The 144,179-nt window shown below is 41.8% G+C and overlaps 2 protein-coding genes and 1 long non-coding RNA gene across 3 annotated transcripts in view; all 3 read left to right on the top strand.

Moving 5' to 3' along the window:
* The window catches only part of LOC135481378 (uncharacterized), a 12,597-nt gene extending 5,459 nt beyond the window's left edge, over nt 1–7,138 (top strand). Inside the window, exon 3 of the long non-coding RNA XR_010446004.1 lies at nt 7,039–7,138. This is a non-coding gene — a long non-coding RNA (uncharacterized LOC135481378). The remainder of the gene's footprint in view (nt 1–7,038) is intronic.
* A 24,039-nt stretch (nt 7,139–31,177) lies between these two features.
* LOC135481375 (ankyrin repeat and protein kinase domain-containing protein 1-like) lies at nt 31,178–77,346 on the top strand. The gene is made up of 7 exons (XM_064761206.1): nt 31,178–31,255; nt 33,764–33,862; nt 43,983–44,081; nt 52,084–52,182; nt 57,540–57,638; nt 74,645–74,744; nt 76,771–77,346. The coding sequence occupies exons 1-7, from the start codon at nt 31,178–31,180 to the stop codon at nt 76,923–76,925; spliced, it is 729 nt and encodes a 242-aa protein (XP_064617276.1). The 3' UTR covers nt 76,926–77,346.
* Nucleotides 77,347–77,749: 403 nt separating this feature from the next.
* Nucleotides 77,750–99,776, top strand: LOC135481374 (ankyrin repeat domain-containing protein 7-like). The gene is made up of 7 exons (XM_064761205.1): nt 77,750–77,846; nt 78,029–78,117; nt 79,779–79,886; nt 80,961–81,059; nt 90,331–90,429; nt 98,395–98,493; nt 99,681–99,776. Exons 1-7 carry the CDS (start codon nt 77,750–77,752, stop codon nt 99,774–99,776), a joined length of 687 nt encoding a protein of 228 aa, XP_064617275.1.
* The last annotated feature ends 44,403 nt before the right edge of the window (nt 99,777–144,179 follow it).

The following is a 144,179-nucleotide window of genomic DNA, read 5'->3' as shown; positions in this document are numbered from 1 at the left end:
TATATATTCACGTGCATGGTTCCTTAGTTAAGATATGTTACCCTTTTGCTTCTTTTACCTGTAGCTTTTATTGCTGAGGAGGACCCCTAGTGGCCTTTGGCTGTGGGCATCCCTCTTTCAACAAATATAAAGGTTTAGATTAATAGTTCTATCTGATCAGGTTTAGAACGCTGACTCTGAAAATACATTTTTGGCAAAACCGGTAGAGTTAAGCTCAAAATCCGAAGTAGGTATATCTCCATCCGATAAGACGCAATATTAAGGCCTCGTATTATCCCTAGACAAGAAGACAAATTTTACATAACAAGAATGAATGAATGAATGATTATGGCTTAACGCCACATCGGCAATATTTCAGCCATATCGTGGCGAGAACAACGTGAAAACGCAAGACCGTTAAGGTTTCCGATATGACAGTATGAACATCAATAGCAAAACAAAAAGCATAGACGTGTTTAAAATCGTATAATTGAAAAATAAGAGTTAAAACTCGAAAACCAGGATTATAGTACAATTATAAATCTATATGCATATAACTGTTCATCTATGGGTATTTGGACAATTGAAATTTATATTTTATGATATACGCCAATGACCTTCAAATAATTTATGACAACATTTCCAGCGATGCTGTCAAATAAATCATATATAGAGTTGATCGTGTTGAACCTTTGCCGAACATGGGCAAAGTCTACACAGTCAACCAAGATATGTTTGATGCCATATTGTGCATCACATCCAAAACACTCGGGAGCACTGCTCCCATCTAGGATGAGGTTGTGTGTCAGATGAGAATGTCCAATACGACACCTCGTTAAAACTACTTGGTCTCTGCGAAACATTTGACAAGTATAGGCATTGTAGCCAATGACAGAATGAATAGCATGCAGTTTATGATGGATCTGCAAGTCCCATTCACCTTGACAAAGGCGACTAATATATTTAAGAATATTAGGCTTCACGTCAGTATAAGGGATTTTAACCCGAGATACAGGTTTATATAGGACAGCTTTCGCTTCCCTGTCCACGACTGTGTTTCCATGGATACCAGTGTGACTTGGTATCCAACAGAATATAATATTTTTACCTTTTTTAATTAGTTTTCGGTGTTTGGCTATGATTTCAAGTATCAATGGATTTTTAAATTTATTATTCTGAATTGCCAAAAGGCAGGACAGCGAGTCGCTGCATATCACTGCCCTCTGGACATGTGCAGAGGAAACATATGATAAGGCCTGGAGTATAGCCCTGGCCTCTGCAGAAAAGATAGAAGATGAAAGTGGCAGACGAAGAGAAGTGACCCACTGCTCTAAGACAGCCGCAGCCGCAACCCTAACCCTGTCCCCATCCTTTGACCTGTCAGTATATATAAATTTATAATCCATAAAATCAGCCTTGATTTCAGCAAAAATTTGCTGAATTATAAGAGGATTTGTATATGATTTATTATATTTACGTAGATCAAATATTAATTTAGCTTGTGCAAGGAGCCATGGAGGAGACTCCGGAAAAGACACTGGAGCTATATCCTCTAGCTTGATGTCAGCTCCCAAAATATGGTCCCGTATGCGAAGACGGAACAAAGGGATCTTGTTAGGACATTTAATATATTTGTCTACATATAATAGATTAAAAACACAGTCGTAGGCAGGGTTTGTTGGATGAGCTATAGGCTTACTAGCGTATTGAAGGCTAAGTTTTATATGTCGGTTATATAAAGAAGGCTCATTTGCCTCCACGTATAAACTTTCTACTGGTGAGGTTCTAAAAGCACCAAGGCTGAGCCTCAAACCTTGGTGATGAACAGGATCCAACATTTTAATGTACGACTTCCTAGCGGAACCGTAAATGATGGATCCATAGTCCAATTTAGATCTCACTAGGGAACGATATCAATTAAGTAAAACTGATCGGTCAGCACCCCAATCGGTGCTAGATACGACCTTAATTATATCGAGAGCCTTTGTACATTTAGCTTTAAGCATTTTAATATGAGGTATAAAAGATAGCTTACTATTAGATATTATACCTAAAAAATTTTGTTTCTCCAACAATTTTAGCCTGTTCACCACAAAAATTAAGCTCCGGATCAAGATGAAATTTCCGTTTGTTACAAAAATGCACACCGACGGTTTTAGACGTTGAAATCTAAAACCGTTTTCAGTTGCCCATTTCTCGATTTTATTGAGACAAAGCTGCAACTGACGTTCGATGTTATTCATATTCTTAGCTCGGTAGCATATAAGGAAATCATCAACATATAAAGAACCCTCTGTGCCCGATATTAATGTTTTAGCTAGGCTATTTATTTTTATGCTAAACAGAGTTGGTGATAGAATGCTGCCCTGGGGTACACCCATTTCCTGCTCATAAGAGTCAGAAAGAGTGGACCCAACCCGTACCTTGAACTGACGATTAGATAAAAATTGAGATATAAATATAGGTAATCGGCCTTTAAGTCCCATATCCACGAGGTCTTTTCAAATATCATATTTCCATGTAGTGTCGTAGGCCTTTTCAAGGTCCAAAAATATGGACACCACATGTTCGTTATTGATGAATCCATCGCGAATAAAGGTTCCAAATCGAACAAGGTGATCCATATTGGATCTACCTTGACGAAAACCGCATTGAATATTAGAAAGTAACTTGTTGGTTTCAAAAAACCAAACATGTCTATCATTAATGATCCGTTCCATAGCCTTACAGACACAGCTGGTAAGAGCTATGGGACGGTAATTATTTGGATCAGTATGATCCTTACCCGGTTTAGGGACCGGGATAATACACGCCTCCCTCCATGATGGTGGAAAATTACCAGTTATCCAAATATCATTAAGCAAGTCCAAGAGAGTCTCCAGCGGCTCAGGTGGTAAATGGTTCAGAAACTTATAATATACATTATCAGGACCAAAAGCAGTATCGTGGGCCTTTTTTAATGCAGCTTTAAGTTCCTCGATATTAAAAGGACAATTATAATCTTCTAAATTTTTAGAAGAAAAGGGCAATTGAATTTTCTCCTTCTGGGTTTTAAAATATTGGAATTCTTTAGTATAGTTCTCAGAAGAAGATTTGTTGGAAATTGTCTCAGCTAATTTACTTGCTAAATCGGATGGAGAGGTTAATATATTATCTCCATCGTTTATATGCTGGACTTTTGCTTCATTATTTTTGCCTTTAAGTTTCTAAACCATGTTCCTTACGCCGTACGCATGGGTGTTTTTGACGTAATGCCTGAAACAAAGCTGCGCCAACAAGATTGTCTCCTGGACTTGAGTAATCGACGAGCAATAGCTCTAAAATTACGAACCTGGTTTAAGTTATTATTAGTAGGACAATGATTAAATCTGGGTTCAGCCTTTTTACGGTCCTTTATGGCTTTACGACAGTCATTGTCGCACCAGGGTTTACTTTTGGATTTGGGATTTGTCGAGGTCTAGGGATAGTTCTGTCAGCGGCTTCTAAACAAGCTCATTAAATTTTAACATAGGATCATCTGCTGCATTGAGAGTCTCTGAGGTGATATCAGCCTCACAAAACATCTCAAATGCGATCCAATCCGCTTTATCGAATTTCCACCTAGCTACACCTTCTAAAGAATCAGAAGTGATATGCTCTAGGATTATAGGAAAATGGTCACTACCACAAAGATCGTCATGCACCTTCCAAGAAAAATCCGGGAGAAGTGATGGATCTGTGATAGTGACATCGATAGCAGAATAAGCGCCATTACCTGGATGTAAATAGGTATTAGAACCATCACTGAAATAACACAGTTCTTCGTTAGATAAGAAGTTTTCTACTATCTTTCCCTTATCGTTTATGTTGTTACTGCCCCATAGGGGGTTATGGGAATTAAAATCTCCCATAAGTATAAAAGGTTTTGGCAACTGTTGTTTTAAATCATGCAACTACAAAGCTGACAAAGAAATGTTCGGGGGAATATACACTGAACATAATGTGATTATTTTACATAATGAAACGCGAACAGCCACAGCCTGAAGCTCTGTATCCAGAGCAACAGGGCTGCGAATAATATTGTTATTGACGAAGACAGAAGATCCGCCTCGCTCTTCTTCATTTGAGTACGTACTGTATAATGAGAAATTTTTAAGAGTTATTTTGTCTTTGTCAGATGTCACGGGGCAGTAGGACTTAATGATTGGACAAGCTGTGTTATTTCAATAAAATTTACCTTCGGGCCTCGACAATTCCATTGTATAATTTTGTCATATATCGCCATTATGGAGGAAGACGTATAGGAGACTTTGCTTTATGTTTGGGCCGAGGACGACCCTTTCGTGGAGATCGGCTGGAAGATCTCCCTGGTGCGGGTGATATATCCATCACATCCGCATCTGATGTTGAAGGACCAACGTCCTCCAACGATCCCAACTTCTTGAAAGTTGGGATAGGATCCCTAGTGGCCTTAGAGGGACGTTCTGTGGGCCACCAGGTTTATTAGTTATTTTATTATTATTTTGAGATTGACTTTTGGACTTATTTTTATAGCTTTTAGCGCAATTGGGCTCAGCTCGTTTACCAGGGTGTTCTATACTATTTACTGTTTTTATTTGTTCTTTTGAAGGAGTTTGAGTTGAGGAAGAATTAAATGAAGTTTGAGACGGAAGTTGCACAGAAACATAACTATGTTTGTCGTTTCCAATGGGCAAGTCCAAAAGTTTTGAGTAGCAACAGTTGCTACTCGCTTGACCCCATTGGCAAACTAAGTCGGTAGAGGAGTATTAGAAAGTGAGGCTAATTTCCCTGCGTCCTGATAGGAGATATTGTTTTTAATTTTCAAATTGATAATTTGCTTTTTCTCAACGAAAAGCGGACAGTCCCTTGAGGCGGCCGTGCGATCTCCACTGCAGTTGCAACACTTAACTGTGTTGCTGCAGTCGAAAGCATCATGCCCTTCACTGCCTCATCTGAAGCAAATGAGTCTGTTCTTACATTGTCCCTTGCCATGACCAAATCTTTGGCAATTAAAACAGCGTGTAGGATTGGGGATATATAAATCCACATTAACCCTATGCGGGCCAAAGTGGATATGAGACGGAAGGGAGGTAGTGTTAAAGGTAAGCAGGTTTGTATTACGTGTAAAGGGGTTACTAGATTTCTTCGTAACGAAGCATCTCACTCTGGTAACACCCTGTGAATTTAGTTCTTGGCAAATTTCTTCCTCAGTCAGGTCAGTTATATCACCATCCCTGTCAAGAATGATTCCCTGACAGCTGTTCAGGGAATGGTGAGGGGACGTGAAAACAGATATGTCAGATATTTTATTTAAGTAAATTTTTTGACTGTTGTTGCCGGAAACATTCAATGACAATGTCTCCGGATCTAGGTTTTTTAACGTTTTTTTAGAGTTCAATCTGCGCCCTGAAGAGCCCTTTGTAGAAGAAACGGATAAATTTTTAAAGCCGGCTTTTGTTCACTCTTGGTTGAGAGAACAATGAAAGCCGGTCAACTGCTCTGTTCATTACCCAGTGTGTCAGATGACTTCCTCTTATTATCAGCATTTGAAGACGAAGTCGGTTGAGAGGCAGATACAGTAGATATATTAGAAACATTTGAAGGAAATTGTACGGCAGACATCGTATGTGTATATAAATTTCACCCCATATGTTCCCCACCCACCACGGAGTGCTAACAAGGGCGATGCCTGAACCTGGGAATACCCAGCAGGAAAGACAAAAAGGATTCCATATGAGGTATACTCGAACAGATTGATTTATACCAAAGGCTAAATTCAATCTACTCGATTGACCCATGAGCCACCGCCTCAAAGCGTAGTCCCGCAAACGATATTTCAGAAATAACATTTGTTCGCTTAATGATGTGTTGTTATTGAGGCAATTGGGACCACGCAGAGGCAAGACATGACCAAGCCGATTGATCGGACCGGGCCCATCCGACCTCCCGCCTCTCCCCAAGTAAGGGCCAATGTGACGTGTTGGGCGTGAGGATCTCGCAAGACCAACACGCCGTCAGCCACCAGGATCCCGTCCTAGTAGATTACGGGTCGCAACCCACGGCAAACAGTTCGCTCCCCAGTTGCCACTCACACAACCGGGACGATGTGAGCCTATTACATTCACCGGGCTCACACAGGAGAGCTCTATGATAGTCGACTGTTACGACAAGCTTGCCTAGAGGGCTGAGGTCCTATTCTTATCACCCCGGAAACCCCACGGGGGTACATAACAAGAAGTGACGTCAGCAAACCGAAAGTAGTTCATGCCAAAAAGTCCCAATTTATACAGTTTACAAAGCTGGAAAACTTCAACAACTAAAAACGCTCAACAGAAATGCGTTAAACTTAGGTGTGGGTTGCATATTGAGCGGAATTTTGGCGAATTAAAATTTGGTTGACTAGTGTCACCTGAACTTGTGTTCATATTGGGTTAAAACCATTTGACAGTCATTTTCTTCAGAACCCCATATCAGATCGACGTGAAATTTAACACACATAATAGGCGTTCTCTGGACAATATTTGGAAAGAAAAAGAATGCAATGTGTAAGCAAAGAAGGCTTTAACTGATACAGCGGAAGTCATGTCATTTGAAAACGAAAACGTTGAATTTCAACATTCTTAACATGTTACCTGACGTGATTGAACGTCTTGATTATGGACTTTTTTTATTATTTTTATCTTGCGAAGTATTTTTGTGTCGCAAATTGCGATCAAATTGCGAAAAAATCCAATTTTTCTCATATTTGCACATCAGAAGACAGAAAACTATAACTGCTTTAAAGCTGATAATCGCTGTGTAATAATGCCTTTATAAGTACCGCATGCAGGCCGAACATCGTTGAGCTTTGTTAAAAAATACATGACATGCACACACTGTAAAGTAGGAGCACTGACAACACCGACTATCCGAAGATGAAAGAAAGTCTCCCATAAAACAGTACCGTTGTATTTATCAGTAATTCGTTCACTACCTCTAGTGTGTACCATTTTATGGTTTACAACTCGGCCGTACGTTTAGACATGTTTACGGAGTTTTTGCCATTATATTATGTAACAGGATGGGGATACACCTTTATACGTGGCAGCATCACGCGGTATCGTGGACGTTGCTCGAATCCTTGCCGAGCAGGGTGCTAATGTCAACATACAGAATAAGGTAAGTTGTTCTCCTGTATCTTAAAGGATTATTGTCCAGGTTTGTCACTTATTCATCATTAGCTATCCGTGTATGTACGGTTGAACTAAGTTAAAAAGGGTACATTGATCTGAGTCATATGGCACTTAAGATCACTGGATATTTAGCCTGGTTTTATTGACTTTTTTAGGCAAATCTTGGTGAAAAAAAATTTCTAATTTCTCCACAAATCATTTGAAATTCTGCATACTGTCGTTAAAACAGGTCATCGTTGAACCATGAAGATTTCAGACGATTTGATACTCAGGAAAGCGTAGAAATACAGAAAAAGGTTTTGTATCAATCGAAAGCAGCCTTATCTGCTCATGCCATTTTACAGTTGAAAGCTACGAGAGGCTCAATACAACTGGTCTTGAAAGATTTGTTTACTATGGTAACAAATCTCTATACACTAACGCCGACATGACATTGTACTCGACTATATAGGAACTGGCTATTCGGAATGCCGGCAATAACATGCAGTTGTCATTGCATATACATGTTGGTATAAATTTCGATTCCCTCGGCGAATAGAATGATTTCCATTGTGAATAGTATATAAATATTATATTTTGATATTAGCACAGAGGTTAAAGCTATAGTTTACCAGTCATTAAAGCAAGAGCGATGGGAAATGCCCGGACAAATATCAATTTCAGCATCTGAAAACTCAGAATCTTAATTTTGGCCAGGTGTGCCATTGTCATAAATCTTAACTTCAACCTCGACCACTATGGTTTGAAATTGGTACGACAGTCTGGAAAGCTAGAATCCATATCACCCACTGATTGGCACCGGACGGTCGGTTGATGATTGACTAAAGCAGTAAATCCATTGTTTTTGGTGGATTTAAATTCATCATTACGTTTCTTAACATCCTTCCAGATAATATACTACTTTAAGTATGTTATAATCTTTATAAGAAATCTGCACAATAATCTTTCTCCATACAACTTGTATCAAAATGTCTTTTTCCGCACCAGACGCACTGAAGAATTGTTAATACCACTGTTAAAAGAAAAGTGCAGAAACAACCCTAAAGATATTGTCAATTTTGACCCCAACATTTAATGTATAGATGTTGCCAACCCTAAAAGTAAGCGTCACATAACCTTCCTAATCACAGGGTCCAACTCCCCGCGCCTCCCTGTGCCGTTTCCTTTTCCTGTTCGGACTGCCCCCATTAGAGGGCAAAGAAAAGCACTAAAGCAGGACAGAAATAAAGACAATACTTTAAAACAAAAGTTGAACACCAAGAAACGAAAATCCAAGCGTATCCAAAAGAGGCGCGAGCGCCTCAAATTAACAGTCTCAAAATCGTCATCCCTAAAAGGTCCTTCTACAGCCCAAGCCCGAGCTAACGCCGAAGTCCAAGACAGAGCGAGATCTAAGAAAGAAGGTTCCTGTGATGAGGCGTCTGCATCTTGGAAACAGCGTGCATGCGGAATGCCCTCATCTAACAGAGAACCCATCCCAGCAAAAGCAGGCTATCATCAACCGGGTCATCAGTGGGAAAATCATCAAGAAATACCGATTTGCCTTCAGCCTTAATATAGCAGCGGGGACATCTCATCGACGGTGTGGTAATATAACATCAAACACGCTTGCTTCTTTAAAACGTACCCGACGAGATCCCATAAAAATTCAGCCAGCGGATCAGGTCAACACATTTCTAGAGCTCGATGATGTCAGCGGAATTATGCCAGGAGAGAAAGATTTTACAAAGATGGAGGGCGAAAAGAATCAAGTGCGGATAATGAATGATTATCTCCACAATTTGCACGAAAAACTCCTCATGGGAAATCCAAACATCAGGCGGATATCTTTCTCTCTCCTCTGCAAACTCCGGCCTGCATATATCTATTTCAACTCACTTTTGTCCAAAAACAAATGCTTTTGTACGAATCACCAGAACATGGCGTTGAAGCTGAAATGCCTGATCTCTCGGGGAATAAAAATATCCCCCAACCCTGAAGTTGTGAGCAGAGCTGTGTCCAAAAAAGATAGAATACGAGGAATGGAGGTCTTTAGACTTTGAGGGCAAGAAGAAAATGTGAATCGTTAAAATCTTTAATAGGGGAGAAACATTTAAAACAAAGATGGTGGACAACTATCAGGCATTTTTGGATCAATTTTTCCGGGTATGAACCCAGTACAAGGCTCTCCATGACCTGAAACAGAATTTGCCAACCGACCATGTCATTGTTCAAATGGATTCTGCAGAAAACTTCCTCTGCCAAACAATGGATGAAATACAGTCAGCATATTGCAACGCCACCGCTGCAACATTTCACTCGGTGGTCATATACCATAAAACTGAAAGTGGAGTCCTTGCGCATACCAATTTTGCCTTCGTGTCGCACGTCAATCATCACGATTCCGTTGCTGTGCACGCAATACTGAACGCTCTCATTCCACAGATCTGAGCAATCCTGCCAGGGGTAAAGTTATATGCTGGACAGACAGGCCGTCATCTCCGTACAAAACCGTTTTACTTTCCAACTTATTGCCAGGCACGTGGAGGAATTCGGACCTCCGACTCCCTGAAACTATTTCAAAGCGGGGCACGGTAAGGGGCCGTGTGATGGCATTCGTGCTACCTGTAAACGAATGGCCATTCAGGGCGTTAAGCATTGAAAGGCGACCATTCAAGACGGATATGACTTTTATAATTTGGCGTCCCAGATGAGAGGTGAATGCAGTATCACTTTTATTTTCGGACTGAGTACGATGCGACTTCTGAAGCTCAGAATAATCTACACGCAAAACCAGTACCCGGTACGCTCAAGCTCCACGCCGTCCAGTCTACTGACGACGGTGTGATACGTGTACGCCACATTTCCTGTTAAGGTGGTAGGTGTCTGTGTTGGGATAAACCGTGCGACGGATGGATCCCGCATACGTTGTCATCCAAGCCATCATCGGACGCCGCAATCACCATAGGTTCTGAAGAGACAGTTGGAGCAGATTCGAATCAAGCTAACGAGAGAATAGAGTCAGCCGCCGCTGTACAGACTGAGAGTTCTGTTCAATTCATCCCTCTGGAAAATCAGATAATTGTGGCAGTTTACGACAACGATTGCTACATCGGGAAAGTGAAAGATGTCGATTTGAAAGACTCTGATGTGTTGGTGAATTTCATCTCCAAACATAACAAGTTTTGCAAAATACACTTGCGGTGGCCTACCTGAGCCGATGAAATCTGGATTCCATTTGAGTCCTACTGCTGACTGTACACATTATCCTCCGAAGATCTTGAGTCGTTAACTAAGGCAGCACAGGTGAAAGGACTTTCGATCTGAAGAACATGGCTTGTTTACAACAGATACGTTACCATAAAACATGATAATGTTTTACTTGAATAATTCGATGATTGCCAGTTGGCATATGGACATTTGTAGTTAAATCGGCTTTTATTGTCTTTTCTTCCCAGCAGGAAGAGATAAGATGCTTTTTCTTTTCATATGACACTTTTAAACAGATACGTTACGATTCGACCGGTTTGTTGTGTCAGATGTGTTTGTAGCTGTGTTACATGATTGGTCTGCGAAACTCCGGGGTCATATTTGAAGATACCTCGGCTATGTGCGACATATCGTTTTGTTTGTGGAGTTCACCAGGAAACGTAAAAAAAAAAATCTCATTGATGTGTGTCGGAAATTAAGGAAATACGTACAAAAAATGTATCTTTCTACCAATGTGCATGTGACGGGTGCATGTCAGAAACTCTAACTAAACACGTGTTTTCCTGTTCCGAATTAAAGTTGTGTGGCATAACATTAAAGTTTTACTTCTACTTACAGGTCAGAAGATTACCGATATTAAACACTCTAACGAATGGACATTTAACGAACGCTCAAAACAAATTCTGTGATTCGCATACTGTGCTTATCTGTAAAGCGTATTCACTTTCGCCCAATATATTAGACTATCTAAAAATGATCTCAAAAGCAATGATACCGAAATTTTATTTTGTACAATTTTCACACTGTAATTTACTCACTTTGCAGAGAATGAACCAGTAGTAGGAAAACATTCCGCAAGTCACAATGACAATCTCACCAGGTTACCATCTTGTTGTCCGTTTCGATCAGTAATGGAAGTGTATTGCTCAGCCCCGTTTGCTAAGCCATTTTATGCCCCCTTTGAAAAACAGTATTTTTGAGTGTTGTGTTTGTATTTTTGTTCAATATGCATGGAACAATTTCATTCCACAGTAGACGTAGAAATGCTAGCTTAACAAATATCTCCCTGAACATCTATTTGTTAAAGGCTATCGTTGGAACGGTCATTTTGAGGAAATATGGGCATGATAGAAAGTATTGAGCAAACAACAACACAGGGTATATTGCGTGTTCGTTTTGATAAAAGCAGGTCACATAACTGCAGTTGCATAATGTTTTTTTAAAGAAGGAATTGGATGCCACCTTGCATAACAAGAAAATACACACTTGTAATGATTGGCTGAAAATCTCCAGGGCGACCGCAGTTCCAATGGCTGTCGAATGAGTAGGTTTCTCAACATTTTCTTCTGTACAGTAAAGTATCAGCCTTACTGACAGGAAGATGCTTTCTTCCATGGGTGATGTTAGATTAGAACATTCACGGACATGTCACTGACCTTTACTCTCGGGAAAATGTGATTTGATAGACTGAAACGAAGGTGACTTTACTTCAGTGAATGAGAGGCCACGGACTTGTCCTGCCACAAGAAGATACACAGTATATGTACACAAACGTGTTCCTCGACTGAAAAATTGTTCAGTACGACATTAAATCCCAAGTGTACATACATAAATGTTATTCTTGCACATACCCTTTCTTCTCTTATGGTTTTTGTTAACATGCTATGTCTGGATTGAATTAGGATTAAAAAGGAAAAGGTCTGGAAGCAACCTGCGAATGGTCCTGGGTGCCAGCCCGGTTTCCTCCCACCATAATTATAACCACCGTCGTAAAAGTGAATTATTCTTGAGTACGGCGTAAAACAGCAATCAAAAAAATAAATAAATAAAAATAATAACTTAAGTTCTTACCCACACAAACAGTATTCAGCAATATGCTTATGCACTTCTATTATTTCGCTTTCTTCGTTTCATATAGTCAAACAGGATCTCGTCATGTAAGGCTGATTAAAAATGAGCAGGAACATAGGGAAAGATTAGATGCTAAAACCCTTTAGCACAGGTTTAAATAAAATGCTGACTACTTAAAAAGGCTCTATGAACAATAACATAAAATGAATCTGTGATATTGTCATAGTTTGCCACGCACATTTATTTGCATCATAGCACGTGTATGTTTACATTACATGATCAGCTCCCCTGTATTAATATTCATGACGTTGCAGCATAGCTATTGGTTAATAACATGTAAGTAACATACTGCGGGACTGCTCAAGGGGATGAACCGAGTGGAATAGACTGACTATCTGAAAGGAGACGCTGTTTCGAGACCTTTATTTACTTATACTTTCTTACGTCAATAGACGGTAACATAAAAGTATTACATGGTGTCAGTAGTTCAGAAGAACCCTCGAGATGGCAGCAAACGTGAAACAGATGTCTCCCATGGATTTCATCAGCGGTAATGTTGCACAAAACTGGTCACGATGGAAGGAACTGATGCACCTAGTGTTCACCGGACCGGATGCAGACAAGTGGGAAGCGGAGCAAAAAGCCGCACAGTTCTTGATAAATATCGGACAAAAAGGCAGAGACATTTGTAGAGCATGGCGTTCTAGTGGTGAAATTTCAGAGGAAGATTCTAAAAAGCCAGAGAAACTGTTTGAACTTTTCGAGTACTACTGCAGCCCGAAGAAAAACACGTCAGTACAACGTAAGTTATTTTATCAACGGGGTCAAGGTCAGTCCGAATCGATAGACGAATGGGTCACTCAGCTAAAACTCATTGACCGTGACTGTAGTTTTCATGATCTAGACGACATGATTGAAGACAGGATTCTCATGGGCTCAAATTCATATGAAGTTCAGGAAAAACTCCTCTTAAAAGATGATCTGATTCTAGAAAAAACAACACAAATTGCCAGGGCTCATGAAATATCACGTGAACAATTGAAAGTGGTGAACAAAACTCCCGATGAAGTCCACGAGCTAAAATTTGAGAATAAATTTGGAAAGAATAAATTCAAAACTGGTCAACAGAAATTTCAGGGACAAAACCAACAGAAATTTAAGAAGTTTCTGAAACGTCACACACATGACAAGCAGGACAATTCTCAGTGTGGTCGGTGTGGATATGAACATAAGAAGTCAGAAACTTGCCCGGCAATGGGAAAAAAATTGTATGAAATGTGGCATCAAAAATCATTTCAGGAGAATGTGTAGGTCTAAATAAGCTCATGCTGTTTGTGAAGATAATCATGACACTGAAGACAATGTGGTATTTTAGGTACAGTTAACAAAACTGAAAACAACGAAAATGAAGCTTATGCAAACATTGAATTAAGAAACACAGGCAAAACTCTCAGGTGTAAACTGGATACTGTAGCACAGGTAAACTGCATTCCCACAGAAACATACAAAAGACTACTGTCGAGCGAAGTACCTTTACAAACACACTTTCTTCCCAAGTTGTCAGGATATGGTGGTAATCAACTCAAAGTCACAGGTAATTGCACGGTATTATGTAAGTACAAAAACATTATTCAGAACTTAGAGTTTGTAGTTTTGGATAGCCCAGCGAAACCCCTCCTAGGTTTCAATGTCTGTAAGCTGCTACACCTGGTGAAAGTGGTTATCACAATTGATCGACCAATCACAAAGCCGTTTTTGACTAAGGAATCAGTGGTCAAGGAGAATAAGGATATCTTCACAGAGCTTGGTTGTCTTCCAGGAAAAGCTAAAATTAGACTCAAAGACAACGCACTACCAGTTGTACACGCACCACGGCGTGTCCCCGTAGCATTAAGGGATCGTGTCAAGAATGAACTAAAACGACTGGAGACAATGGGCGTTATCAGAGCCATTGACGAGCCCACAGAATGGGTAAGCTCAATGGTGGCCGTCGCGAAAAAAGATCGCAAATATGTATCGACCCGAAAAATTTGAACGAAAACATAATGCGAGGACATAACACATAAACTGGCAGGTGCGAAGTACTTTAGTCGGCTCGACGCAAAATCTGGGTACTGGCAGATCCAGCTAGATGATGAAAGTAGTAAACTCACAACATTTAACTCTCCCTTTGGCAGGTGGGCATTTACACGCTTACCTTTTGGCCTTGTATCAGCCCAGGAAATCTTTCAAAAGAAAGCACATGAAGCCCTGGAAGGTCTTGACGGCGTTGAGGTCTTGGTTGATGACATTCTGGTCTACGCACCAATTAGAGGACTGCACGACGAGCGACTCAGAGAACTACTTCAGAGATGCCGTGACAAAAACTTGCACCTGAATTCTGCAAAAATGGAAATTGGGGTCACAGAGACAAAGTTCTACGGACACACTCTCACGTCGGAAGGTCTGAAACCTGACCCAGACAAGATTAAAGCGACTGAACAGATGCCGACCCCTACCTCGAAAAAGGAACTGGAAACGGTGATGGGTATGATCAACTACCTCACCAAGTTTGCCCCAGGACTTGCCACACCCACAGCTCCAACAAGAGAGCTCTTAAAAGAAGATGTTGATAGGGTATGGGACGCAAATTGTGACAAAACATTTGAACAGGTGAAATCCATCATCACGCGAACACCAAGACCGGTGTTAGCATGCTATGACGTCACCAAGGACGTCACCCTCCAAGTAGACGCGTCAAAATCAGGCCTTGGCGCAGTCATTCTTCAAGAAGACAAACCAGTTGCCTACGCCTCACGAGCACTTACGCCGACACAGCAAAACTATGCACAGATAAAGAAAGAAATGTTGGCAATTCAGTTTTGGTGTGAGAAGTTTTATTCTTATATCTATGGAAAACAAGTGACAATACACAGTGATCACAAGCCGCTTGAGATAATCATGCGCAAACCACTGGCTTCAGCACCAACCAGACTACAGCGCATGACGCTGCACTTACAGCTTTACGATTTAAACGTAGTTTTTTGTCCCGGAAAGGAAATTCCGATTGCGGACACACTCTCGAGAAATTACAAATCTGGACACGACGCACATGAAGATCCAACCTTGGAAGAGCACGTTCATGCAGTATTCGAGCGGATCCCAGTAACTGATCAAAAATTGGAAAAAATCAAATCGGAAGCACAGAAGGATCAAACTCTCATCAAACTTAAATATGTCATTCACAGAGGCTGGCCACAGACTAAAAAACAAGTGGGCGCTGATCTGAGAGAATTTTGGCATGTGCGAGACGAACTGACTGTATTGAATGGCATAGTGTACAAAAGTGAAAAAATTGTGATGCATGTCGACATGCTGCAACGGATACATGCAGGACATTTCGGCATGGAACTTTGCAAACGACTTGCTAGAGAATTTCTCTACTGGCCGCACATGTGTTTACAAATTGAGGACTATGTGAACAGATGTAGCACACGTCTTGAACACAGATCCTCCCTACCGAAGGAACCGATGATGTCACCGCCGATACCAAACTGTCCATGGAAATTGTTAGCCACAGACCTCCTTGAGTGGCACAACCATAACTATCTCATTGTGGCTGATTATTATGGTCACTATTTTTGAGGTCAGCCTGTTACCTAAGATCACCGCCAAGAGTGTCATCAATCACATGAAATCAATATTTGCCCGGCACGGCATATGTGAAGAACTGATATCAGACAATGGAAGCCAATACACATCTGCAGAATTCAAAAGATTCGCTGCAGAATGGGGTTTCAAGCACACCATGAACAGCCCCCACCATCACCAATCTAACGAACTTGCTGAAAAGTATGTCGGTATAGCAAAACGGATCATGAAGAAAGCCCAGACCGATGGTACTGACCCGTACATGGTCCGTTAGTCTACAGGAATACACCCACTAATGGAACCGCTACACCAGCTCAACTCCTAATGAGTCGTCATCTTCGAGACAACCTCCCAGTCCAACAAAAACGGCTCCGTCCATCTGTACAAAACGTAAAAGATGTACAAAGGCGACTTTCACAGAAATACTACAACCGTAACACCCAATCTCAAAAAACATTAAAGGAAGGAGAGGGTGTGTAGATGGAACAACTCAGTGGGAAATGGAAACCAGCGATAGTGAGAAAAGTAGCCGGGATACAACGATCATATATTGTCTCCACATCTGATGGTGGAAATTATCAATGGAACCGTCGTCGCATCATTCCGTCCAAACCAGCCCCGCTAGCTAACAGTCCGAACAACAAATCAACAGGCTCCACACCCCCACCGCTGAAAAACCTAACTCCTCCTCAGACTCCGAAACCACCTGACACCCCACAAACTTCACAGTTCTCACGTTTTGGTCCACTTATTAAGCCCAAGGTTTTATCTGATTTCATAACAGGATAAAGTGGAAGTGTGTGTGTGTTAGTTATTGTGAGCACAGTTTGTTTTGCTCTCAGTTGCACATCTCAGTCAGAATGCAAATTCCAGTTCCAGCAGTGAATTTGTGAATCAGTGATTAATGTGTGCATTCTATTCAGTTCATTGGATTCTCTCATTCCTCGGCATTGAAATGAGTGATGCATTTACAGATAGGTTCAGTTTTTCCACCACACAGATTCATGGATTTGGATGATTCAAAGTGCTATGATAATTTTATTTGCTCCGAAACAATTGTTCCGAATTGTGTGATCTTGATATTCTTATGAAAGTTTAATGGATGGATAAATTTGTTTTTAGCTTTAAAACCTGGTGAACCACGGATATCATTTGACGTTTGACTCCAACTCAAGTTTTAAATATCAAACTGACTCTACAAATACTTACAGTTTGCAATGTATTCTATTTTGTTTTAAATTGAAATTTGCTGCATTTGAAATGTATACTTGGGCAGTCCTTTAGAATCGAAGTTTGTTAAAGAATGTAATACCACTAGCTTTTCTTCAAAAGAAGGGGGATGTGATATTGTCATAGTTTGCCACGTGCATTTGTTTACATCATAGCACGTGTATGTTTACATCACATGATCAGCTCCCCTGTATTAATATTAATGACGTTGCAGCATAGCTATTGGCTAATAATATGTAAGTAACATACTGCGGGACTGCTCAAGGGGATGAACAGAGTGGAGTAGTATACAGAATAGGAGTTCTGGCACACCCTCCCCCTGGGCCCTCCCCAGAACAAAATAGAGGCCCCCAGCACCTTCTCGTGAAAAGATATAAGTATAGTAGTATAGGTTCTGGCACACCCTCTCCTTGGCAAATAGAGGCCCCCAGCGGAGGGCCTGATGGCTATCGAAATTTCTTATTAGGTATACAGCGAATAAAATGAATAATCATGGGATCTCCCGCGATGGAAACGACCAGCCAGCCTATTTGGGCGAAGTTAGTCGGCACGGTGCAAGACTTGCGAGGCTACAAAGAAGTCACCCACAGCATGTTTGAAGACGGACGCGTCAACGCGGGCCGGCTGCTCGTGCTAAAGCTCTTCACCAATGACGTGTGCGCTTCGGTGGATCACCCCGAGCCCATTCGGCAGTATTATGAAAACCGGCTGCTGCCCGAGCTAATAAGGCAACAACCCTAACCCCCAGAACATCATTCGGAAAGAGCGTTTTTCAGCTCTTGCCGAGCTAGTTTTCGACCGCGATCTATAAGCTGTCTTTTCGTGCTTTCATCGATCTCTACGGCGTTGAATGTCTTACGAGACTTAGCGCGTATCTCCTGCTTCAGATCAGAGTAGTTCTGGAGCTCCTGAACGACTTGCCTGTATTCTACGTCCAAAATAACACCATCAGGTAATGTCGTAGATACCTGCGGACGGATGTTGTTAAGTTTGGCCTCAGCCAACAGCCGTATATCGTTATGTTTCTTGGCCTTTGCGTGAAGTCGGCGGCTAACGAATTTTCCGGCGGCATTTAAGACACCGCAAGCTATGGCCGCAGCTTCCATAGCCAGGACAGCAGGGGCTAGAATTATTGTTGTGAGTAGTCCCACACCTGCAACCCCTAGTCCCAAACCGGCCGTGAGCATGGCCGAATCAAGGGCCTCGGCGGCTAAGACACCGCGCCGGTACTTTTTGCACATGGCCCGGCGGAGATCTCGCTCAGATTCAAGCTGCCTCTGTATTTCGCTGATATACTGCAGGCGATGGGCGTGCTCCACGCCCTCCGGGTGGTTTTCAACCATCGGCGCGGTCGGGGTCAAGGGGTGGTCACCCGTCGGCTCTTCATCCGTGATCGCTGGGTACAGTCGTCCCATATTGTCCGTCCTACGAATCAACAACGTCGGTAAACTCTAAATCGTCATCGGGAATACTAACACGAAAGCTGCAAAGTCTTATACCGGACTCTAAATTGATGTCATTGAGACCGTCATCGCTCCCTGCAAAGACCCGTATATCCTCGAGAGAGCTCCGGATGACTGGATCGCCCTGGGCCTGTAATTTGATCATAAGTCTGATCTACTTTCCATCGTGCTCTGTAGGCCACTTTAGTCTCACCCCGGTAATCAAGGAGGAACGGCGCTGAGAGGCCGCGCCAAGTATGATCTTGAAGATAAGTATAGATCCAGGGTTTATTCGTAGCATGGCCGTAGATATGGAGTGCGCGCTAAGACGCACGGCCTCTACACCCGGCGCCGCAGATAGTGTGAAGTAACCTTTTCCACCCAAAGCTATATGACACTCGCTGGTTGGTACCCACGACACGAAAGAGGCTTCGGAGTTAAAAACTTTTTTCACCAGGGACCCGTCGGCCTGGACCGTCATCGGGGTCACCTTCACATCTACAAACCAATCGGGGTCGCGAGCGCTTGTAAGAACAAAGCGGTCTTCAAAGCGAATTAATGAGAGTTTTTGTTCTTCAACCACCTCAGAAGGCGACCTGCGCTCTTGCTCTACAGAGGATGAGACATCTTGAAGGGAAGCAAACGTGGCAGGTTCTGCTTGCCCCGTAATCTTTTTGCGGATGTACTTGCCACTTTGAAACTCGAAGGCGTAGATTTTACCTTCCTGGCCTTGAAGTTCGAACTTCGACACATCAGCCAAGTCGCTTAAAGACAGGCACGCAGACCTGGGACTGGCTGCGTCCATCATGCTTATTGTATTTTTAGGATAGCACTAATTTTCCCTACATGCATACGCCGGCCGTGTTTGTCTAAAAACGATAAGGTCAAATACGTTATATTGTCGGCGAGCAAGGCTTTGTACTGTGGGTTGGGAAATGAAAATGTCTTCAAGCACTTAATCCCTAGATCAGACAAGTCGATGGCCTGAAGTAGTGTGGAACCGCCCCTGTATTCTGAGGATATTCTCACGTTTTGTGAGGTGTTCAGTTCATCTAAATGCACTAAGATTTCTTTTTGCGGGACAAATTTAGATGGCTCATCACCCTCCATAATCCCCCCTATGGGCGCAATCCCGTCGGAGAACCCTAAGATGGAGGCAAGCTCTTGGAATATTATGAAGGTATTTTCTGGGAGGGTAAGGACTAAGCGGCCCGTGTCTTCATTTACTTCCAGAGAAACCCCACGCGGGTGGAATATAATCTTGTTCAGTATACAGAGATTGTAGTCGCCCGTCGACACTTCAAAACGTTTACCATCAAGCAAGAAGCCCACTCCGGGGGGTGTATTCACCAAGTTCGGGTAGAATTTTACCTCGCGAAGGGCGGTTTTAAGGCGGCCGTCGAGGTTGTTAAGGGCTTGAGACAGCTTGTAATGTACCCCATTTTTAATGTTATTAAATGTGATTAACTTCGAAGCGGTAGGATTCCCCGCAATTTTTTTGCGGATGTACTCGCCACTTTGAAACTCGAAGGCGTAGATTTCACCATCCTAGCCTCCGAGTTCGAAATCCGACACATCTGCCAAGTCGCTTAAACACAGGCACGCAGACCTGGTACCGACTGCGTCCTCCATACTCATTGTACTTCTAGGGTACCACTGAGAAACTCTACATTAATATACTTACCGTTTTTATCTAAAAGAGCCACGGTCAAGTGCGTTATATAGTCGTGCCGCAAGGCTTTGTACTGTGGGTTGGGAAATGAAACCGTCTTCCCGCAGTTTATCCCTTCACCAGTCACAGCGATGGCCTGAAGTAGTGTTGAACCGCCACCGAAATCTGAGGTTATTCTCACGTTTCTGAGGTGCTCAGTTCATCCAAATGCACGAAGACTTCTTTGTGTGTGACCAAGTTAGGTAGATTTTCACCCTCCATAGTCCCCCCTATGGGCGCAATCCCGTCGGAGAACCCTAAGATGGGGGCAAGCTCTTGGAGTATTATGAAGGTATTTCTAGGGAGGGTAAGGACTAAGCGGCCCGTGGCTTCATTCAATCCCAAAGAAATCCCATGCGGGCGGCATATATCCATGTCCAGCGTACAGACATTGTAGTAGCCCGTCGGCACTTCAACACGTTTGCCCTCAAACAAGAAGCCCACTCCGGTTTGGATATTCACCCAGGCTGGATAGAATGTTGTCTCGCGAAGGGCGGTTTTAAGGCGGCCGTCGAGGTTGTTCAGGGCATGAGGCAGCGTGTGCTGTGCCCCATTTAGAATGTCAAACAATGTGATGAACATTTTTAGCCACGATGAACAGCGAGGCTTACAAGTTGAATAGAGAGGCCACTTACAAGGCCGGGGCATTTCATAGTATCCAAACCCACGCAGAGCAGCGATTTAACATCTACATCGATGAAAAAAAGGCCTCTCCAGTCCCGTTGACAGATGTGTTGGCTGTACCGGCTGCCACAGGTAACCAGCAATAACATTGTTCGGGCCTGGAACACCAATCCTATGCAATTCTGGCAGAACCAAGTGAACATCAAGGTCTGGTGCGCAACCACGCGCTGCGGCGTCTCTGTAAAACACCATCTTCTCGCCCCCGACAAACAAATAAGGGCCCTGCACACGTTCCATGTGTATTACCAAGTTAGGCGGATCTTGGAAGAGATCCAGCCCCCCCCCCCCCCCCCCCCTTGCCGCAAGACAGAGCGTGGGCGACATTCAAAAAAACCCACGACGAGAGGGCCTACGAGAGGATTTGTAGGGAATTCTGCGTAGATAAGCACACAGACTGGAGGCGCAGGGGGGTGAATCACGACCTCGGAGTGGCATATTACTATGTCACGAAAACGGGTTACAGCCCCATTGGCGATGGGACCTTCGATCCGAGCAGGATGTCGTTCTCTAGAAAGCCCTCAGCGCTCCACGTCGACTACGTCGAGCAGGACGCCCAGGAGGCTTTTGCGTCGTTCATTGCCGACAAATCCCAAGGATTCACGCAGCCGGGCGTAGAGCGCCTAAACGATTCCATCCGGACATACGTGTGGGCTATTTTAGGCGCCCAAGCGCAAACATGGGCGCGTATTCTAAGTACGGGCACAGCCTTCGACGCGCCAAAAAAGTTTGCCGCGAACGTTGAAGACGCTATTTCCTCTCCAATCGACCTTCCGTCTGGTATCAAACGCTACCAGGACGTGCTACAGTATGCCGGGAGTGCTGTAGACTTTGTGTATGACATAGGCCTATATATGGCCCCCAGCGACATGCTTCTGCCAATCGGCCATGTGGCGAACTACAAGAACAAAATTGTCGTGGCCACAGAGGACCAGAAGCTAGGCGCCAATGAGGGTGTGAACGCTAAAGTACCGCCCACTTTGCACAAGCGGGCGCCTTTCCACGGGATCGTTGAGCCACAAGAAAGCGTCCCACCTTCCCACGTGATCGTTGATCCACAAGAAAGAGTCGCACCACCTTCCCTCGTTGAGCCACAAGAAAGCGTCCGACCACCCACCGCAGAAAAGAATCACGATGCGGAGAAGACAGCCATCGTCGTCGCTGGGGTTGGTATCGGCTTACTGCTTCTGTGGACTATGCGTTAAACTATGCGTGGCGAACAGCCACGAGCATTAGGCCACCTACTGCGATGACTAGAGCCCAGACATTATCGGCCAGCCACCCAGCTGCTTTCCCGAGAAGGTTCAGTAGCCAGGACACAATACTGCCAATAATACCCGGAATCGCAGCGGCAGCCTTCCCAGCCAGCTTGCCAAGGGCGCGCGCCAGGGACTGGAGATGCTTTCTCACCCATTCTTTAAGACCACGCCCGTGGGATGGAGGTGGTGTTGGCTGGATGCCCCCGCCGGACCCGCCAGTCAGCGCCAACTTTATCGCTAGCCCCAGTGTCGAGATCGCCATCCGAATTGCCGTGAGAATGGAGACGACGGTTATTCCCTGCTCCCGGGCGACTGTAGAGAGGGATAGCGGTCTACCTGTTCGTTTGTTGATGATGTCCACCTTGGGGTAATTCTTGAGTCGCAGTTTACCTTCTTCGTCAAGCTCAAACTTCGCGTAATAGCTATAGAGGGGGGGTAAGGCTGGGATCCGCCTCCGCAAAGGCATCGTAATAATCATTCACGGCGGGCACTAACAGCCTTCCCTCATTGGTTTTGAGGATCTCATCAATGAGTTGATGCTCGGGATACACCCCGATCTGGACACCTGCACGAAGAGTGGTCTGCTCGTCGTCGATGTTGTTGCCCTCTTGGGCGTCGCCGGGCACCGGATCATCTAAGTCAAAGTCTGCCATAGTCCTCCTATTGAACATTGCAAGGTATACTTTCAATGCACACAATGGATGCATACGGACGCAAGCTAAACCCTTTCAGAACACTCCGTAAGCCTCAGGGGTACAAGGTGTACGGCAGTCCTTGGTCGTCACCAACAACCCGAGTACGATCGACCAGAATCAACAACACCTGGTCCGCTTTCCCAACCTCGGCGCAAATGACGTCATTGTGCCCGGCACCGTGCGCTTAGCGTTCTCGATCACGATCAATTCAGAAGACTCGAACGCCACAGTGGTCGGGAATCTCGGACGCGCAGTAGTTAAGAAAACCACGATCAGAATCAGCGGGAATGAGGTAATGTCCATCGACGACTCTGATGTGTTTTCATTGCTACGGCGACTTATGGCTGACCAAAAACGAACGGAGTAATGCGGCCTACCAAGGTATCGGCAGCGAAAACATGCCTAAACTTCGAGTCGGAGAGGAGGACGCAAATAACGATAATGCTGGAGAAAAAGCCATCGCTCGCGCCTTTGGCAGCCGGGTCCACATCCCGCTAGACTTTGAGCTTCTAGATGGCCACATGCCACTGTACCAGAGTGCCTTGGCCGACCGACTGGAGTACGAACTGACGTTCAACGATTACAGCCGGGTCATCAAGACAACAGACGATGACACGACTTACACCATCGACAACATCAGCCTGGAGTTCGATACGGTCACCGATGAGGAGCTCGCTAGACAGATCCGCACCCAGTTTGCCGGCACGTCTCCATTCTGTATGATCGCGTCCTCCGCCACCGAAAGTTTGTGAAGGACAAGTCTGAGACTCTCTGGAACATAAACCTGAACACTCCAGCAAGAGCAATGAAGGGCATCCTCATGCTGTTCGAGGCTAATAGAACCCCGTGGGGGAGGAGGTCGGAATCCTTCTACAACCCAAAGATCACCAAAGTAGAAGTCACAATAGAAGGAGTCCCCAATCAGCTGTACAGCCAGGGCATGCGGGCGTACCAGCAATGGGGCGAGATCCAGATGTTCTTCGCCAGCTCACCCTTTAAGAAGCGGGACCCTGAGGTGTCCAGGGTCGTAAAAGACTTAGGCCTGGCAGACGTCTCCCCGGAAGAGTTCTTAACGCACAAGCACGCCTTCTAGCTTGACCTTTGGCCAAGCGACGATGACGAGCTGCATGGCAGTGGGAGGCGCGTTCAGAACGCCAGCGAGGGGATTACGATACTGCTGACAAAAGAGAGAGAAGATCCTGGCGTGTTAAACGTATATCTCTATGTGATCATGGACGCAATGCTTCACATCAAGAATGTTAGATTCGTTAACGCGCTTTATTGATGACGCCCACTGCCCGATTATCTGTGGGCAGACGAACTGTTGCAAAACAGTCTTCGTGCTGGACCTGCTTGGGGGCCCTTTCCACGGTTTCTTTCATCACATTGTGATCCTCTGCCCCACTCTTAAGCATAACGAGGCGTACCGGCGGCGATGGATACTGTCTGAACCTGAGGTCTATTGTTTTGATCCCGGCGAGCGGCTAAACGATTGCCTGAGAGCTTTCTACAGATTGTTCGAGGGGGAGCCCACCCTATACATCATCGATGATTGTTGCGCGTGGGAGGCGATGAAGAAGAAACAAAAAATGCTGTCATTCATGGCTTTATCGGGCCGTCATGCAAAGCAAAGCGTCTGGGTCCTCACTCAGAAATATAACGCCGTCCTAAAAGACTTTCGCGAGCAGACAAGGTGGATGGCTTTATTTCACTGCAAAATCGGCACTCATTCAACAAATGCCTGGAGGCGACCCACATCATCGAGGCCGAGAGCGAAAATGCAGAGGTTCGACAGAAGCTCAAGAACAATCCGCATTCTAAGCTCCTGCTAATGACAGATACGCCCGACACATCTAAGATTATATATTAGACGTAGTCGCCCTACATAATTATAATGGATACCGACGAGCTTATAGACCAGATACTGCGCGCAGAGGAGGAGGAGGAGGAGCCCAGCCAACAGCCCAGCCAACATGCACAGCAGCTCAGGGATAGGCTGGCGGCACTTGCGGTGGGTGGGCAGGTCAAGTGATATCTGGGAAAAGACGTAACGGCCGCTGAGATCGACGCCATGAGCGACGAAGACGTTGAAAGGCTGCACTCCCGGTACGAGGCTAAGCTCGGTGCGCGGATGGTTGACGTTCTCGGAGGTATATTCTTGAGATCATATGTAAGGGCGGCCAGCTGGCTCCTACCAATCCCACCCGAGAATCGACCAAAGCTCATGGCACAGCTCGCCACCGACCAATTTGTTGAACAGGCGCTTAGCAGTGCTAGCTGCTGGCTATACTACTGCTATGGTAAGTACTTAGCACCGTTAACCATGGCCCTGACCACTACTGAGCACTGCTCATTTGAACACCACTGCAGTTCTAGAAATGATGATCCTGAGGAACATGAGTACAACAAATCCGGAAGGCCCGAAGTGGAGGGGGTGACAGCTACGAATGATGGCCCTGCGAAGAATCCCCCAAAAAGTCGCTGCGGGTCGAGCGGGTGCTGCAGCGAGAAAGGCCAAGGTTGAAAAGCTTAAGGAGGTGCTTCGCGAGGCAAAGGCTGCTTTGCTTGGCGGTTCCACCAAGAAACAGCCCGATTCTACGAAGGAACAGCCGAACGAACCGGATTCTACGAAGGCACCCGACTGGAGGACGCCCCTGGCGTTATTAGGCAATTGGCAGCCTTACAGTGCTAGTGTTGCGACGCGGGTGCGCAGCCGCTATACAGCACGAGGTTGCAGATATTACACCGCGTGCAGCGCCGCAAGAAAAGAATCTCCATTTGAATATACGTCGTGACCCTTTCTATATAGAGCAGCATGTCTACTCCACCCGGTGACGGAAAAGTGCTAGTCAACACGGTCCACCACGCCGCTGTGGTCTCTCTCCTGGCTACTGGGTACGCTCGTCTCGGCCAGATGTTTCTGGAAGGAGCCCTCCGAAGCTGGACTTAACACCCCATGATGTCGGCATGGTCATTGCAGATGTAGGCCTGGCCATGTTTTTGAAGGAACTGCTAATTAAACAAGGGCTCCTTCCTCCCAATATAATCCAGTAGTAATGGCCTCCATCGCAATGATGATGGGCGGCGCCCTCGTAAACGTATTGGCCTTAAGCGGGAGCAACTATATGTTTTCGATGCTGAGGAGTTCCGGTGTCGACAAAGAGCGGAGGCGCCATGACGTTCCGGGATGTCGACGCTGCAATCCGCGAGTATTCTAGGGTCACGGGCAAAACTCTTACACGCGACGCACGCGACGCGCTGCTGGGCACAGAGCCACAGCTCTCCGATTTCTATGTGCCTAGTGAAGATCAAAAACACCGCAAGATGACCTTCGTCATCCTGGGAATGTGTGTGGTTGGTGAGTTACGGAATCGCAAAACTCACCAAGTAATCCGAACTGACTGTTCCGCCATTGAGCTCCTCGCCGGGCACGAGGTGGTTCTGCACGCGACGATCTTTTTCGTCGCAAATCTGTTACAGGTATGCTAGAATACCTTGATGACATGGCTAGTAAAGTGTCTGTTCGCCTGGCAAATATCTACTACCACCCTCGTGGGCACTGGAATGGCCACGCGGCCATCCAGAGACTTGCCACTGCGGCTAAACTCTCTGAAGATGTGGTCCGGTCCTGGCTGAAAAAGCAGGCTATCTGGCAGATATACCTGCCTCGTCCCCGAAAAATACCGAGGCCTATGTTCGATGTTTCCACGCCGAATGACATCTACCAAGCCGATCTTCTATTTCTACCACATGATCGGCGAGGCCGGAAGCTGTATAAGTACGCACTGACAGTTGTTGGTGTCGCTTCTCGCTACAAGGAGGCGGAACCTCTGCCTACTAAAGATTCCAAAGAAGTTGCTGATGCTCTCTCTCGCATTTACAAGAGGGGGCCCATTCGATGGCCGAAGCTTCTCCAAGTTGACCCTGGGCGCGAGTTTATGGGTGCGGCGAGCCAACTGCTGGCCAAACACGATGTCATACTCCGCCGAGGCCGCGTGGATATCCACCGAGACCAAGGCATAGTGGAGCGTTTCAACCGTACTCTGGCTGAGCGGCTCTTTGGACAGGAGATGCGCCTCCCTCCCGAACACCGGTCTACTGAATAGGTGGCTCGGCTGCCCTCTGTTGTGGCCGCTCTGAATAACGAGACAACGAGACTGAGCGGTAAAACGCCGAAAGACGCCATCAAAGCAAAAGTGCCCCATATACCTTCCTCGACGGTTCCAGGTCGTCCCGTTGGACTTAATGAGCGGAAGATCCCCGAGGATGTTGGCGTTCGTTATCTCTATCAGCCTGGAGAGCTGGAGGGCGGCTGCCGTCGCGCGACTGATCCTGTGTGGTCTCTAGAGATATATCGGCTGGGGCACTCTGTCACAAAGCCTAATGAACCCGTGCTGTACTATCTAGACGATACGTCGGATGGTCCGCGACGGGGATTCGTTCGTGAGGAGTTGCTTATAGTGCCTCCCGATACTCAACTTCCACTGGATGGGGTTCTACGGTCAAGGAGGCGCATAGCCCTAAGCCAAGGTGTGGACACCATCTTCGGCTATCCAGCCCTTACTATCGAAGGGGGACAGTGAGACCTTATTCAGTTTCTGCCCATAGATATGGTGGCGCTTTGATCGCAGCACGTCCTTACCGTGTCGGAAGATCTTTTTCTCGAAGAGGGCCTCTTTATACTGCTTATGGCGGATGCGCTTTTCCACAACTCCCTTTTTCACGCCCTTAGCCTTCTTAATGTTAGCTCCACCTGCCTCCAGAATGGAGTACATCTTGGGGCGCAGACCAATGTATTCGGCGATCGCCCGCCCCGCACACTCGTCCTTCATTTTCCCTAAGACCTTCATATTTGCTACGCTGTGCAGGGGGTGGTCTTGTGGGTAATCTGAGGTGTCATACAGGTTTGCATTCTCAGCTATATCCCTATAAACATCCTCAGTCTGAATCTCGAGTAGCAGACTATCCGTGTCAGCGTAGAGGAGATGGCAGCGCTCTCCGTTCTGGGCCTTCATGTGGTTGTAGTAGAAGTCGTACATCAGGTGCTTGTAGAGATCTAGAATGCTCATGCCCACGTAGATAGGTCGGTTTAGGACTAGACGGGTCTTGTGCATCTGAATCGCTGCGAGGTCATCATCAAATATGTTTGCCCGTGCGAAGTTCGGGCTGGCTATTAAGCGTCGGAGCTTGTCGTCTTCTCCAGAGCGTACCAGCTTGACGTCCACACGCTTCCGAAGGTTCTCCATGGTTTTTCCGAAGACCGAGTTGTTCATTAGCTTGTACAGGTCCTTCTCGAATTTACTCGCGGCCGTTTTTCGGAGCTCGGTGTTCATCCTGATATAGGGTTCCATCCAAGGGCTCTGGGCGAATCTCAGGGCCCAGTGAACCTTGGTCAGGCGCATTTCCATAGATAGATACAGCTGTAGGTTCCGGTAGGGCAGGACGTACCGTTCCTTGTTGCGGAGGTTGGGGACTAGCTTTTCGGCCTCGGTAGATCTGCCGAGAAGGCCGTGCTGATAGTCGGACATCCACTCCTTCTGGACCACCAGACGCTCCGGGGCTAATGGGTAGCCGTTATGTGCGTTATGTAGGTCGGCCGGATACTCTAGGTCGACCTCGAGCATGTAACCGGAAGGACTGTCGTGGGGGTGGGTAGCAATCGTTTCGCCGAGACGCCGCGCGTCATCTACCCACTGGAAGCCGCCCGCTGGAAGGAACTGACTCATAGCCCAGCCATATAGATTATTTGCGTCTAGGTATTGGATGTAACTGTTTGGACTTTCTGGGTTGTATCCCTCCACCTGCGGATTATTCTCTTTGGCGTATCGCTTACTTACCATGGAGATACCTCCTCGCAACCCCTTCTCAATGAGAAGAGGTTGGTCGTAGTGGGTCAACAGCTCCAGCTCTACCCCGGTCTTCTTGAACAGCGCATCCCACGAGAGACATGGCTCGTAAAGTAGTATGCAGGGTCCAATCCATACTGCCGTAAACATGTACTCCGGAAGGCCTCAAACACATCGGCCAACAGGAGCACGTCTGTGCGGCAGTAAATGTCTGTGTAGTCTCCCAGATTGGTGCAGTCAAATACCTTCCATACCTGTTGAGTAGTTTTCGTTTTTCTTCGGCGGGCTCATACCGGGCTGTGATGAGGAAAGCCTCAGGTTTGTTGGCCTCTACCAGATTGTCAAGGGAAGTCGGTAAGAATTGAACGCTGTCGATAAAGCGGAGCTGCCCCAGCGAGAAGGAGATGTACTTTTCCGTGTTGTTGGGGATGCAGGAGATGCGGCCCTCTGCCTTACTTATGGCTTGCATCAGGAGGTGCCTGTCGTAGCCCCGTAGATTGTGGAAGACTACTGGTATGGCTGTCTTGGGACCCAGCCGCAACTATAGGTTGCATGCGCCTCTGTACTGGGCCGCGCCTCTGTACTTGCAGGTGATATGGCAGTGATCGCGCACAGAATCGGCGCCTAGAGGCTTCTCACACACGTGGCAGGTTGCGGCGTTGCTGTAGGCCTGCCAGTCTTGGGGGGTCATATTCATGGCTATAGGGTTGGCTAGAACATTTTTCATTTCCCGCTCCTCCTGTTGGAGAGCTCTGAAGAAGTGTTCCGTCGCGTTAGGGCCTCTGTATTCCACGGGGCGTTTTGTGCGGCCGTCACAACGCACCACAACATAGCAGTAACTCCAGGGCTCGTGGTGCTGAGTCTTTTGAGTGCTGCTCTCTGTAGGTGACGGCGGCGGGCCTTCAACCTTTTTGGTCAGAGCCTCGAAGTCGGCATATATGATGAACGGAGCCGGTAGCTGTTTGTGGTGGTTCTGAAAGGTGAACTTGTTTTCCCCCTCCTGGGGCATCTCCACCCTCACCGCCGTCTGGCCAATCCCTCGGCATTTCGGCTTATGCGCCTCGAGCAGGTCCTCCCTTGTGTAGCCGTGTAGGCAGCGCTCGCAGAAGTTGTTTGCAATGGTGTGCCTTACTTTCTTGGAACAGGAGACGGTTGAGGTCTTTTATTCACGTATAATGGAATTTGCCTACCTTCCCAATTAGCAGCAGATTGATTCGGGGCGTGTCGCCGGGCTTCTTGCTGAGGCGGTGCACGATCACGCCCTTGTCCCACCCGAACACGTTGATTTCGATGTCGTTCTTTTCCTCCAATTTAGGGATCTGAGAGATGGGCGTGGGGGCGTCGATCCCACTAAAGTCAAGGCCATCATTGGTGGGATACTTTGTTGGTCTCTGAGGGTTTCTGGCGGCTGGAAATAAGACCGGAGTGCCCATCGGAGGCAGTCGTTGTCTTTGTTCTTCACATTGATGACTGCTTTCTTATCACTCACAGCTGCGGGTAGGGGGATGTAGGACCCAACTCTCAGTGGCTGATACCTTGCAATGTCAAGCCAGAGTGTTTGCACGCTATTGACAACCCACCCTGACCCTCGCTGTGTCCATTTTTCTAGCACCTCCTGGATGGTGGGGAAGGCCTTATCTAGAGCCCCGTCAATGTCACCGGCCTCTAAGAGGGCCTCCTGTTTGTTGTGTAGTACTGGGCCGGTATACTCTTCACTGCCACCGGCGTTGCCCTTTCGCAACTGAACCCTGAGGCCTAGTTGGAACTTAACCCCGTTGAGTGCCAGGATCTCTTCTTCTAGCTTCTGGCGAATAATAGCTCGAACTTCTTCTAAGAAGGCTACTGAGTCCGTCCAAACGCCTTCGGGTACGCTCATCTGCCAGACCCGGAGGAGATTCCTCATAACCCTGCCGGTGTTAATGAATTCTACTTTCTTTTCGCCTAGCAATTCATCCAACTCCTCGTTACTGAGGAGGTTCTTGATATCTTGCTTCAACTCCTCGTTACTGACGTCTTGCTTCAACTCCTCGTTACTTCGGGAGTTCTTGCTGTCTTGCAGCCGCTTCAACTCAGCCACAGCCGTTTTATACCTGTCGAGGATCCCTTGCAGTTCTTCCAAGGCAATGCGGGACCGTGGGTACTTGGGCCGCACACCTATGAGCATCACAAACTCCTCCCGTAGTGCTCGTGCTTTTTGATGATGTTTCATTGTACTCGCTGTAATACTAACATCATCATTATACCTATTGACAGTGATTCTCTAATAGGGAATTTCGATAGCCGCCAGCCATTTGAACTCGTCCAAGAAAGCCTTGCGCCTCTGCTGCCTTTCACACGTCTGGACATTATTATATCCGCAGGCCCCGCAAAGCCGAAATCGGTTTTTAACACCCCGGCTACAGCTAATACATGGCTGGGTGCCAGGACTCTTCTGCAGACGGGCTAGGTGAACCCCGCAGTACTCCCACAGACAACTCTTACCACAGAGCTCCATGGAAGCTCCACTGGCAATTATTGCTACCCTTTGGCATGTTGCTGTTGTATTTATCGAAGTATACCTGGTGCAATTGGTATGTCTAATAGAAAACAAGAAGGGGCTGGGGGCCTCTGTTTTGTTCTGGGGAGGGCCCAAGGGGAGGGTGTGCCAGAACTCCTATTCTGTATACTACTAGTGGAATAGCGTGACTATCTGAAAGGAGACGCTGTTTCGAGTCCTTTATTCACTTATACTTTCTTACGTCAAAAGACGGTAACATAAAAGTATTACAGAATCATCAGTTAATCTTAGTCTTCATCCACGATATTTTTTCCTTAACAGCAGTTCACTGGTTTCTTTCTCTGGTTCACCAAGTAGAACACTTTTACCAAAGAAGATAACACCCTAGGCAAGATTCGGAAGAGAATCCCCCAAAATGTATTTTCCAGAAAGTAAATTCAACCATCGTATTATTCTGACAGTGTTTATCATCGGGGTACTAACCTGATTCTGACACATGCATTGCTCTAGCCTGCAAGGGAAGGAAGACGGCACAGTCATTTTCTCGCTTTTTCAAACAAACCGTCATCTGCCAGCATGGTGACTCATTCAAGTAACAGAATTATCACTGAAAGCGTAAAAAGTACATGTTACCTCGTGTTCGAGGGCTATAGGGCGTCTTGAACAAGTCTTTTCCACTTTCCATCTGTCCGGTTTCCTCCCATCATCGTATAAGTGAAAATATCCTTGAGTACGGCGTAACACCAATCAAATAAATAAATAAATAAATTTTCACTTTCGATCTGTGAGTTTGTCAAAACTATGGCCACACACACACATGTGCAAAAAACTAAGGGCTTTCGAACTAACGTTACGCCTCATACAAACAATGTTAGTTCGTCATAACAATTAATTCATGTACAATTGTTCATGTAACCTTTAACAATCAAATCTTCCCAACACTTACATTGTACTAGCCGCACGTGTGTGGCTCAGCTGATCTGACGATATACTAAAGTACCAAGCATACAGAGCTGTTCGGTACGTTAGTACATTGCTTAATCAGCCGTCAGCTTCACTCGTGGAGCTAATATTGTACGTGTTTCTTAGCAACTATTTGTCTTGACTTTTGATTTCCTTTTTATCTAACGTAGCATACGTGACTTTGTGTATTGTTGTGGCATGTTGAGTAGTTGTCACAAGTGAACTGCTTACAGGCTTCCTGCAGTCACAGTAATCAGCACCTGCTGTGTCGGTAGCACAACAAATCCAAAGTTTTAAAGCAACATTGCTCACTTCATGTCTAATAGCAGTTGACAGCACATTTCATTTGAATTTTAGTCTACCTATTATATATTTGTAATATGGTTACAAGAACGTATTGATTTTGACATTGGCGCACTGAAATTTCGAAGTAAATTTGGTTTCTAAAGTAACTTTTCTATTTCGAACGATATACATACATACACTTCATAATGGCTTTTGTATTATATATCAGATATTTGAAAAAATATTTTTTGCCAAATTATTATTATTATTATTCATACACTTATTCCAACTTCATTAATATAGATAATGGCTTTTGTATTATATATCGGTAGTTTAAAAAATAATTTTTGCCAAATTATTATTATACCCCTTAACATATTTTAAAACTAAAACTGGAAAAAAAAATCATATCATCGGTGTAAGAAATTCATAACATAAATATACTTATCTGATTTATTCTATTTCAAGCCAATGTTTTTCTCTTTTTTTCTTCCTCTGTGTAATCTTTCTCTTTGGCACAATAAGCGAGAAAGGATGTGATTATTGTCGCACTGAAAAGAGAAAACATCGAGAAGTTTAAAATCGTATATTATGAATATAAATCCCAATATGTGGCTTTATATGTATCCCATAAAACAATGGAGGAGCCCGTTTTCGGGTTTCACATCAATTTTTACATTACCCCTCGATCAGCTTAACTTATTAAGATATGTCTGCCTTAATTACGGATTGCGTACTTCTCGATTTCTTCCCACCATAACGGTGACCGCCGTCGTGTAAGTGAAATATTCTTAAATAACGCGTAAAATACCAATCAAATAATAAATAAATAATTGTTTGCGGGTGAAATAATAATACCTTTGCACATATACATGGACTCTGCCAGACACGTCGTAGGCTGAAGGCCATACGTGTCGCATATATCCCATTGTAAGGCCGCACTCGTCAAATACGGACCTGAACAGGTCAGTCAATTTTGTACATAGTTGTGATTTTTCCTCTTATAGCGTGCCCTATGCCTGATATGAAGAACCAAGTTAATGCGATGACATTGATATACACGACATCTACAATATACACTACCGTGTTCACATTCACTGTTTTATACTTGCGATACGATTCTTTTAATGTGCCCAACAGAAGACTGAGTGTTCTCGATAAACGCCGCTATCAGATTTTCGGCGTTTCAGACAGGCACTCTTGCAGCACATTCTTAACCAACCGGATCGTGGGTTTATATCAAACTATATGGCTTTACTTTATGAGTATATTCCACATACCTGCCGCATATCGTTGGCTACTACCGAGTTCTCGCCTTTATGTTATGTAACAGGATGGGGAGACACCTTTACACGTCGCGTCATCACGTGGTATCGTGGACATTGTTCGTATTCTTGTGGAGCGGGATGCTGATGTCAACGTACAGAATAAGGTAAGTCTTTGCATATCCGTAAGAGGATTTAATAAGATTTTCTGGCTAGTGTTCTGCAAGACTTTAGTCAGAAATTAGAGGTATTGAACATGCTATTCGGAATGTAAAATCCGTGGTAGATGACCACACCGAAACGGTGAATTTACATGCACAGGAAATTAAAACTCTGTCTTCCATAACCACCCCCCCCCCCCCCCCGCACGCGAGAAGAACTGTGCACAGATTTCAACCCTCGAGGACAAGGTAACTTTGCTTGAAATTCACCATAAAAAAGTTTCTGTTGTATGGCATGCCATTGATAAGTGTGAAAATGGGAAAAAGTGGGATTAGTGACAAAAACTTCTTTATTGATGACTTAAAATTGAGTAAAGAAATTGATGACCGAATGGCTTTTGTTGCATGTCTCATATTGGGGCACAGTTGGTAGAGCGTCCGCTTCGGGACCGGTAGATCCAGGATCAATCCTTGATCGAGTCACACCTAAGACTTTAAAAGAGGAAGTTGTAACTTCCTCGCTTGGCGTTCAGCATGGAGGGGATTGTGCAACGACTACTTGACCCGTATCAGTATAATGGCTCGGGCGGAGCAGCTTACTTGCCTTCGGTAAGTCGTCTCAGTGAAGCAGCACTAAATAAAAGAGCGGTGGAATCCCGTCCTGCAACAAGGGAGGCACATTACACGTACATGTACCCTAAAGATTCCTTCGTCGTCATATGACTCAAAAATTGTTGAGTACGACGTTAAACCCCAAACACTCACTCACTCATATTGGGCGCTGGCCTTATGAACAATGGAAACCACGACCCCCCCCCCCCCCCCCCAATCCCCCACCCATCCCCCCCAGGCGTAATAATTATTACCACCCTGACCTTAGCCAACAAAGATAACATCCTTGCATCGGCACGTAATTTGAAAGGAACAAGAAAGTCGGTGAGAACCGATCACCCAACCGAACCGGGCTCTAAATATAGGATGTGGAAAGATGGCCTCTAAAGCTTACAAACTCAGAAAGATAACCAACTGTCAAACTCCTATCAGGCTACAAGTGACACAACTAGTGTTAGAGACTCGTCTTTCAGCTTCTGACAGCTGGAAGGTTCATGCCACAAGTAAACCGAATTCTAAGCATAACTGAGAGAAGGGTAGAATGGAACGCAGTAACACACGGTCTGTCTTTCAAGCCGTAAATACATTTTGTAATAAGGCGCTGGGACCGGAACGCCTCTATTGGCGTAAGTACATATGTGTGTATAACGCATTTAATTACAACGTATTGCAGACTGGTTCCATTTCAGTTCGGAAGTATTGGTGTAAGTTCAGACTACAGATTGCGATGTCAGTATGGCATTCCTGCCACAAGTAACATTCATGTTTTTGTTTCTTTGTTTTTTCCTTTTCATCACGGCCTAGAGTGCTTTGTTTGTGTGTTTGTTTTTTTCATAGAATTTACGACTATGCTGGCCATGTGTATTGTGTTAGATTCATACTCAAACTGGCTTTTTCAGTGTGCATTTATGTACTCTTCAAGGAATTTACGACGTACACGACACTTGTGTGTTGAGTTACATTCATGGACGGATCAATGTTTTTCAGTAGGCTGAGTACATTATGTGTTTCTGGAAGTGTTCCTCGTGGCGCCCACCTCAGCTCGATACAGGAGAAGAATCTGTCGACTCTACGAATTCTGTGTGCCTTTATGTGCTTATTTCTAGTACTTTTCCTTTTTGTGGGTGACTTCATAAACATTGAAATTCGCCATATTAAGTTCAAAAAGGATTTCATTTCAAGAGCTATCTAATTTGTGGCCTTGTGCGGTCTACGCTTCTTGAAGTACAAGAGACAGAGCACAGTTTTTCCTAGTAAAAGTCCTATTTTTTTAAATTTCTCTAAGGGTAATGTGAATGAAGTAATGACGTGATTTTAGGCAATACCAACATTGCTATAATACTTTACATTCTGTTACTACAGTGATCAACTATAATAACGGTTCTATTCATTACACTCTGGTAGATTTAATCATGCGGATTAAAGATTAGTTTTTAATTTGTCCAAATTTAATTGCAAGATTAGTTTTCAATATACCACATAAGACAATTATTGTACAATTACAGTTTTTCTACCTCTAAAATTAATTAAATGAGCATTTACAAAATTAATAAGGTCAGTATATTTCAAAATGATTCCTCTTATTCCATCCATCTATGTAATTCTTGTTATTTGTATCTTTACTTATTTATGTTTTTCCTAATAAAATGTAAAAGGCTGCAGCCGGGAGCTTCTTTTTTTAAGTTACAAGCAAAATGTATTGATGATACCATTGCCAGATGTTTTACTATTTTACTTCAAGTAACCCATTGTATTTTACTCAGTTGTTTTATGCTATTTTTGTATCCACCAGCTATTCAACCATTTTCATCGAATTTGATATAAGAGAATGTCACCTACCAACAGCTAATATACTAAGATATGAATATCCGTGTTAGAGGAGATTCGCAAATTATAATGTAAGCCATTATGGCGAGTGATGCAGTAAGTTTTGCCCCAGTAAACTGTCAGGGGCGAAATAATAGATCCAAACGGTTGAATGTTTTTCAATATCTAAAGGGAAAAGATATTTCAATATACTGTCTACAAGATGTGCATTTCGCCAATGAGATAGAAAGGCAGATTGTCTCGGAGTGGGGATATAAGGTGTGTTATACTGCCTACAAAAGTAACTCCAGAGGAGTAGCAGTGCTATTTAGAAATAATTTTGAATTTGAAATTTTAAGAATAAAGAAAGACAGGAAATTTGGGAATTTATGTTACTCGAAATTAAAAATAACGAGAAGATCTTTACACTTGGATCTCTCTATGCTCCAAATTCGGACACTCCTTCCTTTTTTGACAATTTAAAAAACTTTTAAATGAATGGGGATCGGAAAATATCATCATCTGCGCAGATTGTAACTTGGTTCAAGATCCGGAAACGGGTTGCTTTAACTATAAGAATGTAAATAAACCAAAATCTCGTTCATCGGTTTTAGACATAAAAAAAGAATTTAGCTCGGTAGATCCTTGGAGAGATGGCAGTGTAAAGTTGAGGAGATACCCCTGGAGACAGCCCACTCCCATTAAACAGGCGCGTTTAGATTTCTTTTTTATCTGACGAAATATGCTACATTCTGTTCGAAAGTCTGATATAAATATAAGTTACAAGTCTGATCATTCAGTGGTTGCTCTAAAGCTGAAATTCTCAAATCTTGAACGGGGAAGGAGATACTGGAAATTCAAGAGTTCATTACTGAAGAACATAGATTTTGTAACAGAAATAAAGATACAATCAAGAACACAGTAAATCAATATGATACAACATTCAACGCACAAGTTTTATTTGAGAAGATATTATTAAACATAAGGGACAAAACAGTTGCATACTCAACTTTTGTTTTAAAAAAACAACGCATGTCAGATGAGTTCTATCTTACTAAAACTAAAATAATCTGTAACATGTGTTTGATCAGTGCTCTGAGGAACAGGAAAAAAAGGGTACTTTTACAAAAAAATTAATTTGTCCTAAAGAAGGTTTAACATAATAAAATAAAAAACAGATGGAAGGAATAATGAAAAGAGCTAAAATAGATTTGACTTTATATGGTGAAAAACCAAATAAATATTTTCTAAAATTGAAACAAAAGAATTTCTTAAATAAATCAATAACAAAAATCCAAGACAAGGATGGAACAATTTTGACAAACCTAAAAACATTAAAGAATATTAGGCAATACTGTAGGAAGTTATACACAGAGGCCAATGCAGTTTCTCTAGATTTGGAAAGCATACTAGACGTAGAAAGTGTAAGGAAACTGTCAGACAACCAGAAGCTCAGTATGGATGCGGAACGTACCAGGGAGGAATTATTCGCATCATTAAAAAAGTACATTTTTACTTTCTAAATTCATTAAATTATGCATATACACATGGTACACTATCCTAAACACAGCAACAGTGTATAATCAACTGTATTTTAAAAGAAGGGAAAAATAGATACATCTTATCAAACTGGCGATCTATAAGTTTCTTAAACGTGCCTTACAAAATTTCTTCTGCGGCGGTGGAGAATTGGTTAAAACCGCCATTGTCAACTCTAATTAATGAAAATCAGAAAGGCTGGACGCTACATTAATGAAAGCACCCGATTAGTATGCGCCATCACCACTTTGCAGAGGCTATTAATCTCCCTGGAATGTTAGTAACAATAGATTTTGAAAAAGATTTGACAGATCAGATTGGAATTATATACTGAAAGTGTTTAGCTTTTGAAATATTGGGGAGCCCTTTATTCGTTGGGTTAAAGTCCTATATTCACAGAGTAGATCATGCGTGCTGGTCAATGGATTCTCGACTGGTTTCTTTGATGTAGGACGTGTCTGACGCCAGAGGGATCCCATTTCTCCATATGTTTTCATCATGTGTGCGGAAATTCTAAGTTACATGCTTCTAGAAAACGATAATGTTAAAGGTATAATATCAAATTTAATTCAATATCTATTAACCCAATACCCTAATGATACAACTATTTTCCTTGACGGGTCAGAAAGAAGTCTTAATTGTTGTCTAACAGAACTAGATCACTTAGCAAACTTTTCTGAATTAAAAGTAAATACTTCAAAAACCAGAGTAATCTGGGTTGAAAGGCAGTACTAAAGTACAGAAAAAACAATGTAAAATTAGATTGTCCCCAAAACATTCAAGTTATTGGGAATAGAGCTTAGCACTAGTTTGGAAAGGGATGGTGAAAAGAAATTACAAGGATAAGTTTAAAAATAGACCAGATGATGCAATGTTGGGCTAAAAGAGACCTCACTCCTCTGGGGAGAATTCCTGTCTTGAAATCAATGATGCTGTCACAGCGGAATCATTTGTTCAGCTGTCCACTAAACCAACTGGCAATTAGAGGAATACCAAAACAAATATTTTGCTTTTACTTGGAATAATGAGCCTGATAAATTCCACGTAGTACAATAATGTAAGATTCGAAAAATGGTGGCTAAAATGTGCCTACTATTGAAAACTATTATATATTTGCACAAAAGCTTTCCTTGGTAAAGAGACTGATATGAGGAACTAACAAGTCCCATCTGTTTTACGATGACAAAATAGTACACCAAAATCCTTTAGAAATAGCTGCCTCTGTTCTGGAACAGATTGTTATACCTAGAATTACAAATAACTTTTGGAAAGAGGTTTTTTATTCGTTGAGTCAAGTTTAAAAATAACATGGAATTGAAAAAATATTTCAGATCTGCCTGGAGAATGTGTTTTTTACAATGATTTGTTTGTTATTTGTAATAAACCGTTTGTGTGTGGTAAATGGCTAAACAAGGGGTAAAGTATGTCAATGACCTGTTGAACAGTAACGGGAAATTTCTAAATGCTACAGAATTTAAAGAAAAATATGAATGCAGTACAAACTATTTAGAATATCAAAGTGTCATTTCAGCAATCAAATCTGCTAGTAATACTGTGGATTGGAACAGTATCTCCACCCCTTTGCTGTTGCCTCTTATACCAACTAAAATAGCTCTGTTTGCTAACATTTCGAATGGCTGTAAAGTTTATTACCGATACCTTACTAATTATGGTTTTGTTAACAATAGAGCAAACCGCAAGTGGAAGGAGGAACTGACTGTTAGTTTATCAAATGAAGCTTGGGGGAACTTCAACAATATGGTTTTTAAATGTACTGGTGACACATACTTACGATGGTTTCAATGCAAAGCTGTTAACAGAGCTCTGACCACGAACATACTGGGAAAGGAGTTAGATCCTGCTGTATCAGACCTCTGTAGTTTTTGCCACTTGGAACGGGAGACAATTTTCCGTCTATTGGGACTGTAAATATGTTGGAAAGAAATCCAAGTTTGGTTGAACGAAGTTGCTGGTGCACAGACAATACCAGATTGCTCGAATATGTTACATGGTTTTAAAGAGATAAATTACCGGCCTTTAAATGTACCTACTATGTGTGTGAAAACGCAATGTACAAACTAAAAGTTAGAGGTCAGCTGCCGACAGTGGAATTTGTAAAGAAAGAAATGCAAAGTCTGTGTGAAAATGAAAGGCACATTAGTTTTTTAAGACAGATTTATAAATTTTTTGTCATCCTATCTTCTGCTATTCAATAGTTATGTTTAGTTAGTGAACACTTCACACATCATTTTGTTTTTGTGTGTGATAGTCTATTTCGAACGTTACTCAAGACTTTGCGAGTATATTGTATCTAAGAATCTCTTATTTAAATATGTACTTCTGTCTGTACAAATGAATCTGGTTGAAAATCTGTAACCCCCCCCCCCCAAAAAAAAAACACAAAACATAACATAAATATATTTTTCTCATTAATTCTGTTTCAAGCCAATGTTTTTCTTCTTTTTCTTCCTCTGTGTAATTTTTCGTTATTTCCACCATAAGCGGGAAAGGATGTGATTACTATGAATCGAGGAAAACATCGAGCAGTTTAAAATCGTATATTATTAACAAAAATCCCAATATATGGCTTTATATGTATCCCATAAAACAATGGAGGAGTCCATTTTCGGGTTTCACATCAATTCTTCCATTACCCCTCGCCCGCCAACCGATGACTTAGTGATCTGGATAAGCGTCACCATCAGACTTTTGGAGCCAACAGGATCATGTGGCTTTACATGTATCCCATAAAACAATGTCCGTTTTCGGGTTTCACATCAGTTTTTAAATTACCCCTCGTCTTCAATCAAGGCAAAGCCAGCAGTCTAGTTGCATGGGGCCCTTTGTAAGTTGCCGATAATCAAAATAGATATATAACTTGGGTTTTGAATATCATTTAGGCTTATATTAAAATGTAGAGAAAGTGAATGTCCTGCACTACTTTATTAACACTACCATATGATGTAACCATACTTTTGGAGCAATAACTTATTAAGATATGTCTGCCTTAATTACGGATTGTGTACTTCTCGATGTAGCTCGTCCACGTCTTTACCTATTTCTGTGAATTTTGTTGTATCATCAAATGGTGTAAATATGTATTAACATGACAAACCATGTAAAATTGGCCTGTGGTATTTCGTCATCGCTATGGTATTAATCGTTTTTGCAAGTTGACAACACTAGCGAACACAACTTGAATGGCTTGTTTCTTTCTGCGTTTTAATCGCATTTATTTATGGGTGCTCACATGTATATGTGATGCTGCTGACCTTATCTCAGCTGTTTTTACATACACAATATTTTTTCTGACCTTTGCGTGTAGAAGTTAGATATGTTTGCTATTTAACTGTTTGCGAAGTCCATCTCATGCTGGCTTCTTCACTGGTCGTACCTGACAGTGTCTACCTGGAACCCATCATAATGCCGGCCGCTGTCGTGTAAGTGAAATACTCTCAAGTACGACGTAAAATACCAATCAAATAAATAAATAAATAATTGTTTGCGGGTGAAATAATAGCGCCTTTGAACATGTACATTGACCCTGCTGGACACTTCGTAGACAGAAGGCCTGTGTGTGGTATTTATCCCATTGTAAGGCCGCACTCGTCAAATTTGGGCCTGAACACTTCGGTCAGCTCTGTGCATAGTTGTGATTTTTCCTCTGATAGCGTGCTCTATACCCGGTATGAAGAACCTAAATGCAATAACATTGATATACACGACATCTGTAATGTAAACTGCCGGGTTGAAATTCACTGTTTTATACTTGGGATACGATTCTCTTAACGTGTTCAACCGATGACTGAGTGCTCTCGATAAGCGCTGCTATCAGACTTTTTAGCGTTTAAGACAGGAGCTTTTGTAACACATTGTTAACCAAGAGGATCGCGTGTTTATTTTAAGCTGTATTGCTTTACGTTATCAGCTTTAACCACATACCTGCCGTATATCATTGGCTACCACTGAGTTCTCGCCTTTATATTATGTAACAGGATGGGAAAACACCTTTACACGTCGCGTCATCACGTGGTAACGTGGACATTGTTCGTATTCTTGCGGAGCGTGATGCTGATCTCAACGTAGAGAATAAGCTAAGTCTGTGCATATCCGTAAGAGGGTTTAATAAGATTTTCTGGCTGGTGTTCTGTAAGACTTTCTGAATCCCTAATGTTTAAATATGACCATATATCTGCTTATGAATGGTGTCAAAATATCACCGAAGACGCTTTGTCTTGATGTTTCTGTGGAACGGGCTCTCACCTACTGCTGGCTCCCTCAACGGCCGTAAGTTGGAAGGTCTGCCAGCAACCTGCGGATGGTCGTGGGTTTCCCCCGGGCTCTGCCCGGTTTCCACCCACCATAATGCTGGCCGCCGTCGTATCAGTGAAATATTCTTGAGTACGGCGTAAAACACCAATCAAAAAAAAAAAAAAATCACACCTACTGTCATATATAAATAGCATGCAGGTTTTGAAATTGTGGACCGTGGTCTGTGTTTGTGATGGAATATACCATATTGTATGTTGTTTTTTTTCATAGTTTTTTTACCGATTGCGGATTGTGTTTACACTGATACAAACGTACAGGATCAGCTTCGTGGTTTGCGTGGTCCGAAATGTTTTAACACTATTTATCTTTATATTCTTTACTCAAACACAGTGCATACTGTGTCGTTATACACTGTGGTGTTAACTGTAAGAGAAAAACAGATATTGTTTATTAACCTTCACTCACTGTCTTTCTGTACTAATGTGTGATAGTTTGTTTGCTATTTTCGGTCGATGTGTTGAGTTCTGTGACTGTTTACCTCAGCAGTTTGAACCGTGTCTGTTTTGTACACAGTAAAACATTTCATCTAGGCATCAAGATACGTATTTGTCAACCAGTCCTCAACAAAAATATACTGAAACAAAAATGAAACTGCACGTGTTACTTTATGTTCAAAACATACACATATACAACTGGAATCCGGATGTCCGAAATACCCCCTCCATATTCAACATTTCTAAAAATATAGAGGAAAGAAAACTGAGAAAATGTTGAGAGAAATGACAGGGTGTCATTTTGCTTAGTTTGTCTTCATACAGAAGATTGCCCAGTGCTCATTATGCTCCCATATCGCATTAACAACAGTAAGGCAACGTTGTCTCATTGACTGCCTAACACCGGTCAAGACAACATTATGGAGCCCGAGCCCTTACTGTACCAATATGGCGCCCAACTCTTGAACATCTTGGGGTTAACGCCTCAAGGCACGAAGACTTTTCCAAGAGCATCTCATATGTGTTCAGTGGGACTGAGGTGATGTTATCTCGATTGACACCATGACGTCAATACCCGTATTTTGCTGAGAATCTCTTGTCAAAACATCTGTTGATAATGTCGCCGTGGCATGTTGGGCTTCTGCTCAAGGTAGCCATTCATTAGGCTTTACCTATGTCAATTTTACCTCTGCTGCCTCTCTTTGCACGCACCCACGACCATCTGCAGGCTGCTGACAGACAATCTCACATACGGCAGGATAAAAATGAATTAAATCAGTAGTCGAGTCGTGTATCATTTCAATTTGTAAGTTGTCAATATTCAAAACATTTATAATATTGAAACACTGTTCATATATCCAACGTGGCGATCTAATTTAACACAATGAATATACAGCCCCTAGCACAAGGTTAAGCGGAATTAGACACAATCATGAAGCAGAGTGAGGGATTCTGGACGCTCTATCCATATTTACTTGCAAGAGAAATATACTCATTGTAAAACTTAAGAGACTTGAAATGGAGACGTTTGATGGAATAACCTTTACACGCTAGTTTTTGTAATAGCTTTTGGCGTTTATTGAAATGGTCACACAACACACAGGATCTAACAAATGATACAAGGCGAGATATGTACACGCCATATGCAGGACCCTTCGGTGCATTGCTGCCTAAGTAATGATAATTTACAGTGCCAGAATTGAATCTATTCCTCTCGCCGAACAGGTTTGTAATAGGGGGAACTGTTTTTGCCTTCGAACAAATATAGGCCCAGATAAGATGTGCCACATGGAGATGGCAAGTTACTGGAACTTCTGACTGCTTCTGCTGCGCGCGTAATAAGCCTTCTATAAAGCTGAAGAAACATTCTATAAACCCATACTTTGTATTATGTGTAATTTTAGGATGAGGAGACTCCTCTACATGCGGCTGTGTCTCGTGATAACGTAGACGTTGTCCGTATTCTGGTGGAGCAGGGCGCTGACGTCAACGTACAGGATCAGGTAATACACTTCTTGTCTTGTTTCACTGAAAGGTAGTTATCGGCGGAAGCACAATGGCAACTACATCGAAATATCTCATCCTTAGCATTAGTATGTTAAAGACTCTAAAACACTTTCCTTTCGCTTGGGTATAAACACTGTATTTGTATTCTATAACTCAACAAAGAAACTGTGCTTTGATATAAACGTATATCATTTTAACATGTGCCTCAATCTATGGTAGTTTTCGTCCGAAATATTTTTTTAATCAAAAGACCACTGAAGACTGGAGATATCCCATCTCTGACAACGTGAAATGTTCAATACCTGAACAAAAGTTAAACTGAAAGTTCGCGAAAGTATGTATACCTTGCCAGCCGGAGTCCAGAGAACAGACCATCCTGACGTCCTGAAATATCTCTGCAGTTGGGAAAGTGCTGCAAGCATATGAGTAAAGATGCATGCACTTCCTGTTTCGTTAATCTTGCAGCGAGCATTCTAAAGGCTTGATTACTTTAATAATTTAACTAGTTCTAACGAAACAGGCCTGGTGGGTCAGAGTAACAAGATCATACTACAAATGATCACCGCGAGGCAGAAGGGTGACGTGGTTCACACCCTTCGTGCAAGACCTAAGTCTTCACGACGCTCCATATTCTGATGTCGGTTGCACTTTTATAATTATATTCGTTCAACATGTTTATTTTCGGGAAATTTTATTGCACAATTTCTTTCTTTAACCAGTTTTAAAGGGGTTTAGTATAGTACACCAAACAAATAATTGATGCATTTATATGTGTGTGTCATTTAGATAGCTAGCAAGGGAATGTTAATGTTTCGTTTTCTAACTTGTGTGCACTGTGCTCAAGTATTGGTAATTGGTACATGCCCACGTGAATGATTCACTGCTGCATTTCCATAATCATTTATTATTTGCTTAACACCCCACTCACGAATGTGTAATTTGTTTGATGTCAGTTAGTTCTATAGATGAAAAATATTATCTACCCAGAACACGCTTTGGCAAACTATATGACGCATATACTTGGCCGCCATGTTAGTGGACGTTTAACGTTTCTTCACCATGGGAAGTATGTGGAAGCCATGCGCCACGTGCTGGGGATGATGGGTGTGTTTTCCCAGAGCTGGATATTCTAAATATTCTTCGCTCAGAACCGGGGTTGGTGATTGTGCATGAGTGTGGCGAGTATGGAAAACGCACGTAACCCTGACATGTTATTTACCGATGTTTACGTGTTTCTTACTATAAACTTTGTCATTTTCGCCAATTTTATCTATGTTCACACAGAGAGGAAAAACACCTTTGTGCCAGGCGTTGTCTCGTGGTGAGAAGGATCGGTTTAGTCTTCTCCATCAGGAAGGTGGATCTTTAAGAGGGGTAAACATTGGATTTCCGTATCGATAACAATTTAAATCATCTCTTACTTTAACATGTTTATGTGTATCAGACTTGGTGTAATTCCATATGTTCATCTATGTTGTATATACATAAACGGATAATTTTAAAATAGAATTTGATACAGGCGTTAAGGGCATTAACCGTGGCAAATAGATGCATGAAAAATCACTTTTATGACATTTATGAAATTAACATCAAGCTCCTATTAACAGCTCTAATCAGTTTTAATTTATATACACTTGTTTCCAATCTACATGCAAACTATGCACGGTCCACGAGTTTGTAATTTGTGTTAGACCTCATGTATATTCCCTATTGTTGACGTTCATTGAACTATCTGTGACGGATTACTTAATAAACGTTTAAGTATTCCAGTCTCTTGAGCTATGTACACAACGTAGAAGGTATGCCAAACAAGGCAAAGCAAAACAAAGATAAGATATGACTAGGTTCATGCAGTTTGCTGTCAGTTCAAAAAAACATGCAATGATAAAACTGCAGATATGCCGTTTTTCTGTAAAACAGGTGATTAAAAGAGACGTCTTAACAATCTCTGCAATACATGTCACAAAGTAGCGCCATTCTAAGGGTACCGTTTGCAATTGATTTTTCATCGTACACACTGTCTCTGATCTTGTATAGCTGCAGCGTAAACTAGTGAACTGCCAAATTTTATCAAACGCCATGGCTTACGATAACATTTCCAGAGGAAACGCAGCAATCAATTCCCTCACTTTACAGGTTACGTGTCATCACATTGTCGTCATTGTATTATGTAATATTATTATCATTTTGTGTGCACATCAGTGCAAGTTACTACATTATACATATAGATTGCTGCATTTTAAAGCCATACTGGAACAGATTTAACTTATATAATGACGGTCAGTTTATGAGTGGAAGAATGCGGAATATTCATCATAATCGGCAGTTTGATACTTGACATATTGTCACACGTAATCAGTGAAATATAGTTTCCTGTACATTTCATTAAGGTTTCATTGTAACTGTACATGTTTACAAAGTAGTAACTTAGAAGCACACAAGAAAAGGGCTTAGCAGAAGTAGGCAAACATGCCGTTTCTATTTTATTATTGGTTGCTGATTTAGAATTACTCAATACGCTGTGATGTTATCTCTTTTAATAATCAATCACATGAACACAGTGCCGATGGAGAGGCCTTAGGGATGCTTAAGCACATCTTATGACTTATGTACCCGTGCAGTATTACATACTGATACAGCATTTTTATGAGTTTATTGTTGTTTAACTTTAACAGTATTGGCAGCTGCAAAATAGACAAACAGCATCTACATCATTAAACCTGTCAGGTCGTCATCTAGGCCTTCTTCGTCTTCTGGTAGAGACGAGCGCTGATGTAAACGTACAGGATCAGGTACGTGGTTCAAGACTACGGAAGTTTTCTACACAAAAGTTTGTTTTGCACGTCGAGCCGGAAATTTAACCACCTTTATGGACATTCCTAAAAACCGTGCCTTACGGATTAATGGTGTATATTAAAGCGATGTTAATTTAAAATACAGTATACTTTTCACGCTTCTTTCTCCGGTAGAAGTATCTACAGATCTCTGCCCGATTTTCCTACAATACTCTAAATGTTTAGACGTACTTTTTGGGAGCGACCAAAACCGAGTGACAAGGTTTGCACTAGTATATATAGCTTCGTCGTCCCAAACTTGCCACAAGAGAGACTTCGTTACTTGTCGTGGACAAGTGGACACCCACATTCACTTTTATCGGAAGAAGGGGGGGAGGGGGGGGGGGGGGGGCCGCCCCCACCTTTCGCAGGAAACAATTTTACCACCTGTTTTTTTAATGCGAACCTATGACAAAAATTTGTTTTGGATATTTTATCGAATACCTGTTCACTAAAGAAACTGTTTTAAGTAATTTAAAATCTACATCATTAAACAGGACTTGGTCACAAAGTAACTGTGCAGAGAAATTGTTCAAAATTACAAAGGCTCAGTTAAGAGTTGCTACCTAAAGCCTACCTGTTGATGAGACATTTCCATGTATATATATCTACCGTTTCTATCTTCCATTTCTATATATATATCTACCGATTCATCTATGTTTACACAGGGAGGACAAACAGCGCTACTCCAGGCAGTGTCACGTGATGACATGGATCTCCTCCGTCTTCTGATAGAGAAGAAGGCTGATATAAACGTACAAGATCAGGTACGTGCTTCTGGGTTGCGAAAGTTTACTGCATTTTGTTTCATTTATAAGGTACTTAATTCAACATAATCAAGGTCAAAAGACGAGTCGTTTTAGGCCGGATAGGAATAGAGGCTTACCGAAAACGTCGATCTTAATTATTTACCCATCACCAGAAAGAGTAACATTTTAGTTTTTCATCTGTACACCATCGCTCACGGCATGCGTTACTGGGTTTTCTTTTTCACTTTATGCGTTTTTGTTTGTGTTTTTTTTTTCTATACTTTATGCTTTCCTTGGCAGTAATTACTTTTTGGTAAAGAGAGCAATTGACATATATGGTGGCTTGATTAGATCTAAAATGTCGATTAACTATTCACAGAAAGCACAAACAGCCATGTTGACATCATAAGTCTCTCTTAGAATCGTGAGGCAGTTAATCTCTTAAATGTGTTGTTTAAAAATTTCCTGTTGGGTTTTAGTAAACTTCCTTAAAGTGTTAATGCATACCTTTGCTTTGGGTGGGTATGAAGTTTTAAGAACATGGAAGGTCAGAAATTGGTCAGTGACGTCAGTTAACAATATCTTAAATAGAAAATTTGTCAAGACATATGAATCAAAATGCCAGACCCAGGCTGAACTCTTGCTGGTTTTGAGATTTGGGGGGAAGAATGTACATGACGCGATGATGTCAATGAATTGGCTGATGGTGAGCACTTTTAAGAATACCAATATGAAAAAGTATACGCTTTTTCTTTTCCGGTGACACTTCTGTAAAACAGATGATACAGGTTTGTTAAAGTCGATTACGTCTTTGCTAGGTGGGCTGTACAAAATACCAAACAAGATAAACTTTACTACAATTCTTTTATAGCAATAGTTATATTCAATATGAGAAATATGTTCTCTTGCGTTGCCAGAATTTATGTATTTATTTCAGTGATGTTTTCAGTCGTAAAATAGTCATAAATAGGGCAAGAGTGGGTCAAGTTTAATGGCCGTTTCAAAAAACGTAACTAAAACGTTGTTCAGTGCACTTTGACATCAAGATTTCGAATCCGCAGTTAGTTTTTCGCTGTGACGTGCAGGTTTTATGTAAATAGAAACAAAAATTGCAAAAGGTGTTCGAAATTCGTCATTTTTGGTGTGTGCATTATGATTTTCAGACAAAATTGTAACACGTTTCTGGGGGAAATGATCAGTTGAATTTTCATGAAACTTAGATGTATTTTAGATAAGGACCTGAAGTCGTGTATCAAAACATTTGTGGAATTTCGGTCACGTGACTTGGCGGTCTTCTTGAATTTTGTTGCAATAAAAATCTTATCCGACGAAACAGCTGACGCGATTGAACTGAAATTTAAATTGCAGTTGTGCAACGCGTAGGATGTAGTGATTTACCGTGAGAACTTCCTCTGTTGGAAATATTACAGTCTGACCATTGGGTGAAAATGTCACGTGACCAAACATTTTTGTGCTAATAATTTTTACATTTCTAAAGATGGTGTCCTGAAAATGGTCTGTAATGCCTGTGGTATCGATATGATTTCTAACTTCATGTTAAAACACTGTCTTATGTATTGCCCTTATAGTGAAGAAGCTGTTTAATTTCTCCCGGTGAACAGAATCCTATCCGTCTGGGTCTCCTCTTAGTCATATATTTAACATATCAAATAAAACTGTTTACAAACGATTTTACGAGTATTGTAAGGACAATGACTTATTGATCTCAGACAATTGTAGTTTTAAGGAGAAAGACTACGATTTACCAGTTGCCCCAAATAGTACACAATGTGCACCAAGCCTTGGATAGAGGAGAAGGAGCCTGTCTTGTAATTTTAGACGTTAGCAAAGCCGTAGATAAAGCATGGCATGTTGGACATTTTGTATAAATTGAGACAATTGGGAATGGAAGGTTACTTGATAAGGTGCTTAGAAAAATGTTGGTGTAACGCGTTCATTCGTGTTTCTATAAATAGAATCTAGTCAAACACTAAGCATGTTTACTCATTGTTTATTTCTTTTAAAAGTGATAAAATGTCATTAAAAACGCACATAGAGAACATAGAGAGTAAAACCAGAGCATCGACGACACTGTGATAGTTGGCAAATGGTTATCCGTAACGGCGGAATTAAGGCCTCTGGTCAGTTTACCTTAGTCAGGATTTTATTCTAACTGTTCATTTAAATACATAAATAATAGCAATTCACACGCCCCATGGCACCATGATTTAAGCAGAATTAGGTTAAAAAATACCGTGATGTTAATTACAATTCATTAGACGTCGCAGGTCTAGAAATGCCCAAAATGCAGTGTGGTCATCACATTTAACATACAATCACATTAAGACAATGCAAAAGAGCCAAACTATTCCACGTTATTCTTGGATGAGGTAGAAGTGAAGATTGGTTGTTTCCATAAACATCTTGGCATTACACTACAGGAAAACGGCAAATTGTATCTGCACGTCCAAGATATAACTCGTAAAAATAAAAAAGTAAGTTTTATGACAGGGGCTAAAATAACATTAAGTAGATAATAAATGACTACGCATTATTTTAGTACAATCCGTGTGACTCTAGAACGCGCTTGCGTTAATTTTGATAATAGCAGTGTTAATCTTGTACAGAGTCCGGAACATGTTCAGAGTTGAGCAACCCTAATTTGTACTCGAGGTCTACGTCGGACGTCGAACAGTGCCGTTATAAAGGTCTTCGGTTGGGAGCAGCTTTATGTCCGCCGGCAGAGACACAAATTATGGAAATTTTATAAAATTGTAAATGGTCTCTGTCCACCATATCTCTCTGAGATATCCTTAAATGGAAATACTGAATTTGAAGAAGGATATACTTAGGAATAGAAGTAAAAGTAGGATCAGGATGGGACTGGGCGCTCTTCACGTTGATCCAGTTAGGGTATAATACCTGACCTGTTTTGTAACCATTGTCTATCAGCAATAAAAACCCATAAACACATGAGTTCGCCTTCCCCAGCAAGCACATGTTCACAAACATTCCAAACATCTTGTGCCCAAGAGTTTATTTTTCTTTTCTTTTAAACTGAAAATTCCTCTCCTATACACCTATCTTATGTTCTCTTGTTTGGGTCTCATGCAATGTATCTCCCAGATAACATCAAATGACTTAAAATTGTCCATAAATTTCTCCGAACCATAAAAAGATTCAGCCAGTGTTAGTAGTTTGTTTACTGATTTATGTATATTTAACTAGCAGATATATATATGTGTGTGTTTTTGTATAAATATATATCATGCATCATATATGCACGTGCATCGTCCCTTAGTAAAGATCTACCTTACCGTTTTGCTTCTTTGACCTGTAACTTTTGTAGCTGAGGAGGACCTATAGTGGCCTTTGGTTGTGGGCATTCCTCTTTTATCAAATATAAAGGGTTAAATTAATAGTTCTATCTGATTAGGTTTTGAACGCTGACTCCGAAAATGTAATTTTAGCAAAACCGGTAGAGGTAAGCTCAAAATCCGAAATAAGTATATCTGCAGCCGATAAAACGCAATCTTAAGGCCTACTATTATCCCTAGACAAGAAGACAAATTTTACATAACAAAAAGTGACATCAGCAAACCGGAAGTAGTTGATGCCAAAAAGTCCCAATTTATACAGTTTACAAAACTGAAAAACTTCAACAACTAAAAACGCTCAACAAAAATTCGTTAAACTTAGGTATATGTTGCATATTTAGCGGAATTTTGGCGAATTAAAATTTGGTTACCTCGTGTCACCTGAACTGGTGTTCTTATTGGGTTGAAGTAAAACAATTTGACAGTCATTTCCTTCAAAACCCCATGTCAGATCAACGTGAAATTTAACACACATAATAAGCGTTCTCTGGACAATATCTGGAAAGAAAAAGAATGCAGTGTGTACGCAAATTAGGTTTTAAGTGATACAGCGGAAGTCATGTCATTTGAAAACGAAAACGTTGAGTTTGAACATTCTTAACATGTTACCTGACGTGATTTGACGTCTTGATTGCGAATCCGCACTTATTTTTATCTAGCGAAGTATTCTTGTGTCGCAAATTGCGATCAAATCATGAAAAAAATGCAGCTTTTCCCATATTTCCACAGCAGGAGAGAGAAAACTATCATAGCTGCAAAGCTGATAATTGCTTTGTAATAAGGCCTTTATAAGTACTGTATGCAGGCAGAACATCGTTGAGCTTTGTTAAAAAATACATGACATGCACACACAGTAAAGTAAGAGCACTGACAACACCGACTATCAGAAGGTAAAAGAAAGTCTCCTATAAAACAGTACAGTTGTATTTATTAGTAATTTTCGTTCACTACCTCTAGTATGTACCATTTTACGGATTACAACTCGACCGTACTTTTGGACATGTTTAAAGGAGTTTTTGCCATTGTATTATATAACAGGATGGGGTTACACCTTTATACGTGGCAGCATCACGCGGTAAAGTGGACGTTGTCCGTATCCTTGTCGAGCATGGTGCTAATGTCAACGTACAGAATAAGGTAAGTTGTTTTCCTTTATCTTAAAGGATTATTGTCCAGATTTGTCAGTTACTCATAATTGGCTGTCCGTGTATGTACCGTTGAAATGAGTTAAAAAAGGGTACATTGATCTGAGTACTATGGCACTTAAGATCACTGGATATTTAGCCTGGTTTTATTGACTTTTTTAGGCAAAACTTGGTGAAAAATAGGATTTCTAATTTCTCCACAAATCATTTGAAATTCTGCATACTGTCGTTAAAACAGGTCATCGTTGAACCATGAAAATTTCAGACGATTTGATACTCAAGAAAGCGTAGAAATACAGAAAAAGGTTCTGTATCAATCGAAAGCAGCCTTATCTGCTCATGCCATTTTACAGTTGAAAGCCACGAGAGGCTCAATACAACTGATCTCGAAAGATTTGTTTACTATGGTAACAAATCTCAATACACTAACGCCGATATGACATTGTACTCGACTATGTAGGAATTGGCTATTCGGAATGCCGGCAATAACATGCAGTTGTCATTGCATATACATGTTGGTATAAATTTCGATTCCCTCGGCGAATAGAATGATTTCCATTGTGAATAGTATATAAATATTATATTTTGATATTAGCACATGAAATGTAGGGTGTAGCGAGGTTAAAGCTATAGTTTACCAGTCATTAAAGCAAGAGCGATGGGAAATGCCCGGACAAATATCAATTTCAGCATCTGAAAACTCAGAATCTAAATTTTGGCCAGGTGTGCCATTGTCATAAATCTTAACTTCAACATCGACCACTATGGTTTAAAATTTATACGACAGCCTGGATAGCTGGAATCCATATCACCCACTGATTGGCACCGGACGGTCGGTTGATGATTGACTAAAGCAGTAAATCCATTGTTTTTGGTGGATTTAAATTCATCATTACGTTTCTCAACATCCTTCCAGATAATATACTACTTTAAGTATGTTATAATCTTTATAAGAAATCTGCACAATAATCTTTCTCCATACAACTTGTATCAAAATGTCTTTTTCCGCACCAGACGCACTGAAGAATTGTTAATACCACTGTTAAAAGAAAAGTGCAGAAACAACCTTAAACATATTGTCAATTTTGACCCCAAAATTTAATGTATAGATGTTGCCAACCCTAAAAGTAAGCGTCACATAACCTTCCTCATCACGGGGTCCAACTCCCCGCGCCTCCCTGTGCCGTTTCCTTTTCCTGTTCGGACTGCCCCCATTAGAGGGCAAAAAAAAGCACTAAAGCAGGACAGAAATAAAGACAACACTTTAAAACAAAAGTTGAACACCAAGAAACGAAAATCCAAGAGTATCCAAAAGAGGTGCGAGCGCCTCAAAGTAAAAGTTTCAAAATCGTCATCCCTAAAAGGTCCTTCTACAGCCCAAGCCCGAGCTAACGCCGAAGTCCAAGACAGAGCGAGATCTAAGAAAGAAGGTTCCTGTGATGAGGCGTCTGCATCTTGGAAACAGCGTGCATGCGGAATGCCCTCATCTAACAAAGAACCCATCCCAGCAAAAGCAGGCTATCATCAACCGGGTCATCAGTGGGAAAATCATCAAGAAATACCGATTTGCCTTCAGCCTTAATATAGCAGCGGAGACATGTCATCGACGGTGTGGTAATATAACATCAAACACGCTTGCTTCTTTAAAACGTACCCGACGAGATCCCATAAAAATTCAGCCAGCGGATCAGGTCAACACATTTCTAGAGCTCGATGATGTCAGCGGAATTATGCCAGGAGAGAAAGATTTTACAAAGATGGAGGGCGAAAAGAATCAAGTGCGGATAATGAATGATTATCTCCACAATTTGCACGAAAAACTCCTCATGGGAAATCCAAACATCAGGCGGATATCTTTCTCTCTCCTCTGCAAACTCCGGCCTGCATATATCTATTTCAGCTCACTTTTGTCCAAAAACAAATGCTTTTGTACGAATCACCAGAACATGGCGTTGAAGCTGAAATGCCTGATCTCTCGGGGAATAAAAATATCCCCAAACCCTGAAGTTGTGAGCAGAGCTGTGTCCAAAAAAGATAGAATACGAGGAATGGAGGTCTTTAGACTTTGAGGGCAAGAAGAAAATGTGAATCGTTAAAATCTTTGATAGGGGAGAAACATTTAAAACAAAGATGGTGGACAACTATCAGGCATTTTTGGATCAATTTTCCCGGGTATGAACCCAGTACAAGGCTCTCCATGACCTGAAACAGAATTTGCCAACCGACCATGTCATTGTTCAATTCCATGTCAATGGATTCTGCAGAAAACTTCCTCTGCCAAACAATGAATGAAATACAGTCAGCATATTGCAACGCCACCGCTGCAACATTTCACTCGGTGGTCATATACCATAAAACTGAAAGTGGAGTCCTTGCGCATACCAATTTTGCCTTCGTGTCGGACGTCAATCATCACAATTCCGTTTCTGTGCACGCAATACTGAAAGCTCTCATTCCACAGATCTGAGCAATCCTGCCAGGGGTAAAGTTATATGCTGGACAGAAAGGCCGTCATCTCCGTACAAAACCGTTTTACTTTCCAACTTATTGCCAGGCACGTGGAGGAATTCGGACCTCCGACTCCCTGAAACTATTTCAAAGCGGGGCACGGTAAGGGGCCGTGTGATGGCATTCGTGCTACCTGTAAACGAATGGCCATTCAGGGCGTTAAGCAATGAAAGGCGACCATTCAAGACGGATATGACTTTTATAATTTGGCGTCCCAGATGAGAGGTGAATGCAGTATCACTTTTATTCTCGGACTGAGTACGATGCGACTTCTGAAGCTCAGATAATCTACACGCAAAACCAGTACCCGGTACGCTCAAGCTCCACGCCGTCCAGTCTACTGACGACGGTGTGATACATGTCATCCAAGCCATCATCGGACGCCGCAATCACCATAGGTTCTGAAGAGACAGTTGGAGCAGATTCGAATCAAGCTAACGAGAGAATAGTCAGCCGCCGCTGTACAGACTGAGAGTTCTGTTCAATTCATCCCTCTGGAAAATCAGATAATTGTGGCAGTTTACGACAACGATTGCTACATCGGGAAAGTGAAAGATGTCGATTTGAAAGACTCTGATGTGTTGGTGAATTTCATCTCCAAACATAACAAGTTTTGCAAAATACACATGCGGTGGCCTACCCGAGCCGATGAAATCTGGATTCCATTTGAAGACCTACTGCTGACTGTACACATTATCCTCCGAAGATCTTGAGTCGTTAACTAAGGCAGCACAGGTGAAAGGACTTCCGATCTGAAGAACATGGCTTGTTTACAACAGATACGTTCCCATAAAACATGATAATGTTTTACTTGAATAATTCGATGATTGCCAGTTGGCATTTGGACATTTGTAGTTAAATGGGCTTTTATTGTCTTTTCTTCCCAGCAGGAAGAGATAAGATGCTTTTTCTTTTCATGTGACACTTTTAAACAGATACGTTACGATTCGACCGGTTTGTTGTGTCAGATGTGTTTGTAGCTGTGTTACATGATTGGTCAGCGAAACTCCGGGGTCATATTTGAAGATACCTCGGCTATGTGCGACATATCGTTTTGTTTGTGGAGTTCACCAGGAAACGTAAAAAAAATCTCATTGATGTGTGTCGGAAATTAAGGAAATACGTACAAAAAATGTATCTTTCTACCAATGTGCATGTGACGGGTGCATGTCAGAAACTCTAACTAAACATGTGTTTTCCTCTTCCGAATTAAAGTTGTGTGGCATATCATTAAAGTTTTACTTCTACTTACAGGTCAGAAGATGACCGATATTAAACACCCTAACGAATGGACATTTAACGAACGCTCAAAACAAGTTCTGTGATTTGCATACTGTGCTTATCTGTAAAGCGTATTCACTTTCGCCCAATATAATTAGGCTATCTAAAAATGATCTTAAAAGCAATGATACCGAAGTTTTTTTTGGTACAATTTTCACACTGTAATTTACTCACTTTGCAGAGAATGAACCAGTAGTGGGAAAGCATTCCGCAAGTCACAATGACAATCTCACCAGGTTACCATCTGTTGTCCGTTTCGGTCAGTAATGGAAGTGTATTGCTCAGCCCCGTTTGCTAAGCCATTTTATGCCCCCTTTGAAAAACAGTATTTTTGAGTGTTGTGTTTATATTTTTGTTCAGTATGTATGGAACAATTTCATTCCACAGTAGACGTAGAAATGCTAGCTTAACAAATATCTCCCTGAACATCTATTTGTTAAAGGCTATCGTTGGAACGGTCATTTTGAAGAAATATAGGCATAATGGAAAGTATTGGGCAAACAACAACACAGGGTATATTGCGTGTTCGTTTTGATAAAAGCAGGTCACATAACTGCAGTTGCATAATGTTGTTTTAAAGAAGGAATTGGATGCCACCTTGCATAACAAGAAAATACACACTTGTAATGATTGGCTGAAAATCTCCAGAGCGACCGCAGTTCCAGTGGCTGTCGAATGAGTAGGTTTCTCAACATTTACTTCTGTACAGTAAAGTATCAGCCTTACTGACAGGAAGATGCTTTCTTCCATGGGTGATATTAGATTAGAACATTCACGGACATGTCACTGACCTTTACTCTCGGGAAAATGTGATTTGATAGACTGAAACGAAGGTGACTTTACTTCAGTGAATGAGAGGCCACGGACTTGTCCTGCCACAAGAAGACACACAGTATATGTACACAAACGTGTTCCTCGACTGAAAAATTGTTCAGTACGACATTAAATCCCAAGTGTACATACATAAATGTTATTCTTGCACATACCCTTTCTTCTCTTATGGTTTTTGTTAACATGCTATGTCTGGATTGAATTAGGATTAAAAAGGAAAAGGTCTGGAAGCAACCTGCGAATGGTCCTGGGTGACAGCCCGGTTTCCTCCCACCATAATTATAACCACCGTCGTAAAAGTGAATTATTCTTGAGTACGGCGTAAAACAGCAATCAAAAAAATAAATAAATAAAAATAATAACTTAAGTTCTTACACACACAAACAGTATTCAGCAATATGCTCATGCACTTCTATTATTTCGCTTTTGTCGTTTCATATAGTCAAACAGGATCTCGTCATGTAAGGCTGATTAAAAATGAGCAGGAACATAGCGAAAGATTAGATGCTAAAACCCTTTAGCACAGGTTTAGACTCAGACTGAGTGATCTCGATAAGCGCCGCTATCAGAATTTTTAGCGTTTCAGACAGGCACTCTTGCAGCGCATTCTTAACCAACTGGATCGTGGCTTTATATCAAACTATATGGCTTTACTTTATAAGTATATTCCACATACCTGCCGCATATCGTTGGCTACCACTGATTTCTCGCCTTTATATTATGTAACAGAATGGGGAGACACCTTTACACGTCGCGTCATCACGAGGTCACGTGGACATTGTTCGTATTCTTGCGGAGTGGGATGCTGATGTCAACGTACAGAATAAGGTAAGTCTTTGCATATCCGTAAGAGGATTTAATAAGATTTTCTGGCTGGTGTTGTGCAAGACTTTAGTCGGAAATTAGAGGTGCTGTACAAGTTATCCGGAATGTAAAATCCGTGGTAGATGACCACACCGAAACGGTGAATTTCCATGCACAGAAAATTAAAACTCTGTCTTCCAAAACCATCCCTCGCACGCGAGAAGAAGTATGTGTACAGATTTCAACCCTCGAGGACAAGGTAACTTTGCTTGAAATTCACCATAGAAAAAAAAAGCTTGTTTTGTATGGCATCCCATTTTATAAGGGTCTAAATGTGGAATTAGTGACAAAAATTAGACATTGATGACTTAAAATTGAGTGGGGGGCCTCCGTGGCTCAGTCGGTTAGCGCGCTAGCGCAGCGTAATGACCCAGGAGCCTGTCACCAATGTGGTTGCTCTGAGTTCAAGTCCAGCTCATACTGGCTTCCTCTCCGGCCGAAAGTGGGAGGGTCTGTCAGCTACCTGCGGATGGTCGTGAGTTTCCCCCGGGCTGTGCCCGGTTTCCACCCACCATAATGCTGGCCCCCGTCGTATAAGTAAAATATTCTTGAGTACGGCGTAAAGCACCAATCCAAAAAAAATTGAGTGACTGAAGAAATTGTTGATCGGATGGCTTTTGTTGCATGTTACGAAAAATGGAGCCCCCCCCCCCCCCCCCCACCAACACCCCCACCCTTTCAGCCGTAATAGGTATTACCACCCTGACCTTAGCCAACAAAGATAACATCCTTGCATTGGCATGTAATTTGAAATGAACAAGAAAGTCCGTGAGACCCGATCTCCCAGGGGCTCTAAATATATCACGTGGAAAGATGGCTTCTTAAAGCTCAGAAACATATCCAACTTTCAAACTCCTATCAGGCTACAAGTGACACAACTAGTGTTAGAGACTCGTGTTTCAGCTTCGGACAGCTGGAAGGTTCATTCCACAAGTAAATCGAATTCTAAGCATAACTGAGAGAAGGGTAGAATGGAACCCAATATTACTCGGTCTGTCTTTCAAGCTGTAAATACATTTTGTGATTAGGTGCTGGGACCGGAACGCCCCTAGTGACGTGTGTATAACGCTTTTGATTATAACGTAATGCGGACTGGCTCCATTTCAGTCCGGAAGTTTTGGGAAAAGTTCAGACTACAGCTTGCGACGTCAGTATGGTATTCCTGCCACGTGTAAAATTCATGTTTTATTTCTTTCTCAATTTGCATAACCCTTATGTACTCTTCATGGAATTTACGACGTACACGACACTTGTGTGTTGAGTAAGATTCATGGACGGATCAGTGTTTTTTCAGTAGGCTGAGTACATTATGTATTTCTGTACGTGTTTTTCGTGTCGCCCACCTCAACTCGATATAGGAGAAGAATCTGTCGAATCTACGAGTTCTGTGTGCCTTATCTGTTTATTTCTAGTTCTTTTCCTTTTTGTGGGTGATTTCATAACACATTGAAAAAATCAATCAATCTCTCCAAATCAAGTTCAAGAAGGACTTCATTTTCAAGTGCCATCCATTTTGCGGCCTTTGTGTGGGTCTACGCTTCTTGGAGTGTAAAAGACAGAGCACAGTTTTTCCTAGTAAAACTTGTTTTTCCTAATTTTTGGATTTCTTTAAGGACAATGAGAATGAAGTGAATATAGTGATGAAGTGATTTTAGGCAATACCAATATTGCTATAAAACTTTATATTCTATTATTATTATAATCAACTAAAATTGTGGTTCTATTCATTACACTCTGGTAGATTTAAACTTGCGGATTAAAGATTAGTTTTTATTTGTCCAAATTTAGTTGCAAAATTAGTTTTCAATTATACTACATAAGACAGTTTCTGTACAATTACAGTTTTCAACCTCTAGAATCAATTAAATGGGACATTTACAAAATTAATAAGATCAGTATATTTCAAAGTGATTCCTCTTACTCCATCCATCTATGTAATTCTTGATATTTGTTTCTTTCCTTATTTATTTTTTTCCTAATAAATTGTAAAACGTTGGAACCGGGAGCTTCTCTATTGATGATACCCTATAGGCAACATCTGTTGATAATACCCTTGCCTGATGTTTTACTACCTTTACTTCAAGTAACCCATTGTATTTTAAAATTCAACCATTGTCATCAAAATCTGATATAAGAGAATGTCACCTACCAACAGCTAATATACTAACATATAAATATGTATGTTACATGGGATTCAAAAATTATATTGTAAGCCATTATGGCGAGTGATGCAGTAAGTATTGCCCCAGCAAACCGTCAGGGACTAAATAATAGATCCAAACGGTTGGATGTTTTTTAATATCTAAAGGGAAAAGATTTTTTCAGTTTATTTTCTACAAATCGTCCATTCCAAAAATGAGATAGAAAGACAGATTGCCTCAGAGTGTGGATACAAGGTGTCTTATACTGCCTACAAAAAACACTCCAGACGAGTAGCAGTGCTATTTAGAAATAATTTTAAATCTGAAATTTTAAGAATAAAGAAAGACAGGCAATTTGGGAATTTTATTTTACTCGAAATTAAAAGTAATGAGCATAAAATTATCTTCACACTTGTAACTCTCTATGCTTCAAATTCAGACACTCCTTCCTTTTTTGACAATTTAAAAAACTTTTATATGAATGGGAATCGGAAAATATTATCAACTGTGGAGATTGGAACTTGGTTCAAGATCCGGAAACGGATTGCTTTAACTATAAGAATGTAAATAACCCAAAATCTCGTTCATCGGTTTTAGACCTGAAGGAAGAATTTAACTTGGTAGATACTTGGAGAGATGCCAGTGTAGAGTTGAGAAGATACACCTGGAGACAGCCCTCTCCCATTAAACAGGCGCGTTTAGATTTCTTTTTTATCTGAAGAAATATGCAACATTCTGTTCAAAAGCCTGATATAAATATAAGTTACAAGTCAGATCACTCAGTGATTGCCCGAAAGCTGAAGTTATGCACAGAGGCTGGTGTCGTTTCTGTAGATTTGGAAAGCATGCTAGACGTAGAAAATGTAAGGAAATTGTCAGACAACCAGAAGCTCAGTATGGAAGGGGAACTTACCAGGGAGGAATTAGCAACATTTAAAAAAGTTAAAGGATCACAGAAGTCAAGGCCCTGATGGATTTACAGTTGAATGTTTTTTTTTTTAATTTTTCGAATGATTTACATTTTTACAATCAAGCATATATACATGGAAGACCATCCGAAACACAGCAACAGTGTGCATAATCAACTGTATAAATAGATACATCTTATCAAATTGGTGCTCTATAAGTTTGTTGAATGTGTCTTACAAAAGTGTTACTGCGGTGGTGGCGAATCGTTTAAAACCAGTATTGTCATCTCTAATTAGTGAAAATCAGAAAAGCTTTATGGCTGGACGCTACATAGGTAAAAGCACCCGATTAGTATTAGACATCACCCAACTTGCAGAGGCTAATAATCTCTTTGGAATGTGGGAGGGTCTGCCAGCTACCTGCGGATGGTCGTGAGTTTCCCCCGCGCTGTGCCCGGTTTCCACCCACCATAATGCTGGCCCCCGTCGTATAAGTAAAATATTCTTGAGTACGGCGTAAAACACCAATCAAAAAAAAAACTGAGTGACTGAAGAAATTGTTGATCGGATGGCTTTTGTTGCATGTTACGAAAAATGGAGGCCCCCCCCCCAACACCTCCACTAATAATCACAGAAGTCAAGGCCCTGATGGATTTACAGGCTAATAATCTCCCTGGAATGTTAGTAACAATAGATTTTTAAAAAGATTTAACACATTAGATTGTAATTGTATACTGAAAGTGTTTAGCTTTTTGAATTTTGGGGAGTCCTTTATTCGGTGGGTTAAAATAATATATTCACAGAGTAGATCATGCGTGCTGGTCAATGGATTCTCGACTGGTTTCTTTGATGTAGGACGGGGCTGACGCCAGGGGGATCCCATTTCTCCGTATGTTTTCATCATGTGTGTGGAAATTCTAAGTTACATGGTTCTAGAAAACGATAATATTAAAGGCATAAAATCAAATTTAAATCAATATATATTAAGCCAATACGCTGATGATACAACTATTTTCCTTGACGGTTCAGAAAGAAGTCTTAATTATTGTCTAACAGAACTAGATCACTTAGCAAACTTTTCTGACTTAAAAGTAAATACTTCAAAACCAAGAGTAATCTGGACTTCAGTAATGAAAGGCACTAGTAAAGTACACAACAACAATTCAAAATTAGATTGTCCCAAAAAACTTTCAAGTTATTGGGAATAGAGTTAAGTACTAATTTGGAACAGATGGTGGAAAGATATTACAAGGATCAGTTTAAAAAATAGACCAGATGATGCAATGTTGGGCTAAAAGAGACCTCACTCCTCTGGAGAAAATACATGTCTTAAAATCAATGATGCTGTCACAGCGGAATCATTTGTTCAGCTGTCTAACAAACCAACCCGTGTGGCAAATATGAGAATTCCAAAACAAATGTTTTGCTTTTATTTGGAACAATAAACCTTATAAAATTGCACGTAGTACAATAATGAAAGATACGAAAAATGGTGGCTAGAATGTGCCTACTATTGAAAACCATTATATATTTGCACAAAGCTTTCCTGGGTAAAGAGACTGATATGAGGAACATACAAGTCCGATCTGTTTTACAATGATACAATAGTAAAACAAAATCCTTAGAAAATAGCTTCTTTTGTTTTGGAACAGATTGTTATAGAATAACTTTTGGAAAGAGGTTTTTTTATTCGTGAAGTAAAGTTTAAAAATCACGGAATTGAGAAACATTTCTGCTTGGAGAATGTGTTTTTACAATGATTTGTTTGTTATTGGTAATTAAACGTTTGTTTGTGGCAAATGGCTAGACAAGGAGGTAAAGTATGTCAGTGACCTCTTGAACAGTAACGGGAAATTTCTAAATGCTACAGAATTTAATGAAAATATGATGCAGTACAAACTATTTAGAATATCAAAGTTTTATTTCAGCAATCAAATCTGCTAGTAATACTGTGGATTGGAACAGAATCTCCTCCCCTTTGCCGTTGCCTTTTATACCAACTAAAATAGCTCTGTTTGCTTACCTTTCTAACGGCTGTAAAGTTTAATACCGATACCTTGCTAATTATGGTTTTGTTAACAATAGAGCAAAACCGCAAGTGGGAGGAGGAACTGACTGTTAGTTTATCAAATGAAGCTTGGAGGAACTTCAACAATATGGTTTTTAAATGTACTGGTGTCACATTCTTACGATGGTTTCAATGCAAAGCTGTTAGTAGAGCTCTGATCACGAACATACTGGGAAAGGAGTTAGATCCTGCTGTATCAGACCTCTGTAGTTTTTGTTACTTGGAACGGGGACAATTTACCGTCTATTATGGGACTATAAATATGTTTACAATGTACGGAAAGAATCCCAAGTTAGGTTGAACAAAATTGGTGGTATGCAGGCAATACTACATTGCTCGAAAGTATTACTTGCTTTTAAACGGATGAGTTATCGACCTTTATATGTACTTACTATGTGTGTAAAAACGCAATGTACAAGCTGAAAAGTTAGAGGCCAGCTGCCGTCAGTGAATTTGTAAAGAAAGAAATGCAAAGTCTGTATGAAAATGAAAGGCACATTATTTTTTTTAAGAAGGGGACAAGACAGACTGATAAATTTGTTGTCACCCTGTCAATCTGCTATTCAATAGTTAAGTTAGTTAGTGAACACTTCACACATCATTTTGTTTTTGTGTGTGATAGTCTATTTCGACAGTTACTCAAGACTGAGAGTATATTGTATCTAACAATCTCTCATTTTCATAGGTTCTTCTGTCTGTACAAAGGAATCTGGTTGAACAGCTGTACCCCCCCCCCCCAAAAAAAAATGACATAAATATATTTATCTGATTTATTCTATTTTAAGCCAATGCTTTTCTCTCGTTTTCTTCCTCTGTGTAGTTTTTCTTTTCTTTTTGCCACATAAGCAGAAAGATGTAATTACTGTCGCCTCTGAAAACAGAAAACATGGAGAACTATAAAATCGTATCTTATGGGGGAGCCCGCTTTCAGGTTTCACATAAACAGTTACATTACCCCCCGTCCGCATTCATGGAAAAGCCGGCAGTCTAGTTGCATGGGGTCCATTGTAATTTGCCGATAATCAAAATAGATATATCACTTGGGTTTTTAATATCGTTTTGGCTTACCCTAAAATGTAGAAAAAGTGAATGTCCTGCACTACTTTATCAACACTATCATATGATGCAGCCAGACATGTGGAGCCATAACTTATTCAGATATGTCTGCCTTAATTACGGATGGTCTACTTCTCCATGTAGGACGTCCTCATCTTCACCTATTTCTCTGATTCTTTTTCTATCATCAACTGGTATAAATATGTATTAACATGACAAACCATGTAAAATTAGCTTGTGATCTCTCGTCATCGCTATGGTATTAATCTTTTTTGCCAGTTGACCACACTACCTCACACAGCTTGAATGACATGTTTCTTTTTGCATTTTAATCGCATTTATTTATGGGTGCTCACATTTATATGTGATACATCTGACCTTGCCGCAGCTGTTTTACATACACAATATTTTTTCTGACCTATGCCTGTAGGAGTTAGATATATTTGCTATATTTAACTGTTTGCGAAGTCCATCTCATGCTGGTTTCTTCACTGGTCGTACCTGACAGTGTCTACCAAGAACCTATGAATATTCCTGGGTTTCCTTGAATTTACCGATTCCGGATTTCGTTTGCACTGATATAAACGTAGAGGATCAGCTTTGTGTTTCCCGTGGTTCGAAATATTTTAACACTATTTATCTTTATATTCTTTACTCAAACACAATGCATTTCATACTGTGGTGTTAGCTGTAAGAAAAGTAGATATTGTTTATTAACTTTCACTCATTGTCTTTCTGTACTAATGTGTCATAGTTTGTTTGTTATTTTCGTTCGAAGGGGTCAGTTGTGTGGTTGTTTACCCCAGTAGTTTGAACCTGGTCGTGTCTGTTTTGTACACAGTAGAACACTTCATCTAGGCATCAAGACATGTGTCAACCAGCCGTCAACAAAAATATACTGAAACAAAAATAATGAAACTGCACGTGTTACTTTATGTTCAAAATGTACCCATATACAACTAGAATGCGGATGTTCGAAATTCCCCGTCCATTTTCAACATTTCCAAAAATATAAAGAAAAGTAAACTGAGAAAATGTTGAAAGAAATGACAGGGTGTCATTTTGCTTAGTTTGTCTTCATACAGAAGATTGCTCAGTGCTCATTATGCTCCCATATCGTATTCACAACAGTAAGGCAACGTTGTCTCATTGACTGCCTAACACCGGTCAAGACAACATTATGCAGCCCGAGCCATTACTGTACCAATATGGCGCCCAACTCTTGAACATCCTGGGGTTAACGCCTCAAGGCACGAAGACTTTCCAAGAGCATCCCATATCTATTCAGTGGGACTGAGGTGATGTTATCTCGATTGACACCATGACGTCAATACCCGTATTTTGCTGGGAATCTCTAGTGAAAACATCTGTTGATAATGTCGCCGTGTCATGTTGGGCTTGTGCTCAAGGTAGCCATTCATTAGGCTTTACCTATGTCAGTTTTACCTCTACTTTCTCTCTAGGCACGCACCCACGGCTATCAGCAGGCTGCTGACAGACAATCTCACATACGGCAGGATAAGAATGATTTAAATCAGTACTCAAATCGTGTATCATTTCAATTTGTAAGTTGTCAATATTAAAAATAAAAATCTCAACTGGGCTTTAAATATGGTTAAGGGTTACACTAAAATATAATGTTGGGGGCCTCCGTTGCCGAGGTGGTTAGCATGCCAGTCGAGTTCAAGGGCAACTTATACTGTTTTCCTATCCAGCCATACCTGATAAGGTCTGCCAGCAACCTACGGATGGCCGTGGATGGTCGACGTGTTATAAGTGAAATATTCATTAGTACGGCTTATCATTTATGCGTCGAAACAGACGTTCGTACACCAACCGTCAATGAAATAAGAACGCTAGAGGTCATTAAACGGAAGGCCAATTCGCGAGAGCCACTTCCCGAAACATGTAACACAAACCACCATAGAACTGAGAACGTATATACAGTACGAAAATAGGACGATATCATGCAAAGAGAAGCAGTGAACAGTTTTCAGTGATGTTCGAAAGACGTAGGGTAAGTTGTAGGCGACTGAGTAAAATCAGCATTCAAATCGAATACCATGCTAGAATACCAATTGTCGGCAACAAGATATGTATATCAGATGCGCTTTCATTGCAACTATTCACAAAGACGTTGTCCGTATTCTGGTGGATCAGAACGCTGACGTCATCGTACAGGATCAGGTAATACACTTCTTGTGTTGTTTCACTGACAGGTAGTTATCGGTGGAAGTACAAGGGCAACTACATCCATGTATCATTTTGTATATATTTGTATATTTGGGCGCCATGTTAGTGGACGTCTAACGTTTCTTCACAATGGGAAGTATGTGGAAGCCAAGCTCCATGGGCTCCGGATGATGGGTGTGCTTTCCCAGAGGTGGATATTCTAAATATTCTTCGCTCAAAATCGGGATTGTTGATTGTGCATGAGTGTGGAAAACGCACGTAAACTCTACGTGTTGTTGAGACATTTTCATGTATATATCCACCGGTTCATCTATGTTTACACAGAGAGGACAAACACCGCTACTCCAGGCAGTGCCAGGTGATGACATGGATCTCCTCTGTCTTCTGATAGAGAAGAAGGCTGATATAAACGTACATGATCAGGTACGTGCTTCTGGGTTGCGAAAGTTTACCGCACTTTTGTTTCATTTTTTAGGTATTGAATTCAAAACATTTAGTCAAAAGACGTATCGTTTCAGCCAGGATAGGAATAGAGGCTTGTCTAAAACCTAACCGTAATCATGTACCCATCACCAGAAAGAGTAACATTTTAGTTTTTCATCTATACACCATCACTCACAGCGTGCGTTACCGGGTTTTCCTTTTCACTTTATGCGTTTTTGTTTTTGTTCTTTTTTTCTATACTTTATGCTTTCCTTGGCAGTAATTACTTTTTGGTAAAGAGAGCAATTGGCATATATGGTGGCTTGATTAGATCTAAAACCATAGTGATGAGGGTCAGTTATACTATTTGTCTCAAAGTAGGCAGAATCTGACGTAGTAGCAATTTTTCAAGTATTTTGCTAAAACATAGTAGATGTGCTAGAATGGGAAACAGCTATTGTAAATGTCGATTAACTATTCACAGAAAGCACTAACAGCCATGTTGACATCATAAGTTTCTCTTAGAATCGTAAAGCAGTTAATCTCTTAAATGTGTTGTTTAAAAATTTCCTGTTGGGTTTTGGTAAACTTTCTTAAAATGTTAATGCGTACTTTTGCTTTGGGTGGGTATGAAGTTTTAAAAATATGGAAGGTCAGGAATTGGTCACTGACGTCAGTTAACAATATCTCAGATATAAAGTTTGTCAAGACATGAATTAAAATGCCAGAGCCAGGCCGAACTCTTGTTGGTTTCGAGATTTGGGGGGAAGAATTGACATGACACGATGATGTCAATGAATTGGCTGATGGTGAGCACTTTTAAGAGTACCCATATGAAAAAGTACACTTTTTCTTTTCCGGTGACACTGACCCTGTAAAATAGATGATATAGGTTTGTTAAAGTCGATGACGTCTTTGCTAGGTGGGCTGTACAAAATACCAACCAAGATAAACTTTACTACAAGTCTTTTATAGCAACAGTTATCTTCGATATGAGAAATATGTTCTCTTGCATTGCCAGAATTTATTTATTTATTTGAGTGGTGTTTTCAGTTGTACTCAGGAATATTTCACTTTTACTAAACTGGCCAGCATTATAGTCATGCAGGATCAGACAAAAAAGATGTGTTGTCATAATATTGTCCTTAAAGGAACATAATGGCTACTTTCCATATATCCCCTTACCTAACACATATTAGGTAACAAATATAAACGACTATAGCGTAGACAGTAAAATCAAAACATAGACGACAGAGTGATGCTCGCCTAAACTCCTCTGTAGTTGTGAAATACGACCTCTTGTCAATTTACCTTACTTAGAGATTTATTCGGGGTTGAAGTCATTCAGGCCATATTTTCAAGAAACTTAGGTATGTGTGACTCGAAGTTGTGCATCGAAACTTTTGGGTAGCTAGTGTTACTTTACTTGGTGGCCATATTGGATATTAATGAAAACTTTTTTTAACAATTTTCTTCTCGAAAACCGCTCAACAGATTATCGTTAAATTTGATACACGTGATCATCATTGGCTGGCATTTATATTTTAAGGAGAAAGCATTCCACATGCATATTTATGTTTTCGCTGGCCAACAAAAATAGCGCAAAAGTGGGTCAAGTTTAGTGGCCGTTTCAAATAACGTAACTAAAACGTTGTTCAGTGCACTTTGACATCAAGATTACGAATGTGCAGTCAGCTTTTCGCTGTGAGGTGCAGATTTTATTTAAATAGAAACAAAAATTGCAAAAGGTGTTCCAAAACCCGTCATTTTTGGTGTCTGCATTATTATTTTCGGACAAAACTGTAACACGTTTCTGGGGGAAATGATCAGTTGAATTTTCATGAAACTTAGATGTATTTTAGGTAAGGACTTGAAGTCGTGTATCAAAACTTTTGTGGAATTTCGGTCACATGACTTGGCGATCTTCTTGAATTTTGTCGGAATAAAAAATCTTATCCGACGAAACGGCTGACGCGATTGAACTGAAATTTAAATTGCAGTTGTGCAGCGCGTAGGATGTAGCGGTTTACCATGAGAACTTCCTCTTTTGGAAATATTACAGTCTGACCATTGGGTGAAAATGTCATGTGACCAAACAATTTTTTTGCTAATAATTTTTACAGATGGTGTCCGGAAAATAGTCTGTAATGCCTGTGGTATCGATATGATTTCTAACTTCATGTTAAAACACTGTCTTATGTATTGCGCCTACAGTGAAGAAGCTGTTTGATTTCTCCCGGTGAACAGAAACCTATCCGCCTGATTCTCGCCTAAGTCATATATTAAACATATCAAATAAAATTGTTTACAAACGATTTTACGAGTATTGTAAGGACAGTGACATATATTAAACTACAATTGTAGTTTTAAGGAGAAAGACTACGATTTACCAATTGTCGCAAATAGTACACACTATGTACCAAGCCTTGGATAGAGGAGAAGGAGCCTGTCTTGTAATTTTAGACGTTAGCAAAGCCGTAGATAAAGTATGGCATGTTGGACATTTTGTATAAATTGAGACAATTGGGAATGGCAGGTTGCTTGTTAAGGTGCTTAGAAAAATATTGGTTTAACGGGTTCATTCGTGTTTCTATAGATGGAATTGAGTCAGACACTGAGCATGTTTACTCCTGGGTGACCCGAGACTCTGTCCTTGGTCCACTTCTATTTATCATCTTCGTTGCTGATATTAACATTGGTACTGAATGTAAAATTAATATCTTTGCTGACGACACGTCTCTTTTTGAATCTGTAAACAGCAATTCCGAAGATTAAAGTGATAGAGATCTTCAACGTTTATCAGACTGGTGGAAAGAGTGGCTAGTTACCTATAATGCTTAAAAAGTGTATAATTGTTTATTTCTTTTAAAAGTGATAAAATATCATTAAAGACGCACATAGAGAACATAGACAGTAAAGCCAGAGCATCGACGACACTGTGATAGTTGGCAAATGGTTATATGTAACGGCTGAAATGGTTATATGTAACGGCTGAATTAAGACCTCTGGTCAGTTTACCTTAGTCAGGATTTTATTCTAACTGTTCATGTAAATGCATAAATAATAGCAATTCACACGCCCCATGGCACCATGGTTTAAGCAGAGTTAGGTTAAAAAATACCGTGATGATCACTACAATTCAATAGACGTGGCTGGTCTAGAAATACCCAAAATGCAGTGCTGTCATCACATTTAACATACAATCACATTAAGACAATGCAAAAGAGCCAAACTATTCCACGTTATTCTTGGATGAGGTAAAAGTGAAGATTGGTCGTTTTCATAAACACCTTGGCATTACACTACGGGAAAATGGCGAATTGTATCTGCACGTCCAAGGTATAACTCGTAAAAGTATTAAAAAAGAGTAAGTTTTATGACAGGGGCTAAAAGAACATTAGGTAGAAAATGATTATTGTACCCATTATTTTAATACAATCCGTGCGACTCTAGAGCACGCTTACGTTACTTTTGATAATAGCAGTGTTAATCTTGTACAAAAGCCGGAACATGTTCAGATTCAAGCAACCCTAATTTGTACTCGAGGTCTACGTCGAACGTCGAACAGTGCCCTTATGAAGGTCTTCGGTTGGTAGCAGCTTTATGTCCGCCAGCGAAGAAACAAATTATTGAAATTCTAAAAATTTGTAAATGGTCTCTGTCCACCATATCTCTCTGAGACATCCTTAAATAGAAATATTGAAGTTGGAGTGCGATATACTTAGGAATAGAAGTAAAAGTAGGATCAGGATGGGACTGGGCGCTCTTCACGTTGATCCAGTTACGGTATAATACCTGACCTGTGTTGTAGCCATTGTCTATCAGCAATAAAAACCCATAAATACCTGAGTTCGCCTTCCTCAGGAAGCACATGTTCACAAACACTCCAAACATCTTGTGCCCAGGAGTTTATTTTTCTTTTCTTTTAAATTCCTGTCCTATACACTTCTCTTCTGTTCTCTTGTTTGGGTCTCATGATATGGATCTCCAAAATGACTTAAAATTGTCCATAAATATCTCCTAATCATAAAAAGATTCATCCAGTCTTAGTAGTTTGTTTACTGATTTATTTATATTTAACTAGCAACTATATATATGTGTTTATGTATAAATATATACATCATGTATTATATATGCACGTGCATGGTTCTTTGGCTGTTCCCTTGGAAACAAAATAGGATGTTTCTCATCAAATCAGATCATTTAAGCCTACCTCCCACACGGATCACGTCATCTTGCAAAAATGAACTAAGATCCGAAAACCTTTTTTCCCAATCGACCAAGCTAACCTGAACTAGTTTAATCAAAATATAATCTACCTTGCTATATTTCATTAACATGCAATATTTCTGAAATGCTATACTTATATCTGCGTCGCAGTTTAGCAATGAATTAAAGGCGATATGCAGTCACATGTAACAAACGACATCATCTAGAATACTTCTCTACAGCAAGAAAAGGTATTAGTTTTTGAGCAACGCACAAAGCATTGACACTCTTAAACTCCGATATTCCACGATTTACACAAAATCCAGGCTCAACTGGTCAGGTGCATAATGGCTCTTAAGCAAAGACGGTCTGTGTGACCTCCGACACCCTAATTCCTCAGCAGCTAAACCTCTAGTTAAATCATCAGCAGGGCTTATCTCGGTGGTTGCATATCTCCAACTACCCCAACTCTCCAATATGATGTAGTCAGATCTCTGAAACCATAATTTACCAACATAGGTCTACCGCAACACTCGTATTTGTATTGTTGTATTTCCGAATGTAGCACACCCAAGACTTGTTACCGTTTTTCTGTTATTTATGTTTTGTGATTGAATAATATAAATATATATATTAACAGGATAAATCATGTATCTTGTATGTAAAACGGGAGCTAATCGTTTTGCAATGGGCCTTAATATAACTAGTTCTCATGTGGAACATTTCCCTTATAGTCTTGTATTTCCTCCTGGCTTGCATTCAGATTGACCTCTTAGTCCGTTCGGCCAAAAAAATATCCAAGTTTCCTGTTCTGTCAAGGCGTTCTGTCTGATTATTTAAATACAAGCATCAGAATTTGAGTGTACAATGCTAGGGCGAGTTGCAACTGTCACATTCATTTTTGTGACATGATGCCATTTAATGAAATGGTGCTTTTTTCGGTTCTGTTTTGTATTAACTTAAGCTGAGCTAGTGCCTGCACGTTTTATTTACGCACAAACAGGCGAAGTTCGCCCTACATACTATTTACTAGTCACTAAATCCACTGTGAGGGTGTGGCCTCTACACGGCTAGCAGGATCCTTTCGATGATTTGTGGTGTACTGATTCCAATCCTTGATAACATCATGCATGGTTCTACCATTTGTGTCAGTTACTGTTGTATCCTATACAGGGTGCAAATAATAAGAAATAAGGTATTAAAATCTCTATAGTCTGGCTTTTTTACCATCTTCATTTAATCAAGATAGCGATGTACAACATCTACTTTGATACCCTGAGCGTTTTTCCCCTAAATAGGCAGCATTCGTCTCCAAATCGGGCTTCACTTTACCAACAGGCACATTAGCTTTTTTCAGTGACAGGAATTTAAACAACACAACTTTCAAATGCAGGTGTAATGAAAATTATGCAGTGTATATACACATAATAATGATATAAACTCTGCTCTTGTTTTTGCAATATTTTGTTAGATAATGCTGTGATTTTTGCCACCTACACTACCGAGAGCTGACAAAGAGCAAAACCCTACACCACAGTACATTCCAGTCTCCAAAGGTTTTGTCGATTTCACGCTTGTGTACCACTTTGACTTGTCAGAAGGGTGTGGCCCTATCTGTAGTATTCAGTGATTTGTAGTCTTTCCTGGCATTCCTTACCTTCACGTGTACAAAAGACTTAGCATACAGTACAAGTTCTGTCAAAAAAGGCGATGCCAAAGCAGCCACAAATCCAACAAGAGTGCGCCATGGGCAGGCTCAGCCTTGCAGGACCCTTTGAGCTGTCGCCAGAGTCCTTAACATTAATGTGTCAACGATCAATTGTTTCGGAAGACATCATGAAGAAAGCACGTCACATAACTGCAGTTGTATAATGTTGTGTCAAAGAATGAATCGGATCCCAACTCACATGTATTTGCACCAGAACAAGGAAATACACCCTTGTAATGATTCGCTGAAAATCCCCGCAGTTCCAATGGCTGTCAAAAGAGTTGGTTTTTGAACATTTTTATGTGTACAGTAAAGCAAGCGTGATGACGAAGCTTATATACCGCAGCCGTGCTGACACGAAGACGATTTCTTCTATAGGTGATATAAGATTAGACCATTCACGGACATGTCACTGACCTTCACTCTCGGAAAACGTGATTTAATACATTTAAATGAGGGCAACTTCACTTTAGTGAATGAGAGGCCATGGACTTCACTTCAGTGAATGAAAGGCCATGGATTTCTCCTGCCCCAAGAACACACAGTATATGTACACAAACGTAATGACTCCGCGACTGAAAAATTGTTCAGTACGTCGTTAAAACCCCAAGCATACATAAATATTCTACTTGCACATACCCTGTCGTCTTTTATGACTAGATATCCAAGGAATCTAAAATCATATTTCCCAAAAAGATTTTGTTTGTAAACATGCTATGTCTGGTTTAAATCTATGATAAAAAAGGACACACTTACGCACAGAAACATTATTCAGCAATAAGCCTATTCGCTTCTTTTATTTCCTTTTTGTCGTTTCACATAGTGAAACAGGATCTCATCACGTGGGGTAACAACAACTAGAGTCAAGGCCTCTGAAATGTGTCTATTACTCTTCTTGCAACAGTAAGAAAATTCGTGTAAGCAAGAAGATAAAAGACAAAGACTGATTATAAATGAACAGGGGCGCAGCAAAAGACAAGATGGTTAAATGATGGTTTAAATAAAATACTTAAAAGAAGTTTTATGAATAATAAAGTCTTAGTCTTCATCCACTTTTTTTCTTAAAAAACAGTTGAGTTGTTTCTATATGTGGTTCCCCAAATACAACACTTTAATCAAGGCCCATGACCCCTAGTGAAGATTCGGAACAGAATCCCCAAAAATGTTTTCCAGAGACTAAATTCAGCCATGGTAATATTATGACAATGTTGATCATCGGGGTACTAACCCATGGTTGTGAGAAAGGAACGTGAACCATCACATTACAGATTCTGGTCCACAGGATCACCTGGCTTCAAATCAAAATATAAAAACATCTGAGTCATTGGTCTTGAAACTTGAAACAAATCGTCATCTGGCAGAATTGTGACTGATTTAAGTGTATCGTACTTAAAGTAGAGAATTGTTAGTGAAAACGTAAGAAGTGCATGTCATCTCGTGTTAGAGGGCTATCGACCATCTTGAACAAGTGTTTTTCACTTTCGATCTGTGAGTTTGTCAAGACTACGGCCATACGCACATATGTCAAAAACTAAACGATTTCGAAGCACCATGCCGCGTAATACAAATACTTTTGGTTCGTCATAACAATTAATTCATGTAAATTGTTTATGTAACCTGTAACAAGGTAACCTGTATGTAACCTGTAACAAGCACATCTTTCCAACGCTTACATTGTACTAGCCGCATGTGTGTAGATCAGTTGATCTGACGATATATTAAATTACCAAGCATACAGGCCTGCTCGGTACCTTAGCACATTGCTTAATAAGCCGTCATCTTCACTCGTGGAGCTAATAATGTACTTAGCAACTATTTGTCTTGAGTTTTGATTTCCTTTTTATCTAACTTAGCATAAGTGATTTTGTGTATTGTTCCGGCAAGTTGAGTAATTGTCACAAGTGAATTGCTTAAAGGCTCCCTGCAGGCGGAGCGATCAGAACCTCAGTACATATCTTATGTCGGCTACTTCTCTGGTCGCATCTTGCATTGCATATTAGCCCCTTGTGAATAGTTGCGGGTTTTCCTCGGGCTCTACCCGATCTCCCCACCGCACACCCCCCCCCCCCACCCCACACCCCCATCATAATGCCGGTCGCCGTCGTGCAAGTGAAGTATTCCTTAAGATTCACTTTTTTACAATTACGATACGATTCTTTTATTATGTTCAGCCGGTGACTGAGTGCTCTTGCCATCAGCCATACCATATACCTGCCGCATATCAATGGCTACCACTGAGTTCTCGCCTTTATAATATGTAACAGGATGGGAAAACACCTTTACACGTCGCGTCATCTCGTGGTAACGTGGACATTGTTCGTATTCTTGGTGAGCGGAATGCTGATGTCAACATTCAAAATAAGATAAGTCTTTGCATATCTGTAAGAGGATTTAATAAGATTTTATATATTTTTTAACCATATATCTGTTTAAGGGTGATGACAAAACATCACGGAAGACGCTTTGTCTTGATGTTCTGTGGAATGGACTTACAGCTATCATATATAAATAGCATGCAGGTGCTGAAATTGAGGAACTTGGTCTGTTTTTGATGAAACATACCATGTTCTATGGAGCTTTTTGATGTAAAATTTTTTACCGATTCCTGTTTGTAATTACACTGATGTAAACGTACAGGATCAGATTCGTGGTTTCCGTGGTTGGAAATGTTTTAACGCTATCTATCTTTATATTCTTTACCCAAACACAATGCATTACATACAATTGTGATAACCGTAAGAAAAACAGATATTGTTTATTAACCTTCACGTACTGTCTTTCTGTACTAATGTGTCAGAGTTTGTTTGCTATTTTCGTTCGAGGTGTTCAGTTGTGTGGTTGTTTACCCCAGTAGTTTGGACCTGGTCGTGTCTGTTTTGTACACAGTAGAGCACTTCATCTAGGGATGAAGATACGCATTCTCGAACCAGCCGTCAACAAAAATACTGAAACAAAAAAATAAAATGAAACTGCCCGTGTTACTTTATGCTCAAAACATACCCATATAGAATTAGAATCCGAATGTTTGAAATACACTCTTCCATTTGCAACATTTCCAAAGATATAGATGAACGAGAACTGAAAAAATGTTGAAAGAAATGACACGGCGTCATGTTTCTTGGTTTGTCTTCATTGCTCATTACCCATTATGCTCCCATATCGCATTCACAACAGTAAGGCAACGTTGTTCCATTGACTCTCTAAAACCGGTGAAAACAAGATTATGCAGCCTGAGCCATTACTGTATCAATGTGGCTAACAGCTCTTGAGCATCCCGAGGTTAACGCCTCGAGGCACGAAGACTTTCAGAGGGCATCCATACTTGTTCAGTGGGTTTGAGGTGAGATTATCTCGATTGAGACTATGATGCCAATACCTGTGCTTTGCTGGGAATCTTGAGTGAAAACGTTTGTTTATGATGCCGCCTTGTCATGTTGGACTTGTGCTGGACGTTACGGTTTACCTGTGTCAGAATCGGTCCAGCATTAGCAGCGCGCAAGCGATTTTGTATGAACCTGGCTGTAGTGCGACCCCTTTGAAGCACACGTGCCCTCGGGTTGTCAATTTTACTTCTACTGTCTCTTTGTCACGTACCCACGACCATTTGCAGGATGCTGACAGACCATCCCGCGTACGACAGAAGAGGAATGAATTAAATCAGTACTCAAATTGTGTATCTTTTCAATTGATAAGATGTCAATATTTAAAATAAATATCTCGGTTGGGGTTTGAATATCGTTTAGGCCTCCGTTGCCGAAGTGGTTAGCATGCCGGTGTGACGACATGACCTTGTAGCCTCTGGCCAATGCGGTCAAGTTCAAGGCCATCTCATGCTGGTTTCTCCCAGCCTTACCTCATAAGGTCTTTCAGCAAACAGCCGTCAATCAAGCGTGACGCTCCAGGGCAATAACAGGCAGGCCAGTTCACAAAAAACGACGTGTAACACAAACCACCAACGAGCTGAGAATGTATATAAAGTACGGAAATAGGACAGAATCATGCAAAGTGATGCAGTCAACAGTTTTTAATGATGGAAAGACGAAAGTGTAGGCGACTGAGAGAAATCAGTATGAAAATCAGTTGCCGATAACAAAATATGTTGTGCTCTCATTTCAACTGTTGATATTTCCAGCGTGGCGACCTTATTCAACACAGTGAATATAAAGCCCAGAACCCAAGGTTAAATGGGATTAGACACAACATGAAACACAGCGCCAGAGATTCTGTACGCTCTCACCATATTTACTTACAAGAGAATTATCCTCATTGTAGAACTTATGAAGGTGTTTGATGGAACTTCTGACTACTTCTGCTGCGCACTTAATGGGCCTTCTATAAAGCTGAAGAAACATTGTATAAACCCATACTTTCCATTATGTGTAATTTTAGAATGAGGAGACTCCTCTACATGCGGCTGTGTCACGTGATAACGTAGACGTTGTCCGTATTCTGGTGGAGCAGGGTGCTGACGTCAACGTACAGGATCAGGTAATACCTTTCTTGTATTGCTTCAAAACAAGGCTGTTATCGGTGGAAGCACAATGAAAGCTGCATCCATATATCATTTTGTCCTTAGCATTAGTATGATAATGACTCGAAGACACTTGTGAAAATACGATGCTTCATCCACTTTCCTTTGGCTTATGTATAAAAACTATGGGTGAATTTGTCGGTGATTGCCTCACCGAGTACATACTAAATCAGCAAAGAAACTCTGCACTGATATAAACGTATATTATTTTTACACGTGCCTCTGTCTATGGTAGTTTTCGTCTCAGTTCCATGGGAAAGAGCAAATTATTTATAATCAAAGCACCCCTGAAGATATCGCATTTCTGACGACATGAAAGTGCTTCAATCATGTGAGTAACAGCTCATGCACCTGTTTCGCTAATCTTGCAGCGAGCATTCTTAATGCTTGATTACTTTAATCATTCTAACAAGACAGATCTGGTGGGTCAGAGTAACAGGATACTTCAAATGATCACCGCGTGGCGAAAGGGTGACGTGGTTCATACCCTTGGTGCAAGGCCTGAGCGGATGTCGGTTGCAATTTTATAATCTTATTCGTTCGCACGTGTTTATTTTCGGGAAATTTTATTGCACAATTTCTTTTTTTAACCAGTTTTAATGGGGTTTAATATAGCAGTATACTAGCAGCAGTTAATGTTTGCGTTTTCTAACTTGTTTATACTGTGTTCAAGTATTGGTAATTGGTACATGTCCACGTGAATGATTCACTGCTACATTTCCCAAGGACATAAACATTTATTATTTACTTAACACCCCGCTCACGAATGTGTAATTTGTTTGATGTCAGTTAGTTCTATAGATGAAACATATTGCCGGAACAAGCTTTGGCAAACTATATGTCGCATATACTTGGGCGCCATGTTAGTGGTCGTCTAACGTTTCTTCACAATGGGAAGTATGTGGAAGACAAGCGCCACGTGCTGCGGATGCTGGGTATGTTTTCCCAGAGCTGGATATTCTAAATATTTTTCGCTCAAAACCGGGATTCTTGATTGTGGATTAGTCTTGCGAGTGTGGGAAATGCACGTAAGATTAGCATGTTATCCAGCGATGTTGGCGTTTTTCTTGCTGTAAACTTTTAGTCATTTTCACCAATTTTATCTATGTTCACACAGAGAGGAAAACACCTTTGTGCCAGGCGTTGTCTCGTGGTGAGAAGGATCGGTTTAGCCCTCTCCGGCAGGAACGTAGATCTTTGAGAAAGGTAAACACTGGTTTTCCGTATCGACGACAACATAAATCATCTTTTACTTTAAAATGTTTATGTGTATCAAATTTGCTGTAATTCCATATGTTCATCTATGCTATATATACATAAACGGGTGATGTTAAAATAGAGTTTGAAACAGGCGTTAAGGACATTAACCGTGGCAAAGAGATGCATAAACAATCACTTTTATGACATTTATGAAAATGACATCAAGCTCATACTAACGGTTCTAATCAACTTGGATTTATATACACTTGTTTCCACACTACATGAAAACTATGCACGATCTACGAATATGTAAATTCTGTTGGACCTCATGGGTATTTCCTATTGATGACATTGAGTGGACTGTCTGTGAAGCATTACTTATAAACCTTTTAACCATTATCCTGAGCTATGTACACAACGTAGAGGGTATGTCAAACAAGGCAAAGCAAAACAGATACGTTATGACCAGGTTCATTGAATTTGCTCTCAATTCGAATAACATGTATAGATATGCCGTTGTTCTGCATTTATTTAACTCACAGCGACTGCATTGGTTAGAGGTCCCTGGCTCATTACGCTGCTATAGCGCGCTAACCGACTGAGCCACAACGTAGACGGTATGCCAAACAAGGCAGAGCAAAACAAAGACAAGTTATCACAAGGTTCCTGCAATTTGCTGTCAGTTTAAGTAACTTGCAGTAATAAAATCCGATATGCCGTTGTTCTGTAAAACAGGTGATTAGCAGAGACGTCCTGATAATGTCTGCAATACATGTCACAAAGCTTTCCGTTTGCAATCGATTTTTGTCATACACACTGTCTCTGATCTTGTATAGCTGCGGTCTTTAAATGTGAATTAGTGTACTGCCAAATTCTATCAAACGCCATGACTTAAGATAACATTCACAGGGAAAACGCAATGTTTTTACAAGTGACGTGTAATAATTCTTTTGTAAGTTATACAGGTAAAAAAAACAATAAATAAGGCAATTCAATCAATTACCTCACTTTACAGGTAACCTGTCAATTATCACACTCTGTCAATTGTCATCTCTGCCCTGGCTTTGCTCTCCGTCTTGTAGTATGTAATGTTTTGTTGTTGTTGTTTTTTGCGCAGACCAGTGCAAGTTACTACGTTATGAATATTAATATTAATTTGCTGATTATAATTGCCATTGCAAGGAAAAGTGCTGCTTTTCAAAGCCATATGGGAACAGATTTAACTTATATAATGACGGTCAGCTTATGAGTGAAAGAAAGCGGACTACTTATCATAATCGGCAGTGTGATACCTGACATATTGTAATGCGTAATCAGTGAAATATAGATTCTTTTACATTTCATTAAGGTTTGGTGGTAACTGTCCATGCACATGTTTACAAAGTAGAAACTTAGAAGCACACAAGACAATGGCTTAGTAGAAGCAGGCAAACATGCTGTTTTTATTTTATTAATGGTTGCTGAGTTAGAATTAGTCAATATGCTTGATGTTATCTCTTTTAATAACCAATCACATGAACACAGTAGAAAGGAAGAGGCCTTAGAGATGGTTAGCATAACAGAAGAATAATATGCACACCTTTAGAGTTATGTACCCGTGCAGCATTACGTATTGATGAAGCATTTTTATGATTTTATTGTTACATACTTTTGTTTAACTATAACAGATTTGGCAGCAGCAGAATGGACAAACAGCTTTATACTTGTCAGGTGGCAGCCCAGACCTTCTTTGTCTTCTGGTAGAGAAGAGCGCTGATGTAAACGTACAGGATGAGGTACGTGGTTCCAGACTACAAACCTTTTATACACAAAAATGTGTTTTACACGTCAAACCGGAAATGCAACCACCTTTTGAACCTTCCTAAATACCGTGCTGTACGATTTAATGCTGTAATTAAATCGATAAGAGGCCTCCGTGGCTCAATTGGCTAGCGCAGCATAATGACCCAGGAGCCTCTCACCAATCCGGTCGCTGTGAGTTCATGTCCAGCTCATGCTCTCTTACTCTCCGGGCAAAAGTGGGAAGGTCTGGCAACAACCTGCGGATGATCATGGGTTTCCCCCTGTGCCCGGTTTCCCCCCACCACAATGTTTACCGCCGTCGTGTAAGTGAAATATTCTTGAGTACGGCGTAAAACACCAATCAAATAAATAAATAAATTAAAGCGATATTAACTTGAAAATACGGTATAGCTTTTACGCTTCTTTCTCCGGTAGAAGTATCTACAGATCTCTGTCCGATTTTCCTGCAATACTCAAATATTTAGTCCTAATTTTTGGGACTGACCAAAATCGAGTGCCAAGGTTTGCAATAGTATATATTGCTTCATCGTCTCGAACTTGCCAAAAGAGACACTCTGGCTAACCCAAATCTGAAACAGTGGGACACCCAGATTTACTTGTATGGCTTTTTTCTGTTTTTTTTTTTTTTGCTTTTTTTGTTTGTTGTTTTTACTTTGTTTTTTTTTTTGGCTTTTTTGATTGACAGCTTTTGCAGGCAACATTTCCCATCTGTTTTAATCATGCGAACGTATGACAAAAATTTGTTTTGCATTTCTTATGCAACACCCATTCAATGAAGAAATTGTCTTAGGTAACTTAAAATCTACATCATTAAACAGGATATACTGGCAAAACGCTACATACACTTGGTCACAAATTAACTGTGCTGAGAAATTTCCCAAAATCACAAAGGTTCAGTTAAGAGTTGATCACCTGATCACCGATCGTCGTCCCCCTCCCAAGCGTCGTGCAGTGATGTGATGAACTTGTAGAAGATGCAGGTAAACCCTGCCTGTTGTTGAGACATTTCCATGTATATATCTACCGGTTCATCTATGTTTACACAGAGAGGGCAAACAGCGCTACTCCAGGCAGTGTCACGTGATGACATGGATCTCCTCCGTCTTCTGATAGAGAAGAAGGCTGATATAAACGTACAAGATCAGGTACGTGCTTCTGGGTTGCGAAAGTTTACTGCATTTTGTTTCATTTATAAGGTACTTAATTCAACATAATCAAGGTCAAAAGACGAGTCGTTTTAGGCCGAATAGGAATAGAGGCTTACCGAAAACGTCGACCTTAATTATTTACCCATCACCAGAAAGAGTAACATTTTAGTTTTTCATCTATACACCATCACTCACAACATGCGTTTGAGGTTTTACATCCTTTTTTGTTTTTGTTCTATACTTTTTGTTTTCCTTGGCAGTAATTACTTTTTGGTAAAGAGAGCAATCAGCATATATTGTGGAGTGATTTTATCTTATGAACCATAGTGATAAGGTCAGTTATACTATTTGTTTCAAAGTAGGCAGAGATTGACGTAGTAGGAATTTTTGAGTGTTTTTCTAAAACTTGGTAAGACGGATATTACTCGATAGCAAACAAAAACGATGTCCGCTTTGTCTGCTTAATACTGGACATGATGGTCAAAATCTCGATGGAAAATTAAAACAAAATCAATCAAATAAAAACCAACACAAAATCGCTTCATATGCTAGAGACTGGTCAACTTTCACTGGACATGATCGTCAAAATTGTGACTGAGAATTGGGACAAATGACTTATGTGTCTGTAGAATTGTCATTTCTTCTCTTCGTTTTTAATTGATATAGATTAAATAATTTATCCACCAATTTAACAAGCTGACCTACATATACACTGCATGGCTTCATTTTTGTGACCTCATACTTTTTTCCCCCGTGGGGTTTCAGGGGTGATAAGAATAGGACCTCAGCCCTCTAGGCAAGTTTGTCGTAAAAGACGACTAACCTAGAGCTCTCCTGTCTGAGCCCGGTGAATATAATAGGCTCACATCTTCTCGGTTGTGTGAGAGGCAACCGTGGAGCGACCTGTTTGCCGTGGGTTGCGACCCGTAATCTACGAGGACGGGATCCTGGTGGCTGAGGGTGGGTTGGTCTTGCCAAATCTTCACGCCCAACACGTCACTTTGGCCCTTACTTGGGGAGAGACGGGAGGTCGGATGGGCCCGGTCCGATCAATCGGCTTGGTCATGCCTTGCCTCTGCGTTGTCCCAAAATTTCTCCATAACACCACTCAATAAAGAATAAATGTTATTTCTGAAATTTCGTTTGGCGGTGGCTCATGGGTCAATCGAGTAGTATGTGTCTGATGTGTGACCTTATTCACTTAATGGGGTTTGCTCATTAGGGCCATCTATTCGAGTATACCTCACGTGGAGTCCTTGGTGCGTTTCCTGTTGGGTATCCCCAGGTTCAGGCATCGCCCTTGTTGGCACTCCGCGGTGGGTGGGGAACACGTGGGGTGAAGTCTTATAATACAACAAATATGTCTAACACAAACCTTTTGTCAAACGTTTCCAATATAACAATCCAGTCTTCCTCTCGGCCCACTATAGGCGCTGATAAAAAGAGGAAGCTGGAGGTATTATCCGATCCACTTGATAATGAACAGGACAATTGGCCGGCTTTTATCGTCCTCTCCACTAGGAGCGAACAAAAGCCGGCCTCTAAAATTCATCCTTTTTTGTTATAAAGGGCATTGGAAGGGGCAGCAGGGACTTTGAAAACTGTTAAAAAACTACGATCCGGAGACATCCTCATCGAATGTTTCCGAAAACAACAATCTAAAAATTTATTATCACTTAAAAAAATCTCTGATATACATATTTATACATCCCCTCACAGTTCCCTGAACAGCTGTCAGGGAATAATACGTGATAGGGATGGTGATATCATAGACTTAACTGAAGAGGAAATCTGTACAGAATTAAAACCACAGGGTGTTGCCAGAGTAAAACGCTTCACATCAAAAAAAGCTGGCAACATCATCAAATTAAATACCTACCTTTTTACATTTAATAGTACATCTCTACCGTCACATATCTACATTGGCCCATATAGGGTTAATGTAGATTTATACATTCCTAATCCTACACGTTGTTTCACTTGCCAAAAATTTGGTCACGGCAAGGGACAATGTAAAAATAAACTGGTTTGCTGCAGATGCGGCAGTGAGGGTCATGAGGGTTTCGACTGCAGCAACACAGTTAAGTGTTGCAACTGCAGTGGAGATCACATGGCCTCGTCTAGAGACTGTCCGCTTTTCGTGAAGGAAAAACAAATAATTAATATTAAAGTCAGAAACAATATATCCTACCAGGAAGCCCGAAAATTAGTCTCACCCTCTAATACTTCTCCGCAGACTTCGTTTGCCAATGTGGTCAAGCGAGTAGCATCTGTTGCTACTCAAACCTCTTGGACCTGGCCCATTGGAAACGACAAACCTACTTCTATATCTTTACAACCTGCTGCTCAACCTCCCCATAATTCCTGCTCAACACAGACCACTACAGTACAGCAAATAAAACAAGTAAATATTACCCAAAAAATTGATAAACCTGAACCAGATAAAAACAAAACTACCAGAACTAAGTCCGGAAACAAAAGTCATAATGAAAATAATAAACCTAGTGGTCCCACGGAACGTCCCTCTAAGGCCACTAGGGACCCTGTCCAAACTTTCAATAGGTTTGGATCGTTGGGGGACGTTGGTCCTTCAACATCAGATGCGGATGTGATGGATACATCACCTGCACCAGGGAGATCTAACAGCCGATCTCCAAGAAAGGGTCGTCCGCGGTCCAAACACAAAGATAAATCTCCTATACGTCTCCCTCCATAATGGCGATATACGATAAAATTATACAATGGAATTGTCGAGGTCTTAAGGTTAATTTTATTGAAATAACACAGCTAGTTCAATCTTTAAATCCAGCTGCCCTGTGTCTTCAGGAAACTCACCTGAAGACATCTGACAAAGATAAATTATCTCTTAAAAATTACACACTTTATAGCAATTATTCTGGTGAAGAAGAGCGAGCTTGTGGCGGCTCCTCTATTTTCGTAAATAATAATATAATTCACAGTCCTGTTGATCTCGTTACTGAGTTTCAGGCTGTTGCCGTCCGTGTTTCTTTGTCGGAAACAGTTACTTTATGTTCGATCTATATTCCTCCTCATTGTTCTTTGTCAATCTCTCAGTTACATAACTTGAAAGAACAACTCCCATCCCCTTTTATAATAATGGGGGATTTTAATGCCCATAACCCTCTATGGGGCAGTAATAATATAAACGCTAAAGGCAAAACTTTGGAAGATTTTTTTATCGAAAGATGAACTGTGTTATTTCAATGATGGTTTTAATACCTATTTACATCCAGGTAATGGCGCTTATTCTGCTATCGATCTCACTATCACGGATCCATCACTTCTCCTTGATTTTTCTTGGAAGGTGCATGACGATCTTTGTGGTAGTGACCATTTTCCTATAATCCTAGAACATATCACTTCTAATTCTTTAGAACGTGTAGCTAGGTGGAAATTCGATAAAGCAGACTGGATCGCATTTGAGATGTTCTGTGAGGCTGATATCACTCCAGAGACTCTCAAAACAGCAGATGATCCAATATTAAAATTTAATGAGCTTGTATTACGAGCTGCCGATAGAACCATCCCTAAAACCTCGACAAATCCCAAATCCAAAAGTAAACCCTGGTATGATCAGGACTGTCGCAAAGCCATTAAGGACCGTAAAAAGACCGAGCGAAATTTTAATATATGTCCTACTGATAATAACTTAAACCAGGTTCGTATTTTTCGAGCTAAGGCTCGTCGATTACTCAAGTCCAAGAGACGATCTTGTTGGCGGAACTTTGTTTCGGGCATTACGTCAAAAACACCCATGCGTAAGGTCTGGAACATGGTTCAGAAACTTAAGGGTATAACTAATAGAGCAAAAGTTCAGCATTTAAAAGATGGCGATAATACATTAACATCTCCATCTGATATAGCCAATAAATTAGCTGAAACAATTTCAACAAAATCTTCTTCTGAGAACTATACTAAAGAATTCCAGCATATTAAAAACCAGAAGGAGAAAACCAAATTGCCATTTTCTTCTAAGAATTTAGAAGATTATAATTATCCTTTTAATATCGAGGAACTTAAAACTGCATTAAAAAAGGCCCACGATACTGCTTGTGGTCCCGATAATGTATATTATAAGTTTCTGAACCATTTACCACCTGAGCCACTGGAGACTCTCTTGGATTTGATTAATGATATTTGGATAACTGGTAATTTTCCACCGTCATGGAGGGAGGCGTGTATTATACCGATTCCTAAACCGGGTAAGGATCATACTGATCCAAATAATTACCGTCCCATAGCTCTTACCAGCTGTGTCTGTAAGACTATGGAACGGATGATTAATGATAGACTTGTTTGGTTTCTTGAAACCAACAAGCTTTTATCTAACATTCAATGTGGTTTTCGTCAAGGTCGATCTACTTTAGATCACCTTGTTTGATTTGAAACTTTTATTCGTGATGGTTTTGTTAATAATGAACATGTGGTGTCCATATTTTTTGACCTTGAAAAGGCTTACATGGAAATATGGTATTTTAAAAGACCTCAAGGATATGGGTCTTAAAGGTCGCTTACCTATATTTATATCACAATTTTTATCTGATCGTCAGTTTAAGGTACGGGTTGGGTCCACTCTTTCTGACTCTTATGAGCAGGAAATGCTACCCCAGGGGCAGCATTCTCTCAGCATAAAAATAAATAGCCTAGCAAAAACATTAACATCGGGCACAGAGGGTTCTTTATACGTCGATGATTTCCTTATATGCTACCGAGCTAAGAATATGAATAATATCGAACGTCAGTTGCAGCTTTGTCTCAATAAAATCGAGAAATGGGCAACTGAAAACGGTTTTAGATTTTCAACGTCTAAAACCGTCGGTATGCATTTTTGTAACAAACGGAAATTTCATCTTGATCCCGAGCTTAATTTTTGTGGTGACCAGATTAAAATTGTTGGAGAAACAAAATTTTTAGGTATAATATTTGATAGTAAGCTATCTTTTATACCTCATATCAAAATGCTTAAAGCTAAATGTACAAAGGCTCTCGATATAATTAAGGTCGTGTCTAGCACCGACTGGGGTGCTGACCGATCAGTTTTACTTAATTTATATCGTTCTCTGGTGAGGTCTAAATTGGACTATGGATCCATCATTTACGGTTCCGCTAGGAAGTCGTACATTAAAATGTTCGATCCAATCCATCATCAAGGTATGAAGCTCAGCCTTGGTGGTTTTAGAACCTCACCAGTAGAAAGTTTATACGTAGAGGCAAATGAGCCTTCTTCATATAACCGACGTATTTAACTTAGCCTTCAATATGCCACAAAACTTAAAGCACATCCAACAAACCCTGCCTACGACTGTGTTTTCAATCCATTATATGTAGACAAATATATTAAAGTTCATAGCAAGATCCCTTCGTTCGGTCTTCGCATACGGGACCATATTGTGGGAGCTAACATCAAGCTGGAGGATATAGCTCCGGTGCCTTTTCCGGAGTCTCCTCCATGGCTTCTTCCACAAACTAAACTAATATTTGATCTACGTAAATATAATAAATCAAATACAAATCCTCTTATAATTCAGCAAAGTTTTGCTGAAATCAAGGCTGATTATATGGATTATAAATTTATATATACTGACGGGTCAAAGGATGGGGACAGGGTTGCGGCTGCGGCTGTCTTAGAGCGGCGGGTCACTTCTCTTCGTCTGCCACCTTCAGCTTCTATCTTTTCTGCAGAGGCCAGGCCTATACTCCAGGCCTTATCATATGTTTCCTCTGGGCATGCCCAGAGGGCAGTGATATGCAGCGACTCGCTGTCTTGCCTTTTGGCGATTCAGAATAATAAATTTAAAAATCCATTAATACTTGAGATAATAGCCAAACACCGAAAAACTAATTAAAAGAGGTAAAAATATTATATTCTGTTGGATACCAAGTCACACTGGTACCCATGGAAACACAGTTGTAGACAGGGAAGCGAAAGCTGCCCTGTATAAACCTGTATCTCGGGTTAAAATCCCTTATACTGACGTGAAGCCTAATATTCTTAAATATATTCGTCGCCTTTGGCGGGGTGAATGGGACTTGCAGATCCATAATAAACTGCATGCCATTCATCCTGTCATTGGCTACAATGCCCATACTTGTCTAATGTCTCGCAGAGACCAAGTAGTTTTAACGAGGTGTCGTATTGGGCATTCTCATCTGACACACAACCTCATCTTAGATGGGAGCAGTGTTCCCGAGTGTGTTGGATGTGATGCTGAATACGGCATCAAACATATTTTGGTTGACTGTGTAGACTTTGCCCATGTTGGGCAAAGGTTCTACACGGTCAACTCTATATATGATTTATTTGACAGCATCGCTGGCGATGTTGTCATAAATTATTTGAAGGCCATTGGCCTATATCATAAAATATAAATTTTAATTGTCAAATATCTATAGATAAAGTTATATACATATAGATGTATACATGTACTATAACCCTGGTTTTCGAGTTTTAACTCTTATTTTTCTCTTATACGATTTTAAACATGTCTGTACTTTTTGTTTTACTTTTGGTGTTCATATTATCATATCGAAAACCTTTACCGTCTCGCGTTTTCACCTTGTTCTCGCCACGATATGGCTGAAATATTGCCGATGTGGCGTTAAGCCATAATCATTCATTCATTCATTCATACTTTTTTCGGGGCCTCCGTGGCTCAGTCGGTTAGCGCGCTAGCGCAGCGTAATGACCCAGGAGTGGGAAGGTCTGACAGCAACCTGCGGATGGTCGTGGGTTTCCCCCGGGCTGTGCCTGGTTTCCACCCACCATAATGCTGGCACCGTCGTATAAGTGAAATATTCTTGAGTACGGCGTAAAACACCAACGAAGTAAATAAAAAAATAAATCATACTTTTTTCATATACACAGGCGATATTCCTCTCACCAGCCTATTCAGCCCCCACTCCCCCCTCCCAAGTCATTGATTGTCTGCGGTTGCAATAACCCAGGTGAAATCTATGCCGTTGCCCTTTGAAAAAGGTGTGCGGTGGCGTGAAAAAATTGCCCCGTATACGCTGTGATATATGCAGCCACCGTTTCTGTACCCTTTATAGTGCTGATTTGGTAGATGTGCTAGAATGGGAAGCGTCTGTTGTAAATGTCGATTAACTATTCACAGAAAGCACCAATGTTATAAAATACACTAAATATCGCAATACTGACATCAGAAGTCTCTCTTAGAATACTATAGCAGGTAATCTGTAAAATGGGTTGTTTAAAAGTTTTCTGTTCGGCGTTGGTAATAATGTTAGTGTGTATTGATGGTTTAGATGGGTATGAAGTTTAAGAATATGGAATGTCATAAAGTGGTCATTGGCGTCGGTTAACAATATTTTAGAGGGAGGATTATCATTGTGGAAATTTGTCAAGACATTATCAATTAAAATGGCAGAGGCGGGCTGAACTCTTGTTGGTTTTGAGATTTGGGGGGAAGAAGGGATACGAAGCCATGATTTCAATGAATTGGCTGATGGTGGGCACTTTAAAGAATGCCTATATGAAAATCCCTCATGTGTATACAGTTTTTCTTTTCCGGTGACACTTCTGTAAAATGCATGATATATGCTTGTTAAACTCTATTAAGTCTTTGCTAGGTGGGCTATACAAAATACCAAACAAGATAAACTTTACTACATGGTTTAACAAAATGCATGATATATGCTTGTTAAACTCAATTACATCTTTGCCAGGTGGGCCATACAAAATACCAAACAAGATGAACTTAACTACACGTTTTAATATCAATAAAAAGACTTTCATAACAACTGTTATCGTCAATATGTTCTCATGCGTTGCAAGAATTTATTTATTGAAGTGGTGTTTTAAATCGTATTCAAGAATATTTTACTTCTACAACACTGGCCATAACATTGTTCTTAGAGTAACACCTAATGGTTACTTTCCATATATACCTTTGTCCCACAGATGTTAGGTAACAAATATAATAGACTATAGCGTAGAGAGTAAAATCAAACCATAGGCAACAATGTCATGCTCGCCAAAACTCATGTGTAACCGTTGAAATACGGCCTCTTTGTCAGTTTACCTTAGAAGAATCTTTTTCTCGAGAACACCTGAACCAATTATCATTAAACTTAATACACGTTATCATCGTTGACTGGCAGTGATAGTTTGAGAAGGAGAGAACATTCCGCGTGCATATTTATGTTTTCGCTGACCAATGAAAATAGCGCAAATGTTGGTCAAGTTTAATGGCTGTTTCAAGTAACATAACTAATGTCATGTAACCAGAAAATTCGTTTTTTTCCTAATAATTTATACATTTCTACACATGGTGTCCTGAAGATAGTCTGTCATGTTTGTGTACTGATTTGTTAATATTAATTAGGAACTATATATATATATATATATATATATATATATATATATATTTATATATAAACATATATTATAAATGCACATACAGCCTTACTTAGTTACGAGTTACGTTACACTTCTGTGCACCCTTTGGCTTCTTTTACCTGTAGCTTTTGTTGCTAAGGAGGACGGCAAGTGAATGTCAAAAAAACTCTAATTTATACATTTTTCAAAACGGAAAAACTTCTACAGCTAAAAACGCTCAACAGAAATGCGTGAAACTTAGGTAGGTGTTGGACATCGGGTGAATTTTAGCGGGTTAAAATTTGGTTCACTTGTGTCACCTGAACTGGCGACTGTTTTGGGTTGAAGTGAAAACATTTGGCACTCATTTTCTACAGAGCCCCATGTCAGCTCGACTTGAAATTTAACACACATAATAAGCGTTCCGTGGACGGTATATGCAAAGAAAAAGAATTAAATGTGTACGCAAATTAGGATTTTACTGATACAGCTGATAAGTCATGTCATGTGAAAACGAAAAGTTTGAATTTGAAGATTATTAACATGTTACCTGACGTGATTTGACCTTTAGATTACGAATCGGGTCTTAGTTTTGTCTTGCGTGGTATACTTTTGTCAAATTGCGAAAAAAATGCAATTCTCCCTACTTTTGCAGGCCAGGAGACAAAAAACTATCACAGTTGTAAAGCTGATAACCGCTCTGTAATAAGGCCTATATAAGTATTGAATATACATGCACACATAGTAAAATCAGAGCAGCGACGACACCCACTACCAAAAGATGAATAAAAAGTCTCCTGAAAAACAGAACAGTTGGATTCACTACCTCGTTCACTACCTCCAGTGTGTACAACTCGGCCGTACTTTTGGACATGTGAACTAAGTTCTTGCCATTATATTATGTAACAGAACGAGGATACGCCTTTACACGTGGCAGCATCACGCGGCAACGTGGCCGTTGTTCATATCCTTGTCGAGCAGGATGCTAATGTCAACGTACAGAATAAGGTAAGTTATTCTCCTGTATCTTAAAGGATTATTGTCCAGATCTGTCACTTATTCACAATTAGATATCGGCGTATGTACTGCTAAACTGAGTTTTAAATGGGTACATTAATCAGAGGAGTATGGCACTTAAAACCCCTAGATATTGAGCCTGGTTTTATTCATTTTTTCCGGCAAAACTTGGCTGTCTCCACTGAATAAAACCACGCAGGTAAAAGCTACTCAAGCTGCCAGAGCTTCGTTATTTAGGTCAGTGTTAAACAAATTATTTTAAATTTTCCATAAGGTCTTTAAAACAAGTACTCGTTGAATCCTGGAGATCCCAGACGATCAGGAAAGCGTAGAATTACTGTATGAGATTTTTGTACCAGTCGAAAACAGCCTTATCTGCTCATGCCACAATTCAGCCTCGAGAGGCTGATTACAGCTGATCTCGAAAGATTTCTTTACTATTATAACAAAGCTCTATACATTAACGCCGACGTTATATTGTACACGAGTGTATATGAATAGGCTATACGGAATGCCGACAGTAACATGCAGTTGTCATCGCATATACATGTTGGTATGAATTTCGAATCTCTCGGCGAATAGAATAATGATATTCATGGTGAATAGTATATAAATATTGTATTTTGATACATGAAATGTGGGTTATGGCGAGGATAAAGCTATAGTTTACCAGTAAATAATGCCAGAGCCATGGGGAATGCAAGGACAAATATCCGTCATCCTAGACACGAATAGATTGTCTGTGCATTATAAAACATACTCCTGTAAATGTGCCAAAATGTAGTAAAGCGACCCTTTGTCAGATTTTGAAGCCCTGTATATCCTGTATTTATTACGACAGCGCACAGATATTTGGTATACATACAGCACACATATAGTCCCTCTCACTCAGTAATTTTGAACTTGTAATTTTGAGCTGTATCAGATTTCTGTCACGTGACCAACAAATATAGGTGAACATTGCAGATTTTCGATTTTTGATCGCAGTATGCGACATAGATACATTTTAGAGGGACGAAGTAAGACCATAATCGTGATCAGGACGTCAAACTATACTAGATAACATATACACAAAGAAAAAAGCTAAGCACCCCTGGAAAGTCTGCACTGACACATAAAATCATTGGTGTTGGGAGATTACTGGCAAACTGATATCGGAGCAACGGTTGTGATCAAAAAGGGCAATATTCTGTCAATCAGAAAACACCATAAATGACATTAGACTTTACAATTTATTCAGGATATCGTTAGCCAAATCAAAAGTGTATTTTTCACAAAATAAAAGTGGATTTCAGAGTTCATCTGGCTTCATAGGGCGTAAATGTTTAAGAAAAAACACTCTGCTCCATAGGGCGTAAATGTGAAAGTAAAAATGTCATTTTGAGCGTATGGAAAACATCCCTAGAGCCAAAGGTTAATAGCGCGTATAGCCCCCATTTGTCCGGATGACAGCTTCTAATCTGCGTCTCATCACTCCAGCGAGACGTCGGATCTGCCGAAGGCGTAACTGTCGCCACTTCTGTGAGGTTTCCTCGTACAGTGACCAAGTCCAGTTTGCTATCATGCGAGATGCACCCCCAAACCATTACAGAACTCCCTCCATAAGGAACATATGGGTGGAAGTTCCTAATTTTATAAGCTGTGTTCTTGTGCCTCCAAACCCTTATTCGTCTATCTGTAAAGTTGAGGAAGAACCGACTTTCGTCGTCCAATGGATTCTACGACAGTTCCTCAAATTGCAACATCATCGTGCTAAACACCATTTCAAACGTATCCGTTGATGACGATCTGACAATAGAGGGCATTTGTTGACTCTCCTTACCATCAGCCCTGCGGCTTTCAAGCGGTTTCTCACGGCTTTTGTGGATAGACGTCTGTTGAGTAACCATTGTCGCTTCAAAGATGGACTTTATGCAAATGGCTGAAGCCGCATCAGTCGGATCAGTGCTCTGTCTTCACGCTGTGATGTTACAGGTGGTCGGCCGAAGCTTGTTCGGTCTTTCACAGCATTAGTTTCACCGTCTTTTCTCAGCATTCGGTTCATCACTGTGTAATGGTAGCCCTATAGCTTCGAACGACAACCCTGCAGAGTGCATACCGATAATTTGCCATCTTTTTTCCTCTGATATACGCCTTCGTGCCACATTCATAGAAGATTAGTCCACATTCCAGAACATCAACCTGAAGTACAAGTACAAAGGGCAAGCATACTGCATTTTGCATAATTGCACGAAAAAAATGTTCTTGTCGCAGAACATGAAGTTCTTACATTACTGTCAAACATGAATGACCACAGTCGTTCAAAGGAACATCATTCTTGTCATCGTCATAACTGGCATTACAGTTGAAATTAACGGGGATTTTTAATAAATGATTTTAGCAGGGGGTGCTTAATTTTTTTCCTTGTGTATATTTAGAATATGAAAATTCAAAAAATAAAAATAAATTTACGTGATATCACTTCTGGTGTATCTTGTAAAACCTACATTATATGTATGCATTCCATTCTTTCCTCCGAATAGTTTCCAGGCAACGCTTGTAACGTGTGTTATATTTGAAGTCAATCGGACATAGGGTTCTGGAGAAAAGCCTTTCAAACTTTTTCACATAAACCTGGCCGCCAGGTCAGGCAAATCAGGACTCTTTACTTTACTCGTAACAGCACATTTTCGGGTCTGTCACGTACCTAATTTTCACGTATTTCTGTTGAGCTTCTTTAGCTGTAGAAGTTTTTCAGGTTTGAAAATAAAATAATTGCGATTTTGTTCGGTATGTACTACTTTCGGTTTCCTGACCTCACTTCCAGTTATGTAAAATTTGTCTGTTTGCCTTGGGATAATGTAAGGTTGCGTCTGTAGCTTCATTTGTTTAGCAGATATACCACTTCCGATTATGATGACGTCACTCCCGGTTTTACAAAAATTACATTTTTGGAATTGGCGTCCAAAACTGCATCAAACATTGCTGTTTGCAGGACATCATCTGAACAAGTGTAAAAAATATTAGCAAAAAATGAATTTTTTCAAGCAAGAAATTTCTCGTTCTCAAACTTAAAAAGCCTAGGCATTGTACAAGTTCACTTTAAATTTCAGTCCAGTTGCCTCGACCGTACTGGAGAAAAACAAATTTTGTAGGTTTTCATTAAAATCCAAGGTGGTCGCCAAGTCACGTGACAAAATCTACCAAAAAGTTACGATGCACAAGTTCAAGCCCTACAGGCAAACATTAAAATTTCATAAACATAGGACTAACCGTTTTTGTTCGAAACGCGTCTTATTTTTGGTGAGAATAATAATAATAACTAGAACTGCAAAGCAGTTTCGGCCAAGTTTGCTGTCGGAGATATCATTGTACAGTGTTAAATGAGAGACAGCTTAACTATATCTAAATGCACAACGGCTTTGGGAAGTTAGTGACATTGCATCCGAAAAGAGCAAGTCAGCATACTATATATTTGCCCAGATGTCGTTTAACTCCATGCTGAAGCCATAGATTTAGCATGTATTGCTTAAAAAAAACGGTATCGTCATTTAAACGCTTCTAGCGAGAAAACTATTGATCTTAGCTCAAATCCATTGGCATACCACTGAAAGAGCATGCCTTGGGCTACAATTTGGTGCAAGTTTTCTAGCTCTCATAGTTCTCGAGTTACAGGTCATTAAAATTACGTAACTAAATTTTAGTTTTTTGACTATATTTCAAAAAGTTTCACCAATATGCAAACAACAAAAGCAGATTCGGAATCTGAATACGTTTAAAAAATTGAAATTTGAAAATTAGTTGTGACGCCACAACTTCGACCACTAGCGAGCTTCTGAAGTCACAGATTTTCTGAAATTTAGTGTAACTACAAACGGCCTACCTGCACATCAAACTTCAAAACAATCGGTTTAGCCGTTCTTGAGAAGATGTTTAAACAATTTCATATAAATTCCAATATGGCTGCCAGACCACGCGACCTAGAAAAACCTGGATTGCTGTTCGCACAATTGCAGATAATAGGGAATACTACTACAAAATTTCAAGTCAATCAATAAAAAAACTCTGGCCTCTATCTTTCCGACAACATTGAATAAATAACTAGAACTGCAAAGCAGTTTCGGCTGGTGTCCTCGTCGTCTGGTATCGTAGATATAATAGTATGCTATCAAATGGGAGACAGCTAACTATGTCTAAACGCACAACAGCTATGGGAAGTCATTGACAGTGCAGCAAAATCGAACAAGTCAACATACTATAGTTTTGTCCAGATGCCGTCTAACTCAATGTTAAAGCCATAGAATTAACATGAATTTCTAAAAAAAAGAATGGTGTTGTGATTTAAACGCTTTTAACGAGAAAACTGTTGATTGTAGCTCAAATCTTTTGCGTAATGTAGAAAGAGCTTGTCTTGGGCTACAATTTGGTCTAAGTTTTACAGTTTTACCTCCCATAGTTCTCGAGTTACAAGTCATTAAAATTACGTAACTAAATTTTTGGGTTTTTTTTACTATATCTCAAAAAGTTACAAAGGTATGCAAAAAATAAAAGCAGATTCGGAATCAACACCTCTAAATACTCCACAATACATAAAAAAATTGAAACTTGAAAAATTGTGACGTCACTACTTCGACGAATGGCGAGCTTCCAAAGTTTTCACCGGAAGTCAACTATTTTCTCAAACGTATTGTAACTACCTACGGTCTATCTGCATGTTAAATTTCAAAACAATTGGGTTAGCTAATTACGACTGCAGTACAAACCACATAATCAAGAGAACGTATACGCGATATATGTCTCCAGATTAAATCAGTGTGCTTCAATTTGTACCTCTTGAATTGGGTACATTTGTTTACACGCATCTAGCGAGAAAACTTGATCGTAGCTGACAAATGGCGAAAAAAACCTTATTTTTTTAAACTTATTGTCACTATTAGCGGTCTACCTACCCGCATATCAAATTTCAGACCAATCTTTTCAGTGCTTTTTGAGATGTTTAAACGATTTTATATAAAATGCAATATGGCCGCCAAACCACGTAACAGGGGAAAACCGGAATAGACACAGAAAAACCGGAATAGGCCATCACACAACTGTAAGTATGGGGAAATTTCACTTCAAAATATCAAGCCAATAGATGAAACGGTCTAGTCTGTAGCGCTGTCACAACATTGGATAATAATACCTTTAATATGACCCATGTTATTTAAATGAGGTACGTCTGGGAAAGGTTTTCACTCATTATACGGAAAACTGTTTTACCTAGGAATAAGCCAAGCACATTTTCGTGTTTAGCAGGCCAGAAAACGTATGGCTAAATTGCCTGCTCATTAAAACCCGATAGAATTTATTACATGTCCATGTTTTCCCTTTTTCAAGTTGGCGACCGTAAGTGATTTTTACCTAGATTACAATTTCTTTCTCAGATTTTACTGCACTGTCTATAGGCTATATTGTATCAAAATTTCAGAGTAATTTATTTTGCGTTTTTTCACTTTAAGATGTTTAAAATATTTAAGCTAATATTGTAAGTAAACTTCATACACAATATATGCCATACATTTGTCTATTGTACGAAATAAACACCAGTGCTTTTAATGCTGGTGTTATCTGTGTATCCTAATTTGTATATTTAAACACACTAATAATATGTTATTTCCAAACAAATTTTTAAAAAGGCTTTCATACACAACTAACATTAAGCTTTGTAAACTAAAATGGTACACCAATGGACAACATTCAGTAAAAACTTCAAGCAAATTAGTGCCACCGTTCATCGAGCCGGGGTTTTGGACAAAAAATCCAACCGCCATGTCACGTGACCAATCGTCAAAAAAAAAATAACGGCGTACAGGATTAGGCCAACGCATATCATGTGTTAAAATTTCAGCTTTCCATATTGTACCAATTTTTCTACATCTCAGCCATAAAATCCTGAGGAATAATACTACTCATAAAAAATAATAATAACAGGAATCAGAACAATTACAATAGGGCAAGTCCAGTCACGAGGCTTGAGTTTCCAATAATAATCCGAACGAATTCAATATTTGTCTCGCAGGATTACTTGCGTGGACCCTTAATTATAATCAATAGCAAAATCAAGACACAAGTCCTTTAACAAATCCACGTAAAACTTAAGAAATGCATCAAAATGCTGCCCTACCCGACAAAATGGACAATTTTAGTCGTGGGAAACACATAAATAGTCTTCATCGAATATATCTAACACTTTCTCGTATCCCTTATCTTTAAAAGCAACTATTATTGGAAAACATATTTGTGTCTATGCCATACTGTAATTAAAGGTGCTTATTTGCATTAAGTTGTAATTGATACAGGTGAAAACATATTGCTAGATGTTCTCCAGCATAAGTACAGCATACATATAAATGGGGCGTTCTTAGTCGATAATCACAAGAACCATTTGTAAACCAATCTAACTTAGCAGTTGTAAAACGAAGATGTAAGAAATAATCATATGAATGCTAAAAAGGATGGTAACTTCTAAGACAGGTAGTCATCATTGTTCAATGACGCATGTGTGACAGTTGATATTCAAGGATAAACGGCCAATTCAAAATTTAAACCCATTCGGCAAGTATAATTTTCAGTTGAAATATAAATATACATATCTTGGTCGCGCTTTGATTGTAACTGTTCATAAGAGCACCATTAAGACTTAAAGAAACAGGTTATGACCTAGGTTATGCGGAATCATCTACAACTATAACACAATTCGTCAGAGGCCCTGTCCTGAACGCTTAATCTGTGTTTGCCAAAAAGAGTTATAGTAAACAAGAGAAACTTAGTGAAAGCGTTTGACGGAGTACCCTTAATTCAAATGTTTAGGAAATATAAATTGTGACGATAAATATCAGTCTCAACTTATTGATAACTTATTATCATGTTAAGCTACCTGAAGATTTTAAGTTTTATTGTTTATATTCAAGAAATGTTAGAAAGAAGCCATTTTATCAAATTTTGTAATACATTAGCTTTGAAAACTATAAACTAGTTACACAAAGTCAGATCATTGCACATACACATGGTCCGTTAGACACTTTAAAGCTAGAAACAGGCGCCCTGTGTTGGTCCAGTACAATATGGGTATCCAGATAATTCATAACGGTTGGGTTAATTGTCGGAGAACGCTAACGGACTTTTTGCGATACTCAACTAAACTGGTATAGTAGTGCATATGTCTCCATAGTGCTGTAAATAACCGTGCTCATGTGTGGAACAAAACAATGTTATTTAGCATGATGTGTGAACGGGTAGGGATAAAATGTAAAAGTCTAACTAGATACAGGTGATTAGCAGGCGGATATTTGTTGTTGAAGACTTCATGCTGGCTGACAGAATGCATCATTCACAACGAAAAGTTCACGATTTCATGCAATATCCAGAAACACTCACTTTTCCACCTAATAACTACCCACAAAAATGGCAGCCAATAGTACACCAGTAGTAAAACAGAGTAGAGAGGATCTACGAAACATTTCAAAGTTAGCAAAGGAGATGCCCTGTCCTGATTCCCAAAATAGTAAAAAATAGTAAATATAGGTAATTGACAATGGTAAAATTACACATATTGCCTGAGATTAGAGGAAACGCTGGTACCACTGCGTGTGTAAAACAGGTAATTCTCTGGCAGTTTTTGATCCGTCTGCTGTGCACATACAACTACGTCTTCTTCAAAGATATAGAAACATTGCTTATATTTTCTAAAATGGCAGAGCCCGGGGAAAACCCACGACCATCCGCAAGTTGCTGGCAGACCTTTCCACGTACGGCCGTAGAGGAAGCCAGCATGAGCTGGACTTGCACTCACAGCGACCACATTGGTAAGAGGCCCCTGGGTCATTACGCTGTGTTAGCGCGCTAACCAACAAAGCCATGGGGGCCCCTCAAAAATGTTTGATTATTATTGCTAAATTTATTTTTATTTAATTATAAAATGTGTAATTTTCACAGGATGGGAGAACACCTTTTTACGTTGCAGCATTATGTGGTAGCGTGGACGTTGTTCGTATTCTGGTGGAAAGGGGAGCTGACGTCAATGTACAGAACAAGGTAAATTGTTTTGTGGTAATTTTGTAATAACGCATGTAATTCAAACCTGTAGGTATTGGTGACTATGAAAACACGTGTATTTTCATTTTTATGACTACCTTTACGGCCCCTAGCCCCAGGTTAAGCGGTATTAGATACAGTACTTAATACCAGAATAAATATAAGAAAGAACATGGAAATAGCATCATAACATACACATGGGGACTCGGTGACCAAGGAGGTTAACGCACCAGCGCGGCGGAATGATCCAGAAGCCTCTCACAAATTCGGCTGCTATGTGTTCAAGTCCAGGTCACGCTAGTTTTCGCTCCGGTCATACGTGGGAAGGTCAGACAGCCACCTTCAGGTGGTCGTGGGTTCCCCCCGGGCTGTGCCAGATTTCCCCCAATCATAATGCTGGCCACTGTCGTATAAGTGAAATATTCTTGAGTACGGCGTAAAAACATCCATCAAATCAAATTAAAATATACAAAGAACTGCAAACATGACCGAAAGAAGTAGTGCACATAATGTAAAAAATATGCCAACAACATGGCCGACGCGAGGGAGGAAAGACTGTGAGTTGAAGACATTGAGGAATACACAGCTTAAAATAAAGCCAAACGCACGAAAAACAGTCAGTTCAGGTATTGAGTACTTAGGCTTCTTCTGTTTTGCGAGTATAGATTTTTACAGCCCTATGGAAGTTTATTTCATCCAAGTTAGAGCGTCCATGTTACACACAAGCACTGTTCATGCAACACATTGTACATGGGTGTCACATACCCCGCTTCTTAATTTACGGATTCTCCTGAGTTCGTCACATAGTGAAGTTCCAGAGGTATATCCATACATTACCATGTCCAGTTCCATCTCCGAACACGAAACACATCATCCTCCGAAGAAAAGTAAGGTCAGTATAATAAGGCATGGTATCTATTCTCCACTACGGTCTAAAACACAAATCAAATAAATAAATAAACGAACAAGGCATGGAATAGGATCCAAGTAATCACAGTAAAATCCATACGTAAAGCACATGTAAATCTTGTGGCACAAGGTAAGATAGTCCAGACACTCAATGAGAGAACTCCATTAGAAGGATAAGAAGCATACTTGGTACAAGATAATAGGACTTACGATACGATATATTAAACGATATAAAAATGAGCTGTAGTCCTAGATAGCCTGTGCTGCTTTATTTACAGTTCCAGTCTGAGCTGGATATTCAAAGAGTTCAGATATACCCTGACACCTGTGGACTTCCTTCTGAACTGGAAGGCAGATTCAGGCGGACTACATAGTTGAATTACTGGTAGGGGTCGGAGATGGTTTGTTATCTGTGCTGGAAAACAGGAACTAGTAGAAGGCCAGTTTGACTACTTAACGAATTTCCTAGCAATAACAAGGGTAGCAACAACTGACTTAATTATCATTAGATTTCCGATGATACTGGTTCCAGTTTCTGGTGCTAATTCCTGGAAAGAATCCCTTTAATAGTCTCCAGTTATATGGAAACTGCAATTGTAGCCCGAGAGTCACAGACTACGAATGGTATAGGAATGTCGGACTTGACGCTTGTATTTATCGCCATCCTCTTCACTTTACAGAATCCCCTATGTTCTATCTCGTCTCCCTGATTGCCATCTACTCTCCGATACCTTTGTGAGCTGGGTGTGCTTTGGTTATTCATGGCCACTGTTTTACGTATTGGCATGTTATCATAGATTCTTCAGAATCCCACGTTGTTAGCTGCACCACATCTTCGTAATCCTGTGGAGGAAGGGTTAAGGAGAAGCCGTTAGAATCATGGAAGTATAATTTGCCAACCTCCTTTACTCCCTCCGTGTGATTATTCACAATGTCAGTTTTTAAATCAGTCATACTTCCTCATGCAAAGAAAACGGACAACATCCAGGAGGTAGTGTTTACCAGACTGAAGTAAACAGGTCCTTTACACCTCGACAACCTTTCTGGCAGTGTGTGCAGGTTTTGACGTTTGGTATAGACATTTTGCAAGGGCAAAACAAACAAATAATCCATATGATAACGGCATATGCACTGTGTCATACATTCAATGAAGAGTTTCATAACATCACACGCCCTGCATGCTGAATGCTTCATACTGGTCAGTTTGGACTCTTCGTTTCATACCATCTACATATAAGTACAAGGTTACCGTACTGTTCACTACAATAGCGAATTTAATTAATGGACAAGGTGCGTGTTAGGCCTAGGCTGATCAGTCGTACCCCAACCTCGTGAAATTTGATATGCGCCCGGGATTCCTTATCCCATGTCATACATCAGTCCCACATGGATACTTCAACGTGAACAAGCGCACAACATAAGTATCAGCCTCATTTGACATTTCCAGGTCAGACAGCCACTGACAACTGTCATAATCTACCAAGATGGTGCTCAAAAACCCCTGTAAGTCATCAGCACTTTAGGCTGTTTCACTTTGTATTGTCAAGTTTATCTGCAATTAAAAGTGGCCTCTTAGAGTGTGACGTAAGCTTTGTACATAATCCAACTCTTCTCACTGGATTATTCAACCACTTCGACTTTCTTGAAATGACCTCTTCTTGATTTAGTGTCATAATGACGCTTTCTGTATTCGGCCTTCCGCTTGAGAACCTGACCAGCTATCTCATGTACTGCTTGTAAGTTTTTTTTGCCTGTACGCTGTAAAGCTTTGGTTCACAAATGGATTTCTCTATCTTTGATACAGTTGTGATGCTTGAATAGGCATGAATACTTCCTTTCCTAGCACACACATATTTGGAGAACGGCCAATACTAGTCTGCTAAGATGCCTTGCATGCCATCATTACCGTGAGGAGTTATTCATCCAACCTATGCTGATTTTGATCGAGTGCATGGTTGAGATGGTAGATAAAGTCTAACCTTTCAATTGTCCCATTAGCTACATGCTACGTGTTCTGGTCTTATTTATCTAGAAAATTTCGTGTTGTTACAAAGACAACCCCATTAACATCATTACACTGAGCAACTCCCTTGACAGTGTCACTTGCATCAGTGCCCAGTATAAAAGCCTGATTTGGAACCGTATATGCTAGAACAGGGGGGTGATGATAGTGGAAATTTTAACTGCTTAAGCGCTTGCTCACATGTGTCATCCCAACAAAATTTAGCTCCTTTCTCAGTAAGTGTATGTAATGGCCTGAAAAGTCTTTCACCAAACGTCTGTAGTATCATCACAGACCCAAGTAGCTCCTAACCTCCTTCTGGTTACGTGGCTGGGGGGGGGGGGGGCATTCCTGTACAGCTGACAACTTATCTGGACCCAGTCCAACAGCTCAAGGCCGACTTCTAGTCCATTTTACACAATTGCCCCTGATTTGCATAAAACATGTGCAATAATTTTATAGTCATGATGAGTCATACACGCAAGATGATGCAAAGTAACATATCAGAAATGTATGCACTGGGAAGAGTGAGTGAGTGAGTGCTTGGGGTTTAACGTCGTACTCAACAATTTTTCAGTCATATGACGACGAAGGAATCATTAGGGTGCATGTACGTGTAATGTGCCTCCTTGTTGCAGGACGGATTTCCACCGCTCTTTTATTTAGTGCTGCTTCACTGAGACGACTTACCGAAGGCAAGTAAGCGGCCCCGCCCGAGCCATTATACTGATACGGGTCAACCAGTCGTTGCACTATCCCCTTCATGCTGAACGCCAAGCGAGGAAGTTACAACTTCCTCTTTTAAAGTCTTAGGTGTGACTCGATCAAGGATTGATCCTGGATCTACCGGTCCCGAAGCGGACGCTCTACCAACTGTGCTATCCGGGCCGGTCACTGGGAAGAGTTTCGACTGAAACTATAATCCAATTTCCATTTTTTTAAATTTAATTCATTCAGAAATTTTTGAAAATGTTTAAAATAGTGGTTCTTAACTTCCCATAACTATTATCACCTTATCATAACTATTAGTCAGGGTTAGGGTTAATTTGGGTTAGGGTTAGGGTTAGGGTTATTCTCATTATCAACTGATGATATCATAATGTTTAAACATTTTTAATGTTATGCAAACGCTGAAAGCATAATTATGTTGGGCTCTGCCGGGCAAAATTGAAAGATTTATTTATTTATGTATTTATTTGATTAGTGTTTTACGCCGTACTCAAGAATACTCGCTTACACTACGGCGGCCAGCATTATGGTGGGTGGAAACCGGGCACAGCCCGGGGGAAACCCACGATCATCCGCAGGTTGCTGGCAGACCTTCCCACGTACGGCCGGAGAGGAAGCCAGCATGAGGTAGACTTGAACTCAGAGCGACGGCATTGGTGAGAGAGTCCTGGGTCATTACGCTGCGCTAGTGCGCTAACCAGCTGAGCCACGGATGCCCCCAAAATTGAAAGAAAATAGACGTGTATTTCCGTTTTTGTGACAATTAAATACTTGAGTTACTCACCTAGAACGACACACACTTCGTTAAACGACCACTGGTGAGTTACGTACGTGTGCTTTCTTACCTACATGCTCGATGTATGAAAACACTCCCATCCACTAAAAAAATAGCAAATCCATTTAATCTGATATTCTCCATATGTGTAGCCTAAATATATATTTTCGTAAAATGTGAATGTTGTTATTTCAATGAAATGACGATGGTGATGAAAGTATGATGTACGCTCGCGTAGTATTCCTGGTACTGCAGTGGCAAACTGCAAGACGAGATAGGCTAAACGTTAAGTGCGATCATTAAAGAATAAAGATTCACATACAATTTAACCAGGCAAACTTTTACCTTCCAATTTAATGACTCATTTTCGGACTTGGCGAGCGCTTTGTGGTGCCATGGCACCACAAGGCGTAACCCGGTGACCTGACACGCATCGACTGCCTTGAACTACTGGACCATCTGCACACCAAACTGAGATACGAGATGCCCAAGAAATTTAGCTGTTTTGGGGATAAACATTTGTAAATGGTCACATGTAACCGTTGAAAGAGTGCCCCATGTCAACCTACCTGAGTCAAGGGTTTGTTCTAACAGTTCATGTAGATGCTTAAATATTGGAAAATTACACGCTACCTAGCACCATGGCTTAAGCTAATTGCCAATTTGCTTAAGCCATGGTGCCAGGGAGCACTCCACAAGCAGAATCCTGGTTTATGCAGGAATACAATGGCAAAGAGAGTAAGAACAGAGCAGCGACTACAGCGTGATAGCTTGCAAATGGTCTCGCGTAACCGGTGAAATACGGGCTCATGTCAGTTTATCTCAGTCCGGTTTTTATTCTAACATTTGATGTAAATGCATAGATAGTAGCAATTTACACGCCACTACACAATGGCTTAAGCAGAATTAGGTAAAAACTAGAAAGTGATTTTAATTGCTTTTTATTCAACGTCACTGGTCTGGAAATACTCAAAAACTGTGTTTTCATCACATTCAACATAAATTAAAACAATGCAAAGCGACAAGGCCTCGGGGGTGTTAAGGCAGTCAGCAGAATCCCCTTACAACAAAGAGCGTAAAACCAGACCAGTTACGGGTGATCACGTCCTAACTATCACGCTATTGTCCTTTTATAGTATTGGCAAGTTGTTTCTCCCGCTGAAACAGTAGGCAATGGCGAAAAGAAGCTATGTGAGCTCCACTGCAATTTGAACGTTTCACTGGGTTCTGGCTGTCGAAGCCCTCATTGGTCTGCGTTGATTAGGTGTTTATTTCTAAATCAGTATTTCGGCCCGGGTATGTATGGAATTATGGGTTGATACGGAAACCGCAAATAGTTTTCAGAGGCAACAGGTTTATAGACTGTTCTTCCCTACCACATTCAACTAGAATGTCACCTGATCAAGAATTGATCAACAGATTCTTAACAGAATTGATTCTTAACAAGCTTGACCTCCCTTGCAGAACTGTTAATACATGTAGCCTCGCCAAGGGTTAGGTGGCATTTATTTTGGTTTCAGGCTTGTCAGCAGTTGTAGAGGCTAAACCCAGGAATTAATGGCAGCTATCAAGTAACTCATCTTTTAGCAGCACAGGACGAAGTCGACTGAGGGGGAGACGGCTTAGATATACCCGATACAGTGGAGGACAGGTTGACAGAGGACATGGTGCAAAAGAACCGTATTTCGTGCTTCATTCTAGGTAGACTCATTTCCGCCCCGGAGTCGAAACTCCCATGCGTGTTACCAGAAATGGAAACGGGAATTGCGCACCCACATAGGGTAGTTTTTTTGGGTATACTCGAACAGATTCAAACTAAAACTAAAATGAACCCATTCGTTTGACCCAGCGCTATACTGAATGTCATTGTTTCCAGACACCCAAGGACAGTAATATGTCTACCAAAAAACAAGGGAACTATTCTAAGTGCCTTTAAAAACATCTGAAGAAAAGAATAGTAATTCACGTCATGATGAAATAATTATACGAATGCCTTCTTCGAAATCCACACTAGCGTGACCAGCCGATTAATCTTAGTGTCCCCCCCCCCCCCCCGGCCTGCCGTCTGTGGAGAAGTAAGGGGAAAAGTGGAGCCTTGTGCCTGACGGTTTCATAAGACTAACCAACCGTCAGGATAATGTCTTCCGCGTTTTACGAGTGGCAAACTACAGTCAACAAATACAGTCTCTCATATTAGTCGAGAAGATGTGGGCCTATTTTATTCAGCTGGTGTATCCTTGCCTAGAGGACATGCCAGAAACCGCGGGGGGGATTTCAGTTTTGAGGTATTCCAGGTTTCCCCCAGGAATTCAGTGTTTCCATTGCCAAAAATATAATCGTGTATGGTAGTTTGGGGTGCCTTTTGTACGCGAGAACACATTGTCATGGCTGCTCTGGTCTAACCCTATATGCCGTAAGTCTTGCATACTGTTGTATTCCTGCATAAACCGGGATCTGAGCAATTCTTAACCAGTGAGGTCAAATAAATTGCTATCCCTGCGCTTTTTTCTTTTGTACCGAATTCTGCGTGTCATGATGATAGGGGCGTGTTATTTGCCGCTGTTTAAGTATTTACATGAAGAGTGAGAATAGTTCCCTTGTGAAGTAGATTAACAATAGGCCATATTTCACCGGTTGCATGTGACCGTTAGCCAACTGTCACAGTGTCGTCGCTTCTCTTGATTTTACTCTCTTTGCTGTAAGTTTCTTGTAGTCTTTATATCCCTGCTTAAGCTGATTGTTCTCTGATACAGTCTGGCAGTTGTGCTCTGCTTGCGGCAATGAGAAGGGACCAGACACCACTTGTGGCCTATCTTCTTAAACAGGGAGCAGTGTTACCAACTTTAGCCCAGGTATGTGAGTATGTGAGTGCATCTATATATAGTCAACTCCCCGTAGGACACTGTTGCCCACTGTACCAAACAACTACACAATTACTCATGTATTACCCTCGCCCCCGCGTCTTCGTCATATTATATAAAAATGCCAAGTACTACGTTAAATCCAAAGCATACATTCTTGCACGCAGCCCCCGTGTGTATTTACTTGAAAGAACATTTGGTGGGGGGGGGGGGGGGGGGCTTACATGTGCTCAACCTACATCACTTCGATATTGTAACATCTCGATAGTTTATATTACTCCTGTATTATCGCGGCTCAACCTACACCTCTTCGGTATTATCACTCCCGTATTAAATGAACAAATGCGTATCCATGTATCCACCAAAAGTTAAACATCTACATGGAAAACAGTTAAAGTTGTAGCCCGGATAGAAAATCTTATTTATGTCTATGGTGTATATTAATAAAATGGCGATCTGGTTACCATGACAACCACGGGAATGGAAAAATGTTAGTCGGGACACGTTAAATTGGAGATATAGCCCAGACACGAACACAGGCGGATAAAGTCACTATAATATAAGGCGCTCAGCTTTATTTAATTGTTGTTTTACGTTGTACTCGAGAATATTTCACTTATCACAGGCGGTCACATCTGTATGGTAACAGTGATTACCAGAAAAGTCATCACCAGACCAAATATGAGCATCGGACAATTTTGCTATTGTTTTGGCAAGTTCAATCAAAACGTCAACTTCATTCTGCAAAAATGCCAAAACTGTAAGATTTTGAGGGAAGTAGCCGTTTTGATAGCGCAGGCTAAATCACCTGTTCATTAGCGAAATAGAACTGTCGTGACGTGGTTGGCAGCTCGCTACCTCGGTGCAGAAAGGTTGTAAGTGAAAAACAAAGGAATTGATATATTCAACTTTTAATGTTCAAACTCACAAAAGAAATATAAATCATTTAAACCAAAAACTAGTTAGGCGTACATACACTTGGGATGCAAACACTTTTTCACTCCCATTGTTACCTGTTAATTTTGCTGTGCCGGTCACGTGATATGGCAGATACACCTTTTCACCACTTATCACATTTCTACATGGCAAAATGTGAATGGTTGTAACTGAGCTTTCAGTCCGCTGTCTGCAAGACACATCAACTCACAAACCAACACACCTATCATTAGTTATGTCACTTCACCTTCACAGTTTTCTTTTGGCCACTTTCTGGGGATGCATAACGTTATTAGACAAACATTTTCGTCTACAGCGGAATGTAACACACAAAAAAACAGTACTGTTAATAAAGTCAAGAATGTCAGTCTGGCCACTTCTTTGGCACTTTCATATCAAGGATGGAGACAAATTAATTCAGTCCTTTCAAAATCTAACTGTTTTTAACTTTCAGCGCTGTCATCTTCCCAAATGTCATCTTCCTCGACGTCCGATTCAGGGAGCCTATCCCTGACACTGGCCCCATGCTGTAGGTTCTCGTAGAACTCGTGATGGACCGACGGAATGTGACCTTCTCTGCACAATTTCATAAGGTCTCGGTGTTTTGCTTCTGCGATCATGGGACGTTCGTTGTATGCACACTGGAGTTGTGCATTTTTGATTTCCTTCACCCGTCCACGGCGTGTTGCTCGATTCACGGTGATGCATCTGAAATTTGAATCGTCCATCTGGTACTTAAAATATATTTGTGATGGTTTGTCTGACCGGTATTGCCACCATTTCACTTTTAACCACATTAAGTTGGTCCCATCATCTGCCATCTTGCGATTAATGAAGCACTCATCTGCCATTGACTTGAAATCAAAGATATCAGGGGTATCCACTTCGACAACTTCATATCTTGGCTGAGTGCGTTTTGCCATTCGCACCGCCCCATACCACTCTGTCGGGCTGTATATATCAGAATCTTTGGTAGCTCTCTCAATGGTGGAATGGACAGAATCACCTTCCATTTGGGAATGTCCACTTTCGAAGTATTTATGGTTGATGATATTCAAAGGTAATCTCTGAACAGCAAACAAGCACATTGTGGAGAAGTTGCAGTTACGCTGCTGACCACTGCAGGTATCACTGAAAAAGTTAATCTCTTTAACTGTTGGTGGCAAGTTTTTCATGTACCCATAAACACACGAAGCAATCTCATTTGATCCACGTTTTGCTAGACCTTCATGCCACATGTAACAGTGTGCCGCCCTGGATGCTTGGTCGTACATAGAAAAGTTGTATGTAGACAATTTACGGCTATAGTAAAGGTTTGACACCTTCATCTGAGGTGTCTGTAGAACCTTTTGAAGGTCGAAATTTATTGATCTCACAGTTTCTGGATTTTCAATTGCCCTCTTCTTATCGGTTTCCTTGTGTTCTCTGGCCTGAACTTTTCTAGCTTGGTGTGCCTGATATTCTGTATTCATAGCTTCCTTCTCTGTTAGGGTAGCCTTCTTAAATCGATCACAAAGACTGCATTCATCCTTTTTTGGTTTATGGAACCCCAAATTATATTCACTGTTGAAAATCTCTCTGTATACATGAACCTTTGCCGGTGTGCGGTTTTCCTTTCTGCAATGTTCCTCGTACAGTTCATGCATTTTCTTCACATTAAGACTACTGTCCAGGTACCTGCGCCGTGTCCTCTGTCTGCAGTAATGTGACTCGACGGCAGGGAACGATTCAATGTGAGCTTTTAAAAAAGCCTTGTCCGAATCACTGGTCTTGTTTTTTGGTGTGTTCTTGCCTCTACGATCAGGAGATACAAAACCCTCAGTATTTGCAGCGTTTATGTTGGTTTTGGCATCGAGAGCGTAATAAACTGTTCTTTGGTGTATATCAAGTGTTGCCAAAAAGAATGTTTTGCACACCTGAATGCATTGACCATTCATGGTCAAGTGATACTGGTAGGTCCATTGTCTTCTGGACTCGCCAGTGGTTGTTGACCTGCTTGGCTCTGTTTTTTTCACATTTCTAACAATATAGTCTCGTTGACGAGCATAATCACCACTGGCCCAGTATGCTTCACAAACCTTCTTACGCGCGTCCTCTGGGATGTTGTCTGTACATTTGTAGTGACATTTGCACTGGAAAGGTTGTGGACGTCTTGCATGTATAACACGTCCCTTTTCATTGATATATTCACGCCCTCTGTTCCTTGCATCCTTTCTTTTATTTCGACTCCAAGCATCCGTCTCTCTCTTCCGTTTTCTTCCCCTAGTTATGTCAGTATGACCTTCCTCTTAAAGGTAAAAAAAAACATTAATAACTTGTTAAGTATAGTAAACATTCAAACTTCAGGTCAGTATTTTAGTTTGTCTGTAGAAGTAGAAAGGAGATTTTAAAGGAAGGATGGGAAGGAAGGGGGGGCTGATTTATTTTTTTAGTTCATAACACTCTGCCCTCTACACAGAAAAAGGTTTTGTTTTCCATTGATTTTACGCACCGTATATGGTCTTCAGTTAGTATATTTTCTATTTTATTTGTTAAACACTGAACGTTATATGTTATTCTGTTTGCTGGGTTTTGCTTTTTCTAAACAGAAAAAAAGTACATGTAGTATGGTTCTACTATAAACACAATACTATTTTGCTGTACCAGGCCTACTGAATCTTTTCTTTACTAAGATGACCCCTAATAACTTTCATATTTTCTGACTATATAATTAGGAAATTGACAGTTCAACTGTTTCACTCTTACCATGGTCTCTAGGTTGTTGGTTTTCCGTCGCTGTTTGTGGATCATCATTTGCCGGAAGGTCGGAGTCTAATAGGCCTTCTGAAATGTCGTGCCGCGAAGGGCTGCTCGAGGACAATGGATTAGTCAAGGGATGTGGATCAAGTTGAGAAATGTTGCTACTGCTTGCTGTGATTTCTTGTTCTGAAAGTATATGAAGAACAATACTCAAATTAACATCTGGTTCCAGGCTATGGAAGAACAAAAACAAAATACACATTTTGTATACAACTCTCTAGAATATCTTTACTTTAGGTTATCTGTCTAGCCTATCTAGGCCTCTGTTTTAAGGTTTCTCTAGAAGTTTTTCGTCTTTATTAAAGTTTTGATTCTGGAAACAAGTCATTTGCCTTTGTTATTTATTTCCATACCAGCCTTCTCAGAATCAAGTGGATTTGGTTGAGCAGAGGTCTCTGACGTCATCCCTTGTGTTTTTCCATCGGAAAGATGTACACTCTGAGTCTCTGTGTCACCCTCCAGGTTATTCACTTCGCCAATCAAGCTCTCCTCATCTGCTTATAAAGTAAAATAGGGTGTGTATCAGTAACAGAAAATCATCCTGTCATAGCACACTTCCCCTTCATTATCTCCTGCCTGAGCCCGATAGTTTATTGTAAGAAAAGTCAAAACCATTATGTTACATTTATTTAAAACATGATATTCTTGGCAAAAATCCCGCCTCTCCTACCCCCGCATACACCGACGCGTCAATTTCTCCCCAAACTTAACTTTTTCTGTGTCATAAAGTGGAAAGTGAACAATTGGATGTAAATCTGCATGCAACACTGGATTACTGAGTGCATAGTTTCCGTCACCAACAGAAGAAGAGTTCATAACCCACCTTCACTGACGCTTTCTGTATCCGATTCACCCTCGTCAGCCTTATATTCGCTGCCAGATGAATCTTCGTCCAACTGTGACAGCACATCAGACAGGTTATAGACCTGCTTTCTATCTCGTTTTGGTCTAGCATTAGCCATGATGTCTAATGGTTCCAGAAATCTGGAAATCAGTGGCACCTTTTCACGCCTCCTTTCTTGAAGAGTTTCCAGTTACAACCTTTCACTCCTGACAGTGCTACACTTACAATCATTCTACACTCAGCGTACCAGAACTTTTCCACTTACAACTATTTTATTATGTACATTAACGACATAAAATACTGTATTCACTTACAACCTTTTTCCAGTTTATTTGTTGTCATTCAAGGTATCCGAATGTTGATAGAAATCAATTTCTGGGAAATGTAAGTTACAACCTTTCTGCACTGAGGTAGCGAGCTGTGTTTTCAAAGTAAACACACTTTGCTCCCTATTGCTTTTGATGTCTTATAGGTATGTTAGAATACATAATAAGCATTTCGCCCTGCCTTAAAGCTATATATCTAACCAACCAACAATACCTTGTTGTCGAAACTCACACTCTCTCTCCGCGACACCATTCTCTCTAGAACAGCTTCCATAGTTTTATGAATGACCGGGTGAATAATGGCTGATTCGGTTACATCTGCTAAATTATACATATGGTGTAGGTCTGGCATCAACCAGCAGATGGCCGTGGTTTTCATTCGGACTTTGTCCGCTTTTCTCCCAGCATATTGCTGGCCGTCGTTTTATCAGTAAAATATTCTTGAGCACGGCGTAAAACTCCAATCGAATCAATAAACACATATCGTCTTATGGGTCATTATGTACATTTACTATCATGCGCAAAAACCACACATTTACCTGATATAACCGATGCTCAAAAAAATCTTTAATACTTGCTCTTAACTTTTCTCATTTCTAGAGAGATTTCAACAAGGGAGCCGTAACAAGATATCTGTCCAGCCTAAAAAAGGATGATATAGCCTTAATTGAGGTAATTCTTGAAGGCATGTCCGGCGTGGAAAGAAATGATGTGATCGAAAAATCACATCTGTCGGATTATCTCAGTCTAGAGGCAATGAGTCAAATACGGTCTGCACCCTGCACTGTGCTTAGCTTAGGAAAGCATTGCCGAAAAGCAATCAGACGATCTGTCAACATGGCTGCTCACAGACAAGGGATGTCGTCATCTATCAGACAGCTACCACTTCCAGAATCTGTGCAGTGCTTTTTGATGATGGATGAACTATGATCTTGTTAAAGTATATGGCTGTGGTTATGAGGGTTACGACAATTGTGACGACTACGATCATGATGACGACTATGACCATTACGACCATTATGATGATTATTATCTTTATGATGATGACAACGAATTTTATTATGATTCTGATTAAGTGCTTTTCACGGATATACTTAGGGCAGAGGATAAACTCTACCCCTACACCGGCATGAATTAAACCTACATGAGTCACGTCGCGTGGCAAAATATTCCTCGCTTTACACCCGATTATTGTGAAATGATCGAGGTGAAACACAGGCGTCTGCATATAGATAAAATAGCTTTAACATTTTATCTGATCTTTTATCGATAATACTGCTCTAGAAACTGGAGATATAAGCTAAAGACACTTAAATTGTTAAATTGTGAATATCCTATCACATATAATCAATAACATGTCCCGATGGTTATGAATTTTGTATATGTGTAAGCACTAAGCAGAGTTACGAAGGTTTTATGTATTGCAGTATATACACATCACGTGCCGATTGTTATTGGTCATCGGCATGTAGATTGTTTTGTTCACTTAAGGACAAATGAAACCATCGGGTACCTATATTGCATTATACACCACGCGTCGGTCGTTTGCTCTACACGAATAAACATTTAGTATGCAAGGCAATAATTATAAATTATTGTATTATACATGATTTGCTTTTTTCCTTTTAATTGATTTCAAAGAGTCATATCAAAACACATTGACGTTAATTAATTGTTGGTACGTTTACATGCTGGTAAGAGCTAGTTGCCCTATACATGAATTACCGATAGTGCTAAATTGCTACAAATTATCGCATCGATAAATTATCGATGTCAATAAATGGATTATCGATATTAATTATTTGCAGTGATTAATTCATATACTGATATCGATCATTTTCTATTAAAACATAATTTGGATTCCCGTACTGTGTTTGCTATGACGCCTGTTCTAAATATCTGGAGAATTGTACAACAATAAATGCGTTCGACTTCAAATGAGTAGCTAAGCTAAGGTTATTGTGAAGGAAACGTTTGCTTGGCCACTGTTTATTCACAGCAAGGATGGATTGATTAGCTTAAAAAGACAACAGAAGTTATGCTTTGGATTTAATATCCGGTTATTTCGATTTTATTACACAAATGAAACAGTAATTAAAATAAGATCAAAGCGCAATTGTGTACCATAAAACAGATGTGAAAGGGATTTAAATCAGTTGAGGAGAACATTGTAAATGTCATCAGACATAAAAGGGACAGATGTGAACTGATTGTATATAATGATGTATATATAGTTTTAAAGAAAGGTATATAAAGTTTTGTGAGCCAAAATTACTGAAAATAACTTTATTATGTTCATTAATAGAATAGCATGTTATCTGTTAGTAAAACAAGTCTGCACGACTGAATTGCGTGCTGTCATCGTGTTTGCATGCCTACATTGTCAATTACAGACATGCAATTAAATGCATCTGTGTACCAAAACAATTTAACATTTGTGCCAGGACTGGAGAAGTTAGCATACGACATCAAACATTAGTATAAAAATGGTCAAGGATGCTTGACCAATGGTCACATGGGACTTCAGACATTTTTTGCCTGTACAATGGAAAGTAACCGTACATGTGCACAACTTTCAAAGGTACTGCATATGGAAATCAATATGAACATAACTTGGTGTTGAGAACAAAGCATGGACTCAGTCACTAGGCCATACACGTACATATACCTTACATATGAATGCATAATAAATCATGGCAGTACGGGTGTACAGAATTCCAACAAAGTTGTTCATGTGGACGTATAAATACAGTCAGCAGTTTTCAACGATGTTGGAAAAACATTATACATGTACGTGTATGTATAATATCCGAGGCGTCAAATCCACAACACCTCGTGTTTAAACACAGGTGAACTACAGGTCAACACCAGATTTCTTGTCCTCCATTCTTTATTACATGTATTCCTGTGACTATTTTCAGAATATCAATATTTTGCATGGAAAATAAAAGCCACAAAGGTTTGGAATTCTTCCTGTCCGTTTTCTGGGCCCTCTTGCACAAATAGATCGGTAACTACAATTGATTGCAAATATTATAACCGAGTTTGCAGTCATTTGCAAACGTAAGATACACTGCTTGGCACTAAGGAATTGTAAAGGGATCGTAACGTTTTCAGAGATACAGAAGTATATATACTGAAACGCATTAAAGACGCACCAGAGGCAAAAATCAGAACTGACGCTAAACCAAATTTTATTTGGAGTTGGCTGTGTACATCGCTTAAATCAGTTACACATTAGTAATGTCAAGCGTCTTTGGAAATACAAGGGGCCTCCGTGGCTCAGTTGGTTAGCCTCTCACCAATGTGGTCGCGGTGAGTTCAAGTCCAGCTCATGCTGGCTTCCTCTCTGGCCGTAAGTGGGGAGGTCTTCCAGCAACCTGCGGATGGCCGTGGGTTTCTCCCGGGCTGTGCCCGGTTTCCACCCATCATAATGCTGGCCGCCGTCGTATAAGTGAAATATTCTTCAGTGAAATATTCTTCAGTCAGTACGGCGTAAAACACCAATCAAATAAATAAATAAAATTGGAAAAAATAAAATTTTAAAATAGAGGAAATGGGACAGGCAAGACGTCCAAATACTAAGCTCGTAAAGGGTAGGACTACCGTTTTTAATACTTGAACCTCTCCCGGTATCTTAGTACCCTGTACCGTTTGGCTTCTGCCGCCGTAATAGACTACTGAGAGCTGTGTTTCAAACCATTTACTGACCCACTATCTTACTTTGTCGAATGCGCCAGCTCTCACGGCAAGTGCAGTATTTATAACAAAAAGCTTTATAATCGGACAAAAACAGCATTTATTGTGTATTAAATATTATACGGTCGGCGATACATATTTATAGACGTACCGCGTCTGTATCGCAAACCAATTACAGGTGCCATGCGCATTCTTGGATTGATTGTGTAAGGGTTATTGTCAAATGATTCGTCGCCGTGGTTTACCTTCTATGTTTACTGAGGTGGTCCTACTGGTTCAGTGCTGTAATGCTCGATGTGCCCAGTCCCAGATTCAAACTCTGAGTGAAGTGGGACACGGGCCTTTCATCGGTTCCACAGAAGCCGTCGGCACTTCTTTATGGCGCATTGCACAAAATGCGCCTGCTGGCACGGCCAGTAGCATATGGGATGGAGCTACTTCCCGCGAGGACCCTCCCCACCTCCACTGAAGGCTCCCAGCACCTTCCGGACCAACCCGGATAGTCTCCACACCCCTGGCGGGCTCCACAGGCATCTCTTGATATATCCTTCCCCTACAGAAGGCCCCACGTACATAAATAATTGGTGCATACGTGCATGTACGTCGTAGCACGTTTGTTTACATAAGTTTTTTGGTCAGTTGTGCAAGTACGTCGGATCGCGCTCGCGTAGCGTAGACACACCCGAGGCCAAAAAGCAGATGGCTTAAGGCAAGCAGAAAGGCAAGCAATGAGAGCCGAAGGGATGGCTGACCTGTGGTCTGCACCACCCTCGCCGGCCCGGGCTCTCAGAGCAACTGTTCCTGCATGAAGGCGGTATCCAAGGTAAACACCATAGCAACGGTGTTCATTCGGGAACAGTTGTGCATATGACGGCCTGCCTGCGCGAGTGTTGGCTTCACTTGCAGGGCTCTATACATGTACGTTGCAAGCTATTGACGCCGGTAACGATGGGAAAGTCCTTACACAACATGCCACTACCCTGTCCGGCTTTGCCAGTTATGTCAGCCATGGCCCCCCCGACTAGAATCCTATTTTGCGCCACCAAGGCTCTGAACTGGATTTCCAGACACACCTGCTGGATCGGCCGAAAACGGCTCCGAACAGCTATTCACTAGTGCTACATGGATATAGTGTCTCAGCGTGACCTTGCAAGTCGAACATAGAGAGAGACAGCAATAGACATACTGTTATTCGGTTTAGACAATGTGTACACAAGACCAGTGTGTTGTAGCTGTATCAGTGCCAAGTGTATCTGCCCGATTAAAGCCTCCACTGTATATACACAGAAAGCCGGTCATATACACAACTGTTCCTGCATAAACACCGTTGCTATGATGTTGTTTAGATTAGATACCTCGCTCATGCAGGAACAGTTGAGTAACAGTGGGAAAATGTGACAGTCAGACCAGTGGCTGTTCGATCCACACCCCGGGCACAGTTTTCTTCTTCCATTGCAGTGTCCTTGTAGACCTGGACGAGAGATAGGCGACCAGGCTTTTGCTGCGTGGAAATCCGATTCCCACCCCGGGCATAATTTTTTTTCTTCCTCTGCAGGGTCCGTTGCCCTGTGGCGGAGTCCCAGCATCTTTTCTGGGTAGTATAGACTAGATGGGTATCTGTTGACAGGGTAGCATTAATTACACAACAATTTAGCGTACCCACGAGGACGCGGACAGGTGTCAGCGCGTTCCAAGTCCCGACCACGCGCCACAAGTTCTTCTTTCACGTTGTGGGCGGTCTGTCTGGAGTTGAACGATTTCTGACTCTGCGTGGCAAACGCCTGTTTGAGTTCACGGTAGTTGGTCATGTCCCAAACGATCTGACTGAACCCCGTTTCCGAAATTGCCGTCAACCATTACTGCAGACTCATGCGCGTGGATGCTGTTCAGCTTAGCACCTGCCAATATACGGATCGCGTTATGCTTATTCGCCTTCACTGAGCGCCGACGGGTAGCGTCTTTCACAGCAGCGTTACACAAGCTGCACCCGAGGGCGGTCGCCTCCACTGCCAAGACAGCAGGCGCCGCGTCCACTGTAGTAGACCAACACCCGCCACTCCCAGACTGAAAGATCCAACCATCATAGCCGAATCAAAAGCATCCACGACATTCACACCACGACGGTACTTTTTATTTAAAGCCCGCCTGGCGTTTCCCTCTGTTTCCAACTGCTTCCCTATAGCGCAAATATATCGTAGGCGATTGTCGTTGCAATTATGAGCCGAAGATGCAACCGCACTATCTGTCGGAGCTGTCGGTGTCAAGGAATCCTCATCCACGATCGTTGGGTACAAGCCCTTAGTGCCCATTATATAGTGGCGGTGATTATGTCTAAATCAGCTCATGATGTCCACACCCGTCCCAGCAGCAAGTGTAAAGTGACCTCCTCTATCACCAGCCACTAGACAGAAGTCGTCCGGCGTATAGGAGACGAAAGCCCCGCCGCAGCTGGTGGCCTTCTTCACTTCCGGTCCGGTTACTTGGACGGATTTCGGGGTCACCCTTTTGCTCTTTTGTTCTCCGGGTGCGTCAGAAGGTGGTTTGTGCACATTCTCCACTGTGACTGAGACGTCTTGAATGGAATCGAACGTGGCAGAATCTGACTGCAGCTCCAAACTGAAACCTTTTTCCGGGTGTAAAGGCCGCCATCAAACTGGAAGGCATAGACTTTACCTTCCTGACCCTGGAGCCCGAAATCCGAAACGTCAGCCAAGTCGGACAGTGCTAAACATGTAGAGCGAGGGCCAACTGCGTCCACCATAGTAATGAGGTTATGGCGTGGGGTGTAATGTCGCGCTAAGGTAGCTGGTATCGATATACCGATCTAAAAGCCCCAGCATCAAGTGTGTTATATAACAAGTTCAAGGGTTTGTACTGTGGATTGGAGAAAGACGCCGTCTTGCCATTATTCACCCCTTCGCCCGTTACTGAAACAGACCGAGGACTGTACAACCGCTAAGGCTAGCCGTGGATATCAGCACATTCTCTGAACTGCTCGTTTCGGCCAAATGTAGATAGACCTCCTTATGAGGGACCAGAGAAGGAAGCTTATAGCCCTCCAAAAACCCCAAGATTCAAATCTTGGGTTTTCTCTTCTCTGCAAGTTCTTGCAGCAGAATGAAGGCGTGTCCACCAAGATCGAGCACTAAGCGACCCGTGGCTTCGTTTATTCTCGGCGAGACACCGAGCGAGCGAAATACTCCCTTCTTAAGCGTGCGGACATTATACCTACCCGTCACACAGAAATACCACAACTTTACTGGATTCCTAAAATGCATAAATCCCCATACGAGGCTCGATTTATGGCAGGTTCAAGAAGCTGTACCACCAAACTCTTGCCAACCCTACTTACGAGAGCGTTACAAGAAGTAAAGTCATTTTGGAATAAGTTTTGTTGTGCCATAACAAAAAATTCAGGTGTCAACTGCATGTGGATTCTTAACAACTCCAAACGTCTAACAGAAGAACTCGATGCTCATATGCGTGTACCATACAAAGACGTATCCACATGGGATTTCTCTACTCTCTATACTACGATTCCTCACAAAGATCTTATTGAAAGAATATCGTCGTTAATTGTCTCGGTATTTACTAAAACTGGTCACCGTTACATTAACGTCAGTAGCAATAAGGCTTTCTTTAGTTCTTTTCTTTATAAAGGTTACCACTCATGGGATGTTACACTATTTATTGAATTACTTGAATTTCTCATTAATAACATTTATGTGAAATTCGGAGATACCATTTACCAACAGCGCATAGGTATTCCAATGGGTACCAGTTGTGCGCCTCTTTTGGCAGACCTATACCTGTTTTCATATGAATACGGCTATAAGCAGAAATTACTTAAAAGTAATATCTTTTAAGCTCGATCCTTTTCATTTACCAAGCGGTATATTGATGATCTACTGGCGTTAAATAATCCCCATATTGCTAAAACGGTGAAGGAAATCTATCCGCCTTCATTGGATTTAAAGGAGACAACAGATAGTTCTGATGGTACATCTTATTTTGATCTATATCTGACAAGGACGGACAAGGTCTCCTTTCACGCCGCCTTTACGACAAAAGGGATAATTTCAATTTTGATATTGTACATTATCCTTATTTAGATAGCAATATACCAAAGGGTCCTGCATATGGCGTATACATATCTCGCCTTGTAGCATTTGTCAGATCTTGCGTTAATTGTGATGACTTTAATCTGCGTCACAAGTTGCTAGTTCAAAAACTAGTTTGTCAAGGATACTCCATCAAACGCCTTCATTCTAAGTTTCTCAAATTTTACAATGAATATAACACTCTCATTAGCAGGTATGGACAGAGCGTTCAGAATCTCTGGCGATCTGCATTGTGATCAACCACATAGACGGCGCTTTTATCCTTATGTACATATCTATCACGTACATGGTATTTAACAACATAGATGGCGTTGTTTGCCCAGTGTAACCGTCTATCTTGTATGTCATGTGTAACATAATAGATGGCGCCTCTTGTAGCACGAGATCTTTACATATTAACGGGAAAGACGTAATCGTCCGTTACTTTTAAATCATAATCTGATCAGTTAGGGTCTGTAACGCTCGTCAGTTTCAAACTGTATCCAATACCGCTTAACCTGGGGCTAGGGGCCGTAAAGGTAGCCATGCTAAATACATCAGCATGATGCCTTTATGAACAGTTGCAATGAAAGCGCGACTGAGATACTTGTTTAGCTGTTATTTGACATGGAACTCATTCACGGACTACGAATTTGAACTTTGATATGGAATTCATGCCTGGAATATTCATTGTCTGCCCGGCATCATTGAAAACTGATGACCGCTTCTCTCTTGTGTGTTACCGGCTCTATTTCTTATTTGTATAATTTCTTACATGCCTTTGTCTTCGGGAGTTAGTGTTAAACGTTGTTGTGGAAATGGATCTTGGGATTATCGACTTGGAACGCCCTTTACAGACTACGAATGGTATAGGAATGTCGGACTTGACGCTTATAATTATAGTAATCTGTCGGCACTTCAATACGCTCCCTATCCAGTATGAAAGCCATCCAACTGGGAATGTTTGCCCACGTGGGGTATAACGTTCTCATATGTGTTCCAGAAGTACCGCTTGCCCAAAGTAGCCAGCAATTCCAGGCCCAATTCGTAGATGTGTTCCAGAAGTACCGCATACAGAAAGTAGCCAATTCCATCATCCAGGCCTGGAATACTAACCCGATGCAGTTTTGGCAGAACCAGCGGTCCGGTGCGTAACTATGGGGTGGGGCATGTCCGCTAAAAATTTATTGGCGACGGAGGCTTCGATCCGAGCAGGATGTCGTTGCCTAGAAAATACGGCGTTCTGCGTATACATAGATGGGGACGGTGTGGACGCCTGGGCATCGTTCATTCTCGACACATACTTGGAGTTCACTCAGACGGGCGTAGAAGGCCTAAACGATTCTATCCGGACATGCGAAGGGGCTATATTAGGAGCCCAAGCGCAAACAAGGACGCGAATTCTTCGGTCGCGGACGTCGTTCAACGCACAGAAGCAGTTTGTTGCCAACATCGAAGATTCCATTCCCTCCCCAGTCGAACTACCGTCCGCTACCAAACGCTACCAAGACATGCTACAGTATACCGGTAGTGCCGTGGACTTTGTTTTCGGCATAGGCCTTTATATGGTCCCCAGCAACATCCTTTTCCGGGTCGGTCAGATAGCCAACTACAACAACAAAATTGTTGCCCGTGGTCGTCACAAATAACCCAAGCACGATGGACCAGAACCAGCAACCCCAACCTAGGCGAACAGGACGCCATTGTCCCCAATACTGCGTGTCTGGCCTTCACGATCACGCCAACTTCGTCCGACTCGAACGCCAACGTGATCGAAAACCTAGGACGCGCAATAGTCCACGATCAAAGTCAGTGGAAATGAGTCATGTCCATCGACGACTCCGATGTGTTCCATTCCTACGGTGATCTCGGGCTGACCAGAAACGAGCGACAGAATGCGGCTTATTCAAGGCATTGGTAGTGGAAACATGCTCAAGGCGGCAGACGCGACGGATGATGCAGGAAAAAAAGCTATCGCTCGGGCATATGGCAACCGGTTCCACATTCCATTGGAATTCGAGCTCCTCAAGAGCCATACGCCCGTTTATCAGAGTGCCTTGGCCGACCGACTCGAGTACGAACTGACATTCAGCGGTTATGGCCGGGTCCTGAAGACGACAGATGATACAGCCACTTGGACAGTATCAGTCTGGAGTTCGATACGGTCACCGAACCGGAGCTGGCTAGACAGATCCGCAACCAGTTGCACATCTCCATACTATATAATCGCGTTCTCCGTCACCGTAAGCTTGTCAAAGACAAGTCTCACGGGCTGTGGAAAAATAAACTTGAATGTGCCAGCCAGATCGCTGAAGGGTGTCTTGATGCTGTTTGGGACTCAAGCAGCAATAGCATGGTGGAACAGGAGGTCTGAATGCTTCTATATCCCAAAAATTACCAAAGTAGAGGTTACGATAGAGGGTGTCCCGAATCAGCTGTACAGCTAGGGCATGCGGGAATATCAGCACCAAGAAGATTTCCGGAAGTTATTTGCCAGCTTACCGATTATAAAGCGGGACACAGAGGTGGCTAGGGTACAGATTTAGGCCTAGCAGATGTGTCTCTGGAGTTCTTAAAGTGAAAGTACGCTCTCTGGCTCGATTTGGTGACAACTGATGGCATGGCAGTGGGTGGCGTGTGAAGAACACTAGCGAAAGGATCACTATTTAGATCACAAAAGAGGCCCCGACGGTGGCTGTATTGAACGTGTATCTATTTGATCATGGACTCTCAGATTAATATCGAAAATGCCAGGCTCGTAAGAACGCTATATTGATTACCCCAAGGACGCCCACAGCACAATTATCTGTGGGCAGACAGGATGCGGTAAAACTGTCTTCATCCTCGATCTGCTGGAAGGCAGCTACTGTGGTGATTTCGAGCACATTGAGATCCTCTGCCCCACGCGTCAGTATAACAAAGCATATCAGCGGCGACGATGGATATGGTCGGACACCTAGGCCTACTGTTTCAACCCGGGCGAGCGACTACGTGAGGGCACTGTACAAGCTTTTCAAAGGGGAACCCACGCTGTACATCGTTGATGAGTGTAGCGCCACGGAGGCATTGACTAAGAAAAAGGACTTGATCAGTTCCCTGGCTTTCTCCAGCAAACATGCCGACCAAAGCGTGTGGGTCCTTACTCAGAAATATAACTTCGTCCTCAAGGACCTTTGCGAACAGACGCGTTCGGGGGCTCTTTTTCACTGCAAAGATCGGGATTCATTTGATGACTGCCTACGAAAGAACGATGTCATCCCGACTTGGGCAGAAATGGCAGCGGTTCTAGTTTTAGACTCGGGCTAGCTATTCGTACATGCATGCGTTAATGCATATGATGACAATGATCTGATCGACGAGCTGCTTGCCAAAGATACCAAGACTGGGCACGAGGGCTCTTCTGAGGTCGGCCACGAGGTTTCTTCAAACGACACACACGTCCCTACGGAAGTTAGCTGCAGTTGTGTCAGGTGGCCAAAGCCATACCTGGGAAAACACGTAACAGCCGAGGAAATCGACACCATGAGCGATGAGATCACCAAGAGGCTATACTCTCAATATGAAGCTCATCTTCGGGCTGAAATGACGAAGAATCGGGGGAGCCACATTGCGATTGTATTCATAATTAAAGATTCGTTGTAACCCTTTGTATATGCAGTAACGATGTCTTCTCCCATCAGTGATGGAAAGGTGCTGGCCACGCAGCATCTCCTGGCTTCTGGGCACCCCAGTTTAGGCACGATGTTCTTGAAAGCACACAAGTTAGACGCCACAGCCCAAGACATGGGAATGGTCCTTGTTGATGTTGGCCTGGCTATATGAACGAAAGAACTGCTAATTCAACAGGGGATCCTTCCTCCGGATATTATGAAGTAACAATGGCCTCAATCGCGATGACGCTCGTAAACGCTCTGACCTTCTCAGGGTCAGAATTATCTCTTCTGTATGGTAAGGGCTGCCGGTGTGGACGAGGAGCGGAAGCGCCACGACAAGGCGGTAGAACAGCTCCAAGCCGCCCAGGTAATATGGGCCGGAAAACTACCTGAGCACTTAGACCGGATAAATGACGAACTGCGCCGCCTGGCGATGCCGAGATGTGGACGCTGCAATTTGCAAGTACGCTACGGACGAGGGCAAACCACTTTCACGAGATGCGCTGCTAGGCACCGAATAACAGCTCTCCAAATTCTAAGTGCTACCAGAAGACCAAAAGCACTGCGAGATTAGCTGCGTCATCCTGGGAATATGCGGGGTTAGCCTTGTCAGCTACGAGATAGCTAGTAAACTCGCTAAGTAATCCGAACAGACCGTTTTATCGCCGGAAGGCCAACATTTAGTAGAGGCAGGCACATTTTTATTGCGCCCTTTCTATCGGATCGTGCGATGAGGGTTTGCCCGAAGAGCTATACTTTGCGATGTTACAGGTCGGCCATTACGCACACCGCCACAAGATTCCCGGCCCTCTGGCTAATGCGATGAGAGGTAGCGCACAGAAGTCGGTTGATCTCTGGTGACAAGATGAAAAGGCTGCCGTGCGTTTCGCAGCAATGGTGCTGGCGGCTGCCTGAGCCTGTGGCTTCCGCCTGTTAGAGAATGTTTGTGCTGCTCGAATATCTCCCAAATCTTGATTGATCGGAAACTGTCGTGCATCTACTAAAGCCCCAAGGAGTACTAGAAGGGCCGGGCCTGGCTCGAGAGACAGGCGGTCTGGCAGATATCTTCCAGCACCGTGGCATATCCCTAGGCCAAAATTTGACATTAATGCGCCAAATTCAGTCCATGGTTTACTTTTTGAAAAGAGCCTCTTTGTTGTGCTCATGTTTGATATGCATCTTTACGGTGCTATTTTTTTTTATACCTTTGGCCTTTTGGATGTGGCTGTTGACCTCGAGAATGCCGTACTTCTTCGGGCCCAGGCCGATGTATTCGGCTATTAGGCGCCCAACACACTTATCCTTCATCTCACCCAACACCTTCTTGTTCGCCATGGGTAGGCAGACATGTCATAGCGGTCTGCATACCTGGTCATATCCCTGTTCACATGTCTGTCTGTCTGGATCTTCTGGAGCAGGCTGTCTGTATCAGTGCAGAGGAGTACTGAGCCTTCATCTGGTTGTTGTAATAGTCATACAGAAGGTGTTTAGAGAGCTCGAGGATGCTCATACCCACATAAACTGGGCGTAAACTCATCTACCTTGACATCCTCAAACAGCTCTAGAAGGCTAAAGCCCTCACAGCATGGAAGATATCGACCTTTAATCGCACCACGCAAGAAGACTGCCGCAGGAATGAGCATAGTTGTCATACTGCTGGATGGGTATACGTCACATTCACAATCTCTAAATGAGAATTTCAATGGCGGCCAGACGTGTAAACTCATTTCGGAGAGCCTTAGTACGTCTTTGGGTGTCCCTATTGGCACGTTTGTGGTACCCACATGAGTTACAAAGCTGATACTTGTGTTAACCCCTATTTACATTGCTGTGTACCAGGGCTTTTCCTTAACCTGGAGAGGTGCACCTTGCAGTAGTCCTTTAAATAGCTGTGACCACAGAGATTGAAAGAGCCACACCGAAGCCTCATTGCGCTTCGGTATACCTGAAGTATAAGCTATCTCTAATAGAACGGAGGTTGCCCAGAATCCCCACTCGGTTTTTGATGTACGGGTCTGTCCACGCGAACGTGCTCCGACGTACATGCACAATTGGCCCCAAAAAGCTGTGCAGATATACACACCCCGCCGTACATGAACAATTCCCCCAAAAACTTGTGTAGACAAACGGGCTCTGACATACATGCACAATTGCCCCAATTATGGACGTGGGGGCTTATGTAGGGGACAGATATATACCCGTGGGGGGGGAGGCTAGCCGGGGGTTGTCCCAAAGGAGCTGGGAGCCTTCAGTCGGGGTGGGGAGGGTTATAGCGGGAAATGGCCAAGAACCCCCAATGCATATACTAATCGGCCTGTCAACGGCGACCCCCTTTTCTTCAGCAGATCCATTATGACGTCGCAGACCATTTCACGGGTCAGGCATTGCAAGTGGGAAACGGCTTCACAGGCATGTCGTAGACAGGGAATCAGTCGGTTGGACGGCGAATCGCCGGGTCAAGCCAGACGGGCGAAAAAGGGCAGGTCATCTATCAGTCCGTGCGGATCGCCACCGTACGCTAAACCCAACAGATCATGGGCAGCAAATTAAATTTGCGCACGTGGCAAAATGCAACTTGTGACCGATCCTTTCGAGCAGGCGCAACTTCGCCGCCGCCCCGACGTACGAGAATTAGTGCGTCAGGGCTTGGAATTTCCCAGGCATACCGGCGAAGGCGCGTGTCGAGCGTGAAACCTATCAAGTGGGTCAGTAAAATATTTCGTGGTAAAGGAGACAGGTCTTACCGTGAGAGGGGCCTCGACAAAGGGAGATCAAGAAGAGCTACAATCTCCTCATCGTTCTATCCCAATTGCACCAGTCGCATTGGGAGATTCCTCCGCGGATAAGGCAGAAAGGCTCATCACCCTCAGGCACTCAACGGCGAACCCCTGTCGACGGCGAACCCCTCTTGCTTCAAGGGGGCTATCGCGTCCCTTTGCATTGCGTCGTCAGGCATCGTAAGTCCGGAAGGGCCTCCTGGGCGAGTTGAAGGCAATGTCGGACGTTGACGAACATCACCTGCCGGATAACTGAAACAGACGTCGAGAAAGCGAGGTTTTGCGGCCCCCGCTGGGACGTAAGACACGTATGCCTCAACGTACGGTATACTTCCGTTTTCCTCGTAGTAAGTGATGTATCATTCGCGTTTGTCGAAGACGAGGGCCACTAGGAAGTCGAGTGACCGTAAAAGTCTTCGGTAAAGCGGACGTGGGGATCGTCCCAAGGCCCATTTTTGAAACGCGGCGATCTGTTTCCATGTTTGCACTGGTCAACGGGATTGTCATATGCGTGAAAGGTTCGTCCGCTTCTCGGGCCACTATTTCGCTCAGGATCTCGCGTCTCTTCATCACCCGCAAAGTGTGTCAAGCACTGGAAAACTAGATCCCCGTCACTAGTTTTTTTGCGGTAACAGTCATCCTTAAAGAGGTACTTCCGAAGGAACATGGACGATACCGAGGTTTGTCTGTGAATCAAAACAAGGACTTTGGGGAATAACGATTCTGATAGCGATGGAGTATCAGAGCGGCGATATTTTTTGTCCATTGGAAATTAAACTATCCGTTCTTATTCTGCGCGTTACCTCCCCAATGAAGGCTTTGAGTAGTACGTTGTCAGATTTGCGAAAAAAACTTCCGCCCCATGACGATTTCGCAACCTACAGCTTTGATGCTCCTAACTGAGGTTTTCATCAAATTCGGCATTCCGTAGCCTGACTGGTATTTCGCGACCCGACCCTATCAACCAAAGTATTTACCAAATCGGCATTAAGCAACCTAACTGGTACTTTGCAACCTAACTGGTATTTTGTGGTCTGTCATCACCAATTAATGTATTTTAAAACCTGGTATAACACAACTTAACTGGTATTCCGCAATCCGATTGGTATTTTGTGGCCTATCATCACCGACTTTTCCCAAGCTAACTGGTACTTTTCTGAAGATTACAATGCTCCTACCTTAAGGTTTTGCTACCCGACTGGTATTTCTCAACCAGACTGGTATTTTTCTGCCTCGCAACTCCAACTTTTGCAACCCGGCGTTTCACAACCTAGAAAGTCGATGATCTCCAGCTTAGGTTGTGCGAACATTTTGATTTATTTGATTGGTGTTTTACGCAGTACTCAAGAATATTTCAGTTATACGACGGCGGCCAGCAATATGGTGGGTGGAAACAGGGCACAGCCCAGGGGAAACCCACGACCATCCGCAGGTTGTTGTAAGACCTTCCCACTTATGGCCGGAGAGGAAGCCAGCATGAGCTGGACTTGAACTCAGAGCGACCGCATTGGTGAGAGGCTCCTGGGTAATTATGCTGCGCTAGCGCGCTAACCGACTGAGCCACGGAGGCCCCGGCGAACATTTTGAAACCCAACTGGTATTTTACAACTTGCTAACCCGACCGAGGTATTTCACAACCTATCATTTATACTGAACAAAAATATAAACGCAACATCCATTATTTTGATAAAATTAACTGCGTTATGAAATTTCTTTCACCACCGTTTTTCATGGGGGCATAAAATGGACTCTTAGGAACACATATCTGCAAGGGATGGAAGCGGACAACCAAAGGTATCGCTGACTTTGGTTTTGGAGACTAGCCAGAGGTGGGGTCAGTTTGGAAAATTTCAAAATTCAGTACCGAGGATGTCCGCCGTTTGCCTGCTGCATCGTCGACGCATAGACCTGATGAGATGGTCAGTTGTGATCATATGTGAGGGTCAAGTAAAACTCCGTAATGCTAACCTGAACTGGAAGTCGCCAACAAAACGGCCGATCGAGGACATCCCTTTAGGTGTTCGGGCGATGGATCCTGTAAATACGCTCTCAAGCACTCGAGTTAAACACTTTAACGTTTTCTGCCTGTAGAAATGCTTTGCATACAGCGGCAAAATGGGGACGGCCATTGTCGTGCTGAAATATTAACCATGGCGCTGTACGAATGTTAAACCAGTCACGCCTACTCTGTCGACGCGCAGGGCTAAGGTCTATACCCTGGAGTACGTGCTGGAAAATTCGCTTTTCCAAATGCGATTCAGAACCGTTTGAGCGAAAATCCGGTTATTGTGGAGGCCGACTGTTTTATTAGCTTTGGAAGTGGCTGGCCTACTACAGTCGCAGAGGTGGAAGAGGCGAATCTGGGGGTCTTGGTCGGGAGTCGTTACACGTGGTCAGCGGGCATGCGGGAGATTAGATGTCATGCTGAATTCTTTATGACGTTTTTTATGATGACTAATCGTTGACGCATTAACGTTAAGGGCTCTGGCGACTGCTATAAGGGTCAATGCTAGCGTAGAGCATGTCCGTGCCGCGTATGGGTGGCTTTTTGTATACGTGAGGGTAAGGAGTGCCAGAGAAGACCTTACAAATCACTGAGTACTACAGATACGGCCACACCTGTGTGATGGGTCAAAATGGCCAATAAGCTTGAAATCGAAAAGACTTTGGTTTTGGAGATTAGAATGTACACTGGCGTGGGGTCCGTCCCACAGTGCTGTATTGACAAAAAAACACAGCATTATCTTGTAAAATGTTGCAAAACAAGTAATTCGTTTATATTTTTGTATACCAGCCTACCATTTCAGTATTCTCAACTTATATCTGGTGTTTGTTTCACGGCAACTCGACTGGGGTATTTTGCAACCTGGTACATGGTATCCCGACCGAGGTACTTCGAAACCCGATTTCGCTACCCGATTTCGCTACCCAGATGGGGCATTTTGCCATTTCATTTAGTTTTTTTGTTGGACTAGTATTATGCAACCTATCAACTCGATTTTGCAGCTCAAAAAGTTTACAGCTTTTGCTCACGGTGACCTGCCCCTACTTTCGGAATTTCATGACCCGGTCGATTCACAAACGTGGCTACCGTTCTGGCGGTGTGACTTCACGGGCCATGAAGCGATCCAGTTTAGCGGCGTCTACCTGGTACGCCAGTTTCTCGTTCAGACCAATGAGAGTTCGGGCGATGGATCCAGCACCCAAGATCGACTGCAAAAAGGGGGCGCAGTGGCGTGTCTAGTTTCGTAAATGCGCTTAGTTGCCTCCTTTGCCACCCGCTCGAGCTCTTCGCCAACCAAGTAAGCGAAGTTCATTGAGGTCTAGCTGGTCAGTTAACCAAGTTTACACGCGAGAGCACTCTAAAGAATCTTCAAGATCGTATTAAAGGCATATGACCTCCATAAAACAATTACTTGCCGATCGCAGTTATAAGTGTTGGAGAACGGTGGCTGCAACAGACATGTTTCGTCTGTCGCATTCTTTTCTTTGGAATTCATTTCGACCGTTTCAGGGCCAAGCGAAGTGGAATCCTTAACTGTTTTATCCGCAAAGTGATTCGCCATTATTTTATCATAGTCGGAGCGGTTCAGTTCGGGAGTATTTCGAAGTTGCTTGTCTACCCTTATAACTCCGACTTCACAAAGAGAGCAATTCCAGCGTCCGACACTCTCCCCTACTCGTCTCCTTTCTTTGCTGGTCATGTTGTGCGCACGCCTTATGTGGTGAGCGTGGTGAGCATTGTCAATGGTAGGGCGTCCACATATGGGACACAGTTTGCGACAGCGTGGATTTTTACTAGTTTATCACCGCGACTAGTGCTCAGTTTGTAACCCAGTTGTTTTGGTCGTCGAGTTTTGACCGCCATGTTTCAAACCGATTGTCAAGCTGTAAGTGAAGTGTGGTGGTGGCAGGGTATTTTTTTTATATCGGATCGAAAACACATATCCACACCAACTGAGTTCATTCCCGCCACTTAACACTAAAACATGTTAGAAAGTAACACTCCTCATACCATAAAGAGAGTGAATAACGAAGGCGCCTTCCCTCTTGCCCCATCAGTATAAGAACCGTTATCTCCCGCGTGGGAAGAAGCAGCTTGTACATATTTTAGGGCTTCTCCTTGATCAGAATTTTAGAAGAGTTAATTGGATTCACCACTTTGGTGTTTAAAAACTCCCCGCTCTTCTCTCCGATCGGTTTCTCAACAGTTATTACCCGGCGTCCAAAGAAGAACTGGAGGAACACTGCGTCGCACACAGATACACAGAGGGAGTCAGGGATGTTTTTCCCACCCAATTAGGTTCACACTCAATCTGCGTGGGGCGCGGCACCCGGGTCGCTACTTTTCGTGCGACAACACCCGGAAATTCCACGCCATTGCCTATTACATTTTGTACCTCCCTGCGGCCATGAAGCCCCTAATCCTCGAGCGCATCGAGTGTTAGTGAACCCTAACTCGCCCTGTATCTGTGGGTTTTGATTTACGGTGTTACATCACTTCTTACTCTTTTCCTACTCTTTTATTCGGCAAAGCGTAATTTTTTTCATTGCTTATCACTAAGCCTAAAAACCCTACCGGGTCTAAAGATCTCTCTCCCGAAGAAGTCGGGGACGCCACGTGGGAGGCATTCAAGAAAGTTGGAATCGTAGACACACCCCAGGAGCTGCTGATCTGATGCAGGGAGAGGGTGATATGAAGGTAAGATGTAGTTTGTTACCTCAATTTCAATCAACGTTCTGGACACTCTTCTCGCTGATCGATTTATCAACTGTTATTGTCCGAATTCGATGAACTCAAACATTGTCGTCTCGTTTTGCGACCCAGGGAAACTTGAGTGGCGCAGTGAGGCCCTTCATTCGAATATGGATACTCTTCAATGTTTTGCGTCTTTGTCCACTCCGCCGCTGGCGTAAACGACGGTGATGTGGTTTTCGAATGCTTGAGATTTGCTTCGAAACGGGAACCAAGTGGCGCAAAACAACGAACAATATAATTGCTTTGGAAGACGACGAACCCTTCTCGCCAACCGTGCGGACCGATTGTGGATGGTGCAAGTTGCACGATGGCTCGGCGACCATTCCGATGATCGAGAGGCGATACACCACAGGTCACAGCGTCCCTGCGACATGATATGTCGGCATTATCGCTTAGGGTTTATATACCTCTTCAACCGTTTGACGGAGTTCACGCTCAGCATGGAGATAGGTACTCCACCTATGACAAGGACCTGAAAATGCAAGTCTTAAACTACTATCTTTCCTACCTCACGCCTACCGCGAAGCCCCGCTTCTTGCAACGTATTAATCACGCCTTACCCTTTGTGAACAATTGGGACCTGCTTCCTTCAGCGTATCGTCTGGCTTGAAATTACGGAGGTATTCCTCGCTACGCGATTTGTGTGCTGCCCTGGGATTCACCAGTATATTTATCGAGAATCTTACTTTTTTACTCTCCCCAACAGCATTCGTACAACCAATGAAGTAGACGACGCGACATGGGAGCTGTTGAAGGAAGAGGGTATCGTTATAAAGGCGACTCGGGAGCTGATGCATTTTGGCGCGGTACGCCATCAGAAAGCGTTTGTCGGGCCGCTGACTACCGTTGTGTGCGCAGGAAATTAAAGCGAAGGTTAACATCTCTGACGTTACTGAAAATTCATCGAGGTCGTTTTCTACGAGAACACTTATAAGCGCTTTCTCAAGCAACTTCCGGGAAGTTACTTAACACAAGTGCTAATGGTTTAACCATAAACCATAAATAACAGGGTCGAAATGTATCACTATTTGCATTTCGGATAAAAATTCAAATGTGTTTTGAAAAGAGTGTTTTTGATATATTGGTTTGTTACTGTTAAAAGGGGCTCTTTTTTTCTCGGTTTTAGGTTGAGCAGCCCGTCCTCCAAACAGTCTCGTCGCCGACCGACACCGCGGTAGTAGTGAAAATCAACGAAATACTCACGGTGTTCGATTGGTGGGTGCCTCTTCCCGAGAAAAACCTCGGTACAAGAAATTGGTTCTTATATTCTCATTATCGATGTTGAGATTTCTTTGCCCACCTAGCTAGAATCGCTCTACGGGAAATATTTATTTATTTATTTATTTATTTGATTGGTGTTTTACGCCGTACTCAAGAATATTTCACTTATACGATGGATGCCAGCATTATGGCTACGGGAAATAAGTTGGGAGACTGATATGTTTTCAATGGTTCAAGAGCATCATGAAACGTACGAAACTAGATTACATCCCGTTGGATATTACACCGTTAAGAGCAATACTAGTCAGGACTTGATTGTGCACGGTGGAGGAAGGGCTTGATTGGCTGAAATAGTAAAGGAACGATACGAAGATACCTACTGCCTAGTAAAAAAGAGGATCTGTTAAAACACTGTCGACTGGTAACCCGACACCAAACAACCACGGAAAAAACTTACGAAGCGCATTGTGATTTTTCCTGTTTGCCCAGCATGTTTCAAGACGAAAACGTATTCCTTTTGAATGGAGAACTCGTTTTCGAGGGCCTTCAACTAAGCTACAGATTTGGTAGCGATCAAAATTATGGTGAAAAAAGCGAGGAATTTATTTTAGTCTTATTTTATTTTTATTATTATCAATACCGAGCTTTTTTGGACTACCTAGCTAAAATCGCTCCTCGGCGAAGAAGTGGGATGAAAAGCGGGCATTCCATGGTTCAACTTCAGGCCACCGTTGGCGGCCGAGAAGTACTACTTTTCCTACATTCCCACGAGGGAAAAACCTCAGTTCTTGGAATATTTTCAGACAAGTTTGTTTTGTTTGGTTGTTATTCCGTACCGATTACACTTTACTACCTTCTAGGGATATGGTGGCGAGTCGTTTAAGTACATGTAGTACCCATCGCATCGTTTAGTCGATCCGAACAAAGAAGGTATGTTAGATAAATCGTTTGACCTTGCTTTGGAAGAATGTTACGAAGCTGTGGTCGACTTGTACTTATCGATGGAAAGGGCGAAGCCGCGTTGCGGAAGTCTATGTATGGCCACGCTTAAGGAGAAAGAGCGATGAGCGAAGAGGCATGGTTGAAACTTAAGGAACGGGGGTTCTCTAAAACGGGTTTTCTAAGATCGCTAAAACATCTGGCGCGGTGTTCCATTAGAAGACGTCTGATGGACGGATGAGGTTTTAAAAAGGTGTTACGTTGTGGTGTGTGTGGGGGGGGGGGGGATACAAATCCAATCTTCCATAACCGAGACGAACCGTGCACGAGTTCAAGAGCTCCAGTTGCCCGAAATTTTGAAAAGATATGTAAACCTTTTCGCGCGCGAGGAATGTTTCGAAATGAAGTAATCATCTGGCGCATTTGAGTGCCAAACAACTGGCTTTACAGACACCGTCCCGGAATTAAATTATACATCTTGTTGGGATTAAGTTCTAAAATTGCAATATTTTGGGTTTTTTCTGACTCTCCCTATTCCCCTGTTTAGGTACGGCTAGAAACCACTTCATGCAGATCAGCTGTGATAAGTCAGGACTTCACTGACGTCTACAAAGTGGTCGTTGCACGATGGAGGAAGAGGCTGTTCCCGTACGAGTTTTACTACGAAGGCGTGGTTGACATAAACTTAACGACCAGAAGCGTAGAACCGTGTCAATTACGCTCTACATATGACACTAGGCACATTCGCGCAATTTGGTGAACGAAAGGACGTAGCGGAAACTGCAAGGGCAAGGATTTCTTGCTGTTATACTACAACAGATCGCTAGAAGGCGTCTTCGCTCCAGTCAGGCATAGTTCCTGACCGTGCAGAGATGTAATTTATACACAAGGAAAAAAGTTAAGAACCCCATGCCAAGATCAATTGTTAAAAATCCCCATTTATTTCAACTGTAATGCCAGTTATGATGATGACAAGAATGATGTTTGTTTGCACTCCAAATTTTTGTACTTAAGGTCGGTGTTGTGTAATGTACACTAATCTTCTGTGAACATGACATGACGGCACATATTATCTATAAAAAGAGGCAAATTATCGGTATGCACTCCGTTTAAAGGGTTGTCGTTTAAAGCTATGGGGCGTCAATTGAACTACCATTATACACTGATAAGTCGATTGCTGAGAAAACATGGTAAAACTAAGGCTGTGGAAGACCAACCGGGCTTTGGTCGACATCACAGCGTGATGACAGGGCACTGATCCGACTGGTACGATGTCCGCCATTTGCACCAAGTGCATCTTTGAAGCGACAGTTGCTACCCAACAGACGTCTGTCCACAAGAAACCGCTTGAAAGCCGCAGGGCTAAGGGCAAAGAGAGTCATCTTTCAACGCCTGGCGGTTCTTATACTGATGGAGCAGGAGGGTGGCGCCTTCGTTGTGCTTATTTCGAATTGTATGTCGGAACTGATTCTCTCATAACGTAACCAGCAATTTCACAGCATGATAGGGGTAATGAGAAATTAGCCTTTTTTCTTCTCATGAACAAATCGTAGCGGTAAACATAAACCTCATAGATCCTGCTAATTACAGGATTCCTCATTGCTAATAAAATCTCAGAGGAACGTGTTTAGAATGTGATGTTTGTAAGATAGCCTCAAACAATTCGTCAGCTTGTCCACCCTAAGATGATGTTCGGGTCAAATCATCTTAACGGCTATCCGACTGTAAACCACCAGCAAGGCGGCAAACAAGTAAACATCCACTCCCTCGCAAATTGTGTCCCACATGTGTACGCCGAACTGTTGACAATGCTCACCACGCTCCCCACATGAGTCGTGTGCACAACATGACCAGCTAAGAATGGAGACGAGCAGGGATAGTGTCCGACGCTGGAATTGCCTTCTTTGTGAGACCCGAGTTATAAGGGCAGACAAGCGTCTTCGAAATACTCTTGAACTAAACCGCTCCGACTAAGATAAGATGATGGCGAAACACTTTAGGGTTAAAGCAGGTGAAAAAGAATCCATTTTGATTGCTCCCGAAAGAGTGGAAACGAAATCCAATGAAAAGAATGCGACAGGTTGGAGGGTTTTAAACAATGGTTTGAGGATTTCGACGGCGGAGAAACAACGAAGTCCACCGTTTACCAGCACTAGCTGCAAGTAATTTTTGTGAGGGTTGGGAAGCCAAACACGATCTTGAAGATTCTTTAGACTGCTCTGGCGTAAAAACTTGGTTAACTGGCCAGGTAAACCGCAACGAACTCGTTGCAACGTGAAATTTATTTATTTGATTGGTGTTTTACGCCGTGCTCAGGAATATTTGACTTATACGTCGGCGGCCAGCATTATGGTGGGAGGAAATCGGACAGAGCCTGGGGGAAATCCACGACGATCCGCAGGTTGCTGACAGACCTTCCCACGTACGGCCGGAGAGGAAGCCAGCATGATTTGGACTTGAACTCACGGCGACAGCAGCAACGTGAAATAATTACTTGTGCAGCATGTTCTGTTAAGCAGATTTCATGGCCGTCGCAGACACGTTTCTGGGCTTCAGACCAGAATACGTGCGTGGACTATTTCGCTGTGAAAAGAAAGCAAAGAACAAAAATTGGAAAAGCCAGAAGAATATGCAAATGCCATATTAACACCAGAAGAAGCGGCGAAACTCCACACGTGTGAAACAATAAAACCAACGGCCGGAAAACCGACGGGGTAACAAACACAGAAACATATTGGCCACTTTCTTTGTCCATCTTTTGATTAACCTTGGTAAAAAAAAACCGGAGCCCGTCATTAATAAGACTCTGGCCGAATTAAAGCGTGCCAAATGCGAGGAGAGAGGCTGAATAGTAAATATGCTAAAACACAAGACGGGATCCGGTATGACCAGCGGCGCAGGCCATACTGGAGCATTTCTACAATGAACTTTCTACAATGATCCGAACCCATCCGTAAAATTGACTTCCTTCCGGCCTTTTTCTTAATCCGATGTGTGCGCTTTTTAAAGAATCGCTTTGAGGCGGTTGTTGGAAAAAGCTGTCTTGGACTTTATTCCGAAAAACCGTAGGTACGAGAATGTGGGAAACGCATCCTCACCAGCGAAGAGAACTTGCCCGGGCGATGTCGCATTGGGAGAAAACCCCAGTGAAATACTATGCGCATTCATGCGAAGGTCTTCGTAAAAGTTGCGTTGCGAAAACCATACAGCTTGGTGTTCACGGGCTGTCGTTAAATGCAAACTCTGTGAGGAAGACAGAAAAGAAATGTTCAACGGACGAGCTGAACACGACGTTTGCTCAAGCCTTGAGAAAAATCGATCTATGGGCTTCAAAGGAGCTGCTGTCTGACTTAAATCGCGCCCGTGGCTAAAAGAAATTTTACGAAACAAAACAATGAAAGAAATAGTGGACGTTCGGAAATATGTCGCAAACAGAAGTTTTTAAAAATGAAGCTGCCTCCTTGATACGCGTACATAAATGTACCCAAGCTGCAGTTACAATGGGAAGCCGTTAGCATTTCAGTAGATAGGTTGACCATCGCAAACGAATGGCTGCCGGGGGATTCTATCAGCACTTGTTATTTACCTTTATTCCGGGTAGACCATGAGACGAGACATCACTGGTGATTTACGGTCGGATAGCTCCTCGGATGATTAGACCCGAGGGCCTCCGCGGCTCAGTTGGTTAGCGCGCTAGCGCACCGTAATGACCCAAAAGTCTCTCACCAATGTGGTTGCTGTGAGTTTAAGTCTAGCTCATGCTGGCTTCTTCTACGGCCGTACGTGGGAAGGTCTGACAGCAACCTGCGGATGGTCGGGGGTTGTGCCCGGGCTGTGCCCGGTTTCCACACACCATAGTGCTGGCCGCCACCGTATAAGTGAAATATTCCTGACTAGGGCGTAAAACACCAATCAAATCAATAAATAATTAAATCAGTCCCTTACATCGTGTTACATCACATTCAAAACACGGTGCTCTCAGATCTTATTCAGAAAACTCCAGGAAACGACGGGATTCATGAAGTTTATGTTTACGGCTAAGAAACGCGACGGCCTGTTTACATGTAATGAGTTATAGCCCGACGTTCCGGAAGCACTATGTTATGCGGCAGATAGCGAGGAGTGTTACGTTTGCACGCCTGCAAACTGGGCACACGTCTTACAAGCTTTGCAATGTTATATGGATTTTCTGCCACCTTGGATAGACGTGATTGGACCTTCATGCAATTTCGTGGTTTCCTTGTTAAACCCTTTGCAGTTGGCTGCAAGGGTGTTAAATTTGGACACTATGATGTTTCTGCGGTACGGCGCCTAACATATCCAGGACAGCCGTACCTCATGTGCGTGTCTCAAACAAAACGCAATACGCATCGTGTTAAATCGTTTGAGTTAATGTAAACTTTAACGTCATGAAAGCCTGGAGTATCTCTCTCGAGCGGTACGAAAATTCCCTCTGCGAGGCGTCCCCCAGGGGTTCCGAGTTTTTCTCCACTTGGCAAACGTACCCACCCTGCAACACGTAGTCAAGTGTGTTATCAGAGAATCAACGAACACGATGGACAAGCTGCCCAAATTGATTAAAAAAACTACCCTTACTAACTTCTTTTGAAAGGATACGTCGATTTGCGCATTTAATAGGTTATGACGTATAATTCCGGAAAGAAATATCAACGGAGGATATATAAAGACTCGAGGAGAAGATCCAGCGATTCAACCAGGAAACTGGTAATGATGTGTTGTCGTAAAAAAAAACAGGGATAAATGGCAATAGCGGCACACAAAGTGCCTTTACCCTACTAGTCATGAGCTTCCAGGAACTTCAAACTCTGTTGTGTCTAAGATACGTCGGTCAAGCTCTGCGGGGCTTTCCTTCCCGTGACGGTAGCGGACTTAAGTAGAGTAACTAATGGCATTTTATAACCTTGGTCTTTGTACTCTTTTGCCTTTGTCAGTTTACATCATGGCATTTTGCAGCTTAATATTGGGCTGACAGGTTGCCACATTTTCCAGCCTGTGCTTCACATTTCAGAGGTGAACATCATTAGTGATATTTTTTAATTTGTCTGTCTTTTTCTTCATAACGGCGGGTTGGTATTTTACAACTTAAAAACGAGTTTTTCGATAGTGGCGGTTTGTAACGTTGGTCTGGCAATTGCAATATGGTATTTTTCAAATTAATGATGGATTGCTGGATTAGGGTTAGGTTTAAGATGAGGTTTAGGTTCAGTGGTAAGCTAGAGTTAGGGTTTTTGAGTTAGGGGGTTAGAGTTAGGTTAGGGTTAGGGTTAGGGTTATAGCCTAGGTCGATATAAGTTGAAAAATACCACATATATGTTGAAAAATACCATATATTTCTTGTACGTCCAAAACGTCTATATGGTTACAACTTATATACGGAATTTTGCAACATAGATGGCATTTTTCACACAATGGATGGTATTTTCAACTTCGGTAGAGTGCTTTAGATCATGTATGATATTTGTCATCACAGACGGCATTTTCAACTGAGAACCAATTCGAATGAACTGAAATTTAAACTGCAAAGAAAAAATATTTGACAACTATTTTTGCTAAAACAATATTCGACTAATTTGAGATTGAGCATATATAGCATGCGTTCCATAGAGACGGTTTTTGGTCTGAAAATGGATGTGGTGTATATGCAAATTAGGCTTTGGGTATTACACGCGATGCTACGTCATAGGAAATAACGGAAAAATTGAAACCGAGGATTCTTTTCATGTTGCCTGATATAAACTACCGGGCAAAAGAAACGTATAACTTTTAAATGCAGTTTTTTCTATGGAAAAATAAGTTAAATAAGTTTGAACGTTGTGCGAATACGTTTGCACATAAGCACCCTGTGTACACGTCACTTTTTAACGAGATTCATTGAAATTGGTGTAAGACATCATGAAAAATCGGAGTTTCGGGCCCTGTTGAAAATTCTCGATAATGACCGCCGTATAAATACCGATGTAACACATGGTAAGGGTGCAATACCATAAAATAACATCTAAGAGATGCCGAGACTCACACAAGCAGAACGTGATAGAGCCACTGGTATGGCCGACATGGGGGCCAGCCAACACCACATTGCCAGAACATTCAATTGCAGTCAAGCCACCATCAGCAGACTGTTGGGTCGTTACCGCCTAACAGGCAGGACACAAGATCGGGCAGGCCAAGTGTTACAACGCCTTGCGAAGACCGGTACATCCGCACAATCCACCTGCGTAACCGGTTTGTGACGGCGACGTCAACGGCGGAAACGGCACTGGGACACCCCATCAGCAGACGCACAGTCTTACGACGACTCCGCGTGAGTGGTATCAGAGCCTATCACCCCTTCCGTAGAATGGCATTGACTCCTCTACACCGTCAAAACAGGCTGCGCTGGGCAAGAGTTGTACGTCGATGGCAGCGACGAGACTGGGAAAGGGTGCTGTTCACTGATGAAAGCCGATATAACCTCTTCAGAAATGATGGTCGAATTCGTGTGTATCGACGCAGGGGAGAGCGATTGGCACAAAACTGCATTCAGAATGTCCACCCTTTTGGTGCTGTGGGGTGCTTGTATGGGGCGGAATTTGTGGACAGAACGAGAGAACGAGATTGGTCATAATCCAGGGAAATCTGACTGGCCAAAGACACCGAGATGAAATATTGGAACCTGTTGTGGTGCCATTCGTGCATCAGCCGCAAAGGGGTATCCTTTTGCAGCAGGACAATGCACGACCTCATACCGCCAGAGTTGTACTGAATTATCTGGACACCGTTGATGTCAACGTACTGCCTTGGCCAGCACGATCGCCGGACATGAATCCCTTAGAGCATATGTGGGATACAAAACAGGCAACAGCTCGAACAGGCTTTATTTGAGGAGTGGGACAGAATTCCTGATGATGTCATCGGACGGCTGACGACTTCCATGAGGGGACGTATTTTGGCTTTAATTGATGCAATGGGTGCTCACACACGCTACTAACGATCTGTGTTATGACATGATAGGACATTAGGTACACCTTTTTAAGGGAGTCCCTTTACTTGCATTTGTGTAATTTTTCAGATTTACCCCATGCCTTCTTTACTCGGCCTGACAGCAAGTGTAACATCCATATGGCTTTGAATTTTTGAACAGAACTTGGAAAATGGTTTATTGCAATATAGTGCTTATCATGTTGATACTGTCTGTCTTTCTTTCTCTTTCTTGTGGTGCTGAACAAGGTTATACGTTTCTTTTGCCCGGTAGTTTAGTTTGACCTGATTATGAATAGAGTCTTTTTTTTGCTCTGCGATGTATATTTGCGTTGGAATTTGCGATCAAAACGCTAAAACTACAAGTTGCTCCAATTTTGGAGATAATGTGGCAGAAGTTACCTGTTACCGCTATAAAGTTAAAGATGCATGAGTACAAATGGCTATATGTGTACTGTACGTGTGCGGGAAATCGTTGAAGTGTCTTGAAGGTCAATTTGCTGTATTTGGCACTTTGACGTCTCCATGTTATATTATGCATTTTAAATGCATTTATGAATAGGAAAAATGTGCGAAAATTATAAGCACGCTACCCAATGCAGTTTGACGTCCCGATCACGAATCTGGATTTATTTCTTTCCTACGACGTATAATTTTACCGTGAATTGCGATCAAATTGCGCAAAAAACGCAATTTGCACCATATTTGGAGGTCTAGTGACAGAAAACTAGTACATTTGTAAAGCTGAAAATCAATGAGAGCATAGAGCTATACATGTACTCTATGTGCTGAAAATCGTTCAGCTGTGTTTAAAAAAAAGGGGGGGATATGCACACTTTCAAATATTATCTAAAAGTTAATTTAATCATTTGGCACACATATACAGTATATGCATGCTACCCACATGCAATACAGCGCACTTGTCTTTGTACTGTTCAACCTATCTGAGATGCCATTTCAACTTTTAGAACTTGGGCTAATGTATTGCCCTAAGAATATGAGTTAACGGACAAACGTTGTGAACAACCACAGAAGTTAATAGTAAATGTTTCTAAATCTAGAACTCTTCTACCTGTTTGCAGTATTCGCAACTGAATGAAATACGCAGACTGTAAATTGTAAACTACCACATATACATGTAGATTAAATCACCTCAGTACTATCCAACCTATAGGGAATACTATAAAACTTTCATATATGACAGTTCATAACCCACATACAGTAGGCCATATCGCGAAGTAGTCAAACAGGAGCGCATTATTTTAGAAAATGAAATGACATATATACTATCCAAAAAAAGAAACGCATAACCCGGTTTTTTTGCGGAGGTGATGCAGTCTTTTCAATTATGCATAACTAAATAAGAATTGCTATTCTGCAAATATTTTTTACACAGATTAAGGAAGGGTCCATATCTAGACAACAAGGCCATCAACTTGAGGTAAGACACTCACAATGAGTCTCCCACTTGAGTGGAATGTCAGTATCTGTTGTGACCACCACGGGCACGAATAACAGTTCTGACACGCCTTGTCATGAACTGGATGAATCGCTGGATAGAGGCCTGGGGAATGTTCTGCCACTCCTCCTGCAAACATGCAACTTGCTCTTGAAGTGTTTGGGGTTGAGGTTGACGTTGGCGTAGACGTCGATCAAGTTCATCCCACAGATGCTCAATTGGGTTAAGATCCGGGGAACGGGACGGCCAGGGTAGCACATTTACATTGTTTTCGGCGAGGAAGTCCCTTGTGACACGTGCCGTGTGCGGTCTGGCGTTGTCCTGCTGGAACAACTCCTGCTGAACGTCAATGACAGGTAAGAGGTGTGGCTGCAGGATGGTGTCTCGGTAGCGTACGGCCGTAAGATTTCCCTGAACGTGGACAAGATTTGTACGACCAGTATACGATATTGCTGCCCACATCATCACACTCACTCCACCAAATCTGTCCACTTGGCGTACGCAGTTAGGGGCATAACGTTCGTGAGCACGTCTGTAAACCCGGTTTCTACCATCACGTCTCTGCAATAGGAATCTGGAATCATCACTGAACCAAATGCGTCGCCAGTTGCGTAGATTCCATGCAGTCACGTTGTTACACCATCGGAGGCGATTGGCGCGATGGTGAGGACGCAGCACGATCCCAACATAGGGCCTCCTGGCTCTCAGTCCATGTTCCCTCAGCCTGTTCCGCACTGTCTGACCTGATATCCTCCTCAGTCCCGGTATGCTGGCTGCTGTGCTTTCAGCTGTAGCACAACGGTCACGCAAATGGAGGACCCTTATGTAGCGATCTGCTGTAGTGACACGTGGTCGACCTGAACGCCGACGGTCATTTGTTGTCCCAGTATTGTTGTAGCGGCAGTATCGTTGCAGCAAGCAGTGAAATCGTGCTCTGGCTGACTCTCCAGCTTGAAGTCTTCCAATGGCAATATTTCTTGTGACAGTGTCAAGACGTGGCATGTTGAATCAGCTTGAAAACACCACTTGAAAGACGCCGATTTCCGGCCCGAAGTTGCGGTTTTATAGTCACACACTGCATGCTTCCCATGCGTAAGTTCGGCGTGTAAGACTGCACGTGATGCAGTGTGGTGCTGTATTTTTTTACTTCTTCCAAAAACGGCCTCCAAACTCAACATTTTCAACCAAGAAATGTTTTGAGGAATAAAATGTGTGCTAACTGTGACTATTAACAATATTAAAACACATTTTGCTCATGAAATGAAGACAAAATGTATTTATTTCATTTTAAAATAAAACAAAACACCTATGCGTTTCTTTTTTTGGGTAGTATTTAAATTAAGCAATAGCGGATGTAGATAAAATTCGACACATCAACCTACATAGTAGTACGCGCAATTATCGTTATTTAATACCGAAAATCAATATAATGTTTTCATTCCTGAGGGAGATTAAGACTAAACATTCTCTGATAGCGCATCTAGCATAATGTAGTAAACTGTTGACACTCCTCAAACTGAGAAGAGGCAGCAGCGCTTGGGGTGCGTCGCGGGAGGGGGGGTGGGGGAACCTCCGCACCGCACAGCCGACATATTCCAGGAATAATAAAGTTTGGGGCTCTTGAGGATACTTAAGCAGCAGGGTAAAGGCGCTTTGCTTTTTGGACCACAACCAAAAATAGTGGCCCCGTTTCAAAAGGTCGCCTCCATACCGCAGGCACAACAAAAGAACTTCGGCATTTGTGCAACATCGCATGGAATAAGACGGCTCGAATATATCAATAATTGAGGGGGTAGAATCCAAGTAATATTCTATGGACCGCAAAATGTGGTTAGGGGAGTATTTTGCATTTGAGCTTACAGAATGCAGCTCGTTTCCAAAACGCTGATTCAGCAAGATGGGTAGGAAAAAACCCACATGTCCCTGGTGGTTTGATAAAATTCCCCCATCAATTCCTTCACTATTGTGTGCACTACCCTGTACTCTTGACACAGCCTGAGTGCGTTCGTCATAATGTTTGAGTAAAATATGAATGGTTTATACGGGCGGCTTCTGTGCAATAGTACGACAGTTTGGGAGTAGGCCTGTATCCTTCCCTTAGTTGTAAAAGCTTCCAAGGCGATTGTCTAAAAGCATGCAGACTTCAGATTGTGAAAACGGTCGGCCCGATGCCAATTTTACAAACAAGTTCGAATGATTCGTTTTGGGTCTTAACTTATCGCAACAAAACAGAAGTTCATCGTAGAAATTCCCCGGAATGACCAGCGCAGCTGGCCCGTCTTATCTCGTCTTATGTTCTAACACATATATTATTCTGTCTCCCTCCACACATTTGGCGCGCTTCAGTTCGGCCACAGTCATATTCATGACAGCTCCAGTTTTTTGTCCGGTGTTAATTAAAAGGTGGATAAAAAAATCGAGAATGGCTTCCGTCGATTTTATTGTTTCACATTTATCCAATGTCGCTGCTTCTTCTGGTGTTAGTATAGCATCGGCACATTCCTCCGCCTTTTCGATTTTTTGCCTCTTTGCTTTCTTCCGCAGAGGCGCGGTCAAAGCTCGAATGTTGGTCCGTAACGTGAAATCATGTCCGCGACCGGCCATAAAATCCGCCCAGCAGGACATGCAGCACAAGAAGCTTTTTATTGTTCCATTAGCGAGTTCTTCCCGATTAAGCTGATCGGCCAACCAAGATTTCCCGCGAGAACAGTCCAAAGAATCGTGTCCCGGGCTAATACCACTCCACACAGCGAGCACTTGCTGCACATGTTGACGAACGGTGGATTTTGTTTTCTCGCCGCCGTCGAAATCTTCGAGCCATTGTTTGAAAGCTTCCAAGAGCTTTTCAGCCGTGATATTTCTTTCGTTGTGCTCCGTGTTGACAGTTCCAGGCGCCGACAAAACGGGAACCTTCCAAATTGCTTGATGCGCAAAATTTTTTCCATTATATTCCCCCCCCCCCCCCCGCCAGTGGGGTTTCCGGGGTGATAAGAATAGGACCTCAGCCCTCTAGGCAAGCTTGTCGTAAAAGTCGACTAACCTAGAGCTCTCCTGTGTGAGCCCGGTGAATATAATAGGCTCACATCTTCCCGGTTGTGTGAGAGGCAACCGGGGAGCGACCTGTTTGCCGTGGGTTGCGACCCGTAATCTACGAGGGCGGGATCCTGGTGGCTGAGGGCGGGTTGGTCTTGCGAGATCCTCACACCCAACACGCCACTTTGGCCCTTACTTGGAGAGAGACGGGAGGTCGGATGGGCCCGGTCCGATCAATCGGCTTGGTCATGTCTTGCCTCTGCGTGATCCCAGTTGCCTCTATATCAGCACATCATTTAGAGAACAAATGTTATTTTTGAAATATCGTTTGGCGGGACTTCGTTTTGAAGCGGTGGCTCATGGGTCAATCGAGTCAATCTGTTCGAGTATACCTCATATGGAGTCCTTGGTGTCTTTCCTGCTGGGTATTCCGAGGTTGAGGCATCGCCCTTGTTGGCACTCCGCGGTGGGTGGGGAACATATGGGGTGAAATTTATAAATATATGCCATGTCTACTTTAAAACTTTCTTTAAATGCTTCAAATGCATGTAACCGGTCTTCCTCTAAGCCGACTTTGTCTTTAAGTGCTGATAAAAAGAGGAAGTTATCAGACTCGCTTGATAATGAACAGAACAGTTGGCCGGCTTTCATTGTTCTCTCAACTAAGAGTGAACAAAAGCCGGCTTCAAAAATTCATCCGTTTCTGTTGCAGAGGGCTCTCCAGGGTGCAGCTGGAACTCTTAAAAACGTTAAAAAACTTAGATCCGGAGACATTCTCATTGAATGCTTCCGGCAACAACAATCAAAAAATTTACTTAACTTAAATAAAATATCTGATATATCTGTTTTCACCTCCAATCACCATTCCCTGAACAGCTGTCAGGGAA

Source organism: Liolophura sinensis, unplaced genomic scaffold (assembly GCF_032854445.1).
Source record: "Liolophura sinensis isolate JHLJ2023 unplaced genomic scaffold, CUHK_Ljap_v2 scaffold_30, whole genome shotgun sequence".
Lineage (NCBI taxonomy): Eukaryota > Metazoa > Mollusca > Polyplacophora > Chitonida > Chitonidae > Liolophura > Liolophura sinensis.
The sequence above is the reverse complement of the archived record's forward strand: the minus strand, read 5'-3'. Positions and strand labels throughout refer to the sequence as shown.

Excerpts from the sequence above, each read along its gene's own strand:
- LOC135481375 (XM_064761206.1), top strand. The coding sequence starts at position 31,178 with ATGGAAGCTCCACTGGCAATTATTGCTACCCTTTGGCATGTTGCTGTT. Across the intron at positions 31,256-33,763 it reads AAGTATACCTGGTGCAATTG|GATGGGGAGACACCTTTACA; the intron begins GTATGTCTAATA and ends GTTATGTAACAG. Across the intron at positions 74,745-76,770 it reads TGTCAACATTCAAAATAAGA|ATGAGGAGACTCCTCTACAT; the intron begins TAAGTCTTTGCA and ends TGTAATTTTAGA.
- LOC135481374 (XM_064761205.1), top strand. The coding sequence starts at position 77,750 with ATGTCGCATATACTTGGGCGCCATGTTAGTGGTCGTCTAACGTTTCTT. Across the intron at positions 81,060-90,330 it reads ATATAAACGTACAAGATCAG|AACGAGGATACGCCTTTACA; the intron begins GTACGTGCTTCT and ends ATTATGTAACAG. Across the intron at positions 90,430-98,394 it reads ATGTCAACGTACAGAATAAG|GATGGGAGAACACCTTTTTA; the intron begins GTAAGTTATTCT and ends TAATTTTCACAG.